Source organism: Delphinus delphis, chromosome 10 (genome assembly GCF_949987515.2).
Source record: "Delphinus delphis chromosome 10, mDelDel1.2, whole genome shotgun sequence".
NCBI lineage: Eukaryota > Metazoa > Chordata > Mammalia > Artiodactyla > Delphinidae > Delphinus > Delphinus delphis.
The window spans coordinates 68,623,524-68,767,702 of record NC_082692.2 but is presented as its reverse complement, the minus strand read 5'-3'; the positions used below and the strand labels follow the sequence as shown (position 1 = coordinate 68,767,702).

Genomic DNA, 144,179 nt, shown 5'->3' with positions numbered 1-144,179 from the left:
GCGTACTGCAAAAAAAAAAAAAAAAAAAAGAATATCTTTTCTATTTAAAATTTGTTTTCATTTATTGTTTCTTTGATCCAAAAACTTTTTAAGGCTTAAGGCAAACTCATTTGACAGAACGCCCTGGCCTGAACTGACAGGAGACCATTTGTAGTCTTTATGCCACCTGGTCCAAATACTCAACTTTGATTACAGGCTGCTGCCCCAGGCCGTGTTGGCAGTATTACATAATATACCGTAGAGGCAATGTATCACCTTTCCAAAACCCCAAAATGTCTGGATGCTAAAATACATCCAGCACCACATATTTTAGATACGGGACTGTGGGCCTGAACCCACGAACAGGCCAATCTGATCTGTTTGTAGTCGGTGCCAATAAGGACATTTCTGGGGCCCAGGTGGAAAGAGCAAGCACGATGGTACGTAGCTTCTGGACGTCTAACATTGATGACAGAGCAGGGAGTGGGGCACGCCTGCCTGGCGGCTCCATATCTGGCTCGGAGCATCACGTCATCCAGGGGGTTTATATTCCAGCAGCCCCAATGCACAGGAGCCACTCATTAGCCATGCCCTTGCTCTTCAAAACAATGATTAGGAGATGGTTAAGATGCACTCACTGCCTCAGGGACAGGGCCCTGATGCAGAGCTCAGAGAGCACCTACGAAGTTTGGCAACAAACTTTCAGAATGGTCATGGCTGGGTGTCACCTCCACAGCAGCAGGTCAACTCAGTGGATTCTGGTCCCCATTTAATCACACCAGTTTGTCGATATCATAAACGTGTATATGGAGGTTGAACTGAATTGTTTTCTTGTTATTGAAACTTACAAAGATGCAGAACGGTGCACATATCATAAGCATACCACTGGATGAATTTTCACAAATCGAACATACCCATGAACCAGTGTCCAAGTCAAAATATACAATATGCCCAGCACTGCAGAAACCTCCTCCATGTTTCCTTCCTAGTCATAACCATGCCTCTCCCCACCAAGGGCAACCACAATCCTAACTAGAATTCTAAGAGTCTGTTATTTCCAGCTTGATTTTTAGATTAAAGTCATCAAATGTTTTGCCACTATTTAGACCCAACTTTGGTGATGACCAGGTTTGCTCCCTGCCTTCTGAAGGTAGCACTGTAAAATTAGCTGGGCAGCAGGCGAGGCAAAGCAACCACAGTAAAGTTCTGATACAACTCAAGAAGCACATGCCCTAACCCCAACCTGGCGTTGCCACAAAATCAAACTCTGACAATGGCCATCATCAGAAAATCTACAAACAATAAATGCTGGAGAGGGTGTGGAGCAAAGGGAACCCTCTTGCACTGGTGGTGGGAATGTAAATTGATACAGCCACTGTGGAGAACAGTATGGAGGTTCCTTTAAAAACTAAAAATAGAACTACCATATGACCCAGCAATCCCACTACTAGGCATATACTCAGAGAAAAGCATAATTCAAAAAGATACACACACCCCAGTGTTCATTGCAGCACTATTTACAATAGCCAGGACATGAGAGCAACCTAAATGTCCATCAACAGAGGAATGGATAAAGAAGATGTGGTACATGTATACAATGGAATATTACTCAGCCATAAAAAGGAACGAAATAGTGCCATTTGCAGAGATGCGGATGGACCTAGAGACTGTCATACAGAGTGAAGTAAGTCAGAAAGAGAAAAACAAATATCGTATAATATCGCTTGTATGTGGAATCTAGAAAAATGGTACAGATAAACTTATTTGCAAAGCAGAAATAGAAACACAGACGTAGAGTACAAACGTATGGATACCAAGGGGGGAAGGTGGGGTGCGATAAATTGGGAGACTGGGATTGACATATATACACTACTATGTATAAAATAGATAACTAATGAGAACCTACTGTATAGCACAGGGAACTCTGCTCTGTGCTCTGTGGTGACCTAAATGGGAAGGAAATCCAACAAAGAGGAGAAATATGTATACGCACAGCTGATTCACTTTGCTGTACAGCAGAAACTAACACAACATTGTAAAGCAGCTATGCTCCAATAAAAATTAATTTTAAAAACTCAAACTCTGACAGATACAAAAAGAGGCAATGCTTGCTTGCAATAAAGAGCACAGAAATCTAATTTAAATAAGATTATTCAAATATACGCATCACTTAAAGCTCGTAAAATGCCATTTTTTTAACTGAGATAAAACTCAATTAACATAAAATTCACCATGTTAGCCATTTTTTAATGTATAACATAGTGGTATATTCACAGAGTTGTACAACCATCATCACTATCTAACTGCAGAACATTTCCATCACACCATAAAGAAACCCCTTATCTGTTAGTAGTTACTCCCAATTTCCCCATTCCCCCCATCCCTTGGCAACCACTAATCTACTTGTGGTTTCTTGGATCTGCCTATTCTAGACATTTCATATAAATGGAATCATACAATATGTGGCCTTTTCTGTCTGGCGTCTCTCACTTAGCAGAATGTTTTCAAGGTTCATCCATGGTGTAGCATGCATTAGTACTTTGCTTCTCTTTATGGATGAAAAATATTGCATTGCATGGATACACCACATTTTGTTTATCCAATGATAATTTGATGAACATTTGGGGTTTTTTCCTCCTTTTGGCTATTAATACTGCTATGAGCATTCATGTACAAGTTCTTATGCACTTGTTTTCATATGAAAACATATGTTTTCAACCCTCTTGGGTATATACCTGGGAATGAAATTGCTGGGTCACATGATAACTCTGCCATTTTGAAGAACTGCCAATTCTGTCTTACAAAGTAACTGCTGCATTTCACATTCCCACCAGCAATGTTTGAAGGCTCCAATTTCTCCATATCCTCACTGACACTTGTTATTTTCCCTCGTTATTATTTTTATTATTATTATAGCCATTCTAGTAGGTATGAAGTAGTATCTCATTGTGGTTTTGACTTACTGCCCTAATGACTAATGATGTTGAGCATCTTTTCGTGTTATTACTTGCCGTTTGTGTATCCACTTTGGAGAAATGTCTGTTCAGATCTTTTGCTTATTTTTATTTTTTTCTTCCAGTTTTATTGAGATATAATTGACATACAGCCCTGTATAAGCTTAAGGTGTACAGCATAGTGATTTTTTCCATTTATTTTCCTTTATTTTTTATAATAGTCTAGTTTTATTTTATTTTTTAATATCTTTATTGGAGTATAATTGCTTTACAATGTTGCATTAGTTTCTGCTGTATAACAAAGTGAAGCAGCTATATGTATACATATATCCCCATATCCCGTCCCTCTTGCATCTCCCTCCCACCCTTCCTATCCTACCCCTCTAGGAGGTCACAAAGCACCGAGATGATCTCCCTGTGCTATGCAGCTGCTTCCCACTAGCTATCTATTTTACATTTGGTAGTGTATATATGTCAATGCTACTCTCTCACTTCATCCCAGCTTACCCTTCCTCCCCACCCCTGTGTCCTTTGTTTTAAATTCATTTTTTTTAATACAGCAGGTTCTTATTAGTCATCCATTTTATACACATCAGTGTATACATGTCAATCCCAATCTCCCAATTCATCACATCACCACCCCGCCCCCCGCCGCTTTCCCCCCTTGGTGTCCATACGTTTGTTCTCTACATCGGTGTCTCTATTTCTGCCCTGAAAACCGATTCATATGTACCATTTTTCTAGGTTCCACATACAAGCGTTAATATGCGGTATTTGTTTTTCTCTTTCTGACTTACTTCACTCTGTATGGCAGTCTCTAGAGTCATCCACGTCTCTACAAATGACCCAATTTTGTTCCTTTTTATGGCTGAGTAATATTCCATTGTATATATGTGCCACATCTTCTTTATCCATTCATCTGTCGATGGGCATTTAGGTTGCCTCCATGTCCTGGCTATTGTAAATAGTGCTGCAGTGAACATTGGGGTGCATGCATCTTTTTGGATTATTGTTTTCTCTGGGTATATGCCCAGTAGTGGGATTGCTGGGTCAAATGGTGGTTCTATTTGTAGTTTTTTAAGGAACCTCCATACTGTTCTCCATAGTGGCTGTATCAATTTACATTCCCACCAACAGTGCAAGAGGGCTCCCTTTTCTCCACATCCTCTCCAGCATTTGTTGTTTGTAGATTTTCTGATGATGCTCATTCTAACTGGTGTGAGGTGATACCTCATTGTAGTTTTGATTTGCATTTCTCTAATAATTAGTGATGTTGAGCAGCTTTTCATGTGCTTCTTGGCCATCTGTATGTCTTCTTTGGAGAAATGTCTATTTAGGTCTTCTGCCCATTTTTGGATTGGGTTGTTTGTTTTTTTAATATTGAGCTACATGTGCTATTTATATATTTTGGAGATTAATCCTTTGTCCGTTGATTTGTTTGCAAATATTTTCTCCCATTCTGAGGGTTGTCTTTTCATCTTGTTTATGGTTTCCTTTGCTGTGCAAGAGCTTCTAAGTTTCATTAGGTCCCATTTGTTTATTTTTGCTTTTATTTCCATTACTCTAGGAGGTGGATCAAAAAAGATCTCAGCATAGTGATTTGACTTGCATACATCATGAAATGATTATCACAATAAGTTATGAATATCCATCATCTCATATAGATACAACATTAAAGAAATAGAAAAAAATGCTTTGTGATGGGATCTCCTAGGATTCACTCTCTTAATGACTTTTATATATGACATGCAGCAGTGTTCATTGTATTTATCATGTTGTACATCACATCCTTAGTACTTATTTATCTTATGACTGGAAGTTTGTACCTTTTGACTGCCTTCATCCAATTCCCCCTCTCCTTCACCCTCTACCTCTGGTTACCACAAATCTGATCTCTTTTTCTATGAGTTGGTTTGTTTATTGTTGAATTATAATTGACCTACAACACTATGTTAGTTCCTGTTACACAACATAGTGATTTGGTATTTCTATACATTTCAAAATTGATCACCATGATAAGTCTAGTTACAATATGTCACCATATAGATATTATAGTTATTGACTATATTCCCCACACTGTACATTTTATACAGTATAAAATTTATACATTTCTCTACCAGATCATTGTTTCTAGGAGGTAATCCATAAATTTTTAATTCTTCTAGTGTTCTTGAGCAATGTAAAAAGAACCGTTCCTGACCTAGTTCAACCTCTTTTTTCACATCTCTCAACAACTATAAGTTTGTACCTCTTAATCTCCCTCACTTATTTTTCCTTTGCTTATTTTTAAATTGGATTGTTTTTCTTTATATTGTTAAGTTGTAAATATTCTTTATAAATTGTAGATACTAGACCCTTATCAGATAAGATTTGCAGATATGTTCTCCCATCCTGTAAGTTGTCTTCTCACTTTCTTGATAGTGTCCTTTGAATAATAAAAATTTTTAATTTTGCAAAGGTTCTATTTGTCTATTTATTCTTTTGTTGTTTATGCCTTTGGTGTCATATTTAAGAAACCAATGCCTACTACACCATCACGAAGATTTACACCTATGTCTTCTCCTAAGAGTTTTATACCTTTGTAAAATGTCATTTTAATAAATCGTTTTGATTTATGTAAGACAACTATCATACCAAAACTCTCTTATTATGAGTTACAAAAATACAAAGAAAACTTGCAAAATATATTTTAGTTTTATATTCCAAAGCGTAAGAGCTTAGAAAGTAGTCACTGGAGTCAAATCCTGGATTCAGCATGTCTGAGGAGCTCCTTTGGAGAATTTGTGTGTCCTGATTTAGAATGAGTGTTTCAAATTATATATGTGGCCTATATATTTTTCTATAATTGTCTGTATGTCCAAGTCTATATAAATATAATATATGGTCCTACCACTAGAAACAATTAACATTAAAAAAACCAGAAAACTGTATAGACTGGTACAATCCCATACCCACTAAGCCATAGAAAGACAAAGGGTATGTCAGTAGCAGAAGAGCTGTCCCCTGACATAATATTAAAAATATCTTTTGAGACTGAAGAAAACCCAATTCTAGTTACCTTATCTCTCCAAGCTTCAGTTTTTGCCTCTATAGTATGAAGATGATAATCGTACCTACCTCATAGGTTATGAGGATTAAATATGATAATGTATGAAAAGTAATAATAGCATCTGTCACACAATATGCTTAATGAATGTCAGCTATTATTATTTTTATTAAGTTTAATGTACATGAAAATTGTTTTGTAGTAGGGAATTCCCTGGCAGTCCAGTGGTTAGGACTCCACGCTTCCACTGCTCTGGGCCTGGGTTCGATCCCTGGTCAGGGAACTAAGATCCTGCAAGCTGCGCAACACGGCCAAAAAAATTAAAAATTTGTTTTGTAATAATTTTTTTAAATAACACATTTTCCTTGTGACCCTCTCTGTTCTCTCTTGCCCAAAGAAGGTTATAAACTGTCTGCAAGAAAATGAGCAAATAATGATTTGAGCTGAAAATAAATAGCCTTGGGAGAAATCTACAGGATTAGAGAGGAAAACTGGAAACTTTAGAGTGGCTAAAGACCAAGAAGTGTTCATTTTTCCATCTCTTGGGTGATACTCTAATTACTTGTCCACGGACACTGAGCTTTTTGAGACCTAAGTGGTTAACTTCCCCAAAAATATTTAATTGAGCATTCTCCTATTTCCTTGTTTACTGGCAAGGAGGCATAATATATTCTAAAGAGTGAGAATTAGGAAACCTGAGTTTGGATTCTGACTCTGTTATTAATTGTGTGACTCCGGAGATCTGCCTCATTCTCTGGTCTTTTGTGTCTATTTGAGGAAGGAAGGAAGGAAGGAATGAAGGAAGGAAGGAAGGAAGGAAGAAAGGGAGGGAGAGAGGGAGGGAAGGAAATGCCCTCCTGATTCTAAAAGTCTGATGGTTTGGGAAATTCTACATTTAGAAGTTCTTTTCTCCTCTATCTGTAGCAAGCAGAAATGCTCAAGCCAGTTTTTCAAGCTACTTGTGTGCGCTAGCCTTTGTGATAGCGCTTCTATCACATTTAGCTTTTGGAAGTAATCCACAGCCCAAAAGATAATCTTCCTTTCTTTGTTTAGCATCTCTACCCAAAAGCCAATCATCCATACATTTGGAGGGAAGGAAGGCTCTGTGCCAGGCTCGCAGATGGGCCTAAATGTTGACTCCCCAGGGACGCTGCGGGAGATCAAAGGGGAAGACGTGCTGACTAAACGTCCAGGAGGAATCTGTGTGAGCCCAGAGCTCAGAGGGACTGTGTCATTCCTGACCAGCTGAGTTTTAGAAAGGAAGCAGAAGCAGAAGGCACCAAAATAATGCTTTAAAGTTCCTGCTCTTGCCATTTGTCTCTGTCAGGGAAAGAAGTATTCACACAATTCATTCACTTATTCCATAAAAATATATTGAGAGCCTATGGTTTGCCAAGTACTATTCTAGGTGCTGGGACTACAGCAGGGAAAAAAATTACGTTCCTGTATCCACAAAGCTTACCTTCTAGTGGGGAAGACAGGCAATAGGCAAATAAACAAGCAGGTGTGTGTGTGTGCACGTATGCAGGCATAGGTGGAGAATGTGTGCCCATGTGGATGCATATATTTATGGGTGCGTGTATGTGTCAGTAGGTAAGTGCTTTGGAAAAAAAGAAAAGCAGAGAAAGTGGCATAGGGAATGGGGAAGGGGTTGGGTACAAGTTATTATTTTAAATAGAGTGAGCTTCATCAATTAGGTGACATATAAACACAGAACTGAAAGATGAGGAATTGAGGTGTCTGGAGGAACAGCATTCTAGCAGAAAAACAGTAAGCGCAAAGGCCTGGAGGTGAGAACATGTGAGTCGTCTATGAGGAATAACAAGGAATCCAGTGAGGATGAATCAGAGAAAGCAAGGCAGAGAGCAGCAGGAAGTGAGTGTGATGGAGTGAGGGGAGGGCGCATCACGGAGGGCTTGTAAGACACTGTAAGAACTTCAGCTTTTATTCTGCCCAACATGGGCATCCACTGAACAATTCTGAGCAGAAGAGACACGTGATCTGACTTAGGCTATAGAATGACCTCTCGAGCTGCTAGGAATGTACCATAAGGGGTTGGGATGCCAGTCCCAACCAGAGGGATGCCAGTCAGGAACTTATTGCAATTATCCTACAAGGGGTGATGGGGGCTTAGACAAGGGGATTTAGCCATGAAGGTAATGAGAAGGAGCTGGATTCTGGATGTATTTTGAAGGAAAGGCCAGCAGGATTTGCTGATAGATGTGACGTGGGGAGTAAGAAAAACAGTCAAGCATGACTATGAAGTTTTTGGTCAAAGCATCTAGATGGAAGGCTGTAGGAGGAACAAATTGGAAAGCAGGAGGGTGTGGTGACTCAGGAGTTCAATTTTGGACATGTTGCTTTTGCAGTGCATGTGAGATATCCAAAAAGAGATGAAGTTATAGCTCTGGAATTCAGAGGAAACGTCCTGGCTAGGAATACAAATTCAGGAGTTGATGGCATTTGTATGGGATATAAACCCGTGAGACTGGATGAGGGCCCCTGGGGAGTGAGTATAAAGAAGTCTGGGACTTCCCTGGCGGTCCAGTGGTTAAGACTCCACGCTTCCACTGCAAGGGGCACGGGCTCGATTACTGGTCGGGAAACTAAGATCCCACAGGCCGCGTGGCACAGCCAAAAAAAAAAAAGAAGTAGAAGAGGTCTGATGTCTGAGCCCCGGGCTCACCGACATTAAGAGGACTGGACAATAGGGAGGAAGCATCAAAGAAGACTGAGAAGATGCAGCCAGAGTGGTGAGAGGCACGTAAGAGAGAGGGTGCTCCAGCAGCCAAAAGAACAAACAACATGATCAGTCACGTCAAATGCTCCTGACAGGGCAAGATGAGGACTCAGGATTCACGCTACAATGCGGATGAACCCTGAAAACATTACGGTAAGTGAAAGAAGCCGGTCGCAAAAGGCCACATACTGTACAAGTCCATTCATATAGTGCGTCCAGAATACACAAATCCATTGAGACAGAAAGTAGGTTAGTGGTTACCAGAAGCTGGGGGAGGGAGAAACAGGGATTCACTGCTATGGGTGTGAGGTGATGAAAGTGTTCTGGCCTCTGTGTTTTGTTTTCGTTGGGTGTTTTTGTTGTTGTTGTTTGGGGGGGGGGGTTGCTGCACCCCATGGCATGTGGAACTTCCCTAACCAGGGATAGAACCCACGCACCCTGCAGTGGAAGCGTGGAGTCTTAACCACTGGACGGCCAGGGAAGTCCAAGTGTTCTGTGTTTAGAGAATGGAGATGGCTGCACAACTTTGTGAATAAACTTAAAAACCCACTGAACTGTATACATTAAAAGAGTGAATATTATGGTGTGTGGTATATCTCCATTTAAAAAAATCTTTTAAAAAAGAGAACTCAGAGTTGACTATTGGATTTTGTGACATGAAGGCCAATGGTGACACTGACAAAAGTGGTGGGGATTACTGAAGTGAGTTTATGAGAGAGTGGGAATGGGAAAATTCGTGCATCAATATGAATAACAGCTGTAATGGACTGAAACACATCTAATATGTTTAAATACATGAGTTCATAATAATACTTGAAAAAAATCACCCAGAAAATCCAAATTGAGGATGCTAGGGGACCAACTCATTATTCTGAGACTGGTGAATTTTTTAAAAATCAAAGAATTTATCTTGTTTTTCTTACATAAATTGTACCATTGGGTATCCAAATAGTAAATGAAGGTAAATTTATCTTTTAAAATGTATTCCAGGGACTTCACTGGTGATCCAGTGGGTAAGACTCCAGGCTCCCAATGCAGGGGGGCCGGGTTTGATCCCTGGTCGGGGAATTAGATCCCACATGCCGCAACTAAGAGTTCACACGCCGCAACTAAAGATCCCGCATGCCGCAGCTAAAGGTCCCGCATGTCACAACTAAACATGCTGCAACAAAGATCTCACGTGCCGCAACTAAGACCCAGTGCAGCCTAAATAAATAAAATTTTTTTAATTAAAAAAGTAGAATTATTCCAGCTAGTAAATAAATGAAAAGGGAACAATAAAATTAGAATATCACCTAATATATTTTGGAACCCCTAATGAATTAATGGAAATAGGCATTGATCATCAAGAGCAACTAGCATCTCAAGGAGAAAAGCAAACAGACTTCATAAGCCTCCTGACGGAAGAACACACCGGCAGCTATAAAGTCATCCTCGTCCCACACCCCCAAAATCAAACCTGTATCTGATCAAGCCTGTAAATTCAGCTACCAATTCTTAGGAGATACAGAGGGCAGAGAAACACATTAAATTACGCCACAGGGATACAATTGGCAAAATCCAGATTATGAACAACTCTAAAGAAAAAGGATCATAGTTTCCTCAACAGACAAATTACAAGGGAGGGGAGACAGAGAAAGAGCAACAGATTCAGAAACAGAGAGAAAAAGAAGAAATGCATTATATGGACATTTGAATCCTGTTTCAAACCCTATAAAAAAGTTATGACAGAGATGAAACCATTAGAAATTTCAACACTGATGAGATATTTAATGATATCAAGAAATAGTTAATTTTTAAGGTATTAGTTATGGTAAAAGGGTCCTTATCTTTTAGTAATACACACTAAAATATTTACAGATAAAGGGATATGCTATATAAAATTTGCTTCAAAATATGGGAAAGGAGAAATGAATAAGGGTGTAGATGAAATTAAATTGGCCATGATTGATCACTGTTAAGGCTGGGTGAGGAGCACCCTTGGGTTCATTCTACTATCCACTCTACAGTTATATCTGTTTCAAACTCACCATCAAAAACTAGTTGAAAGAGAATGGGAAGAGAGGACCTGGAGAGAACAAGTACGGACTGCTCTAGAGAAGCCAGGGGAGAAGCAGAGAAATGGGGTGGCTGCAAGAAGAGAATGTGGGGTTGACATTTTCTGAAAGTCGGGAGGGTTTTCTGAAAATAGCGACATTGGAGAAAGTTAGTGTTCCGATGTGAGGATGACCCAGTAGGAAGGGAGAACGATGGGAGAGGGAGGCATGCTCTGGTGCAGGCGTTAGGCTGTTACCTGCAAATAAACCCAGCACAAGTCTCACAGCCACATTGGACAGGGACATAGGTTTCTTAGAGAAGAAAACCGTCTCCAAGTTTGTTCTATTTAAGGGACCTAGAGAGGTGAATCTGGGGTACTTCCTCATCCTTGGGAAGCATCTTCCTGAAAACACCCTCCTTCCAATGATCAGCCCTTAAATCAGCCATGGTTATTCTTCATTAATAATAATCCCACCTAACACCTCCGAGTCACTATTTTCCCAAGGGTCTTTTATTTTCTCTTTTTAAATTATTTTTAGTTTTTTAAGAGAAAATAAAAATAATTAAAACAACGGCCCATCATCCGACTGCCCAAATATGCCATTAGTATTTTCTTAAATAGTGAAATTAGGGATCATATTTTTTTTAACTTTCTATAATCAGCTCTCCTTTATTTATTTATTTACTTACTTACTTACTTATTTATGGCTGCACCGGGTCTTAGTTGTGGCATGCGTGATCTTTCGTTGAGGCCCCCGGGCTCAGTAGTTGCGGTGCACAGGCTTAGTTGCCCCACAGCATGTGGGATCTTAGTTCCCCAACCAGGGATCAAACCCGCGTCCCCTGCATTGGAAGGTGAATTCTTAACCACTGGACCTCCAGGGAAGTCCCAATATTTTTAACAGAAAAAAATAGCTCCCCACTCCTGGTTCCCCAACAGTAACCACAGTTTCTTGTTTACCTTTCTAGTAAATAATAATCATAATGGCATATATTATCAGCATATACGTGTTTGGATAAAAATTCATACACAAAACCATCATACTATAACTACTCTGCACCTTACTCTCTATGCTTATAATGTATCTTGGCAATCCTTATCAACAGTTATTTTAATGGCCATGGTGTACTTTTTTTTTTTTTTTTTTTTCTGCGGTACGCGGGCCTCTCCCGTTGCGGAGCACAGGCTCCGGACGCGCAGGCTCAGCGGCCATGGCTCACGGGCCCAGCCGCTCCGTGGCATGTGGGATCCTCCCGGACCGGGGCGGGAACCCGCGTCCCCTGCATCCGCAGGCGGACTCCCAACCACTGCGCCACCAGGGAAGCCCCATGGTGTACTTTTAAAAAGCGCTTTGCTATCATACCTTAGTCTCATTGAAACAGAATATCTCTATTTTGCAGTTAACAAACTGACCCAGTGTGAGATTAAATGACCTGTCCACGGTCTCACTGGAGTTGGAAGCTGAGGGCTCATTAGACCTGGGTTCCTTTTATTCCCTGTGCCACAGCGCCTCCCAGTGGCGCTCAGGTGACATTTTCCATCCACAGCACCAGGGTGTCCATCTTTTCAGTCCTCCAGTTCCCAGGAAATTTTTCATTTGAATTTATTAAGGCCATCTCACATTCTAAGACAAGGCATCTCCTTTTCAATCGAGCTTCTCTATTTGTGAAGTAATTTTTATAATCAGTGCATTGGGATTTAAAATTCATACTAGAATGAATTTTTATAGGTTGTATATCCTATATCTAATATTCTAAGCCTTTAATGTAAAAAGAGAAGGTATAGATGACCAGAGAAGTTTCTTTTTATCAATTTTTAAAATTTAATCCTATGTACTGGGCATTTTTAAATGTTTGCGGTTCTTAACCTTTTGGGGAGACATGGACCCTTTTGAGAATCTGATGGAGGCTACCAATCCCCTTCTGAGACAAAAGCACAGACACACAAAACATTGCTTTTAATCCCAGGGCAGTCAGAGAATTTCTAAAGGCCATTCACAGGCCCCAGGTTAAAAACCACTGCAATCATGATTTCATCTCCCGATTTTAATCAGTGTCACCACATGCTTTTAATTAACTCTAACTTTTAACGTATATGCCAAATCTTCTCAGCCTGACTGGATATTTAGGGATATCTCACTATGAGCTCAACTATCTTGGGCAATCTGAACACCCTGAAATATTTTGTTTCAAATGTTTTTAAAAAGAAGAGAATTAAATTTCATTTTCCATTGAAATAGTTATTCAACACTAAAGATATTGAAATTAAGGTTTGACCTACGTTACACAGTGATAACTGATGCTCAATCCTTACTTACACCGAAAACAAAACCAAACAAAAAAAAAAAGAAAAAAAAACCCTAGGCTTGGGATATGGTAGGGAGGGGTAGAGGGGACGCAGGATTCATCACCTCAATTAATCATTAACTTCAGAAATATAATGACCCTCAGGGGCAGAGAAAGTTTACCCTATGGCTTTTGGGTGGCAAAAACACCCCCTAAAGGGACTTCCCTGGTGGCTCAGTGGTTAAGACTCTGCACACCCAATGCAGGGGGCCCGGGTTTGATCGCTGGTCAGGGAACTAGATCCCACTTGAATGCCGCAGCTAAGAGTTCACATGCCACAACTAAGGAGCCCACGTGCCGCAACTAAGGAGCCCATGTGCCACAACCAAGGAGCCCGCCTGCTGCAACTAAGACCTGGCACAACCAAATAAATAAATAAATTTTTTTAACTTATTAAAAAAAAACACCCCCTAAAGAAAATCTTTCTTCTACCACCTTTCAAGTCCACTACTCTAATTAGAGTATCCTTTCCTGAGGTGTCTTAGGACATCACTCTACAAAGGCTCAGATCCCCATCGAAATGGAGTCTGCATATAACACCATCAATAAGTAACAGTAAAGGACTGTACCTAGGTTTTTCTTCACATGGTTAAAACTACCTTTAATTTCCCTTTTCCACCAAGTGACTATCCAACTTTCCAGCCCAAAGGCCACCCTGAACAAGAATTTAGTCTGCTGCCTAGAGTGTGAAAAAGCTGTTTTCAAGCATTTCAAAAAAGTGACCCTTCTTTCACTATTTAATAAGGTGAGAAAAAGAGGGAAAGAGGGTAGTAACAATAACATTATTTTCTCACCTCTAAGAGCTTCTCCAAGGCCCTGTTCCCAACACCAACCCTAACCTCATCTCCCAAAGAATAAACACTTTCTTAAACACGAATCCAATCCCTCTTTACTAACTCTGAGTGTTCAGGGAAGAAATAGAGAACAGAGGCCCCTGCAGACTTGGAAGACAGTGGCCTTGCTGTGCCAGAGACTGGTTGCCCAGTGGAGACAATTCCTCAGAGCCACAAAGGAGCCTCCCTTCCCATGTTAGTAGCAAATGTTAAAACAGGTAGCTTTACCTTTTGGGGTTTTAGGGGATTTTCTGCCTTGGATCCGTTTCTCTGACTGGAAGTATTTTGTCATTTGTTGTTATTGTTCTTATTATTATTAATTCAACAGAAACCCTAGAGCATAAAGACACAGGACTTATAGGTGTATACCTGATTAACTCTGAAATTTTATTTAGCCTTCAAATGGATGTTATTTAGCTTGCTAGGGGGTCTGTAATAATGCAACCTCCCCCTTTCTTCAATTCCTAGGCTTACAACAAGCTCTCAAAACAGATTCTCCCCCTCGTGATGGCCACTTTCCCAGTAAGATATTTTAATTAATTAAATACAGCACAGAAGCCATTACTCCCCCTCTCTTAGTAGAGAGCAGGTTTAACCAGTGTGTCTGCCCCATCTGATTGCACTATCAAAGGGCTTTAGAAGGCCACCCAGAAAAATATGTGCAAGAAAAATTACTGTAACTCCGTGCTGGGCTAGCTCACGGGGAAACTTCTGATTACCTAGCAATGTGCACTTGTCCTTGGCTAACAAAGATCCTCACTTTAACATATATGCCTGGCCTCAGCACTTTTCCGTCCTGAACGCTGCTGTCCTTTGATCTTCTTGACAGTGCACATGTGTTCCGGGGCTCTTGAGGCTTGTGGATGGCAATGTACCAGGAAGTGTGACCCTGGGGCCCCCATTCATTCTCCAGACAAGGAACAGCGTCTGTGGACGGCCACCAGCAAGAGGTCAGGCTTAGGTTTCCAGAAAGGCTGACCACGATTCCAGAGACAAGCATTTCAGCAGAGGTACCACCTTATTCACATGCTGTCAGGAGCCATGATGTCTCTTCCCTACTCACAAAACAAATCTGTTATTTATGGCCTATAAGGAGGGACAAGAACCTTGTCATTGACAGAGCCCTTCCTATGTGTTAGGCACTATGTTAGCTAATTGCCGACGTTTTCTCAGTGTGGGCAAAGTTCCCAATTTCTACAAGCCCGGGAGGTAGAAATTATTAACCCTATTTTTTCAGATGAGAAAACAGATCCAGAGAAGTTAAATGATTTCTCCGGTGGTGCCGGCCATCACGTGATGGAGCCAGGACTGGAGTTCTTGTTTGACCTTCTGGTATGAAATGCTCAGATGTTGGGCTTCTTAAAGCTACTGGTGAGATACTGCTCTAGCATATCCCAGCAAACAGGAGAAAAGGAGAACATTCTTTCCGAGAGTGTTCCAAGAAATATTATTCAAGAATGTAACCCCAAAGAGAACCCACATGGTTTTCTCTGTAACGAAAACATATAGAAAAAGAAGGGAGTTGGCATCCTTTCCTCTCCCCTCAGTCCGTCCTAACCCCACCCACCACTGAAGCTCAGGCCCAGACTCTGCTCCTCCGTGTGGCTTCTCTGAGTGCCCTTCATCTGGAACACAGCCCTGGCTGGCATAGTAGGACCATTCATTTGGCACTTACCCTATACTGCTTTATAACAGTACCCCTTCTAACTACCCCTCTGAACTCCCAGTGACTCTAATAAGCAGAGAAAGGCTAAGAAAAAAAAAAGTAAACATCTATTGATGGACGAATGGATAAAGAAAGTGTGGTATGTATATATATAATAGAAGATATATACAAATATTTATAAAATAGAATATTATTAGCCATAAAAAAGAAGGACATCTTGCCATTTGCAACGTGGATGGACTTTGAGGGCATTATGCTAAGTGAAATAAGTCAGACAGAGAGAGACAAATACTGTATGATCTCACTTATATGTGGTGTCTAAAAAAAAATAAAATAAAGCAAAGAAACGGAACTTATGGATGCAGAAGACAGATTGATGATCGGCAGAGGCAGGGGGCAGGGGGAATGAGGTGAAGGGAATCAAAAGGTACAAACTTCCAGTTATAAAGTAAACCAGTCCTGGGGATGTCATGTACAGCATGGAGACTATACTTAACAATACTGTATTACATATTTGAAAGTTGCTAAGAGAGTAGATCTTAAAACTTATCATCACAAGAAAAAAAATTTGTAACTACATATGGTGATGGATGTTAATTGGACTATTGCAGTGATCATTTCGCAAGACATACAAATATCAAATCATTATGTTGTACACCTGAAACTAATATCATTCTCTTTGTCAATTATATCTCAATGTTTTAATATAGTCCAAAAAAAAAAGTAAAGATCCTGGGCATTTCACAGATTGAATCATCAGCCCCCGATATCCAGAGCTGACCATTAAATGGGAGCTTCAGAGCATGGAAGTCTCTGCACGGCCCACTGGCAGAGAGGAAGGGAAGCCAGGACAGAGCTTTCAAGATTCACTTGGAATATACTGAGTTGTTCAGCAGTGAAGGAGCAAGAGACAAGGAAGCCTGTGGCAGCTCCAAGAAAAAGAAAACTTCAGTCACAGAACTGAGTTAAGTCAATCATAAGGGTCTTCCCAAAAGCATCCCAAAACTTTTTAATGCATCTAACAAAATTTTATGGATGCCAGAATTTTTCTGTCTCTCCTTTTTTTTGTTTCACAACCCAGTTTCCATTATCTTACTAGCCAAAACCATCTTTCATATTTTCCTGAAACATTCACTATGAAAGCAGCTAGTGGGGTACCTGGGAATGGTCCTCTAAACCACCACCGGCACATTAGCATTTGTTTATTGGTTTTGCTACATGGTTCCTTGGACGCCAAGTGGCTGAGATTCCAGCGTCTATGGGTAGTGAGGCAGAGTGGGGGATGGGCACCCTGGCAGTGGGTGCTGGCTCCGCCCGTGCGGAGACAGGCTCTGTCACTTCACTATCAGAGCACCCATCTTCCCTTAGATGAAACAAGGATAAACATCCCTTCCTTGCCCTGGGTTGCATATTAAAGGAAATAATTTGTATGGATGTTCGATATGAGAGATGAATATTTCTATGGCAGTGACAGGGTTCAGGACATGCTACCCCAAAATAGGGCACCTTGGCATATTGGATATTTCTACCTGAAAGAACTTGAGAAACGGCTTGCGCAGGAAGGACTTTCTGACCTTTCCCTGAAGCAGGTCATAAAACCCTTATCTGAGAGGTGCTCTCCAAATACCCGGAGGAAGGAGCATTGCTCTCTCTGAAGAAAAAGGGACACAGGGAGGAATTTGAACAAACAAGCCTTGCTGAGTTTCCCCCCAGTTTGCTACACTTAGCTCATACCCATCATCCCATCATCTCTCCACGACTTTCATTCTTCATCCAATCTAGCATAAAAACACTCAGGTTTATACAATGGAATATTACTTGGTCATAAAAAAGAGCAAAATACTGCCATCTGCAGTGACATGGATGGACCTAGAGATGGTCAGACTGAGTGAAGCAAGTCAGATGGAGAAAGACAAATATCATATGATATCACTTATATGTGGAATCTAAAAAAATGGTAAAATGAACTTATTTATAAAACAGAAATAGAGTCACAGATGTAGAAAACAAACTTATAGTTACCAAAGGGGGAAAGGCAGGGAGGGATAAATTGGGAGATTGGGATTGACATACTCACTACTATATATAAAATAGATAACTAATAAGGACCTACTATATAGCACAGAAGTCTACTCAGTACTCTGTAATGAACTACATGGGAAAAGAATCTAAAAAACAGTGGAAGCAAGATCCATTTTGACCCACCTCCTAGAGAAATGGAAATAAAAACAAAAATAAACAAATGAGACCCAATGAAACTTAAAAGCTTTTGCACAGCAAAGGAAACCATAAACAAGACGAAAAGACAACCTTCAGAATGGGAGAAAATATTTGCAAATGAAGCAACTGACAAAGGATTAATCTCCAAAACTTACAAGCAGCTCATGCAACTCAATATCAAAAAAACAAACAACCCAATCCAAAAATGGGCAGAAGAACTAAATTGACATTTCTCCAAAGAAGATTGCCAACAAACACATGAAAGAATGCTCAACATCATTAATCATTAGAGAAATGCAAATCAAAACTACAATGAGCTATCACCTCACACCAGTCAGAATGGCCATCGTCAAAAAATCTACAAACAATAAATGTTGGAGAGGGTGTGGAGAAAAGGGAACCCTCTTGCACTGTTGGTGGGAATGTAAATTGATACAGCCACTACGGAGAACAGTATGGAGGTTCCTTAAAAACTAAAGATAGAACTACCATATGATCCAGCAATCCCACTACTGGGCATATACCCTGAGAACACCATAATTCAAAAAGAGTCATGTACCACGATGTTCATTGCAGCTCTATTTACAATAGCCAGGACATGGAAGCAACCTAAGTGTCCTTCGACAGATAAATGGATAAAGAAGAGGTGGCGCATATATACAATGGAATATTACTCAGCCATAAAAAGAAACGAAATTGAGTTATTTGTAGTGAGGTGGATGGACCTAGAGTCTGTCATATAGAGTGAATAAGTCAGAAAGAGAAAACAAATACCGTATGTGAACACATATATATGGAATCTAAAAAAAAAAATGGTTCTGAAGGACCTAAAGGCAGGACAGGAACAAAGATGCCAATGTAGAGAATGGACTTGAGGACATGGGGAGGGGGAAGGATAAGCTGGGACAAAGTGAGAGAGTGGCATGGACTTATAAATACTACCAAATGTAAAATAGATAGCTACTGGGAAGCAGCCACATAGCACAGGGAGATCAGCTCAGTGTTTTGTGACCACCTAGAGGGGTGGGATAGGGAGGGTAGGAGGGAGACGCAAGAGGAAGGAGATATGGGGATATATGTATATGTATAGCTGATTCACTTTGTTATAAAGCAGAAACTGACACACCATTGTAAAGCAATTATACTCCAATAAAGATGTAAAAAAAAAAAAAAGAGTGGATATTGGAATTCCCTGGGTGGTCCAGTGGTTGGGACTCCAGGCTTTCACTACCGAGGGCCCAAATTCAGTCACTCATCGGGGAACTAAGATCCTGCAAGCTACATGGCCAGAAAAATTTAAATTAAAAAATAAAATAAATAAAATTAAAAAGAGTGGATATATATGTATAACTGATTCACTTTGCTGTAAAGTAGAAACTAATACAACATTGTAAATCAACTATACTCCAAAAAAAATTAATTAAAAAAAAACCACTCACGGGCTTCCCTGGTGGCGCAGTGGTTGAGAGTCCGCCTGCTGATGCAGGGAACGCAGGTTCGTGCCCTGGTCCGGGAAGATCCCACATGCCGCGGAGCGGCTGGGCCCGTGAGCCATGGCCGCTGAGCCTGCGCATCAGGAGCCTGTGCTCCGCAACGGGAGAGGCCACAGCAGTGAGAGGCCCGCGTACCGGAAAAAAAAAAAAAAAAGTTTGAGGAAAACCTTTTCCTCACCTATAGCAAGGAGCATATTAAAAGATGAAAGTACCAGAATGTGGTGCTTTGTCATCATGGCAGAGTTTGGATGTAGTTTATCAATGTTCTTACCCTGGAACTGTTGGGTCAAGATTGTTTGGTCAATTAATTCTATACAAAATCAAAGTGCCTAACTATTTATTGGATGAAGTGCTACTGAGTCCTCACGGGTTTGTTGCTTATATTTTTTGTTTAAAGTTAAAAGTCAAAGGATTTCCCTGGCGGTACGGTGCTTAAGACTCTGCGCTTCCACTGCAGGAGGCGTGGGTTCAATCCCTGGTCGGGGAACTAAGATCCTACATGCCGTGTGGCAGGGCCAAAAACTAAAGTTAAAAGTCAAGTATTTTAGTGTACATACATCTGATGGTGATGGTTTTAAATAAAACTGGATTCAAAAGCTGGGTAGAAGATCAAAAGGAAGTCAGGTCTGTGTTTTCCCCTCAGCTTTCAAAATGCTCTTTTTTCACCCCGTCTGCATCTTGGAGGACAGGTGACCCTACAACAGAAGGCCCGGCCACACCACAATATTGCACAGTCAGCAGCTGGCTTTGCTCTGCTCAGACCTATGAAATACTTAGGTCTAATAGATGCAGACCTAACCCATACTTTCATAAAAAGGTCAGTTCTCTTCTCTTTCATGATGTTAATATCAATTCATTTACCCTCTGCCTGTCTGAAGAAGGTTGAAACAAACTCATTGGCTTTGCCTCTGAAACCTCTTTTGCACTACCCATCTCCAGTTTGAAGGACAAAAAATCCAAAGACTGCTCCCTTTTTATGGTCAATGATACCTTTTTCAAAGACCTTTCCAGATCACACCAGGAAAGATCTATGCTATTCCAAACACTTTAAAAATCAGTTGGGGCTTCCCTGGTGGCACAGTGGTTGGGAGTCCGCCTGCCGATGCAGTGGACACGGGTTTGTGCCCCGGTCCGGGAGGATCCCAGATGCCGCCGGCTGGGCCCGTGAGCCATGGCCGCTGAGCCTGCGTTTCCGGAGCGTGTGCTCCACAACGGGAGAGGCCACAGCAGTGAGAGGCCCGCGTATGGCAAAAAAAAAAAAAAAAAAAAAAAATCAGCTGACTTCTTTGGGGGGAAGAAAAAACTCCTTGTTTACTCTGAGAAGGCATGCCAAAATATGACGTTGAGATTATCTTTTAGTTCGGTTTAGCTGATGTATTTCAAGCAATTGCAAGCTACACAGCTCTTTTCTCTGATGTGATACGCCTTTCAACAGATCTCTTGGCTGTTTTCAATAGATGATGTACCTCAATCCTCAGGGATTCACTGACTAAAAAATTCGAGTTTTTTTTTTTTTTGCACATATTCTATTAGCATAAACTGTGGATGGGCATTTTTTTCTCCCAAGCCTTAGTTTTCTGTAGATGACTTTAAATGCAGGAATCTGTGGAAAGCAGAAAATGTCTGTACAGTAATGTTTCACCCAACTAATCATCTTTCCATTACCTTTGCTAAACCACAAGGCAATTTAGCTCAAAAACAGATCAATGGAACGCTTGACACTGTGTATCTTCTCAAGCGGTTCATCATGGAAGAATAAAAGGCCATCAAAGGAAAACAGAGATAGGAAAGGAATCACTGAGTCAGAAAACAAAAATTTTTCTAAATGAAAACATCCATCAATACTTAGGAAACACATGATTTTTAGACACTTACAAATAAAATGTGCAACTCCCCCCCAAATCCCTTAAAACTAAGTTACGTCTATCACTAAACGGGCCCACTTAGATTATTTTCCAGCATTAAATATAATACAAATACACGTGCTTTAAAATACTCTTTAAAAACAACAACAAAGACTTAGAAGTGTCTGAAAGGTTAAAGAACCATTAATAAAAGACTTTTCAAAACGAGATACAGTTCTTTTAAGAAGTAACTTTGCCAGCTTTTGCTGCTGGAAGATTTCACATAAAAATAACAATACAGTAATTTTCATAGCCAGAAGGATACTTATACTGTATGATACTATGAATACCACTCTTGACTTCACCTTCATTGTTTTTTGGCTTGTACTTATCAGCAACCTAAGTAAAATAAAAATACGAATATATAGAGTATACACAAAATGAGATTCTATTTGATTCCCATTTTAACATTACCTTTCTACACCGTCTGCCTCTGGATTTCCCATAAAAAAATTTTTGCTCTGGAAATCTTCATCTTTGCCAAAAGACAGTTTCTAGAGCTTCAGAAAGTTGTCACACTAATACAATGGCGACATGAAATGGCATGGAGCAGCTTAGGAAGACACAGGAGAGTGGGTGTTTCATTACATTTCTCTACCAGATCATTGTTTCTAGGAGGTAATCCATAAATTTTTAATTCTTCTAGTGTTCTTGAGCAATGTAAAAAGAACCGTTCCTGACCTAGTTCAAACTCTTTTTTCACAGTCGTGGCAATAATTTTATTGTGCAAGAGAAACCGGTTATTCTGTTACCTTTTGGGTTCATGCTTATTGAATGGTAAAGTATAATTGATGTGCTTCTCTTTAGGTAATGAATATCAAGATCCCTTCAAGGCTCAGAACAGGTAATACTCATTAAATTCAAGGCTGCAGACAACATATAGATGAGTGACTGGCTTTTCATATTGTGACAGTTAATCTCCATTAAATTATAGTGGTTCAGTAATTCAGAGTGATTTTTAATGATGCTGTGTGACATCAAAGTCTATAAGTGCACTTGAATTGGGAAAGATAGGATTTCCTAATACGTGAGCCTTCAGGGTCAATGAGTTTGAGTTCACATAAACTGTATCTGGACCACGTTTATTACTCCACAGATCATATAGTGAGTGGTTTACACAAGAGAGCTCCCAATGACTCGTATGTCAGTTTTGTCTCAAGTAGACCACATGTCAGAGAGGCAAATTAGGACAAGATGTAAACAGAAAGCATTGAACCCTTTCACTATGTAACATTGTGGTTTTACCGCAAAGTGGGAGGGTATAATAAATATAAATAATTAATTCCTACAGATATTTCTGTACAGATGCAAACCATAGGAGATCAACAGCTTATGAATATTCCCTGGCCACCGAACAATCAAATTTCAGATTCGAGGGAGCTAAAATTCATTAAATGAATTAAATTCATATGTAAAAATGATTATGATGTTAATTATGCCAGAAAAATAAATATGAATAATGGCAATATAAGCCTAGAAGAAACCCAGAATTAAAATTGGGGAGTTATAGGAGAGAATCCATGGAGAGAATCTATAGGTTCTATTACCAGTGCTTCTCAGGCTTTCATATTTATCTGGACAGTCACAAAGAAACTATCAGCATTCAGAGTTGACACAACAGAGAGACGCCTTACAAAATCTCTTCTTATGGTCTTGGCTTAAGAAATATTGCATTTTCTGGGCAGAAGACCTATAATAGACTTTTCTCCAAAGAAGACATACAGATGGCCAAAAGGCACATGGAAATCTGCTCAACATGCAAATTATTAGAGAAACTCACATGAAAACTATAATGAGGTACCACCTCACACCACTCAAAATGGTCATCATCAAAAAGTCTAGGGACTTCCCTCATGGTCCAGTGGTTAAGAATATGCCTTCCAATGCAGGGGACACGGGTTCGACCCCAGGTCGGGGAAGTAAGATCCCACATGCCACGGGGCAATGAAGCCTGCACACTCTACAGCCTGTGCGCCACAAATAGAGAGCCCTCATGCCGCAACTACTGAGCCCATGTGCCACAATGAAAGATTCCGTGTGCCACAATGAAGACCTGACACAGCCAAATAAATAAATATATATTTTTTAAGTCTAGAAACAATAAATGCTGGGACTTTTCTGGTGGCACAGTGGTTAAGATTCTGTGCTCCCAGTGCAGGGGGCCTGGGTTCGATTCCTGGTGAAGGAATTAGATCCCACATTTATGCCGCAACTAACAGTTCACATGCAACAACTAAGGAGCCTGCGTGCCGCAGCTAAGGAGCTGTCGAGCCGCGACTAAGGAGCCTGTGAGCCGCAACTAAGGAGCCCGCCTGCTGCAACTAAGACCCAGCGCAACCAAATAAATAAATAAATATTTTTTTTAAAAAAAAAAGAAATGATAGAAACCATAAATGCTGGAGAGAGTGTGGAAAAAAAAATCCTACGCTGTTCCTGGGAATGAAAACCGCTAGACCCAATATGGAGATCACTGTGGAGGTTCCTTAAAAAATTGAAATTCAGATGCCAAATGATGCAGCAATCACATTCCTGGGCATATCTTCACAGAATAACATAATTCGAAAGGATACATGCTGCTCAGTGTTGAATGGAGCACTATTTACAATGACCAAGATATAGAGGCAACCTAAATGCCCATTGAGAGGTGAATGGATAAAGAAGATGTAGTACATATACACAATGGAATAGTACTCAGCCATAAAAAAGAATGAAGTAATGCCAGTTTAACCAACATGGATGGACTAGGGATGTAAATATGAAGTGAAGTAAGGCAGACAGACACCGACAAACATCATATCATACCACGAATATGTGGAATCTAAAAATAGAAACAAAAAAACTAATTTATAAAACTAAAACAAACTCACAGAATTAGAAAAAAAAAACGTATGGCTACCAAAGGGAAAGGAGGTGGGGAGGGATAAATTGGGAGACTGGGATTAACATGAACATATTAATATATATAAAATAAATAATAAACACATACCAACTGCAGACCATAGTAAATTTAACTAAACACTGTGTCAAACTCTATGAGGGTAAGGAACCAAAACAGAATAAATATATCTATATGTATAACTGAATCCTCTTGTGGTACAACTAAAAGAAACAAACATTATGAATCAAATATACTCCAATAGAAAAATAAAATCAAATTAAAAAACAAACAAACCCAGGAAGAAATTCTTATAATATTCTCCTCAGGCTCCTGTTACCTAGGCTTTTGTCACCTCCCTGGAGTCTGAGCAGCCTGGGACCCAAGGCTGGCCCACCATAGGGCTGAGGGACCTAGGGAGGATGTGCAGGGAGCGCCTCATCCCCTCTGGATGGCACCACAAACTCCACATCCAGGCAGGCCCTCCTACGGCTAAAGCAGACCGAGTGCACCCAAGGATGCTGGACCCTCTGGGCTGGAAGAGCTTGGAAAAGTCCCTTGGTGTCCACGTCTCCTGCTGCTAAGGTTCCCAACTCCAGCCTTTTTCCTTAGAGTCACCGCCCCACCTTCAGCCGACAGCACATCGGGGTGTTGCAGGCCTTGGGATGAGTCCGGGGGAGGGACTGAAGGAAGAAGCAATGAGACAGAAACTTTTGGGTGTCTCTGCAGGCCCATTCACCGTAATTTCCAGCCCAGGAACACCACTTTGGCTAAGGCTCTGGTGGCCGGAGGAACCGGAGGCGGGCATGATGAAATGCTGCCACCTTGTGGCCACGGCCCGTAACGACAAGTTTCAACCCGGGCTTCTGGACACTTCATACTCACAAGGCCTGAGGGGCTGGAAATAACACCTGCCCTCAAGAAATGTCCTGGGGTGGGTAATCGCAAAAGAATCAAACAGGGCCGACTTTCAATAAGCCAGTTTCTACCCGCACATTGCACGCGCACGCTGTGTCCAAACGGGAACAGAAAAAGCTGTTCAACTTTGCTAATTTTTAGAGAAATGCCCATCACAGCTACCACGACCTATCACCCCACACTAGTCACAATGGCCATCCTCTAAAGGTCTGGAAACAATGCATGCTGGAGAGACCGTGAGAAAAGGGAACCCCCTACACTACCGGGGGGGAATGTAAATTGGTAGAGCTACTGTGGAAAACAGTGTAGAGGTTCCTTAGAAAACAAAAAAATGGAGCTACCATGTGATCCTGCTAGCCTAGTCCTGGGTGTATATCTGCAGAAAACCAGGACTGGAAAAGTTACATGCACTTGCCATTGACTGAAGCACCATTTACAATAGCCACGACATGGAGGGAACCGAAACGTCCACCCAGAGATGAATGGGTAAAGGTCATGTGCTACACATCTACGATGAAATACTACTCAGCCCTAGAAAAGAATAAAATCATGCCATTTGCAGCATCTCGGATGGACCTAGAGAAGATCATACGAAGTGAAGTAAGTCAGACAGAGTGGACAAATATTATATCATATTTATATGTGGATTCTAAAAATTGATACAAATGACCTAATTTTGAAAACCGAAATAAGTCTCAGTAGTTAGAAAAGAAACCTACGGTCACCAAGTGGAAATTTGGGGGGCGGGCAGCTTGAGAGATATACTGGGAGTTTGGGATTGATGTGCACACTCTGCCTTTTTAAAATTAGATAATCAACAAAGACCCCTTGTATAGCACAGGGTTCTTTGCTCAACGTTCTGTAATAGCGTAGTATAAAAATAATTTGTAAGAGAATAGATATATGTATAATTGAATCACTTTGCTGTGCACCTGAAAATGACAGAACATTTTAAATCAAGTGTACTCTAATCTAAAATAAAATAAAAAATTTAAACCCAAAATCTAATTACAAGGAAAAAAATAAATGCTTGCCTTTTAATTGCGAAAAATAAGGGTGTAAAAAAAGAAGTCTGAGAGTATCTTTGGAATCTCCCATTGATAAGGACAGTCTACCATTTGGCTTAGAGGTTTTTCATGATGGAATTATAAAATCAGTTTTCTAATGGTATAAGGTAAAATATTTTTGGTCCTTAGCCACTTCGTGACTCTGCAAATTTGTGTCTATAACTGATCGTAAATGCAGAGTTTTGGCTTGAATTCTTTTATAATCTTGACTTGTTGTCAAAGCACTAAGAAGTGTTCTGGTAAATTATATGCTTCATTTTAATTCTACTTCAGAAAATTGAAATGTTATTGGTACTTTCTAAACAACCTGGATGGTAAAATAGTTCAGATCAGCTGGGCTCAGGTAACAAAAAGACCCTGAAGTATATCATGCAAACCTAACAGAGCCTGCTTGTCATTCCTATAATAGTCTGAGAAGGGTACCCTCTTAGGCAGGCAGCTGCCCTTTGTGTGGTGATTCAGGGTGTCAGCTCTTTTCATCCCTTGTCTCTGCCATTCCTCAGGTCCTCACAGTGGCCTGCACCCAGTCAACAGAAGGGGTAAAAGAAAGTCTGGAAGGGCAAGGTTCTCCTTTAAGCCTTGGCCTAGAGCAGACACACAGCACTTTTGCCAATATTCTACTGGTCTGATTTTGGTCATAGAGGCAAAGGGAAGCCAAAGGAGCTTGGTAAGTGAAGCCTAGCTGTGCCTCAGTCAATAGAAATGGATAAAAGGATTGTCGGTGAATGGCAGACAATCTCTGCCAGAGGCAAGTCAACTAATCCTGGGCCTCTGAGCTCCTTCATGTACAATTGTCTACATCCATGTACCAATCTTGAGGGCTTGTGTATATTTATCATCGACAAAAAAAAAAAAAAAAGAAGAAAGAAAGAAAATAAATAATAAGGTTGCAAATAAGAAAAGAGTTTATTTGAAGTCTTAGAATTCGGGAGACACAGATATGGGTAAAACCAAAAGAGTGTTCTGTGGAAGAGAAAGAGTCAGGGGCTTCTAAAGACGAAAGCCACAACGTTGTTAAAGTTCTTGGCAAGAATTGTGATTGACTCTGATGCAAGAAGGGAAATATCTGTCCTTAAGTAATGATGAGTTATTTTAGGGTAAGGGTCTGATAATTATCTTGAGTTTCTGGTAGATGTTCTGGATGATTGTGTTAGGACACTAAGTGGTCAAAAGGTCAGATTCCATAGTCTGAGGCATGCATAAGTCATACTTCCTCAGTGGCCTCCCTGCTGCAATTTAGAGAGCTCTCTTAGCAATACCGACTCCATTTTTATCTTCCTTCCACAGTGTACCTATGAAGCACTTTGAGTTCCATGGATAAGCAGTGTATCAGTTAAATATCCTGCTGTTGTTTATGACATTGCTATGTTATTGGTAATTTGACACATTACATTGGGTAAAGTAACAGTAAACAACATAGAACTTTCTACCAAAGAACATTATCAAGAACACCATGTTAAATGCAATCTTTCCTGGCAATAGAGGGATGAACTAAATGTTGTTCTAATCCCATGTTCTTTTATTCTCACTACATTATTCCATATGGGAAAGCCATTTCTTTCTTCCTAGTTGAAAGTATTATTATTTCTGCTCCAGAATTGACAGATTTAACTAGTTCAACTCAACATATCAGAAATGTAATTCTAGAAAACATCTAGCACCACTTAAAATACTTTCATAGAGTAACATTTTAAAATACAGAGGTCTGACCAGATGGCTTCACAGGTGAATTCTATCAAACATTAAGAGAAGAGCTAACACCCATCCTTCTCAAACTCTTCCAAAAAATTGCAGAAGAAGGAACACTCCCAAACTCATTCTACGAGGCCACCATCACCCTGATACCAAAACCAGACAAAGATACTACAAAAAAAGAAAACTACAGACCAATATCACTGATGAAAATAGATGCAAAAATCCTCAACAAAATACTAGCAAACAGAATCCAACAACACATTAAAAGGATCATACACCATGATCAAGTGGGATTTATCCCAGGGAAGCAAGGATTCTTCAATATACACAAATCAATGGATGTGATACACCATATTAACAAATAGAAGAATAAAAACCATATGATCATCTCAATAGATGCAGAAAAATGTTTTGACAAAATTCAACACCGATTTATGATGAAAACTCTCCAGAAAGTGGGCATAGAGGGAACCTACCTCAACATAATAAAGGTCATATATGACAAACCCACAGCAAATATCATTCTCAATGGTGAAAAACTGAAAGCATTTCCTCTAAGATCAGGAACAAGACAAGGATGTCCACTCTCACCACTATTATTCAACATAGTTTTAGAAGTCCTAGCCATGGCAATCAGAGAAGAAAAAGAAATAAAAGGAATACAAATTGGAAAGAAGAAGTAAAACTGTCACCGTTTGCAGATGACATGATACTATACATAGAGAATCCTAAAGATGCCACCAGAAAACTACTAGAGCTAATCAATGAATTTGGTAAAGTTGCAGGATACGAAATTAATGCACAGAAATCTCTTGCATTCTTATACACTAACAATGAAAAATCAGAAAGAGAAATTAAGGAACCAATCCCATTCACCATTGCAAAAAAAAGAATGAAATACCTAGGAATAAACCTACCTAAGGAGGTAAAAGAACTGTACTCAGAAAACTATAAGACACTGATGAAAGAAATCAAAGATGACACAAACAGATGGAGAGATATACCATGTTCTTGGATTGGAAGAATCAATATTGTGAAAATGACTATACTACCCAAAGCAATCTACAGATTCAATGCAATCACTATCAAATTACCAATGACATTTTTTACAGAACTAGAACAAAAAATCTTAAAATTTGTATGGAGACACAAAAGACCCCAAATAGCTAAAACAATCTTGAGGGGAAAAAATGGAGCTGGAGGAATCAGACTCCCTGACTTCAGACTATACTACAAAGCTACAGTAATCAAGACAATATGGTACTGGCACAAAAACAGAAATATAGATCAATGGAACAGGATAGAAAGCCCTGAGATAAACCCACGCACCTATGGTCAACTAATCTATGACAAAGGAGGCAATGATATACAATGGAAAAAAGATAGTCTCTTCAATAAGTGGTGCTGGGAAAACTGGACAGCTACATGTAAAAGAATGAAATTAGAACACTCCCTAACACCATACACAAAAATAAACTCAAAATCGATTAAAGACCTAAATGTAAGACTGGACACTATAAAACTCTTAGAGGAAAACATAGGAAGAACACTCTTTGACATAAATCACAGCAAGATCTTTTTTGACCCACCTCCTAGAGTGATGGAAATAAAAATAAAAATAAACAAATGGGACCTAATGAAATTTAAAAGCCTTTGCACAGCAAAGGAAACCATAAACAAGATGAAAAGACAACCCTCAGAATGGGAGAAAATATTTGCAAACGAATCAACGGACAAAGAATTAATCTCCAAAATATATAAACAGCACATGCAGCTCAACATTAAAAAAACAAACGACCCAATCAAAAAATAGGCAGAAGACCTAAATAGACATTTCTCCAAAGAAGACATACAGATGGCCAAGAGGCACATGAAAAGCTGCTCAACATCACTAATCATTAGAGAAATGCAAATCAAAACTACAATGTGGTATCACCTCACACCGGTTAGAATGGGCATCATCAGAAAATCTACAAACAGGGCTTCCCTCGTAGCACAGTGGTTAAGAATCCACCTGCCAATGCAGGAGACACGGGTTCAATCCCTGGTCCATGAAGATCCCACATGCTGCAGAGCAACTAAGCCTGTGCACCACAACTCCTGAGCCTGTACTCTGGAGCCCGTGTGCCACACCTACTGAAGCCCACTCACCTAGGGCCCGTGCTCCACAACAAGAGAAGCCACGACAATGAGAAGCCCAAGCACCGCAACAAAGAGTAGCCCCCGCTCACGGCAGCTAGAGAAAACCCACGCACTGCAATGAGGACCCAATGCAGCCGAAAATAAAAAAATAAATTAATTAATTTAAAAAAAAAGAAAATCTACAAACAACAAATACCTAGAGACCTAGAGACTGTCATACAGAGTGAAGTGAATCAGAAAGAGAAAAACAAATATTGTATATTAATGCATATATGTGGAATCTAGAATAATGGTACAGATGAACAGGTCTGCAAGGCAGAAATAGAGACACAGATGTAGAGAACAAATGTATGGACACCAAGGGGGGAAAGCGGGGAGGGGGAGGTGGTGGTGGGATGAATTGGGAGATTGGGATTGACATGTATACACTAATATGTATAAAATTGGTAACTAATAAGAACCTGCTGTATAAAAAATAATAAATAAAATAAAGTACACATCAAAAATAAATAAATAAATAAAATACAGAGGTCAGAGGCCTTTCTGGAGAAACTGAAGGAAAGAACTACCATCCTAATCATCTGGCAAGGACGAGGTAAGGAGTTTTATAGTAACTCCACAACCTTTTGGATATCAATCATGTAAAATAAATATCAACAGTTGAAACAGCAGCATAAGGAAAACAAATTTCACTCATGTGTATCCAGTGTAATTTAAGAGTGTGCCTGGCAGAATAGTAGCAAGATACATGATCTACCTGGAAACCAAGGCTAGAAGATGCTAATTCCAGCTCAGCAAATGAATCATTATTGGACCTTGGGAAAATTAGTTAGCTTGCTTTCTCTGCCTACAAAGGTAAACAGTAATAAGCAGATACTTTCATTTATTTTTTAAATTATTTATTTATTTGGCTGCGCCAGGTCTTAGTTGTGGCATGTGGGATCTAGTTCCCTGACCAGGAATCGAACCTGGGCTCCCTGCATTGGGAATGTGGAGTCTTAACCACTAGACCACCAGGGAAGTCCCTAAGCAGATACTTTTAGAATAAATCTTTGAAATCTGAGAAAGAGGACTTCCCTGGTGGCGCAGTGGTTAAGAATCCGCCTGCCAATGCAGGGGACAAGGGTTCGATCCCTGGTCTGGGAAGATCTCACCTGCTGTGGAGCAACTAAGCCCATGAGCCACAACTACTGAGCCTGTGTGCCACAACTACTGAAGCCCACATGCCTAGAAGCCCGTGCTCTGCAACAAGAGAAGCCACCACAATGAGAAGCCCATGCACTGCAATGAAGAGTAGCTCCTGTTTGCTGCAACTACAGAAAGCCCACACACAGCAACGAAGACCCAACACAACCAAAAAATAAATAAATTTTAAAAATTAAAAGAAAATCTGAGAAAGAAGGGGACAGGGAGGAGAGAAAGAGAGAGGAGACAGAGATGGAGAGAAAATGGACAGGGAGAAAGTTGCAAGAGTGAAAAGATGCTGAATTCTGGGCTATACTAAAAGCGATAAGCATAGAGCCTAAGAAACAAAAAATTATATTAATAATACAAGTAAATCAATCATGATTATTTGTTTATACTTATGACAAACAAATGTTCTGTTGGCTGTAGAGCTGAAACAACCATCCCTTCTCTCAGGTTTATGTGGTAGATAGAAATCAACTTAACATTCCATTTAATCCAACAAATACTTATTAAGCCTGGTTTCTGTGTCAAAATGTGATAGTAAACAAGACAGACATGGTTCCTGCTTCACTAAGCTGATGAGACAGACAAAAGTGAATATAATAACTACAACTCACAGATAAGTGCTATGAAGAAAGTGAGGAAATGAGCCATTATTATATCACAGGGATATCAGAGACAAGAATGTCCCAGGGCTTCCCTGGTGGCGCAGTGGTTGAGAGTCCGCCTGCCGATGCAGGGGACACGGGTTTGTGCCCCGGCCCGGGAAGATCCCACATGCCGCGGAGTGGCTAGGCCCGTGAGCCATGGCCGCTGAGCCTGTGCGTCTGCAGCCTGTGCTCCACAATGGGAGAGGCCACAACAGTGAGAGGCCCACGTACCGCAAAAAAAAAAAAAGAATGTTCCAGAAAGGGAGAACAACAAGTGCAAAGGCCCTGAGACTAGACTCATTTAGCACATGTCAGTCAGTGGGCTGGGATGGAAAATTTGAAAGAGCAATTCACAGAAAATGGAGATGGAAAGAAAGCAAGAGACCAGGCCCAGCGATGTCTCCTCCTAGGCCATGGCAAGGACTTGGGATTTGACACTGGAGAAATGGGAAGTCTGGGACTGACAAAGCTACACAGCTGGTAGATGTATTTTAGTGCCCTTTACCTTACAGCCCATGATTTTATTTTTTTTTAATGAAAGGTTTATTCAGGGAGATACACACTCCATAGACAGAATGTGGGCCATCTCAGAAGGTGAGAGGCCCCAAGGTGTGGGGGTGGTTACTTTTCATAGGCTGGGTAATTTCATAGGCTAATGAGTGGGAGGATTATTCCAACAATTTTGGGAAAGGGGCAGAGATTTCTAGGAACTGGGCCACAGCCCACTTATTGGCCTTTTATGGTCAGCCTCGGAACTGCCATGGCCCCTGTGGGTGTGTCATTTAGCTTGCTGATGTATTACAATGAGGGTATACTGAGGCTCAAGGTCTAGTGGAAATCAACTTGTCCACCATCGTGGACCTAGAGCCCATGGTTTTAAATGGCAAGTTTTATTTTCTACCACAGAACCACTCAGAGTGGGAGACACATGGGTTGGACTGATTGGGTTTTAGGTTTTCATATTTTAAATTATTTTTATTAAAAAACTGTCATTCATGGAACACAACGCAAATGTTACCAAAGGTCTTCCAGTGCAGAGTAAGACTCCTTCCCACCTCTGATCACATGATCCCAGCCACCCACCTCCCCACCCCTCCCACAAGTCTCTTCCATGGCCTTAAGGGAGTTGGGTTTTAAGACAACATTCATTCACCAGTATTTATTGAGAGTCTACTCTTTGCCGGGGCTGTGTTAGGTACTGGAGACCTAATAGACTGAGATGGAATCTCTGACCTCTCAAAGCCTATTGTCTAAAATAGTGGTCCCCAACCTTTTTGGCACCAGGGACCAATTTCATGGAAGACAATTTTTCCACGGATGGGGTGGGGGGTGGGGAATTGTTCAGAGCAATGGAGAGCAATGGGGAGTGGCAGACAAAGCTTCGCTCCCTAGCCCACCGCTCATCTCCTGCTGTGCGGCCTGGTTCCTGGACCACTACAGGTCCGAGGCCTGGGGGTTGGGGACCCCTGGTCTAAAAGACATGGGAAAGGTCTTAAGGTTTCATTCACAAATATAAGGCAAAGTCAGGCTTCAAAGTAAATGAGAAAGATTTTCAATTCCAAAATACTCACATTCTCTTTAATATATCTTAAGAACTGTATAGGGCATCAAAGTCAACATTAACATGTTTGGGGCCATGCAAACATGCATTTCGAAGCAATTTTCTATTCTGAATATGAAAACTCCCTAAAATAACTTGGTGTTCTTCACTAGTCTAGCCCTGTTCAATCAAAAATATATATTTAATAAATAAAAAAGGAAATGTCCTAGATTATTTCAGGAAATCTACATAAGAAAAGAACGAATGAATAAGGCACAAGAATGTAATGTACAGCATGGTAACTACAGGTAATACTGTATTGCGTATTTGAAAGTAGCTAAGAGAGTGGATCTTGAAAGTTGTCATCATGAGAAAAAAAATGTGTAACTATGTGTGGTGATGGATGTTAACTGGACTATTGTGGTGATCATTTTACAATCTATACAAATATCAAATCATTATGTTGCACACCTGAAACTAATATAATGTTATAGGTCAACTCTACCTCAATTAAAAAATAAGAATTAAAAACACCTAAATTCTGTTTCAGGTGTGCCTTTGAATTCTGTACCAAGGGAATGTATTACTTATTCAAAAAATACAATTTAAAAAAACTTAGGGTACAGATTGTTTAAATGTTCCCTTGAAAGTAGGTGGGGGGGAGGGATAGTCAAGGAGTTTGGGATTGACATATACACACTGCCATATTTAAAATGGATAACCAACAAGGACCTACTGTAGAGCACAGGGAACTCTGTTCAATATTCTGTAACAACCTAAATGGGAAAAGAATTTGATAAAGAATAGATACATATATATGTATACCTGAGTCACTTTGTTGTACACCTGAAACTAACACAAAATTGTTAATCAACTATACTCCAATATAAAATAAAAAGTTAAAAAAAAAGAAAAGTAGGTAGAGGGGATGTAGGGCTCTGCCTCCACTATGAAGAAAGGCAGCCATAGTGTGGATAAAAGGACCCTGGGTTAGCAGGCAGTAGTAGTCCCTGGATTCTAATACCAGATCCCCCCTGACTAGTGTGGAACAACTAGCCAGTGATTTCTCCACCCAGCTTCAATTAAATCAACCAGCAAATGAGGATGAACACTTTTCTACCATTAGACTGTGAGATGAAAGGAAGCCCTTGCCTTTCTTCTCTGATGAATTCCTACTCATCCCTGAAACACTAATTCAAACATCATCTCCTCCATGAAGGCTTCCTATACTTTCCTGACCAGATGAAGTTAGTGGCTCCATCCTCTGGGTTTCAAGTGAAAGGTCTCTAGCATTGCCCCTACTTCTTTCAGTTTCTCCCAGAGCTAGAAAGTTGTCTTTGAAGCTTCCAGGGGGCTACCCTTTCACAATTAGGAGTTCAATAAATACTTGCTTAATGAACGGTAAATGAATAATGATACATGTTTCCTTGTCTGCATTTGTATATGTAACGTGATTCTGCAAAGAATGTAAGACATGAAGTATCTTTCCATTAACAAATGGCCTTGGGATGTAAAATCATCAACAATACAACTACTATCCTTTTTCTTTTTTTTTTTTTTTTCTGTCAAAAATTTTCCATTCCATTGGGGTATCTTTTCTATAAGAAAATGTTTTTTAACAAGTCGGCGGTGGGGCAGAGCTCCCTATACCTTACAAGCCTTGTTTTCCTCTTCAGCTAGTACCTGGCCCTTTAAAATGCCTTAAAATGCTCAACAGATGTTTGCTAAAAGAATGAGTTATTGTTTTAAAGCTTTAAACGATCCAAGACAAACTCAAGCCTTCACGGGCTCTTTCCAAGACTGGATAGAAATATTTTCGTGGGATTCACACGAGGAAAATAAGTAAACGTGGATAATAAAAGACACTCCTGTATAGCTACAGGCGGGTTAGTTTGGCTTTTATCAAAATTTTCCTTCATAAAAACACGAAGAGAGCCGAGATCTGAGGTAATTTTCGGGGTTCCCTCCCTCCTTCCTGTCCGCTTCTCTGTGCTTTCTAAACTCACGGTGGAGCACTGCCTTGCCACAGCGAGGTTTCCATTCTGCGGCCCTGGGAGCCTAGTCCGGCAGGAACGCTGGAGAAAGCTCCCGAGCAGCCTTGATCCGGGCGCCGGGACCTTTCAGCCAGCGGAAAAGAAGCAACTGAGTCCCGTCCTACCAGCTCGGCTACGCGGCGGCATACGCCAACCCGGACGGTAGGTCCACTGGGACCTGACGACACTGGGACCCAGCGCCCCGGGCGTGGGCGCAGCGGAGCATAATAGCTGACGTACCGCCTCGCCGCGAGGCCCGGCTGAGAGGCGGAAGATGAGGGTGCTGACGCAGCTGGGGGAACTTTGGCTCCATGGCACCTTCCTGTCCGCGACTCCGCCCCCGCCATAGGGGCTAGGTTCCGGAATTCAAGATGGAGTCGCTGAGTCGAGCTGGGCAAGAGATGAGCCTAGCGGCCTTGAAGCAACACGACCCCTACATCACCAGCATCGCAGACCTCACGGGCCAGGTCGCACTGTACACCTTCTGCCCCAAGGCCAACCAGTGGGTGAGTGCAGCCAGGCCGTTGAAGTCGCCCGCCCGGCCGCCGCCTCTTAAAGGGGCCGCGCGGACCGTTCTGGGTGGGGGCCGATGAGGGAGGCCACGGCGGCAGGGGCGAGGCCAGGGACTAGAGAAGAGTCCGGCTGGCGCCTGAGGGGTGTCGGCGGAGCCGGAGATGGGGCGAGAGGAGCGAGAGAAGTAGGTCCAAACATCCGGGGGAAAAGCTGATAGAGGGGAGGGTTGGAAGAGGATCAGCCCCATGGGGTCCGGTTCGAGGATGTGGGCGACTTGCCTTTTTTGCAGGTGTGTTAGAGGATATGAGACTGGTGGAGTCATAAAGATGCCTGAAAGATTGTGTTTGAAGCTTTGAGAGTTATTAGATAAAGTATATATACATAATCTATAAAATAAACACTCCTTCTCTCCCCCCAATAGACATAAATAAGGGCTCCCTTCTCAGAGGTCATTTGGATTTAGAGCTTGAAATCCAGTTAGTTTCAATTATTGGAAGAGAGGGGTTGGGGATAAGTCCTGCATTTATCGAACTACACTGTATTTCCAGAGTTTGGAAAAGATTTCAAGGCGCTTAGGAAAATGACTTCCATGTTAATTGGATTACCTTGAAACCTTTGGAAAAGAGACCCTGTGTCTGTTCAGCAATGCTGCTGGTGATATCACCTCTGAATGCACCCATCAGACTAAGTACTTTTTGTCTTTTTTGCACGGGAGAGGATCCGAAAAGTTGCATTCAGTTTGTTCACTGACTTGTTAGCCCGTTTGAAGCTTCGTCCGTTGTTTAAATAACATAATTAGGGAATTTCCTGGCGGTCCAGTGGTTAGGACTCCGCACTTCCGCTTCAGGGTGCCCGGGTTCGATCCCTTGTCGGGGAACTAAGATCCCACAAGCCGTGCAAGTGGCCAAACAAATAAAGGTAACAAAATTTCCCTTAAAAAAAAAATTGAACCTTCTTGATTAACTCATTCAGCTATATAGGCTTTACTTAGGAAATAATCCGTAAATATTTGTTGGATCGAATTAATGATTGACGTTAACGTTTCAGTAAGAATTGAAATCTTTATACTAACAAAACTGAAAGATTATTATCGTAGTATGTCCTTTACAACATAGTGCAGATACATAGGTTATAGTTAATTAGTAATTTTGTGAAAAATCATTTGGCATTTATAAACAGTTAATTCAGATAAAGAGAGTTTTTCAAAGTCATCTTGCTTTACTTTATCTTCTTTCCTTCACCTCCTGTAAGAGAAGGAGGTATGGGAAGCTAAAGAGAACAAAATTATAGATTTTTTTTTTAAGTGTGGCTGTTTTAGACATTGCTTTAGTTTGAATCGTTCTTAATCATTTTTCTTGCTCTACGTATGAATTTTTGTAATATGGGTTGCAGACAAATGGTGAAGATTTGGGGCATGGACTTATTATTTGGGGCATGGACTTAGGCTTTTATTTCTAGTTTGTCACAGACTTCCAATATTTTGGAATTTTAATTGTGTTATTCACCTTTAAATATGAAATACAAGCTATAATAACCTGAACTGAAAAATAAGCTGCCATTATTCATTTGGGTCATGGTACATGGAGTATAACCAAAGTCTCTTCTCTCATTGTTATTTTACAGTGAGTTGTAACTTTGCACAGTGGTTTATTTGGGCGTTTTCTTTCATTGTGAAACCGTTGATTACCAATTTCTTGCACTAATAAAGTTTGAAAGGCAAGAAAAAGCCTCTGAATTTTTAGTAAGGAAAAGTTTCATTATGATGTTTAAGCTAGGGCAATACTCCTGGAAGAAATCAAGATGGTAAATATTTTTTAAAATTATTTTTTCATCCCAGCAAATTCAATTTTATATGGCTGACATTTAAGTTTGCTAAGTTTGTTGATTACCTTAAACCATTTAGGTCCTATCTGGGCTGTGAACTGTAGACTAACGTGTTTCTTTTGCTTTTTTAAAAACATTGTAACTGTGTGGTTTTGTTTGTTTGTTTGTTTTTGCGGTATGCAGGCCTCTCACTGTTGTGGCCTCTCCTGTTGCGGAGCACAGGCTCCGGACGCGCAGGCTCAGCGGCCATGGCTTATGGGCCCAGCCGCTCCGCGGCATGTGGGATCTTCCCGGATCGGGGCACGAACCCGTGTCCCCTGCATCGGCAGGCGGACTCTCAACCACTGCGCCACCAGGGAAGCCCCTGTAACTGTGTTTCAAACCTAAATACGCTCTTGTCACAGCAAGTGAAGGATGATGAGTTGTACTTTGTTAATCAAAACATTTACTTTAAGCTAAAAAAAAGTTTTTAATTATTTGTAAGACCTATAAGAATTACACTAAGACAGAGTATAGTTTCAATATTCATGATTCTTTAACACAGTTTTAAAAATAACAAACTAATTGTGTTTGAAAGTAACTCTTAACTAAATTTGCTACAAAATTTGCTACTCATAAAAATATACCAAAATTCCCCAATGATGAAACAAAGTGTCCTATAAGAAAATGTGTTTTTTTTTCCCCTAGTAACTTTGATAAACTTTAAAGGTGAAGAAATTGCTTTATACAGGACCTTGGCTTTAAAATTAAGAAATTTGGCTAAAACATTTTAGTTTTAAAAAGTGAAAGCTAATTCTAGAATTTTTCTCCTTTAAATTTTAAAAAAGGAAAGGGAAATTGCTGCAGATACAGGCGTGTTGCTAGATAGAACATTGCATATCAGTTAATACACATCAATAGAATAGAAAGGATACAAAAGAAACTGGTAATAGTAGTCTGTGGAGAAGACCTACTTGACCTGTTCAAAGTGATTAATTTTAAAATAAATAAGTTGATCTTAAACATGAAGTATCTCTTCTCCATTGGGACTACTTGGGGTTAGATTATGGGAAAAAAAACTAATCATCTCATTGTCTATTATAGGAGAAGACTGATATAGAAGGGACCTTATTTGTATATCGAAGGTAAGCTTTTTTAAAAAGTTTTTTTTTAATTTTTTTTTTTTTTTTAAATTTGATGGTGAATGGTGTCATATGGAGTGATTCAACCCTATTGTATATTTGTCTTTGGGGCCTTCCTGCTTGACCCTTCAAGTATTCATCCATCCCTTGCTGTGAGATCCTTACCAAGTAATGTCCTTTCTTTGACACTTCCTGTGATTCAGAATCAAACAGAACTAGAATTTATTTAGGAAATAAATTCTAGCAAAATGGAAAACATTTTCTAGTAATGAATGAGTCTAAAGCAGTTGCCTTTCTCCCTCCCCCCATATTAAGAAAAATAGAATACATTGAGAAAAATAGTTGAGAAAAAGAGAATAGATGGACTAGCTGTTGTGTGATTACTAAACAAAAAGTTATCTTCTAAGACTCTGGTTCTGTCCCCTTTCCATCTACCCACAAAAGTTTTGGATTTTGTCAGTGTTTGTAGTAATATGTATTTTTAGTTTGAGAGTCCTTTAGAAAGCCTAGATTATTCATAATTGCACATTTTTTATTTTTAACTTTTCTGAGAATTATTGTCTTAAAACATGATTTTTAAAAAAATGATTGGTTTGTAAATGCAGCTTGTGTTTTGTTCGGCAACTTTCTTGGCCTAAAGGCAGCTGACAGGGTATGTTAGTCATTGGAGTTCCTTGTTTTCCTGGATCCCTCTTAGGTCTTGCTCTGACTGAGGTAGGTTCCTTCCTTTGGTTTCTAAAGCTTAGGGAACTCAGCAGGAGTTATTACTGATACCTGGTTCTTTTCCTGTGTGTGTGTATTGTGAGTTATCTTTTATGATTGCTTTTCTCCATTTCTCCACTGATGGTTATTAACAAGAATTTGTCAAATATTCTTCTAAATTTTGCTGTACAACTTTGAGATCTTGTCTAAAAATACTGATCTTTTTCTTCCTTTAAATGTATATGCTTTGATGTTACTTTTTATTTTTTGACATTTTGTTTGCTGTTATTCATCTTTCTCCTTTAAAAAAAAACACTTTACCCTTCACCTACTTCATTAGTCTTCATTACCAATATAAATGTCTAGAAGCTCTTCAACTGTTGTTAGAATGTTGGTACTTGGAAAGTGCTTTGCTGGCCTTATTGTTACAGTAGAGTACAGATCCACCGGTTATAGAAGATGAAATTTAGTTTAGTGAGCGACTTGATTTGATGAAATTTATGGAGGCTTACACAGTATTGATTGTAATAAAAGGAGACCAGAGAAACTCTATTTGGGAAATGTGAGAACATCTTATATACTTTGGATAAATATATACCAGGATGTCAGAATGTCAATTTGGAGAGACCTTAGTATAAAAGAAGGCTGGATTTGGAATCAGAAAACCTAAAGGATTCAGTGAAACAAGTGTATACAGAGAAACAAGTGAGAAACCGTAAAGTGTTGTATACAAGTGAGAAATATCTAAAGGATCGTATGCTGAATCATCCTGATAAGAGAACCAAGGGTGTTTCTTATTGTAGGATTCGAAGCATTTTCTTTGTAACTCAGGTTTTTCCATAGTTCTCACATTTGATGTAAGAAAAATCATTGTAATGGTGGGCAATAATTATAACCAATCCTGCAACATATTTAAAATAAATTATATTTTTATTGAGCATATGTTTATTAAACATATACTATATGTCTGTCTTGGGACATACCTAAAAAAATGACAACCCTATTTTCATGGAATTTACAGTTTAGTGGAGGACAATAAATACAAAAAATAATAAGTGGTATGGAAAAAGAGAGAAGAGGATTAGAGATATTGAGTTTGGGAGCATTAAAAAGGGTAGTTCTCTAGTAGGCCTCAATGAGAACAGGACAGTTTACCAAAGGCTTGTGGGAAATGGGATAACTCTAGATTCTAGGCCAGTGGCCCAGGCAGAGGTCTTTAGGTGGAAACATACCTGTAGGAAGAATGGCAAGGAGCCCAGTGTGGCTGGAGCAGGAGGAACAGGGAAGAGGCATAGGAGATGAAGTCAAGGGGGTGCACATCACCTGAGGCCTTGGTGGCCTTAGACAGGACCTTGGTCTTTACTCTGATGGACCGAGAAAGCTTCTGAGAGGGGGAGGGGTATGATCTGACTTAGATTTTTTTGTTTACAATTTTAAATGCCAATAATACTATATAATGCAATATTGTATTCATTCTTTAAAATGGAAGTAAAGAGGTAGATAACATTTCTGCAAATGAACAATGACAACAGATTTTTTTTTTCTTCTATTAAATCTAAGGTCAGCTTCACCTTACCATGGTTTTACCATTGTGAATCGACTGAATATGCACAATCTAGTTGAACCAGTGAATAAAGACTTGGAATTTCAGCTCCATGAACCATTTCTACTATATAGAAATGCAAGCTGTGAGTATCTATCTGTTAATTACAGTGCATATGTTTGCAGTTAAAATTGAGTGACTTCAGTTTCTGTCAGCACGTTATTCTTGGAAATTAAAGGTACAATAAAAAATATGGTCTATACTCTTGTGGTTATAAATGAGTCTCTTAGTAAGATCAGAGCTTTTAAATTGGGCTTCTAAAATTGAAACACTCTTTTGTATACAGTAACTTATTACATTATTTTAGTTAACTATACTATTCCATATAATAGCATTACATTATATTCCTATTGTTTGTTCTCTGAAAATAAGTTTCACCCTTTGTTTTTGTTGTAACATGTATTATTGGCTGCCCATGCCCCTGAGCAACAGAACTTAGTTTAAGAGACACAGGACAGATACTGATATTTCTGTCCACAAAGAAAGTACTATCTTTGCCCTGATTGTGGTATTTTTCGATCTGTTTATTTAGTTGAGTATCTGTTGGGTAAAAGTGCAGGGCCAAGAGCTATTGTACTTTAATGTTAATAATATAATAACCTATGGGGTAGGCAGGCAGTTAAGTCAGCTGAGACTCTGAGGTGAGTGGCGGCTATTCAGTTGAAGAGCGAGGATTGTAACCCTTTTTTCTGCTTCCTAGTCCAGGGTTCTTTCAGGCATTTTATAGACTCTAAAAATGGTTGGGTGTGGTCAGCAAAGCTAGAGTGGCCCTTTCAAGAAGGAAAGCACTAAAAAGTATACCTGGTTCCTGTACTTCAGCATGGGTATTGAAAGTATGAGTGTTTGAGGAAAGAAGATGGGCGATTTGTTTGGCATTGATGGTAGAGATATCAAAACTGGTTACGGTGGTAAGGTGATTGTGCTGTAACCATAATCTAAGGAGATTGCTGGAGATAAATTTGCTCCTTAAGTAAAAGTTTGAATTTCACTTGACTGGGAGGTAACTGGTATTGGGGGAATGTCTTCAGTATAAAATGTAAAAAACTACTAGAAATTATGCATCTTTTCATTCCCTGAATGAGAAATGACAAGGTCTGTGTTGAAGCTAGAAACCCCAAATTCTTCTCTGTAGCTCACTTTTTTTTTTTTTTTTTTTTTTTTTTTGTAGCTCACTTTTAAGTGAAATAAAATCTGTCTCTTGACTTTTCAGTAAACTATTTGTCCAGATAATTACCTCTCTTAGATGGTTTGAATGGATTTATTTAAACTAATGTCACAGTAGAATTACTTCAAATAGCTGTTTTCTTTATGCTGACCATTCTGTTAAAGGGGAAATTCTGCAAAGTAACACAGATCTAATTTTTTTTTTAAGGAAAATTGGTTTAATTCTGCTTTTTATTACCTGAAAGTTTAATCTAGCTATTGCCTCTAAGAAAAGTTTGATTGGTAAAGTAGTCAGTAGGGGAAATTATCAGAGGCCCATGGACTTGATTACCATTTAGCATAAGCCTGAAGTGAATCTCATTATATTTCTTTAACAAGTAAAGTTTCCTGTGAAGTTGAAAGTGCAAGATAACACAAATATAAGTGAACCATGATTAACCAAAATTTTTTTTAATTAATTTTTATTGGAGTATAGTTGATTCACAGTGTTGTGTTGATAAAACAAAATTTAATCGGAGCCTAAAATATCTGGAAATATTTCTATAGTCCATGTGTGGAAGAAATGAAAGCAAACTGTAAAAAAAACAAGCTAATGTTAGGTTTTATTTTGTGAAAATCTAGTAAATTTCTCATGTGTTACTTGGGATCAATACTATAGCTTTAACCGCACTATAGTGTCATAGATTGATCTGCTGTAATGATAAGACCTTAAATTGTCAGGAGTGTTTTTTATATTAATTAGAATATTCTTGAGGGAAAAAGTGCACTACTGCTTTTTATTTTAGAAAGATTTTCAACAAGAGGTTGAAACAAAGGTTTCCTTAGTTAAACAGAAGACTCACTTAACCAGGTCATTCCCTTCCTCGGTTAATTGAGGCACTGAATCATCTCAAGGGCCTTACAGTTTCTGATATTGCTAATTAGAAATTCAAGAGCACATCAGTTTGCTTTCAGACCAGAGAAAAGCCTGAAAAGGTCAAGCACAATACTGTGGATATATTAGAAACAGTCCAGAGGAGGAGCTTGGGGAAAGTATTTAAAGGAATAGCTGTATCGGGGAGAAGTGACAAAGGCAGCATAAAGTGATTCTGGGAGTGTTAAGGCCTCTCTTGAGTATATGTTTTGTCTACCTAGTCTTAAAAGTAAAAAGTAGTCTTGTCAGGTCAGCAGGCTATTGAGTTGTTTAGGTATTGTTCTTTAAATAAAAAGTTAATTAGTGTCTGATTGTGTATACAGGTAATTGTACATGATTCTGTAGCTGCTCTTCTGTTGTTTTCTTTTCGAAAATACCACCAAGACACCTGACCCATTTTACTCAAGTTACACCCTCAGATCTAGTTCCACTTAAATCAGTTTTTAGAGTTGAGAGAACATTGAGCTATAACTTTTTCCAGTTCTAAATTGTTTGTTTTGCTTTATATATATTTTTTGAGTGGTTTTTCTTGTTTGTTTGCTTTGGCCATTCTTTGCGGCTTGTGGGATCTTAGTTCCCCGACCAGGGATTGAATCCCGGCCCACAGCAGTGAAAGCGCAGAGTCCTAACCACTGGACCACCAGGGAATTCTCTAGGTTTTCTTTATACACTCCCCACACACCCTAGCCCCACCACCCCAAGAGAAAGGTAAAATCTTACAGAGGAAATGCTTATGCCTTCCAGAAGCTTAGCTTTGGTGGTTCTCTTGAACCTTTTGGAAGCAGTATGTTTTTGTATACTGTGCAAGGACTTTGGGCAGCCACAAGACTCCAATGAGGGTTGTGGATACTGCAGATTCTGTAGTTATTAAGCAAAAATGATGTTTCCAGCACCTTATTTCTGATTCCCAACTTACAGATGAGGAAACAAGAGTCCCAGAGAAGTTAAGAAATTTGCTCAAGAGTCACAAAGGTTATAAGTGACAGGCAGAAGTCAAATCTAGGTCTGTTGAGCTTCAAAACCAATGTTCTTTCTACTCTGCTACAACAATAACATTACTTCATCAATCCACATTCTAGAGCAGTGCTATCCAACAGAACTCTGTGATGATGGAAAGATTCTATATGGGTACTGTCTCATATAGCAATCGCCAGCCAGCCACATGTGACTGTTGAGCACTTGAAGTGTGGCTGGTGTGACCAAGAAAAAAATTATTTTTAAGTTTATTTAATTTAATCAATCTGCCTTTGAATAGCCATACGAGACCAGTGGCTACCATATTGGACAACAGAGGTCTAAAGCATGGATCCGTGCAGAAACACACCCTTTTGTTATGCCATACCTGAACTGAACAAGCACTTGGGAAGCTTTAGATTAGATTTTTATGCCTCTCATTTAGTAATTCCTTTTTAAAATTTACAAATGATTTCTAGATACAAAGGCTGCAGAAGATATCCCTGAGGGTGGCTTTGCCATGGTAACACTCTTCTGCGTGGAATTTAGTTTGCAGACAAGAATTCTATTCTAGGCTTTGCCATTTTACCAACTGTAACCTTGGATAAATCACTTAAACCACTGATCTGACCTGCTTATCTTAAGAGAGCACCATATATGTAAAGGTTTTTTGTCAGGCACTTACAAATATAAAATATTATAGACTTTGTCTCCATCTTGGACTTAAGCCAAATGATCTTACTAGTGAAAGAATCATAAAGACTTTAATATTATACAGGCTCTCTTATAACCTAGGCCCATAGTGTGCTTCTTTCCATCCCTTCTGATTAGCACCATGACAAGCTGGGAACTCTGTTTACCTTTACAAATATTACATTCAAATGTTGTAAGGGCAATTACTAGACAGCCTGAGGTATGATAAGTTGAATATATATAAATATATGTTAAAGATGAGAAATCTTGGAGGCTACAAATTTTTTAAAACTCATCAGTGGGTCATGGTGTGCTGGAACACACAGCCCCCTCCTGGCTAAAATTTTGTAGGATAATGTAATGCTGTTTTAATCTGTGGACACATCTCCCTTAAAAACAGTTACGATAGTTTTCATTTTATCTGTGATTAGTTGAAAAATCATAATTCTTTTGCTGTGTAAACATATGCATTACTACCAATCTGCTGATCTTCTGTTTTCATTTGTGAACAGAATCCATTTTGCTAACTGGATTATAAAACCATTCTTGCGAACTCTGAATTTCGAGGAGTTATGGCATAGGCACATCAAAGAAAAACTCCTGTCCAGCAATATGATGTCAGAAAATCTTCCTCCTATAAACACTTAGAAATGCTGTATAAAATATTAAATGCATAGTATAGCCTGAAAGGGAATGGGGGCATTTTAATGGGTCAGCATCAAAGTGAAAACTGAAAGCCAAAGTGGGAAGCTTGTGTGCTGACACCAGCTGCCAGCTGGTTAAAGGGTTCTTGGGGATAGGGAACGTTCCTTAACATAAGGACCCCATTATAATTACATGGGATCAGGAGACAAGACCTTGACCCCTCACGAGGTGGCTCATTGGAGCTGAGACGTGCATACCAACGTTCACCCAGGTGCCCTAATGAGTTATATATTAATAAATTAGAAGGATATCAGACATATCCCCACGAACCTAGGGGGATGACAGGCAAGCTAATCTACCTCAGTCTAGGCTATGAGTTAGAGGGAAAATGTCTCCCCTGAAAATTGTAACCATGAGCTCTCTCATGCAGATTTGAGATTCAAGTTATATCATTCATTTGGTGTAATTTCTTACCCAGGCCAAAAAATTAACATAAAATTGATCATCAACTGTTGAGTACTCTAGAACATCTGGCAAAAGCAAATACAAAACTTTTCTGGAGAGAAATATTCTTAATCCAGATTGCCCAGGCATCTTATTGACAAGCCTCGTGGTCCAAAATTACTATATATACAAAGAAATAATTCAGTCAGTAAAAGTTACGATAAAACAAACAGCCAACCCTTCGCAGAAACTTTGGGTAATGAAATGATCAGATAGAGACTTTAATGGATATGAATATCCGATGTAGATTATAAAATAAAATGATAGGTAGATTTGAAAAATAACCAAGTAAAACTTCTAGAAATTAAAATTTTAGTTATTGAAATAAACTCTCTACCTGGACTCAACAGTGAATTTATAACAACTGAAAAGAGAATTGGGGAACTGGAAGAGACATCTGAGAAAATTATCCAGGATGCATTCCAGAAAGGGAAAAAATGGAAAATTTGAAAGAGAGGATAGGATAGGAAAGTCTTAGAAAGTTTAACATACGACAGAGAAGAATTTCAGAATGATAAAATATATAGAGAGGTAATATTTGAAGAGATTATGACTGAGAATTTTCCAGAATCCATGAAAGACAGAAGTCTCAGATTTAGGCAGTGAAATAAGGCCCCAAAGTAAATAGAGATAAATACACAACTGGACAGATGGTAAAACATCAAAGGCAAAGACAGAAGCAACCAAGCTTGAGATTGATTATTTACAAAGAGCACCAGTTTGACAGCATATTTAATTGCAGCTACTGAATTTGAAAGACAGGGGAATAATATATGCAGAGTACTGAGGAAAAAACAAACAATTCAGTAATTCAAGAGAGCAAAATAAAGACATTTTTCAACAAAAACAGAACTGTTGTCTCCCCAGACCCTTGTTGTATACACTTCCAAAGCAATACTGTCCAGTATGGTAGCCACTAGTCACATGTGGCTATTGAACACTTGAAATGTGCCTAGTACAACTGAGTTTTTAATTGTAAATTAATTCTTAATTTAGTTTAATTAATTTAATTTTACCAGTGCAGTTCTAAAGGCTATAGTTCAGAAATAAGGAAATTGAACACAGAAGTAATGAGATTTAAGCAACAACCATAATGAGCAAAGAAAAGAAGGTACATCAAAATAAGCATTAACTGTATAAAACAATAAAATGACTAGTTTGAGTAGAGGTATTAAAAAGGTGAAGCAGGGCTTCCCTGGTGGCACAATGGTTGAGAGTCCGCCTGCCGATGCAGGGGACACGAGTTCGTGCCCCGGTCCGGGAAGATCCCACATGCCGTGGAGCGGCTAGGCCCGTGAGCCATGGCCGCTGAGCCTGCATGTCCAGAGCCTGTTCTCCGCTACGGGAGAGGCCACAGCAGTGAGAGGCCCGCATACCGCAAAAAAAAAAAAACCAACCAAAAAAAAAAGTGAAGCAAAAATACTAGACAGCAATAATATAAGATAAAAGCTTTCCAAACATAAAGCATCCCAAGACTGAGAAGAGGGTAAATAAACTGATGAACAACAGACTTTTAAGTCAAGTGATTACCCAAAAGATTCAGGGTAATCACTGCAGAACAAAAAATAGGATGTCTTGATTTTAAGCCAGTATAAGTCAAGATAGGAAAACCATAAATAGAAACCATGGGAAATAGCCCAGTTATAATAAAATGGCAGAAATAAATAAATCAGTATTTAGAACAAATGTTAAGTGAACTGTACTTGCCAGTTAAAAGAGATTCTGAGATTGGATAAAGATACAGAATTTGCCTAAAATGCTGTTTTCAAAAAACTTAAAACTCAAAAACCAGGATAGGTTGAAAGTAAAGGGATAGAATGATATATATTAGGTAACTATTAACCAAACAAGGCTGATGTAACTATGTAAATCACACATGATAGATTCTAAGGTAAGAAACATCATCAGGAATAAAAGTTACCACATAATGACAAAAGGAGTAAATAACCTGCAAGATAAAACAATTCCAGACTGGTATTACCTTGTGTTAATATTTGTCAGAATTACATATCAAATGTTTAAAATCCATAATTATAATGGGAGAGTTAAACAGGCCACCTCAGTAATTGACAGATAAGGCAGATAATTTAATAAGGTTATGGGATATTTAAACAACACAGTTAGGCTTGATCTAATGGACATATAAAGAACCCTGCTTCTAGCAGTTCAAGAATTTGCATTTTTTTCAAGTCTGTATAGAATTTTATAAAAAATACCATATGTAGGCTACCCAGCCACAAAAGTTATAGAGGAAAAAAGAAATCTTTAAGTTGAAGGAAAATATAGATGAGTAGAAATTAATTGCAGAAAGTAGGAATTGCAATAGAACAGTAGAGCAAATCAACAAAACAAAAAACTCTCCCCTATAACTTGATTGATCCAACAACAACAACAAAAAAAGAGTAAGGAGAGGCATAATAGGCAATACTAGTAATAATATATACTGTATATATAGAGCAACTAAATATAGAGAATAAAATAAGAAACCACTGCAAAGAACTTTTTAAAAATAAGAAACCGCTATGAAGAACTTTCTGCCTGTAAGTTTAAAACTTGGATTATATGGACAATTTCCTGGAAAAAACACAGTGTAACAAAACTTAGGAATAAATGGACTCAGTAAAATAACTGGGTCAGTAGTTTAAAATCTCTTCCATCACATCTTAAAAAATGCTGAGAAGAATGTTCTGTCAGGTTCAGTAAATGGTACTAGAGTAGTTCTCCATATAGCAACCGGCCTCTGAAAAAGCGTCCATACGATCTATACATTTCTGATCTTATCACAGGACATTTATCTCCACAGTGAGGAAATTGTGCTTCTATTATCCACTCTTCCTTCAAGCATTTGGTGAGCACCTGCTACAAGAAACATACCTCACTAAGTATGTTTCTCTTAGAAGGTTCTTTTCCCCAAGATCAATGTCAGGGGTGCTTTGATTTCCACTTCTGTGGGTATCAGGGTGAACGTGGCAACCTGGAATCTGTTATTTATATGTATGCGTGTGTGTGTGTGTGTGTGTGTGTGTGTGTGTGCGCGCGCGCGCGCGCGCGCGCCTTAATTATGACATGCCCCAAGGCCATTTTGTAAGGTAGGTTCTGAGCAGTTTTTTTAAATCCAAAATTTGGTATGTGAATCAACAAAAAAGTGAAAGCAAGCAAAACTGGTTTTTCTTTGTTACAGCTAGACAGTTCACAGTATAACCTGGTTAATTGAAAATATTAAGATAAAGGTTTGTGGTACCACTAAGCTCTGTAAAATCGATTCTAGCATTTAATGATTTTCTTTTGCAAAAACTATTTATTTTGTCCTTTACTTTGTTTTTAAACAAACAAGGTGATTATTTAATTCAGATGCACATCTTAATTCATTAATGTTTATTAAATATCTTTTGCTAAGCATTTTACCACACGGTATATCATTTTGATTAACAGTATTGTGTACTTTTAAAGAATTTTATGTATGTTTCTAGTTCTGAGATTCTGTTTTATTTTCTTAGAAAATTATAAGCAGAAGTCTTTAAATTGTGTTAGAACTTTTAATGTCAGACCTCTGCCTTTCTGGTAAAGGTCAAGATTCTTAAAGAAATATGCTACTATATTAATCCCACTGCTGCGCATATTTATTCCTGAAACAACCCTGTTAATTAGTGGTAAAAATTAATGATTTAAGATCTGTGATTTGAGACTTACCAGTTGCCAATTTGAATGATTAAGCTCGTTACAGTGAAAATGTGATCCACCAGAGGGATTGTGAGGGTATTTACGTGTTGTTTTTCCTGGTCATTTTTAACAGCAATACTGATTCATGAATTAGAAGTATACAGTCTAGATTTTCTCTTCTCACACCTAACTTTATTCTGTCCTTAGACAAGTTGGTGGTGGTGGTTTTAGCCAGAAGAGAAGCAATTATCTTACTTTGTGTGCATGTTAGACTTGACATCTTTTTACTGAACTATAATCATTTTAACAAGGACAACTCCGTGTTTCCTCCACCCAACACCTTAAGGCATGGATCTCCCACTGAATGCCACTTTTCATTTTAAAATGTTTTCTATAATCCAGAAGTACTTTTGAAAAAAATCAACAAAGCTTCACTCTGTAACCAGCTTAACAACAACAGATCACCATAACCAAACAATTGAATATAAAAATATTATCGCTATTTAATATTTTTAAGAACTTACCTCCAAAAACCTGTGCGAAGTACCCCTTCGTTTCCGTTTCACTTGTAACTTTTCCTTTATATCGGGCATCAGTCTCTTGATATAGAGCATTTTTAATTAAAATTAGATCACTAGAAAAAGCAGGGAGATTCATTTCCATAGCGTTGAAAATGTAGCTGCCAAATGGAAAGTTTTAGTAGGAGAAATACTGTAGTGTGTGTTTGTGTGTGTTTCTTGGTCTCTGCTTGTCCTTTCTCAGTTCAAGGGCAAGACTCGGAACAGTAGAGGTGCTAGGTGGCTGCTGGCATTTGGCGCAAATCTTCAGACTTAAAGCACAGTGCAGGAAATTTCCTTGCAAGAGAAGTTTACAATTTGTCAACTCAGAAAATGTGAGTTCTACGTCGAGACTGAAAGAGGAATTTATAAACAGTTTTTAAAGTTACACAGTTCATTCTTTGTGATCTTTGAATCCAGCACACTGCTTCTTACTTAGCCTGAAGAAAGGCAGGCAGTCTTCCCCCATCAGCAGCAGCTGCTGTGGTTGGTATGATTCTGCAATCAGTGAAAGAAGAAGGATCTGTGGCGCTGCATTAGTCTGGCCTTCTGAACCAAGATAAAGAGCCTTGCTGTTGCCACCTTTGTAGATTGAAGAGGTAAAAACACCATGAAAACAGTGACTTAGACTCTAACGCTGATCTGGTGACACTGTTAGGTCAGACATATCAAAAATCTTTAATGCTTCCTGTCATAGGCCACCACTTAGTATTCTAGTAGAGCTCCATCAGGTACCTTCTTGTTAACTTCGTGAGCCTGTGAATGTGTCAGAATTTCCAAAGCAGGTTCTTTTCATTATGCCTAATTAATTACTGGCTTTCCCACCCCCACCCCCCCGCCCCGCCCAAAGTAGTGTTGTCAGGGGAAAAGCAATTTTTTTTTAATTATAGTGTTATCTTAATTGTAAAGATTTAAAAAGTTAACCATGTATGCTCCACTTATTTCTTTTAGGTAATTAATGTTTTCTCTTTCAAGAACTCAAAAAGGAAAGCAACATTTACTTATAGCTAAGTGGCAGAAACTTCTTACTATGTGTTGTATAGGTTTTCACCTTGTGTTAATATAGGGAAGCACACTGTGGAGGTGAAAAATTGAAACAGAGTAACCACTTGTCCAGGAAGATTTGAAGCCACTCTGGAGTGGGCAGAATAAACCTCAAGACAACCCTCTGACATTCAGTCCCCTGGAGGGTCCAGGCAGATCTGAGCTACTTGCAAAGTCACTGCTTCTAGGCATGCTCAACTTTTTCTTTTTGTTAGAGGAAGGCATAGGATAAGCATTTACTACCAACATTTTAAAAATTAGGGCATTTGGGCTTCCCTGGTGGTGCAGCAGTTAAGAATCCACCTGCCAATGTAGGGGACACAGGTTCGAGCCCTGGTCCGGGAAGATCCCACATGCTGCAGAGCAACTAAGCCCGTGCACCACAACTACTGAACCTGCGCTCTAGAGCCCACGAACCACAACTACTGAGCCCATGAGCCACAACTACTGAAGCCCGTGTGCCTAGAGCCTGGGCTCCACAACAAGAGAAGCCACTGCAATGAGAAGCCTGCGCACCGCAACGAAGAGTAGCCCCTGCTCGCTGCAGCTAGAGAAAGCCTGTGTTCAGCAACAGAGACTCAATGCAGCCAAAAATAAATAAATAAATAAAATTAAAAAAAAAAATTGGGGTATTTTATACACACACATCTGGAGTTCTACCTTTTCTTGTTATGATAAAATGGCATGTATGGCCACACAGCACCTGCATTCCTGCAAGCACTAACAGTCAGCAGAGGGCTGGGTAGGGCCTGCTCACTGGAGCCTCGCTGATCCATCACACCCTGAGGTCTCTTATACCCGCTTCGGCATTTGCCTTACAACCCTGGTTTGGATAATCTCTTAGTAAATTGGTAGAAAAACATGTAGGAGAGAAGTTAGAGAAAGGAGAGAAAAGAAGTTCCCCCTTTTCTTACACCACTGTCTGACCTGTTTCCCAAACCCCTGAGTGTAGATTTTTAGAAGCCCAGGAAACAGGAACTTGGCTGCATGGAAGCCAAGGGCCATGCTTCCCACCCTTTGTTGTCCCTTGTGATACATAAAAATGATAATATGGATTTGTGTGGGACACTGGGATGAATAGACCACTAGTGGGGGTTGGATGAATCCAACATTTTGGCACACCCATAATCACTTGCAGCTCAGGGGAAGCTCTGCCTTAGGGAGTGGCAAGTACTGTGTGGCAATAGTGGCGAAAGATCCTGACAGCAGAGGTGAAACCCTAGTGTGATTCACTATTTTATTCCGGGTTGCCCATCATTAAAGAATAAAAAGTTTATAAATAGGAATCATCAGTTGTGATATTTCAGGGTTTATTTTCCTAGTCCCCCAAAACATTCAGTGGTCATTTCATGTGTCTGAATCCTATACTGAAATTACAGTGTTAAAAGGGACTTTGGAAGCAGTATTGCTGGTAAATATTTTTGGACTTGCTTTAATTTAGAGAGGGGAACCAAATTTAGAAACAAACCAAAGAGCTTGCAAAATAGCATTTTTAATTTCCTGGCCTAAGTCTTTTAATCAGTGTTTACTAAATGGACATTATAATTTAAATTTTAGAAGGTGTGCTCTTTCTCTGCCATGTTAGTGTTCAGTGGTGTTTTAATATGTGTGTTCTTTTGTCCAAAAAAGGTAAGCTGCTGATATAACCCAGTTACACTTACCAGCCTTACTTATAGATTCACAGCATTGCCTCACCTGCCTGTTTGCCACCTACCACAGTCTCCAGTCGTAATCCCAGGTCCGCAATCTTTGTCTCCATACCCCTTTTCGTGTGTGTGTGTGTGTGTGTGTGTGTGTGTGTGTGTGTGTGTGTTCTAAACCCTACCCCACCTCAGAGACTTTCTCTTCTCTCTCTTTCCCAACCTTTTGATACTGATAAGGAGCCACCAGGCTTATTCTTGTCTTAAAGGAAATGATCTGTCAAGGCATTTGCTTTTTCACTTGTCAGGGCAGGCTTGTGTTTGTATCATCTACTCCATTCTTAACAGTACTTTTATAATCAGAAGGGTCTTTCTCATTCTAGGGTAAATATTTTTGGTTATGTTGAAAGTACATTTTCTTGTTTTTGTTCCCCGGTCTCGGGGATCTTTGTGGGTGTCATCTTCATAAATTTTATAATAATTCTATAACTCAACCCAAAAAAGCTTTATCAAACCCCTTTTTCTGCTTGGCACCATACTGAGAAAATCTTCAGCCTCCTCAAATCCTTTTAGAAAGTAGATCAGATCTAAATACTAAATGAATAAAAAGACAACGTGCATGAGAGTGATTCCCAGCTCTGTGACAGTTCACAGAATCTCTAGAAGTCTCAAGGGATTTTATAAAGGCTCCAAATTAATTTGGGTTTCCTTGATCTTGTGTGTGCCATATGCCACTGCAGATGAGAAGCAAAATGAGGTATAACATCAAATCATAATTGGCTCCTGGATCTTCAAACAGGACTCTCTAGGGAAATGGATGTCTTGCCCTTCAGCTTTTTAAAATTTATCAGTATTAAACAATCCAATAACTTTAATCTTTGTCAATTGTATTTTTCATACTTTCAAAAGAAAAGGGCTGTCACTTGAAAAGCAATGGAGAGTTTCCCTGGTGGCTCAGTGGTTAAGAATCCGCCTGCTGATGCAGGGAACACAGGTTCAAGCCCTGATCTGGGAAGATCCCGCATGCCGCAGAGCAACTAAGCCCATGCGCCACAACTACTGAGCCTGTGCTCCAGAGCCCGCGAGCCACAAGTACTGAGCCCGCGTGCCTAGAGCCCGTGCTCTGCAACAAGAGAAGCCGCCGCAGTGAGAAGCCCATGTACCGCAGCTAGAGAAAGCCCGCACATAGCAACAAAGACCCAATGCAGCCAAAAATAAAATAAATAATTTTTTTAAGTTATAAAAAGAAAAAAGAAAAGCAATGGAAACGTTTAATTTTGAATATACTTTTCTGCACTTTGCTATTTTTTATGGAAGTACAACATAAAGGTATTTAAATGTCCTGTCACACCCCCTAACTCTTCAGTAACAGCATGACTTACTTGGGACAATGGTTAACAGCCGTGATATGTGATGGGTGTCCAATAACTAAATAATTTGCTTTCATATTGATAAAAGCCACTTATAAAGCAGGATGCCATTATTATTTACCATAGCAAAATTATACGGTATTGCCACATCCCTAAATCCTCTGTGGTATAATTAATCAAGATGTTTCAGCAAGCAAATTGTTGACAAAAATGTGTTGGGCCTTAGAGTGTAAGTTCTCTTGAGGGAAGAATACTTAGCTTTGGTTTAGAGACAAGGCCTTCCATGGTTTTATCTATCTGGTGAACTTGTCTGTCTTTCCTCACCAGTGACAGTGACAGGCTTAGTGGCAGCTCCCTGGGCCTCCTTGCCAGTTGCATGCACTGAGCATTTGATATGTTGGCAGACAGAGCTGATTCTTTGATGCGTGTCTGAACCTCTACAGGTCTGCCTTTGGCAGAATCGAGTGTGACTCTTATCCTTTACCCATTAAGCTATCATTATGGCTTCCTTATCTTTATTTCTTCTGCAGCATGCCTTTGAAAGTGTTTGGCTCTTTTTTGGCCGTTTACTTGATAATGTACAAGCGTGGAAAGTGTGCATCTTATTTCTAAATTATAGTGTATTTCTTCAAAGGAAAGGGGGTAGGGCTTAAGTAAAGATTTGTCAAAGTAAGTTGACAGCTCGGGTGGACTTACTTTGATTATTGATATGGAATTCTTTCTTAAGAGTTTGGTTTGCAAATCCCCTGTGAAAACATACTTAAGTGCCTCTGCTTAGCCCCCAGTAATATTGTGTGTTCCTCTCTGAGCCTGATGTACTGCATATCATCCTTTTTTCTCATCACTCTAAGTTGTATGGGGTTGTCTGTTAGAGAAATATTGGTATCTTTTGTATTTGGCCTCTTGTATTTTGTGTGTTCTTTAGCCAAGGTCAGATGAGGCATATTTAGAGAAAGGTAGTTGTGTGTGATTGCCATATATGAAGTCTTTTCAGAACCCCAATCCAATTTACTCTATGTTGGAGCAATTCTTAGCTGCAAGGAACATAACTTAAGAGCCTGTGGTAGATAATGCTTAGCAATTATCTCCTCTGTAACAGGGTTGCTTCTGTGCTTCTTCCATTGGGATGTCAAAGGTAAGTTTAATCTGTCAACTTACATCATATAAAATATTCCAGAATTATCTATTATTCAAGGATATTAACTCTGTTTGAAGCATTGGTAGTGTTTTGAAGTTCTGTGAACAGAAGAGGGGCGATGAAAATGGATTCCAAACACAGGGAACTATTCACAGCAGGCTGACGGCTCAGAAAACAAAAGCAAGCCTGGGCGGCTTCATGGTAGGACGCATGGCCAGATGTGGGGTCAGAGAAACCCCCTTGTGACCAGAGTAGGGAAAAAAAAAAATCCATGTTCATGATCTTTATTGATTAAAATGAAACCATTCACTTACTCTGTATATCAGTGTTTTATCTCACTCTACAATGGCAATAAAAAAGCCAATTAAACTTTTATTTCCATTGAAAAGAAACTGTTAAAGTTGTGATTGGCCACGAACTCTTTTATAGAATGTAATGACCTTAATTCAGGGTGAAACAAAAAATTCGCCATTAAAATAGCTTTCATTGTACACTGAAAACTATGACATTAATCAAAGAAATTGAAGAAGACACATTGGACTTCCCTGGTGGCACAGTGGTTTAGAATCTGCCTGCCAATACAGGGGACACGGGTTCGAGCCCTGGTCCGGGAAGATCCCACGTGCCGCGGAGCAACTAAGCTCATGCGCCACAACTACTGAGCCTGCACTCTAGAGCCTGCGAGCCACACTACTGAGACCATGTGCCACAACTACTGAAGCTTGCACGCCTAGAATCTGTGCTCCGCAACAAGAGAAGCCACCGCAGTGAGAAGGCCACACACTGCAACGAAGAGTAGCCCCCTGCTCGCCACAACTAGAGGAAGCCCGCATACAGCAACAAAGACCCAATGCGGCCATAAATAAATAAATAAATTTATAAAAAGAAAAAAAAGATATCCCATGCTCATGGATTGGAAGAATTAATAGCGTTAAAATGTCCATACTACCCAAAGCAATCTACAGATTCATTGCAGTCCCTGTCAAAATTCCAATGACATTTTTCACCAAAATAGAACAAACAATCCTAATATTTGTATGAAACCACATAGACCCTGAAGAGCCAAAGAAATCTTTTTTTTTTTTTTTTTTTTTGCGGTACACGGGCCTCTCACTGTTGTGTCCCCTCCCATTGCGGAGCACAGGCTCCAGATGCACAGGCTCAGCGGCCATGGCTCACGGGCCGAGCCGCTCTGTGGCATGTGGGATCTCCCCGGACCGGGGCACGAACCCGTGTCCCCTGCATCGGCAGGTGGACTCTCAACCACTGCGCCACCAGGGAAGCCCCCTTTTCTTTTTAATATTTATTTATTTATTTATTTGGCTACATTGCGTCTTTAGTTTAGGCATGTGAGATCTTTCCTTGCAGCACACAGGCTCTCTAGTTGTGGCGCGCAGGCTCCAGAGCACACAGGCTTAGTTGCCCCGCAGCACGTGGGATCTTAGTTCCCTGACCAGGGCTTGAACTCATGTCCCCTGCTTTGGAAGGTGGATTCTTAACCACTGGACCACCAGGGAAGTCCTGAGCCAAAGTAATTTTGAGAAAGAACAACAAAGCTGGAGGCATTACCCTCCGTGATTTCAAACTATATTATAAAGCTGTAGTAATCAAAACAGTATGGTATTGGCATAAAAACACACATAGGTCAATGGAACAGAATAGAGAGCCCACAAATAAACCTAGGCATGTATGGCTGATTAACTTATGACAGAGAAGCCAAGAATACACAATGGGGAAAGAACAGTCTCTGATAAATGGTATTGGGAGAACTGAACACACAATGGAATATTATTCAGCCATAAAAAAGAATGAAATCCTTCCATTTGGTTGGCCTTTGAGGGCATTATGCTAAGTGAAATAAGTCAGATGGAAAAAATAATACCGCATGATCCCACTTATATGTGGAATCAACCAAAAATGGAGATCATAGATATAGAGAACAGGTTTGTGGTTGCCTGAGGTGGGTAGGTAAAATGGGTGAGGGAAGTCAAAAGGTACAAATTTCCAGTTATAAAATGAATAAGTCATGTGAATGTAATGTACAGCATGGTGACTATGGTTAATAGTACTGTATTGCATATTTGAATGTAGCTAAGAGAGCGGATCTTAAAAGTTCTCATCACAAGAAAAAAAATTTTTTTGTAACTGTGTATGGTTGATGGATGTTAACTGGCCTTGTAATTATTTTGCAGTATACACAAATATCAAATCATTGCACTGTACACCTGAAACTAATATAATATGTCGTTTATACCTTAATTTTTTTAAAAAAAGGCTTTTTATTAACAGTGGCTTCCTAAATGAATGTGTATTGGTAATATCAATATATGTTAATGTGTATTGATGAAATTCAAATTGTAGTTATAAAAAAGGATTTTTAATTTATTTAAAGTTTCTTGTGCTAGCATTTATATTTTTTATATTCTGTCAGTCTTTTAGTGTATAATTTTTAACTTATTCAGTTATTTATACTTTATTCTTTTATGTGTTGCTTTAGTCTTCAAGCATAATTAAAGCCCATTAACTCTTTTGTTTCTACAAAATATTTTACATTATTTCAACTAATGAGGCATTGGGTGTATAGCGGCAGGATTATTGGCCTAGGAATGAGAAGACCTGAGTTCTAGTTATAAGGCTATTTTTCTCTGATTTATTAATGTCATGTAGTCTTTCCATGAGCTTCAGTCTTCCATCCATAAGCATACATAATGAGACTAATGATCCAAACAAAATGGCATAGATTTGTCTTTCTTTGCTTCTACCCTGTTAAGTACAACTATAAAAACCAGAAGTAACACAAAAGACAATCAGGAAAACTCTGAACAGTAGAAAGAGGAAGATGATCTGGTGCGGGACCCAGAACTCAAAGAACAACACAGCAGCATGTTGTCTTACAACCCTCCCACCCCAACAGAAGAAGGGGACCCAGGCCTGGTGTTTCTTGACCTCCAGTGTAGCAAAGGAGGGTGCCCCAGTTAGGCTCATTCCTCTCCCAGATCAAATGGGAGTCCTGTCAACAATACCAGGTGAGCCCAGCAAAACTGGCAGGAAGGATTGGAAGCCCTACTGACAATAAGTGGCCACTGGGGTAATATGTTCCCTCCTGTTCATGAAGGTGTGGTGGGAGCAGGGGAGGAGTCACATCACAACCAGCCTGGCCTGGGTAGCAGTCTTCATCTCTGAAGGTCAGAGGCTCCCCACTAAAGGCATACCAGACGGCCTAGCCATGGGAAACTTCTCTCACCCCTTCAAGCAACACTGCCTAGGAGTCTACTAAATTCCCACCTCAAGAAATTAGGAAAAGAAGAACAAAATAAAATAACTCAAAGCATACAGAAGTAAGGAAAGTACAAAGATGAGAACAGAAAAATCAGTGACATTGAAAAGATGAAAATAGAGAAAAACCAATGAAACAAAAAGTTGATTCTTTGAGGGCTTCCCTGGTGGCGCAGTGGTTGAGAGTCCGCCTGCTGATGCAGGGGACGCGGGTTCGTGCCCCGGTCTGGGAAGATCCCACGTGCCGCGGAGCAGCTGGGCCCATGAGCCACGGCTGCTGAGCCTGTGCATCCGGAGTCTGTGCTCAGCAACAGGAGAGGCCACAACAGTGAGAGGCCCGCCTACTGCAAAAAAAAAAAAAAAAGTTCTTTGAAAAAGTCGATAAAATTGATAAACCTTTAGTAATGACTAACAAAAGCAAAAACACGACACAGATTAGCAATATCAGGAATGAAATAGTGGACGTTGTTACCCCCAAACTGGGTTTGCCTCTTGGTGGGTGTCGAGCCAAAAGACAAAACCAAGCCAAAGATCAGTAGAAGGAAGGATTTATTTTTTTTGTTTTTGGTTTTTGGGGGTTTTTTTTTGCGGTACGCGGGCCTCTCACTGTTGTGGCCACTCCCATTGCGGAGCACAGGCTCCAAATGCGCAGGCTCAGCGGCCATGGCTCACGGGCCGAGCCGCTCCGCGGCATGTGGGATCTTCCCGGACCGACCGGGGCACGAACCCGTGTCCCCTGCATCGGCAGGCGGACTCTCAACCACTGCACCACCAGGGAAACCCAGAAGGATTTATTATTACTTGCAGCAATTAAGAACTACTGGGCTTTCCCAAAGCAGGGTTTCCCTGAACAGCAAAATTGGGGGAGTTTTAAGCTAAGGATACATGCATATTCATGAAGGGGCTTGAGTGGTCCACAGAGTCCAAGCTTCTATAGTTGATTGAGGGTCAGAAAAGGTCAACATCATCATTCCTTAGGTTTCAGTTGATCTGGTGGTTGAGCTTTTCAGGCTAGTCTTACCATTGAAACAGAACTGGGAGTCTAAGACTGATATGTTATCTTTGTTATTGTTACTTCTCTTGCCTGATAATAGCTTATTTCTGCATTCTTTTGTTCCCTTAAGATCATTAGTTACTGGGACCTGTTCAGGGGCAAGCATGATGGCCAGGCTTAGAACACAAAATGTCTTAGGCCAAAAATGGCTTCTCTTCTGTCAAGAAAGCTGTGCCTGGTTCTCTTTCTCCTGGGACCTCCTACCATATCTGCTTACAATGTCACTACACATCCTCTGTAATAAGAGAATGCTATTAACAACTTTATACTCATAAACTTGACAACTTAGAAGAAATGGACCAATTTCTTGAAAAAAACAAACTGCAAAACTCAACCGAGATAAAATAGATAACATGAGTAGTCCTATAGCCATGAAAGAAATTGAATCCATAATTTTAAAGCTCTCAAAAAAGAAATCTTCAGGCCCAGATGGTTTTACTGGAGAATTCAAAGAAGAATTAACACTAATTTTACACAGTTTGTTCCAGAAAACAGAAAGGGAAGGAACTCTTCTCAACTGATTGTGTAAGACCAGTATTTACTCTAATACCCAAACAAGACAAAGTACAAAAAAAAAAAGACCACAAACCAGTATCTCTCATGAACTTAGATGAAAAAAATCCTTAACCAATATTAGCAAAGCCAACAATATATAGAAAAGAAATATAAATTATGCCCAAATGGGCCTTATTCCAAATCTGCAAAGCTTGTTCAATATTAAAAATCAGTCACTCTAATCCACCATATCATAAGTGAAAGGCTGAATGTCTTCCTTCTAAGATTGAAAACAAGACAAGGATATCCATTGTCATCACTGCTATTCAACATAGCACTAGAAGATCTAGCCACTGCAATAAGGCAAAAAAGAAAAAAGAAGAGGGCTACAGATTGGAAAAGAAGAAATAAAACTGTCTCTATTCACAAATGACATGATTGTCTATGTATAAACTCCTAGAACTAATAAGTGAGTTTGGTAAGGTCTGAGGATACAAGATCAACACACAAAAATCAATCAGACTTCTACATACTAACAATGAACCTGTGGAAACCCAAGTTAAAAACAATACCATTCATAATCTCTACAAAGAAAATTAAATACTTAGGGTAAACATAACAAAAAATATACAGGGTATGTGTGCTGAAAATTACAAAATGAAAGAAATCAAAACCTAAATAAATGGAGACATGTGCTATATCTGTGCATTGAAGGACTTGACATACTAAAGATGTCAGCTCTTCCCAAGTCCTGTCAAAATCCCAGCAAGGATTTTTTTAGGCATAGACAAACTTATTCTAAAATTTATATGGAAAGACACAGACCCTAGAAGCTAAAACGATCTTGGAAAAAGAAGCATAAAGTGGAGGAATTATTCTTCCCAATATTAAAGCCTATATATAGCTGCAGTAATCAAGATGATGTGGTATTGGTAGAGGGATAAACAAATAAATAGGACAGAATAAAGAATCCAGAAATAGACACACACAAATATGCCCAACTCATATTTGACAAAGGTACAAAAGATCTCTCAATAGAAGAGAGCATTTTCAACAAATAATACTGGAACAGTTGCACCAAAAAGAAAAAAAAGAACATTAACGTAAACCTTTTTTTCCCCAAAAAAACTTCAAAATGGATCACCATCTTAAATGTAAAACTATAAACCCTTTAGGGAAAAAACAGGATAAAAATTTTTATTTATTTATTTTACCTTTGGCTGCTTTGGGTCTTCATTGCTGCATGCAGGCATTCTCTAGATAACAGGGCCTACTCTTCATTGCGGTGCATGGGCGTCTCATCGCAGTGGCTTCTCTTGTTGCAGAGCACAGTCTCTAGGCGCTCAGACTTCAGTAGTTGTGGCTCACGGGCTCTAGACCGCAGGCTCAGTAGTTGGGGTGCACGGGCTTAGTTGCTCCGCATCATGTGGGATCTTCCTGGACCAGGGCTGGAAACCTGTCCCCTGCATTGGCAAGGCCGATTCTTAACCACTGCGCCACCAGGGAAGCCCAGGATAAAATTTTGAATCTAGGGGTCAGTAAATAGTTTTTAGACTTGACATCAAAAGCATAATCCATAAAAGGAAAAACTCATAAATTGCACCTTGTCAGAATTAAAAACTTTTGCTCTGGAAGGACCTCGTGAAGAGGATGAAAAAAAAACAACAAAGGAGAAAATATTTTCAAACCACAAGTCTGACAAAGGACTGGTATATTGAATATATGAAGAACTCTCAACAGTTTAAAAAACAATCCAGTGGGTCAAAAGACATAAACAGACATTTGACTAGAGAGGATATACAGATGACAGGCAGATGAAAAGACGTTCAGTAACGTTAGCCATTAGGAAAATGTAAATTAAATCCACCATGAGTTACCACTATGCACCTATCAGAATGCATAAAGGTAAAAATAGAACAACAAATGCTGGCAAGGATGCACAGAGACTAGATGTGTCATCCACTGTAAAACTGGGAAGCAGTTTAACAGTTTCTCTTTAAAAAACATGGAACTACTGTGACTCAGTAACTGTACTTTTGGACATTTAACCCAGAGAAGTGAAAACTTAGGTTCACAAAAACCTGTACCCGAACATAGCAGCTTTATGCATAATGGCCAAAAACTGGAAACACTCCAGATGTCCTTCAGTGGACAAATGGTTAAATAAACTAGTACATCCATACCATGAAATACTATTCAGCAAAAAATGGGAACAAACTATTGATGCAAGCAACAACTTAGATGAATATCCAGAGAATTATGTTGAGACAGAAAAGTCAGTTGCAAAAAGTTGCATCCTCTATGTTTCCATTTATAATACATTCTTGAAATGGCAACGTTATAGAAATGGAGAACAGATTAGTGTGCTTGTCAGGGGTCAGAGATGGGGGAGGGGTATCAACGGAGATGGCTGTGGCAATAAAAGGGCAACAGGGATCCCTGTGGTTACAGAAATGTTCTGTATCTTTTTTTTTAATATATATTTTTAAAATATTTATTTGGTTTTGCTGGGTCTTAGTTGCAGCAGGTGGGCTTCTTAGTTGTGGCTTCCAGGCTCCTTAGTTGTGGCATGTGAACTCTTAGTTGTGGCATGCATGTGGGATCTAGTTCCCTGACCAGGGATCGAACCTGGGCCCCCTGCATTGGGAGGGCAGAGTCTTAACCACTGGCCACCAGGGAAGTCCCAAAATGTTCTGTATCTTGATTTTATCAATGTCAGTAGTCTGGCTGTGATATTATGTTATAGTTTTACAAAATGTTACCACTGGAACAAACAAAGGGCACACAGGATCTCTGTTTATTTTTTGCAGTTGCATGTTAAGCTACAATTATTTCAAAACTAAAAGTTTAATTTTAAAAAATAAAAGCATATCTGCCCTTCCTGTGCCAGAGAGTCACAGTAAGTATGAAAGGGGGTGCAACCTGGGATGTGCTGTGTCACAGTGGGTGCACATTATAGCAATGAGCCATGCCTATCGCTATGTTTATTTTGACGTATGTATTCAGTATATCTACCTTATCCAGAAAGTATTTATATGTACGACACAGAGAATACAGCCAAAATTTTGTAATAACTGTAAATGGAAAGTAACCTTTAAAAATTGTATAAAAATTAAAAGTTCAAGTAAAAAAATAAATTCAAAAAGTATCTGGGGCTTCCCTGGTGGTGCAGTGGTTAAGAATCCACCTGCCAATGCAGGGCACACAGGTTCGAGCCCTGGTCTGGGAAGATCCCACATGCCACGGAGCAACTAAGCCCATGCACCACAACTACTGAGCCCACGTGCCACAACTACTGAAGCCCTGTGCTCCTCAACAAGAGAAGCTACCGCAATGAGAAGCCCACGCACCGCATCAAAGAGTAGCCCCCGCTCACCACAACTAGAGAAAGCCCGTGCAGCAACGAAGACCCAACACAGCCAAAAATAAAAAATAAATAAAGAAAATAAATTTTTTTTAAAAAGCATCTACAGTAGTTTTGGACTTACCTGGTAGCGCAGTGGTTAAGAATCCGCCTGCCAATGCAGGGGACAAGGGTTTGAGCCCTGGTCTGGGAATATCCCACATGCTGCAGAGCAACTAAGCCCATCCGCCACAACTACTGAGCTTGCACTCTAGAACCCGCAAGCCACAACTACTGAGCCCACGTGCCACAACTACTGAAGCCCGTGCTCCACAGCAAGAGAAGCCACCGCAATGAGAAACCTGTGCACCGCAACGAAGAGTAGCCCCTGCTCACCGCAACTAGAGAAAGCCCGTGTGCAGAAAGGAAGACCCAACGCAGCCAAAAATAAATAAATAGAAATAAATAAATATTTTTTAAAAAGTATTTACAGTAGTTTTATATTTAGTCATCTTTATAAAGTTCATCTATCCATTCACCAGTGTTTTTCTTTATTTTTTTATTGAAGTATAATTGATTTACGATGTTAATTTCTGCTGTACAGCAGTGTGACTCAGCTATATACATATATACATTCTTTTTTATTATCTTTTTCATTATGGTTTATCCCAGGATATTGAATATAGTTCCCTGTGCTATACAGCAGGAGCTTGTTTATTATTCAGTGTTTTGTGGGGGCTTTCTTAGTGGTAATCACCATACTGGGAATAAAAGATTGGAAAAGAAGTGTGATATGGAGCTCAGCCTGGGCACTTCCATTTCACGTGTAGAGTCGATCATAGGATGGGTCTGGAGTTGGTGTTTGTTTTTTAAAGCTTTGTTTTTACTGTAATGTGGTATTAATTTTATATTCTTAAATTTCAAGAGACTCATAAAGGTTCTGGTGTTTGGTTTTGGAACATGGTTTTCAACGATTAAGACACCTTTTTCCCCACATTTGACTATCAATTTGGAAAGCATTTTACAATTATCAAGTGAAGAAAAACGAAACCTAAAAGTTGCAGGTTAAATTTTATTGAGACCTTTCTGAGGACTATTGCCCAGGAGATAGCTTCTCAGATAACTCTGAAGAATGCTCCAAAGAGGTAAGGGAGGAGCCAGGATATGTAGGAGTTTTTGCTGAAAACATGTAGTTGAACATCAAAATATTACTGCTAATCACAAAAAGTAGATACCTTAAGTTAATGATTTTTGTGCTTTTGTGTGTACGGGAAGATGCAAGGTCTGGGCCCATTGAAATTATTCCTTAGATAGACATCTTAGATATGCAACTATCTAGGGCCAGTATCCAGAGCACACAATGTTTGCTGTTTATCTCCATCCTGAATTTGCCTTAGGGCTCACCATAGGGGGGTAGGGGGCGCTGCAGTGGCTGATGGCTTGATGGCAGGCTAGGGCAACATACGATATTTACTGGAATGGTAGGCAACGTTCCCTTTCCACACAATCAATGTTAATTCTTAGTTTAATTGGCAGCATTTTTTTTCTTGATAATACATAAAATAATAGTTTATCTTGTACTTTAGTGGCATCTTAAGCTTGATGAGATCTGGTAATGATGTCTAAAACCAACAATTTTTGCAATTTTCATCTGAATATTTTAGCTGTCCTAATTTTATTAATAATTTTATTATTAAACAGTTTGCGGGGAGGCTTTTTTTTTCTTTAGAGTAACTGTTAACAGTTTGAGGTCCTCATGGTAAATTCTGTGACATTTTATGGTGATAATATGTTACTTACATATTACCCAAGTATTGAAACTTCATTTCCCCTTATTTTTTTTTCTTTGTTTTTCAAGTGTCAATATACAGTATCTGGTTTTATGACAAGAATGACTGTCACCGCATAGCCAAACTCATGGCCGAGTAAGTATTTCTGTTTACACCATAGATTTAATTAGTGATATATGGGAGATGAAAAAATGACTTTTCCCCTTTCTCTTTGTTACTGGAGTCCACTAACTCGTATTTTCCCCTGATTTCCTGTTATTGTCAAAGTTTTGAAAAAGGCAGCCAAGCTTAAAGAAATCTAAAATTATCTATAATCCTACTACTTACTAGCATTACCGTTTTTGTCTGTTTGATTCCAGTCTTTTTCTTTACGTGTACCTTGGGTTGATGTGTGTGATTGTTTCTTACGTCCACTGAGAGAACAATGCACAACATAAAAGTTGTGAGTTAATTTTTATTCAGTGACCTTACTGAGCACTATAGCCTGGGAGATAGCCTCTCAGAGAGCTCTGAGGAACTGCTCCTAGGAGGTAAAGGAGGAGCCAGGATATATATGAACTTTTTTTTAATATATATACATCAGAAAAAAACATCTACTTAAGATGTTACCACCAAGAGGAAAATACCATAGGAAAAAATATATTTACATAATTGAAACCAGCTAAAGACTACTTTGTTTTTAAACCAAAAAGGTAAGAAAAAAAAGAATTCAAAATATGACCCTCAGCAATAGTAACAAGAATTTTAAAATACTTTAATTTAAAAAAAAAAGGAGCTAGAGAATGGAATGCCAAAAGAATGAGGATATATGAACTTTTTTGCTGAGAAAAACATGTAGTCAAGCATCAAAAGATTACTGCCAATAGCAAAGAACAGACATCTCAAGTTGATGATTTTAGTGCTTTTCTATGTATGAGAAGATGCAAGAATCTGGGGTCATTGAAATGATTCCTTAGATATGCATCTTAATCTAAGGACCAGTATATCCAAAGCACAGAATGTTTCCTGTTTTTCTCCATTCTGAATTCCTCTCAGGGCACACTCTCTGTGGGCAACTGCAGTAGCTATAGGCTTGATGTTTCTTGAACTGGAATGGCAAGCAACACTTTTTTCTTTACACTTACAAAAGTAAGATCATACTGTACATCCTACTTTTCATGTCAACAGCATTTTTCCAGGGCATTCTAGTATTTATAATGACTGCATTGTATTCAGTCCTGCAGACAGATCATAATTTAACTGTTAAACATGTGGTTAGAGCCATATGAACTGCCTAGCTCCAGAGGGTATCCTCTATATCTAGTGCACAGCCTAACCAGCACATGCAGTGGATCTGACTTAGGTTCTCTCCAGATATCCACTGTAGCAGATAGAACTGTGTTCAGTAACTGATAGAGAACTTCTGCACACATCCATGGCTACTTCCTTTAAGAGAACTTATTTTTGACACAGATTCTAGGTTTAGTAGTCCCCAATCCTCTAATGGATTATGTTCCAGGAGAGTTCTTATAAACCAGAATCTTGGAATTTGGAAAGTAATTTTCATTGGATTGATGTTCTGAGGGATGGTTCATCGACCTTTCTCAGACTGGCCCACAGAAGCCACCCCTCATGTGGCTTATCTGTATTGCTGGTATTGCCATTCTGGTTTCTGGGAGCCCAAGACACTTAGGTGCTGGAGGGGCCTGAGGTGCTAGAGAGCTCTGGACAAACTGATGCAGTGGGTGGCAAGTTCTGGTGCACTTATATTTCCTTTGCAATTTTTGCCTGAATCTCCTCAGAAATGCAGACCTCTCTTTCCCCTCTGTCAAATCAAAATTCCCTTTGCTCTCCTGCAAGGTTTTTACCTACATGCCTGGGGGAAAACAGTCTTAATTTTCTTTTTAACAGTCTAATTTTAAACTAATTCTTGTAAAAGTGTAAATAATTAGGCCCAAAATCTCAGTTCCAGGTATATTTGCATTTTAAAAGAAGTGCACATGGCTAAGGCCACGTTTTAGTCCAGGACTGCTAACATGTCTCAATTGGATGTTTATCTGCTTCCTGCTTTGTTTGCTGTAGCTATGAGCCACTGGCAGGCCATGTTTATTACTGTGTGCACCCCAAGGACATTGTTCCTTATGAACTTGTGTCATTCATTTGAAAATGTGTTGTTGGCTCTCTAGAACCAGACTTTCTTTTTAGAACAACTTTTCTCTAAAAAAAAAAAAAGATAAACTTTTTTTTACAAACCCATTTATTTGACTATTTTGTAGTTCTGAAAGTGACAGCAGAGGCAGCTTCTGATAAACTTAGAAGACAAAGATTTGTTGATTCTTGGTTGTCCTGAAATCCAGAATATTTTTCTTAAATATCTATGCTTTGGAATATATTAATATATAGACTTTCTCCTGCAGATTGAGAGCTTTTGGGCCCAAAGTGAGAGAACCTGGCTCTTGCAGAACTAACAGCTATTTGCAGGAAACCATTTTGAGCTTTCTTCTCTCTCAGGGCAGGTGGTACACCTAAGGCAAGGCTTCAGAATGTAGATAAAGCAGAAGACTGAAGGCCTATCTGAAACTATTGTATTGAGCCTAGAAATAGGATGAGAAAGTAGAAACAGGAAGCAGAAAGAAAAAAGAAGGACATTCAGGGTTCCTTCACTAGAAATGCCCAAAAGAGGGACATTTGCTTAAGCTTTAAGCTTGTTTTACTAGAAGCAGGGGTGGTATTGAAACTGATTAGTGAATGCCCTCATGAAACTGTTGATAGTGAGTTTTCAAGTGTCTGGCCTATTTATGGCTGAAGAGAATACCTAATGTTAACATTAACTTTGTGATAAATGGTGTTCTGGTCACCAAAGATAAAAAGGTTACTTTATCCTTCTTTGCTCTAACTTTGCCTGCATACAGCCTCTATTTGCTACATATTTTAGAATATCACCTCTCTTAACCAGAAATACAGGTAAAATTCTTTTGGGCATATTGTGCATCTAAATAAAAGTGCCCATTATTGCCCATTCTGTTAAATCTAGTTCTTATCACTGTTTTGACAGCCACAATATAATAAAAATTCTTCAAGTAAAAAATTGATTTATTCCGAAAGGTATTACTAAGAACTGAGAAGCTATGTAGGAGAGCAAGAAGGTGGATTCAGGCTGATGTGGCCTATAACTGAGTATTAACTAATTAGTCATTTTTAATAGTACTCTTTTTTCCGATTATTAAAAGAGTGCCTGTTAATTATGGAAAATGAAGAGAAGTACAAAAAAAGAAAGTGAAATTGCTTGTAATCTACCATCAAGAAATAACCAATGTAGATCTCTGCAGTCTTTTTTTCCTTTGCAACAGGCCTCACAGTTGTCACAATACAGTATTTCTTTCCCAAGAGTTGATTACCAGTATGGATATAAATGAAACAATATTCTAATTGGTCTGATCCTCATATCACATGCCTGTCTTCTTTCAGTCTGCCATCAAGTCCATGATTCTACATTTGTTTTATAAATAATAATCCTATTAAGAGCTGTAAGAATCTAAATAGAGAAATGATACCATTACCTTAAAGCAGCGTTTTCCAAATAAGAATCCTGCTTCAAGAGAAGATTCTACGGTCAAATAAATTTGGGGAAATCTATAAGCCCATCCTTGGAGAATCATAATACATTTTAGCATGTTAAAAACTCAGAATGTTTTTGCTGTTTAAAAAAAAATCTGTTTAATATTGTTTAACCCAGTATTTTCAAATAAAAGTACCATCCCACACACACTACTGGGAGTTCCTGGACAGGCTGTTTTAAAGCAGTAAAGCTGACACTGGGTGGCCTGTTGTTGTCCTACTCCTCTTAGTCCATAAAAACAAGCCTTTTGCTACTGAATTGTTTTATTGCCTTTCATCATCACTGTCTGAAAGTTCTCAATTAATATGATTATCAAGTTGTGGCTGTACCTATAATACCCCATGGCAGGTAGGCCTATTCATTACAGTTGGGATTGAAACCTGAATGGATCTTTAAAAGAAAAAAAGACTAGTTGCTTCATTAAAATTTATTACTTTTATTTCAAGCTTGAAGAAAAATATAAGAAACAATAAAATATCCATGTGCTCACCACCCAGCTTTCAGTTTCTCACATTTTGCTATAATTGCTTCAGACTTTAATATGTGGCAGGTGAGAGAGGATGTTCCTAAGAAATGAAACCCCTCAGATAGATTTGAAGACCACAACCCTCGACTTAGACCTTGACTTTTCATGCTTTATATATTTTCAAGTGCAGAATTAGTTTAAGCAGCACCAATCAAAATAAAGAACATCACCACAGTCACCCTAACCTCAGTCACCCACTTAGTGATTTTTTTAAGGAGAGAACAAGGGAAATCTTTTGTTTGCTTGTAGTGCTATCGTTAACTTTTGAAGATTCACCAAGACCTCCGTTTTCAAGAAGCTGATCTTTCTCCTTGCTACCCCATTATCAATACACACTCTCCCCAGGGGTGGTTCAACTGTGCAGCCTTCCTTGGTCTTGGTGGCATTGTCCGTTTTCAAATTTACTTCACCAGTTAGTTTGACTGATTTTGACATACTTTTAAAAAAGAGAGAGAATGAGATAATTCAGTAGAGTTTTAAAGGTACCTACTTCTACCCACTCTGGAAAGGAATTCTGTATTTTTGGCCTTCTCACAGTGAAATATATTGGTTGGTACTGTTGTGAGTGAGGTGGTGAAGTAGGTAGTCGAATACTCCTGGGATGGGGTAACCGAGGCTCTGTGTTTTGTATCGTGAGGACAATGTTACCATGTGGCATTCTTCCTGTATCCTTGGAAGATGGACACCAAAAGAGTTCTTGGGTCAGATTGTATCAAAAGAGGTCTTTCTAAAACCTGGTTCTCCTCCTGTAGCGTGGTAGAAGAGGAGACACGGCGGTCCCAGCAAGCAGCTCGGGATAAGCAGAGTCCCAGCCAGGCCAACGGCTGCAGTGACCACAGGCCCATTGACATCCTGGAGATGCTAAGCAGAGCCAAGGATGAGTATGAGAGGGTGAGACTCTGCATGCTGAGTGGGAGAACTAAAGGGAGGAGGAGACATACGGGGGGCTCGTGGGCTGGCGAAGTCACCTCCAGGGCCAGCGGGAATAAGTAGTTCAAAAAGAAAACATGTCTTATAGTTTTAAGCCTAAAAGATAAGGAAAGACATTTTCTTACCTCAGAAAATTTAGAATGCTCTTTTTCTATTCCTGTAAAATTACTGTGGGAGAAAATGATCTTGGACTGCAGGAGTTAGCCTGTAGCAGGTAGTTCTGGAAAGGTTTTATGCCTCTTCTTCCACCCTGCAGGCTCTGCTAGGTCTTAGGAATTTATGTAGTTTTTGAAAAGTACTCTGATAACTTGCACCCTGTAATGCCGAAGCGTATAATTTATGATCTGTAATTGGTGCTAGGTGCACAACCCTCGTTAAGCATCATTTGGAATATTACCCAAATGAGAGGCTCTTCTAGAATGCTTTTTTTTTCTTTCTGTTTTGTATTTTAGTTTATTTATTTATTTAAGCCTTGCCACATGGTTTGTGGGATCTTAGTTCCCCGACAGGGCCTGAACACAGGCCCTCAGCAGTGAAAGTGCAGAGTCCTAACCACTAGACCACCAGAATTCCCTGGGTTTTGTTTGTGTGTTTTTAAATATTTATTTATTTATTTATTTGGCTGCGCCGGGTCTTAGTTGCGGCATGTGGAATCTAGTTCGCTGACCAGGGATCGAACCTGGGCCCCGTGCATTGGGAGCACGGAGTCTTAGCCACTGGACTACCAGGGAAGTCCCTCCCTGTATTTTAGTTTAAAAGTTAATCAATAACATTTTCTCCCCAAAGTTGAATTAAATGGAAGTTGTGGTGCATTCATTAATTTATTCAATACATACTTATGAACTGTCCACTATGTGCCAAGCAGTGGGCAGTTCCTCAGTGGTCTTCAAACCTTGTGGCTTTGGAGCTGTCCTGGCTTTTCACCTGACATCGGCACTTCAAAGCCCCACGCTTCCTTGGAGTGAGGTGGAAGGTTTCCACTGCTGCACTTTGTTTCAGCAGAATTGTAATTGTCATCTTACTCTTTACTAACATTGGGTTAAGTTAAGCTTTTTTTGTTTAATCTTCACCTCACCAAAAGTTAAAGGAACAAGGTGTGAAAAACGCTAAGACTGTAGCTCCCTTAACAGTTCTCTAACACTAGCCTCTACATTGTTAGCAGGTGGTCCTTGAAAAGAGGTTCTAATTGGTCAAATGAGTTAAGAAAACATTGTTAGAATCGCTTCTCCTCCCCCATCTTCTTGGGGCGTTACAGTGCTCAAGACTCTGAGAGGTCCCACAGTAAACAAAACAGTAACCTCATGTTCCAGATTGACTTGACTACAGGACCATTTTTCACATACTGCCCTTTAACATCTCAAGAATCTAGAGTTCGGGGAACAAACTTTGGAAGCAGTGCTCTAGAAGGTAGTTGCCCCTAATTAAAAACAGTCATATTCACCGTAAACTACAACAAATCTTCATGTTCAGACACCAAAGGTCCCACCTCTTGGGCAGAGAAATGTACTTAGAGCCCATGAGAAGTTTCAGTTTGTACCAGATTCCTCAGTGTCTCATAGAGAATTACGAAGAATTTGTGGATCTGTGAAAATTAATATAGGAAAAGCAGTCATCTCTATAATGAATTCCTTGATTCTTCGGAAACTAGATGAGATTAAATTCAAGAATCATTTGTGAACTTTTCGGTTACCATATATTACCATAAATTCCCTCTCATATCCTTAATGAGATATGGGTTATCTACATAGATGCCTTGTTCTGTTTTTATACAGACCTTTTGGTGTTCTGACAACAAGTAACTAATAAGTTCCGAGCTCTGTCACCTCTTCCCAGTGATGAGTAGATCAAGGTGCCACACAGGATAGGAAGTATAGGCACTGTACACTAGAGCAGACACTCCAGGAGATGGCTCGCCTTCCCCCTCAGGCTGAGAAGTGAGTAATCTCCAAAGGAAAGAAAGAACTAAAGCCTTGTTTTTCTACACAGAGCTGTAAAGGAACTCTAGGTCACATGAGCAGAATAAAAATCTGACACGGGGCTTCCCTGGTGGTGCAGTGGTTGAGAGTCCGCCTGCCGATGAAGGGGACACGGGTTCGTGCCCCGGTCCGGGAAGATCCCGCATGCCGCGGAGCGGCTGGGCCCGTGAGCCATGGCCGCTGAGCCTGCGCGTCCGGAGCCTGTGCTCCGCAACAGGAGAGGCCACAGCAGTGAGAGGCCCACGTACCGCAAAAAAAAAAAAAAAAAAAATCTGACACGATTTCTAGTTAATAAACATTGCAAAAGTAGAAAATATGGAAAGTGCAGTAATTACCGTTGTAAAGAAAATTCTTCCATCGTGTGGAATAAATGAAATTACTGTGGTTGGATTAAGACTAAACCTTTGGGAATTTAGTTAAATCTTTGATATTTACTTCATAATATGTTATTTCTAATTTTGAAAACCGTCCATAAATAGGTGGCGCTTCCTTAAACAAGAGTTTCGTTTCTTGTCTGCACTTGCCTATCATCTAATCAAATGGAGTTAGTATTAGCAGTGGCCCATGAATTCCCATCTTAGAGTTTGGATGGGCTCTTCTCTGGTGCTGATGGTTCCAGATGGACCCTTTATCTTTAGGTAGAGACTTGGGAGATTGATAGTTTCAAGAGCAGGGGTACAAGCTAGGCCTCAGTGATGGAATTTAATCCCAATTCTAAATCTCCCCTGTCCAGTGTATATAATACAGTGAATGAAATTCCAGACTTTTTTTTTTTTTTTTTTTGGCTGCGTCGGGTCTTATTTGCGGCACACGGGCTCTTCTGCTTTGTTGTGGTGTGCAGGCTTTTCTCTAATTGTGACATGCAGGCTTAGTTGCCCCTTGGCATATGGGATCTTAGTTCCCCAACCAGGGATCGAACTGGCGTCCCCTGCATTGCAAGATGGATTCTTAACCACTGGACCATCAGGGAAGTCGGAAATTCCAGGCTTTTGAGTGAAGAATTTATAATAGAGACTATTTGAAAATAAAAACACTTTATAATAAACATTTTCTCCCCAAGTCCTATAGTAGTTTGTTTTAACCAACTTCCTGGGTTTTTTAATATTTATTTATTCATTCATTTATTTATTTATTCATTCATTTTGGCTGTGCCGGGTCCCAGCTGCAGCACACAGGATCTTCGTTGTGGCATGTGGGATCTTTTTAGTTGCAGCACGTGGACTTCTTAGTTGCGGCATGCGGACTTCTTAGTTGCAGCATGCAAACTCTTAGTTGCAGCATGCATGTGGAGTGGAATCCAGTTCCCCAACCAGGGATCAAACCCAGGCCCCTTGCATTGGGAGTACGGAGTCCTACCCACTGGACCCCTAGGGAAGTCCCCCAACTTTCCTGTTTTTAATGTAAAGAAAGATAGCTGAAACACAGGCCTTGACTAAGGTTGGCCCATTCTGAGTCACATCTAGCCACAGGATGTAATCCTAGATTTTGGAAGGGATTTTTTTGTTCTTAAAAAAAAGGAACACTTATTTTTCTTATTATGTAAGCAGTGCATATTAATTATAGAAAACTTTATATTTTAAAATTATAATAAACGGGAAAAAAATAATTCCACCACCTAGAAATAATTGCTACTAATGCCTTGTTATTTATCCTTCTACAAATTTGTCTAAATATGTCCCAATGTGTGTGATAATATTTAAGTACACAGTTTTATTAATTAGTTTTAAAACTACTTTTTCATTAACTTTTTTGTAACCTATTTTTTTCCCAAAGAACAGTATCTTTTTGTGACAATATTTATCTCACAGGGAGTCCCTGGGAAAGTTCATTTGGTAGAATGAAAAGCTTTTGAAAAAGCAAACTGTGATGTTAATAGTTGTATATTTTTATTTCTGTGCCTTATATAAACAATATCCTAGATTTTTCTAATTCTGTTTAAGAACTCAGAAGTATACCTTTGGTAGCTGTCTTGTTATTAATTAGCATTAATTTTCTCTTAAGATAAGTTACTTGAAATGGAATTGGTAAATCAAAGGATTTTGACATTTTTAAGGTTTTTACCAAATACTGTAAAATTATCTTCCCAAAAGTTTGTTTGTGGGACTTCCCTGGTGGTGCAGTGGTTAAGAATCCACCTGCCGGGCTTCCCTGGTGGCGCAGTGGTTGAGAGTCCGCCTGCCGATGCAGGGGACACGGGTTCGTGCCCCGGTTCGGGAGGATCCCACATGCCGCGGAGCCTCTGCTCCGCAACGGGAGAGGCCACAGCAGTGAGAGGCTCACGTACCGCAAAAAAAAAAAAAAAAAAAATCCACCTGCCAATGCGGGGGACACGGGTTCGATCCCTAGTCCAGGAAGACTCCTCATGCCTCGGAGCAGCTAAGCCTGTGCACCACAACTACTGAGCCTGCACTCTAGAGCCCGCAAGCCACAACTACTGAGCCCACATGCTGCAACTACTGAAGCCCACATGCCTAGAGCCTGTGCTGCACAACAAGAGAAGCCACCGCAATGAGAAGCACGTGCACCGCAACAAAGAGTAGCCCCTGCTCAACAACAACTAGAGAAAGCATGTGCGCAGCAATGAAGACCCAACGCAGCCAAAAACAAAACTAAAAAAAAAAAAAAAAAGTTTGTTTCTGATTGTCCATTTCTCCCAATTCTTATGAATACTGGTTACTATCATTAACAAACAAACCCAAAATAAACCCTCAAAAATAAATAAATAAACAAACAAACAAACCTTCCAAGAACAGCCCTGCATAAGTGTAATAAAATATTTGAAGTTCTGGAAACCTTTTAAAGTACAACCCATTTTATAGCTTATGTTGAGTTAAGTAAGTATTGCAGACTCACATGTCCCAAAACCAGGTGGGCCACAGTGGCACCCACAGTGAATCAGAGTGGAAGTAAAACCAACAGCGAGCCTGTCCCTGTGTCATCTGGTCAGTTGCAGCTCAGCTATAACCAGTCATTACCAAATGGGCTGGTGTGCCAAATTATTCAGCTTCTCTCTGAAAATGACAAGCCAGGATTTTTATGTGAAAACTCCCAATTTTAAAGATGCTCCTGAACATTTGCACCTTCCATCTTAAGAACTTGTTGTGAGCAGTGTTTTCAGTTTATATTGGGTTGGCCCAAAAGTTCGTAACATTTTGTGGAAAAACCGGAACGAACTTTTGGGCCAACCCATTATATTTTCTCTAATACAGTTCAGTTCCAAGGATTCCCCATAAGGTGTTGATACTGGTTGATGGTGGTGTTGCATAAAGAGGTATGTTAGAAGATAAGACAGTTTATAAGCTTTCACAGACTATTTCACCTCTGCTTAAATGCGTAACATTGAGTAAATGGTGTTCTGAAATAATACAAGGACTAAGTCATTTGAATAGGAAAAAAATGCATATTATCCATTCATTTCACATTCAGTACCTACTCCTGCACTAGGCACATATCTTTATAATATGGTGTCAAGAAAGTTAATCTGTCTCTGAACTAAAGTTTGGAGCTTCTGTTTTTAAAAAGTCTGGTCCCTTGACTGTTCTAAACTGGTTTTGGTGTCTATTTTGACACAGATAAAGCTCACTAGATGCTCGATTATATAGCCTAAATATATAAGTTTCTAAAAATTCCATGTCCATCTAGTGATCATTTTTTTAGGATTCTTTCTAAGAACAAAGATACAAGTTAACAGGAATTTTTAAACACTTTATTACAATGTTTTGTCATCTGTGATAGTGATGTTTAGAGACTTTTTAATTAATTTATTTATTTTGGCTGTTCTGGGTCTTAGTTGCAGCATGCACGCTTCTTAGTTGCGGCATACATGCGGGATCTAGTTCCCCGACCAGGGATTGAACCAGGCCCCCTGCATTGGGAGTGCAGAATCTTACCCACTGCACTACCAGGGAAGTCCCTAAAGACCTTTTTAATTCAATTTTTAAAATATATGATGGTATTAGAGTACTTGTACATTCATATGTCCAAAAAATTGAACCTCAACCTAAATGTAACACCTTATATAAAAATCAACTTAAAATGGGTCAGTAGATCTAAATGTAAAAAATAAAAGTACAAAAATTTAGAAGAAATATATATTTACTATATGACCCAGAATTACCACTCCTAGGAATTTACTCTAGAAAATAAAGCTTTTGTCCACACAAAAACCTGTACATGAATGTTTGTAGAAGCTGTATTCATAGTCACCAAAAACTGGAAGCAACACAAATGTCCTCCTATAGGTAAATGGTTAAAAAACTTTAAGATCGTTATGGAAAAAACCCAAACGAACTTTTTGGCCAGCCCAATACATACAACAGCTTGGATGAATCTCAAAGGCATTATTCTAAGTTAAAGAAGCCAGCATTCCATTTATATGACATTGCCGAAAAAACAGAATTAGTGCCAGAGAACAGATCACTGGTTGCCAGGAGTGGAGGGAGGGCATGACTGCATTGGGATAGCACGAGGGAGTTTTGGGGGGTGATCAATATGTTTTATATCCTGATTGTGGCGATAGGTACACAGATAGAACTGTGCACTCCAAAAGTTAATTCCACCATATATTAACTTAAAAAATAAAATGGAAAAGAGTACATGATAAAGTAATGCTATTTGCTTTTCCTTAAAGGGGTTATAAAAATAGTAGTTGTTACTAACACTATTGTCTAAAATCAGGTGCTCAGCTTTCTAGAAATTTTATTGTACAGGTTAATTTACATGTAGGTCCAGAGCAAACATTTGGGGGGATTTTATGCTTGACTTTTAAAATAATATTTCTAGTAACCTTGAATGCTGTTTTGTGAGCCAAAGAATAGCAAGCTTTTCACCTGATATACTTTTCCTTCTAATTTAAGAATCAGATGGGCAATTCAAATATCTCCAGTCCTGGGTTACAGCCAAGTACTCAGATCTCCAATCTGGGAAGCACCGAGACTCTAGAAGAGATGCCATCCGGGTCCCAAGATAAGGTTTGTACAGCTAAAGCCCTAACTTCACCTAAGGTAACCTAACAGAGTCAACATTTTGTAAGGATTTTAATGCAGTACAATTTTGATTTGTTGTTCATCTGTCAAAGTATGTATGTACAGGCAGCAATGTAATGTCATCCTCTTATGTCATATCCCCTGGTCCATGTAAAACTATCTTGCATCTGGATTTTGCCGTAGCCTCTTGTCTGGTTTCCCAGCATTTGCCCTTGCCACTCCCTCCCCTATTCTTAACCCAACAGCCAAAGTAATCCTGGTATAACATAAGTTAGATCATGGCCTTCCTCCAGTGGTATCTCATCTCACTCAAATAAAAGCCAGGGTCATGGCAGTGGCCTACAAGGCCCTACCTGATCTGGCCCCCCTAACCCTGGCCTCATCCTCTACCTTTCTGCCTTGCTCCCAGCCTCATTGGCTTTCCTGCCTTTCCACAAATGTGCCACACATGCCCCTGCCTCAGCACAGGCCTTTGCACTTACAGTTCCCTTGGCCTGGAAGACTTTCCTCCTAGAAGTAGCTTGCTTCCTTTCTTCCTTCAGATCTCTAGTGTCTTCCATAAAGGTGAGAGCCTCTCTCACCACCCTATTTTATTTATTTATTTTTTAATAAATGTATTTATTTATTTATTTTTGGCTGTGTTGGGTCTTTGTTGCTGCACGTGGGCTTTCCCTAGTTGTGATGAGCGGGGGCTACTCTTCATTGCGGTGCACGGGCTTCTCATTGCGGTGGCTCCTCTTGTTGCAGGGCACGGGCTCTAGGCACATGGGCTTCAGTAGTTGTGGCGCACGAGCTTAGTTGCTCCATGGCATGTGGGATCTTCCCAGACCAGGGATCGAACCTGTGTCCCCTGCATTGGCAGGAGGATTCTTAACCACTGCGCCACCAGGGAAGTCCCTCACCACCCTTTTTTTGGCTGCGTTGGGTCTTTGTTGCTGCGCGCGGGCTTTCTCTAGTTGCAGCGAGCAGGGTAGTCTTTGTTGTGGTGCACGGGCTTCTCATTGCGGTGGCTTCTCTTGTTGCAGGGCACGGGCTCTAGGCGCACAAGCTTCAGTAGTTGTGGCTCACAGGCTCTAGAGAGCAGGCTCAGTATTTGTGGCACATGGGCTTTGTTGCTCCATGGCATGTGGGATCTTCCCTGACCAGGGATCAAACCTCGGCCCCCTGCCTTGGGAACACAGAGTCTTAACCACTGGACCACCAGGGAAGTCCCAGAAAACCATAGTTTTTTAATTAAACTTTTTATTTTGAGATAATTATAGATTAATATGCAGTTGTAAGAAATAATACAGAAAGATCCATGTCCCCTTTATCCATTTACTCCATTGATAACAGGTTGTAAAATACAGTACAATATCACAACCAGAATATTGATACAATATACCCATCTTGTTCACATTTCCTCAGTTTTATTCATATTCATTTGTGTGTATGTGCATGTGTTTATTGAGTTCTATGCAATTTTATCTCATGTAGAGCTTTGTATGTCTTCCACCATAGTCAAGATACAGAAGACTTCCATCACCACAAGAATCCTCTGTGTTGCCCTTTTGTTATTGCACAAACTTATATGTCACACCCTCCCAGCCTTCTTCTGGCATTCCTAACCCCTGGCAGTGACTAATCTGTCTCCAGGTCTGTAATGTTGTCATTTCAAGAATTTTCTATAAATGGAATCATATACTATATAACCTTTGGGGATTATGTTTCTTCACTCAGCATAACTCCTGGAGATTCATTGAAATTGTTATGTATATCAGTAGTTCCCTGTCATTGCTGAGTGGAATTAACATTTTTAACCATTAACCTGTTAAAGGACATCTGAGTTGTTTTCAGTTTGGGACTATTATGAATAAAGTTTCCATGAACATTTGTATATAGGTTTTTGTACATAAATTCCCTTTACTCTGGGATAAATGCCCAAGAGTGCAAATGTTGGGTAATTTGGTAATTGCATGTTTTAGTTTAATAGGAAACTGCCCTGCCATACTGTTTTCCAGAGAGGCTGTACCATTTTACATTCCCATCAGCAATGTATCTATAAAGTTTTTAGGTATGTAGATGGTAATTAATTTAAACCCATTTTGTATACCACATTCCTTTGCTCCATTTTTACTGTATTTGGACTTAGGATCCTAAAGGTCAAACATATATTAGAAGCAATGCTGTGTTTTTAAAAAATCAAAGAAAAAAGCAGTGCTATATAAAACTTAATTTTTAAAAAATATATGTTAAGAGAGGCAGCAAGGGAAGGAGCAGATTCCTTCTGGTCTGGTTTATCAGCCAGTGGGCCAGTCACTTCCCCTTTCCTTCTGAATCATGGGATTAAGGATTCTTGGCAGTGCCTAACTCACAGACTTACTGTGAGATCTAAATGAAGAAATGGACCCCCAGAAACTCCATTTTATAGCCAAAGTGACAGCATTTTGTAAAATATTGAGATCTGGATATTGTCAGAGCCATGTCTAAAATTAGCTAAAATCCATAATCGGCCCTGCATGCAGATTGTATGTTGGTTTAGTAACACTGCCATCTAGTGCTGAGGAGCAAGTAATGCTGTCAAGCCTTACTAGTATTATATTTTATTTCAGTTTCATAATTTACTTATTAAAATTCCCTTGGGACTATTTCTCTAGTTTGTTTTGTATTGTTTTTTTGGTTCCTGTGGTTAACAATAATCGTATCTTCTAGTGTGCTCAGGGCACTATCAGGTAGGAAATCTGACATGGACACAATAAATCCAAACAGAAATATGAAGTTCTCTAAATAGCAAGAGCTATGGGGTGAGGAAGGAACAATGGAAAACCTGATACAGTTTTGTTGTTGTTTTGTTTCTTAGGGGTTTTTTAATATTTATTTATTTATTTGGCTGTGCCGGGTCTTCATTGTGGCACGCGGGATCTTCACTGCAGCATGCAGGATCTTCGTTGCAGCCCGTGTGATCGTTTAGTTGTGGCAAGCGGGATGTTTAGTTGCGGCATGTAGCATCTAGTTCCCTGACCAGGGATCGAACCCGGGCGCCCTGCATAGGGAGCTCGGAGTCTTAGCCACTGGACCACCAGGGAAGTCCCCTGATACAGTTTATTAGAATTTTTTTTGAGTACCATACATGGTGTCACTCATTGAATTCCATTTCCCAGGGGCATGGTCAGACTAAAACTTGATTTAAGTGAGGCATTACAGAACTCAGAATCCAGTCTTTAAAGATGAGTAAAGAATAAAATTTCACCTTTTCTATGGATGATGGAAGATGAATCCATGAATAAATAAGCCCAGCTACTAGAGGAATGCAGCCAGTTTTTCTTGTCAGAGGCAGAGAAGCATAGAGAGGGTCCTGTACAACTCAGAGACTATAAAGCTTTGGGGAGTTTGTGTGGAGACGCATGCTCTGCCTACTCAGCCTCTTGCGACTGATTCAGCCAGTTACATATTTCCAAAAGTTGGTACCTTTTGACTTGTATCCACCTCTTATTTATTCAAGTCTTAGCTGCACCTCTGTTCCCCAGAGGATCATATCACCATTCAGTTGAGTAGGTAACCTATCATCTACTTGATGGACATCTCAGGATGGTGGCATAATGGTTAAGAATATGGACTGTCTTGTTAGAACTAAGTTGGAGTCTGGTTCTGTTGTTGTACTTGGTCATCATCTATAAAATGGCAATAATAATAGTACTGCCCTCACCGATTAATAGAGTAATGCGTGTAAAGTGTGTAGCACAGGGCCTCATGTGTAATGAGCGTTCTGTCTATGATAGCTCTTATTGCCCTCGTAACCTCATTTATTCTGCCTCATGTGAGATGCCTCTGAAACCCTAAAGCTTTACCACACACCCTATTCCAGAGAAAATGTGAGAATCTGTCTCTGGCCTGGCAGAAGCTGCAGGGAGGCAGCATGGAGAAATTGGAAACTTTCTGCTGCTTTTGCCGTCAGAGTTCAGCATTCTACCATATGGTTTCATTATTTATTTACTTATTTACTTATTTATATTTATTTAGGCTGTGCCAGGTCTTAATTGTGGCACGAAGGATCTTCATTGAGGCATGCGGGATCTTTTAGTTGCAGCATGCAGACTCCTTTGTTGCGGTGTTCGAACTCTTAGTTGCAGCATGCATGCAGGATTTAGTTCCCCGACCAGGGATCAGACCCGGGCACTCTGCATTGGGAGTGTAGAGTCTTACCCACTGGACCACCGGGGAAGTCCCATTTTTTAATATGAAGTAGATTTCATACCATTAGAAATACCAGTTTGGGGGACTTCCCCGGTGGTCCAGTGGTAAAGAATCCACTTTCCAATGCAGGGGACTTAGGTTCGATCCCTGGTCAGGGAACTAAGATTCCAACTAAGATTTGTGGGGCAACCAAGCCCGTGTGCCACAACCACCAAGCTCTCGTGCCTCAACGCTAGAGCCCGCCCTCGCGCCACAACTACAGAGCCCACACACTCTGAAGCCTGCACACCACAACTAGAGGGAAGCCCACGTGCTGCAACGAAAGATCTCGCATGCCTCAACAAAGATTCTGTGTGCAGCAACTAAGACCTAACGCAGCCAAAAGAAAGAAAGAAAGAAAATAAATAAATATGTATATATTTTTTTAATGGAGGATTTAGAGAGACTTTTAAAAAAAATACCAGTTTTTTTCAACAGTCTTAGATGTATGTATTAATTCAGTAAATATTTATTAATATTTATTAGTAAATATTTATACAGTAAATATTTATACTTCAAAGTAAGCCCTGTTTTTCTATACTGAAATAAACATTATCATCAAACCCCATAAGACATTCACCATTCTAATCATCTTGGAAGGTAATTTATTTTTTTTAATATTTATTTATTTATTTGGCTCTGTCGGGTCTTAGCTGTGGCATGCGGCATCTTTCCTTGCGGCGTGCAGACTCAGTTGCGGCCCGCGGGCTAAGTTGCCCTGCAGCATGTGGCATCTTAGTTCCCTGACCAGGGATCAAACCCATGTCCTCTGCATCGGAAGGCAGGTTCTTAACCACTGGACCACCAGGAAAGTCCCTAGAGATACCAGTTTTTAAGTGTAAGTGTAGAAACATTTCACATGTAAATGTGGGTAATGTTAGTTGTTCAAAAGTTGATTTGTGTTCCACTAGATAGATAAAAATTGCTACCTGGATCGTGTCATTTACAAAGCCTAAGGTGTATTTCATGGTGAGGCGTCTCCATGTCCTATTGTTGGATTGCTCCTTTCATTATAACATAAAATAGTATTCTTCCCTGGAAAAGACTCTTAAGTTTCTGCAAGATAGTCCCAATGTGGTCTGTGTTTTTTAAAGTAGGTATGTCTAAATGTTGGTTTGTGCATGTTTATATATATATATATATATATATACACACACATATATATAAAAAAATATGGTGGTTAAGATCTACGTAATTGGGAATTCCCTGGCAGTCCAGTGGTCAGGACTCCGCACTTCCACTGCAGGGGGCACAGGTTCAATCCCTGGTTGGGGTACTAAGATCCTGCATGCCGTGTGGCGTGGCAAAAAAAAAAACTACATAATTTGCATTAATGAATAAGAATTAGTGTAGTTTTCCAGCACTTCTTTTGCCAAGCAGTCTTCACCATTTTGTTCTAAACATGATGTGTAAAAAAGGAATTAACCCAACTCAAAAATGGGCAAAGGGGTAACTTCCCTGGCGGTCCAGTGGTTAAGACTCCGAGCTTCCACTGCAGTGGGCATGGGTTCAGTCCCTGGTCTGGGAACTAAGATCCTGCATGCTGCATGGTGCAGCCAAAAAATAGTAAATAAATAAATCAATTTTTTAAACGGGCAAAGGGCTGAATAGAAACTTCTCCAAATAACATACACAAAAGGCCAACAAGAGTTATGGTAATGTAAAATGGTACAGCAACCCTGGAGAACAGTTTGGCGGTTCCTCAAAAAGTTAAAATGTGGAATTGCCATATGATGCAGCAGTTCTGTTCCTCAGAATTGAAAACAAGGACTAAAACAGACACTTTTACACTAATGTTCTATGAAGCATTATTCATAACAGCCAAGAGGTGGAAACAAATTGTCAATCATCAGATGAATGGATAAACAAAATGTGGTATATACATACAATGGAGTGTTATTCAGCCTTTAAAAGGAATGATATTGTGGGAATACCCTGGTGGTCCAGTGGTTAGGATTCTGCGCTTCCAGTGCAGAGGGCACAGGTTTGATCGCTGGTTAGGGAACTAAGATCCCGCAAGCCACGAGGCGCAGCCAAAAAAATAATAATAAAAATAAAAAATAAAAAGGAATGAAATTCTGATACCTGCTACAACATGGATGAACCTTGAAAACATGCTAGGTGAAATTAAGTCAGTCACAAAATGACAAATATTGTATGATTACACCTAAACAAGGTAGGTAGAGTAGGCAAATTTATAGATACAGAAAGTAGAATAGAGATTACCAGGGTCTGTGGGTGGGGCATTGGGGGTGACCGGGAGAGAAGATAGGGAGTTGTTTAATGGGTACAGAGTTTCTATTAGGGTTGATGAAAAACTTGTGTAAATCGACAGCATTGTGAATATTCTGAATGCCACTGAATTTTACACTTAGGTATAAATATGGTTAAATTGGTAACTTTTGTTATGTATATTTTACCATAACTTTTAGAAATGGGAAGGGGGAAGGAATTGTCTCTCTGCTCATCAGCAGACATTTATGATGCCAGGGATCCAAAAGTGAGTAGATCACAGTGTTCAGCCTGGGGTTGGAACCTGTGCATTCTACTACAGTTATGTGGCCTGGACAGAGAGAAAGAGACATCTGTCCCATATCAGAATTCATTGTCTATTTCAGATTACTTTGAATGGATTTGAAACATTACCAGTGAATTCTAAACAAACAGCTGTGTCTTTAATGACTCCTTGCCTCAGGGAACAATGGGGTGATTTATAATAGCACAGCCTCCATATCCCATCAAGTGGTTTTGTTATTATTTTGCATTATAGGGGATGATATTCTAAAAGGATTTAATAGATTTTTAATATCCCCACATATTATTTGATATTCTTTAAAACATATCCACACACAGATTTATCATAATTGCTGTTAAAGAGTATATGTGGGGCAATGTGCTCACCAGTCCCGCAGATCTGTCTCTTGCTTCAACAGTGTTTGGACGGAAGAGACCCAGGGACGCCTCTTGCTCCAGCCTCCGACCACCCTCCAACCTTTTTTCCAGTCTCAACCTTCAGAATCAGCCACTCAGCTATCCTTGGCCACCAGGACCAGCTAACACCATTTTTTGAGCATAACTCCTCATTACCGATCAACTCTGAGCTCCCAGATTCGTCAGAATTATTCCACCAAGGTGGAGGCTGCCATCAGCTGCCTGGTCAGCATGCATCTGCGGGCTTCCTACACCTACCTCCTCTCTGGGCTTCTATTTCAACCACGACAACGTGGCTCTGGAGGACATGGGCCACTTTTTCTGTGAATTGGTGGGGAAGAAGTGCAAGGGCGCCCAGCGTCTCTTGAAAATGCAAAACCAGTGTGGCAGCCGTGCCCTCTTCGAGGACATGCAGAAGCCATCTCAAGATGAGTGGGCTACAAACCCAGGACACTTTGGAAGCTGCCATTCTCGTGGAGGAGAACCTGAACCAGGCCTTTTGGATCTGCATGCCCTGGGTTCTGCCCGCCCAGACCTCCACCTCTGTGACTTCCTGGAGAGCCACTTCCTAGATAAGGAGGTGAAACTCATGAAGAAGATGAGTCACCGCCTGACCAACCTCCGCAAGCTGTTTGGTCCCCAGTCTGGGCTGGGCGAGTATCTCTTCGAAAGTCTCACCCTCAAGCATGATTAAGAGCCTCCAGAGCCCAGCGGCCTCTGAGGAGCCCCTCTGGTGTCAGGGCTTCTGCCTGAAGCCCCTCTCTGCAGCCACTAGGCAGCTTTTTAACCACCCTGGACCCATCTCCCAAGCCTTGGACCAAATGGAAACAATAAAGCTTTTTGCAGCAAAAAAAAAAAAAAAAGACTGTATCTGGGTTCATATAATGATGATAATAGCCAACTCCCAATTATTGAATGCTTGTTGGGCAGACAAGCAGACATTGGGCAGACATTATATCGAGAACTTAATTTTTACAACAGCTCTGTGAGGCAATTAGCCACAGTTGCCCTCAGTTTTCAAATGAGCGCACTACATAGAAATGCTGTAATTTTACGAGTTAACAGCTGGGACTTGAACCTAGGTACTTGTTATTTCCGACCCTAAGCTCTGCAGTTTTCCAGAAGTAAAAATGTAAGGATATTAAACCATATAAAGTCTTTTGCAGTTCTTCACATCCACAGTTTATGATGAGGTGTTAGTGCTGCCTAGTATTTGGAGTGAGACTGTGAATCTGGAAAATCCCTTGAAGTGCTAGAAAGTGTTGTGACAAGACAGTCTTACTAGTCTCGCTACAGCATTGTTAGCGGGGGCCTGAATGTGCCACGTGAGAGTTCCTTCACCTAAACAAAGCCTCTCGTCACATTAACTTGCCAAGATACATTATGTTAGCTTTAATATTAATAGAATTCTCTTCATTGACTATTTTCTAAGATATAATGAATGGTTTGGTACGAAGTTGTGATTTTTTTACAACTTGAGGAGGCTCTGCCTCTTCCTCCACAACAGCTATTCCGCACCACCTACGCTCTCCCGGCCACCTCTCTCTCACCCAGCAGGTGCTTCTGCCCTGACACCAGGGAGAAAGTGCACAGCGGCGACCCCGAAACTTTTTCTGTCCCTTATGTGTAAGCTCCCCTGCATCCTCAGTCCTCCCTTCCCTGTTGTCTCTCAACAGAGGGGATCCCTAACCCCCTTCCCTTAAGAGCCTGCTGCCCAGAAGCTCCCTCTCTCTTCTTCTCCCCACCCTTCACAGCCCAATGCCCCTGGCACCTGGTTAAGACCATTAATTATTTGTCAAATGGACGCAGCAAACATTGGGGGAAAACTGAGCTTGTTTTCCTATAGAAATGGGATCATACCATAGTGTTATCATCATTGTATTTCAGATGCAGTGTACTTTAAGGCCTTTATAGACTTTCTGGGGCCCTGAAAATCATGGGTTTTCAGTGAATTTTTTTTTCATGTAAACAACTAAGAAGTCCATACACTTTAGGGATAAAACCGTAAGTTGAGGCTGCTTGTGTTCTCAGAGTACTTTGTCTCCCATGAGAATGTAAGCTCTGTTAGGGTAGGACTCTTTGTCATTACTTCCTGGTATGTCCTTTGGGCCCAGGTCAGAGCATGCCACCCCGTGCATACTCAGCAAATAAAGGTTAAATGAATTCAGCAATAGTCCTTGAAGGGAAGGGGCAGGAAAGCTCACAAGTGGGAGGCACGAATATTTCTCCTTTGAGTCGTTGCAGTGGCGTCAGTAAACCAGATCACTAGACTATATGTAAATGTAACGTGTTCAGGCTTAAATGCTTCGCTTTTTCTTAAGGATTCTGTGATTCGGGAGTAGGAAGGAGGAATGGCTAGCTATTTAAAAAATGATTAAATTGGGAGGGGCAAGATCACGGTAGGGGATTAAGAGGTACCAACTACTATGTATAAAATAAATAAGATATAAGGATATATTGTACAGCACAGAGGACATAACCAATATTTTATAATAACTTTAAATGAAGTACGATCTATAAAAATATTGAATCACTATGTTGTACACCTGTAACTAATATAATGTTGTATCAGCTATACTTTAATTTTCTTTAATAGTTAATTTTATTTTCTGGTATTTGAGGCCTAGTCCTCAAGGTGCAGTGCCTACCTTTTAGTCAAAAGTCATGAAAATAAAGGTATGATTGCTTGATCAGCATTTGGTCCCTCTGTCCTCTTGAGTGTAATTTCCCTACCATGTGTGACTGACATAGGGCAATTAGGCACAATTAACTTTGAAGTAAAGTAATTGCCCCTTCACCTTATATCTGTTTGCCAACAAAAAAAAAGGTGAATTCTAAGCTACCACCTAGAGTCCGGAAAATTGGAATTTTACTATTAATGCAGATTTCTGTCCACCACCTTGGGGAGACCAGATAGATGTACCTAGGCCTTAATCCTGAGAACATCTTCAGTTTGTTCCATTTCCTATTTTCAGACTCCACCCAACCTTGCTTCTGCAAACTGTTTTGGTTGATGGAAAGGAAGTTTAGATGCGCTGGTTTGCAAGAGATTTCTTTCATTGGGTGGTTTGATTTGTTTTTCAGTCTGCTCCGTCTGGACACAAACATCTGACAGTGGAAGAATTATTTGGAACCTCTTTGCCAAAGGAACAGCCAACAGTTTTTGGTCTGGATTCAGAAGAAGTGGAGAAGCTGCCAGGAGATGCCTCCCAGAAAGAGCCCAGCTCGTTCCTACCATTTTCCTTTGAGCCAGGAGGGGCCCCTCAGTCGGAAAACCTGGGTGTCCATCCTGCTGCCCACCACTCAGTCCAGCCTGAAGTCACCACCCCGGTGCTAATCACTCCTGCCTCCATCACACAGTCCAGCGAAAAGCAGGCCCCAAGCTATACGATCCCGTTGCACCCTGTGCTTAGTCCTACTCTACCAGCAGAAGCTTCTACTGGACAGGCTCCCCCAAGCCTACCCCGAAACACCACCATGATGCAAGCAGTGAAGACCACACCTAGACAGAGGTCTCCACTTCTGAGTCAGCCAGTCCCTGAGCTGAGCCACACCAGTCTGACTGCCAGCCAGAGCCCATTCAGGGCCCCGCTGAGTGTGACAAACACAGCCGGTACATCCCTCCCAAGCGTTGATCTTCTCCAGAAACTCAGGTTGACCCCACAGCATGACCAAATACAGACACAGTCACTTGGGAAAGGTGCAGTGGCACCCAGCTTTTCTGCAGCAGCTGGCCAGCTGGCCACGCCTGAGAGCTTCATAGAGCCTCCCACGAAGACAGCAGCAGCGAGAGCCTCAGCCTCCCTGAGCAACATGGTGCTTGCTCCCCTTCAGGTACTGGCAGGAGGGTGGGTGGCTGTAACTGGGTGGGATGAAACTGCAAAGACCTGGATTTTAATTGACAGGAGACAGTTGTTTAAAGAGACAGCTGTTGAGTGTGTCAGGAGCTAGAAGAAAGGAGAGAGAAGCCCTGCAGTGATCAGCCAGACCATTGGTAACTGGTGTTGTAACTCAATTCACTTCCCAAAGTTATTTCAACTGATAAAAGCTAAGAAACAGTATTTGTATTTTCCTTCCCGGGTGTACATTTTAGGGTTTTTTGTTTATTTTTGCCTAACAGTTCCAGAAGTTCTTATTTGACTTGGGACCACAGATCCAGATTATCCCAATCTTTGTTCCATCCCTGGCTCCCTCAGTACTCTCACTTGAGTGCCTGCCTTGTGCCAGGAGCGTTAGGGCTGCCATCAGACCATCCCAGATTTGGAGGTCTGGGGTCAAATAAAGCTTCCTCAGGAAACTGATGTTCAGCTGAGATCTGAAGACTCAGTAGAAGTTAGCCAGACCTATTCTAGAGGTAGGAAGAGTATGTGGAAGCAAGGAAAATAGCACATACAGAGGCCTGGACATGAGAGGGCATTTGCTGAACTTGCACTGTGGCTGGATCTACATGGAAAGAAATGTAGGGGAGCAGGTATTTGTTGATGAGCAAAACTTTGTAAATTGTGTCAAGGAGTTAGAGGTTTGTTCTAAGGGCCCTGGGGAGTCTTTTAAGTGCTTTGAGCCAAGGGTGGCATGCCAGGAAAGGAGAAGATGGCAGTAGAATGACCCATCAGGAAGGAGGCTGGGGCAGTCACCCAGGCTTGAGCTGGTGGGGGCCTGCACTGGGGAGTGTGGACCCGTGGATTTGTTAAGAAGTAGGGTCAGTGGGACTTAGTGGTGAAGTGGGTGTGGGGGTGAAGAAGAGGCTTGTCCCTCAATTTATAAGGTCGGTGAGTTTACAAGTGAGGAAGTCAGGTCAGAGTTGGAAGTGACTTGTGCAAGATCAGAGAACTGAAAGGGAGTAGAACCTTTCAGGGTTTTAGTCTCATGCCCTTTAATAATTATAATCCCCAACTCTTAACATTTTACCAAATAATATTATATAGAAGAGCCCATCATAATAATTGAATATTATTTCTTAGTTAATGGAGTATTTTTTCCATTCCATTGAAATTCTGTACAGAAAAAGAGGAAACCTAGTGTCCCGGTTACATCATTAAATTGTCATTTTTTGCCGTTTCTGTCTGCAGTATAAGGAGGAGAGAAAATGTTCTATTTAACAGTAAGGTATCACACCCCTGCAGTGTGTCTGCCGCCACTGTTCCTGTTGTTCTGGAAGTACAACCAGCAGTGGTTGGGGATGCTACCCGCTCCAGATTTTGCCTTCTGGGATGGCACCCTGCTCTCCAGCATGCCTCCTTGCAAAGGAAGCTTACAAACATGTACATTTTCATTTATGTGGCAGTATTGAATTTTAGGACCTTGGGCTTTATTGAGTTCCAATGTATTTGCTCTGCACAGGAATGGGGATAAAATTTAACATGTGGAATTGTGACTCTGTATGAAGACTATTTAGTGCCACCTGTCCAAAGTTTAAATCACCTTATCAGGAGGTATCACACTGCCAGGATCTTGCATCTCTACAGCCTCAACAGCAAAAATAGGCTTGGGCTGTCCCAGCTCTTATAAGAGACACAGGTTTCAGCTTTTTCCTTAGAGACACTTTCAAGGCTTTGCACGCACCCCTGTTCTTGGGTGGAACTGAAGGGGGTCGGGTACTGTCCCAGAGCTCTCATTCTGCATTGTCACAAGTTCTGGTCAGCCTCTCCCCTCAGGAGTCTAGGAACCAGATCATGTCTGAACTATTCCTTACTGCTGCTAACCTAGATTTTTCCACAGTAACTAAGAAATCTTAATTGAAACTTGCTACATCTGTTCATCTTTTCTTTTTAAACGTTGCAGTCTATGCAGCAAAACCAGGATCCTGAAGTTTTTGCCCAGCCTATGATGTTATCCAGTGCCATCCCGGTAAGGATTCCCTTTTTCTGAAGAGCACAGTATGTTTAAGTTCTTCTGCTGAGTGTGAAGTAAAACATTGTCACTTGAGTGAAAAGTTTTGGCTTTCAAGCCTAGGCCCATCTTAGACGCCCCCTCCTGCTCCCCCAGGCAGAGTTCATTGCTGTGGCCATTGTAGGCCTCAAGGCATCTGTCTGCAGTGATGTCTTCCCTGACTGTGTGTATGGGAGGGCAGGTGGGCCACAGCAGGGGCAGTCACTCAGTGTTTGTGAATGGGTGACTGCTGAGAGCAAGTCAGCCTGGTCCCTATGAGTAGGAGATTGTCTTTGCCCTGGAAGAGCTGTGGTGTCTCAGTAAACAGAGGGCAGCATCACTACGATGCTCTCATTGGCTTCCCGTTGCTCTGACGACAAAGCCTCCCAGGGCTGTGTGCTCTGGGTCTTGCTGTGTCTCCCCTGCCTCATTTTTTAAAAGTTGCCCTCATCCTCCATTACCTACCAGCCTTGACATGCACACTTACTTTTTTCAGTTCTTAAACTTTTACATTCCTTTTGCCTTTGAGCCTTTACACCGCTCCTCAAGTCTCAGAATTTAAAGTATAGCCAGCTTCTGACTGGTCTTGTTAATGGGTCTTTTCTGTAGCTTGTCCGCTGCATGGTGATCGGCGGGAGCTCTCAGCCTGGTGTTGCACCAAAAAAACAAACCAAATGGCTCAGAACCCAGAAACCACATTCTCAAAACTATGGCTAGCTCTTGGCTATTTGTAAATGAGGAGGGTGACAGATAGGAGGAAAAAAATATATAGCTCTCTGTTGATTGTATCAAAATGTGAGAGTTATTTAAAATACTAATTATTACTCTTTTGTGTATTCTGATGGTTAGCCGTTATTAGCCCAGAAGTACATCTAAATGAAAGGAGATAGATATTAGATTTATGTTTTTAAAATGTATCTTTGGGGGCTTCCCTGGTGGCGCAGTGGTTGAGAGTCCGCCTGCTGTGATGCAGGGGACACGGGTTCGTGCCCCGGTCCAGGAAGATCCCACATGCTGCGGAGCGGCTGGGCCCGTGAGCCATGGCCGCTGAGCCTGCGCGTCCGGAGCCTGTGCTCCGCAACGGGAGAGGCCACAACAGTGAGGGGCCCGCGTACCACAAAAAATATATATATTTATCTTTGATACCTGTAATGATACAATAAATACGTTGAACACCACCAAAGAAACTAAGGCTCAGGGTTTCCCTGGTGGTCCAGTGGCTAAGACTCCGCACTCCCAATGCAGGGGGGCCCAGGTTTGATCCCTGGTCAGGAAACTAGATCCCACGTGCCACAACTAAAAGATCCCGCATGCCCCAACTAAGACCCAGTACAGCCAAATAAATAAATATTTTTAAAAAGAAAGAAACTAATGCTTCATATAACTGGGTTTTTTTAAATTCTCTTTTTATTGAAATAAAACTTACATATAATAAAATGCAGATTTTTTAATTGAGTTTTAACATACGTATATCCCTTGGGTAATGACCCAGCCAAGGTATGTAACATTTCCATCACCTCAGGAAGTTCATTCACGCCCTCTTCCAGTCATTTCTGTGCCCCTCATGGAAAAACTTTACATGTTTGATTTATCACAGGACTATTCTTACTGTACATACCCTGCTGTTATTTATCAGGTCCCCCTTCTGTGATGATCGGGCCTGGCTTCTCATAACAACTCTAGAGCATCCTTATCATATAAATGGACTCTTTATCCTTCAGTTAACAAGCTTCCTAACCAGATGTAAAATGCCCAGATGCTGCTCCTGAATGTTTATCTGAACCCCAAACAGTTAGCACTGGACTCTGGGCTCCAGTCTCCTGCTGCTTATGCTTGTTATCAGGCGTCCACTAATCAACGTGGCTGCTGACAGTGCAAAATGACCATTGTTCCCCTGCAGGTGGCAGGCCCCCCACTGGTTCCTGCAACAACTTCGGCAGTGTCCTCAGTCCTGCTGTCCCCAAGTGTTTTCCAGCAGACAGTTACAAGGTCCTCAGACCTTGAGAGGAAAGCAAGCTCCCCTTCTCCTCTCACTGTTGGAACATCAGAAAATCAAAGAAAGCCTTCCATTATCCTCAGCAAGTCTCAGCTCCAGGATACATTAATACATCTAATTAAGGTATGTAGGGCATCAATTTCATCTTTGAATTTCATTCTTTAAAAATAAAAAAATTGTATGACTTCTTAGAAAATCAGCTCATAAAGAAAATTCACGACTAGCCAGAACCAGTGTTTCTCTCTTCTTGGGCATATGCTCCCGGTGGAAGAATATCTGAGTGAATTCCAAAATATTAATGGTTATCTCTGGGTGGTGGGATTCTTTGGGTAATTAGTTATACAGATCATGTATACAGCTTCTTCCTAAGCGGTTATCAAGAAAGTAAGCTCTAGTGAGGTAAATGTGACATTACCATCTCTTCCAGAATGATTCCAGCTTCCTTAGTACGCTTCATGAAGTCTACTTGCAGGTTCTGACCAAGAACAAAGACAGCCACAACCTATGACTGGAGCAGAGTCGATCCAAAGGCAGAATGGCGACCTCAGAAACAATAGGCCTCATCATGGAAACTTCTAAACAGAACATTGAGTTTTGAGAATCCTGAAATTGAGCCTATGAGAAAGAGACTCATTCCTTAAGAATGTTTTCCAAGTGACGTTCCCAGTGATAATGGAGGTTTCACTGTGAAGCATCACCAGCAGACCTTTGTTTTGACAAAAAAAAAAAAAAAAAAAAAAAAAGACCATTGTGTTGAGTTGTGTGGGTGTTTTCATCAGATCTAAGCAAGTTTGTGAAATAAGGAATCTGATTTTCAACTCACTTTCACGTTCAAGGTCTTAGGGAAAAGGGGTCACCAGCCTTGCAGCAGTCAGAGTTCAGCCCAGTCTGCACCCCTCTCCCCTCCACTCCCCCCCTGAAAACTTGAGCATTGGGCTGGTAGTCAAGTTCAGAACAGAGCAGAAGTCAGCTCTGTGCAAAGTAGCTTCGTGTTTTAAGGGTCAGAGTTTAAGCTGGCAAATTAGGACTGATTTGTTCAAGTGAAGTATGTTTTATATGAATGCCTCACTTGGGCCTTAAAAGTTCTGAAATTTCTTAATTGTGTTTTGTTTTTAAGTGTCCCCAGTGCTGCCATGTGGCAGGCTCCCAGTGTGGGGATACATTGGAATCAGGCCCTGCAGGCCCTGTCATGGTATGGGAGCAGGCGTGGCACATCTTTGAAATAAAGGCTGGGACTGGTAAGGCCCGAATTCTATCAGAAATCTTCACTTTAAGTTACTCTCCAGTGGTTTTGAAAATGTTACATTTGTGTGTGAATCATAGCCTTATTTTCCTTTTCTGTCTAAACACAGTGAGAAGTCATTGTTAATTGTTTTCCTTAACACTTTGACAAAAGGACCAGTGGACCAATCTGACAAAGCCATTCTGGTTCCATTCCTCAAGTCTACTGAGAATAGTTTTAAAGCTATGCAGAAAAGGGAGCTGTTATTCACACTGCCCTTACTTTATTATAGAATATGGAGTTAAAAACAAAGTGTGAAATTCAGAACTTTACCAATGTATTCCTAGGCTGTGAGTACTTTTGCAGCCCGAAGTGTGAAAATATGTAAAGATGCTTTGTTATGCTGCTATTGATCTGCCATGATTTATATTTATTCTTTTATGGCATGTAATGGTGATTAGTAATATTTTAATGTAGATTTTGATTTATTTCAGCAATAGTAATTTTAAGATATTCTTTGAATGAAAATGTCTTCGTTTCTATGATACAGGTCATTTTGTAGTATTTAACCAATTAAGATGCACTGCTTACTTTTCTGAGCACTATTTAATGATGGGGTAAAACCCAATTGGCTCAACCAGCTAGCATAAGGATTAGCTGTGAATAATGCTGACAGATGTAATGGTTCCTCGGGAACAATCATTTAAGCTTTAATGGTAACTCAATCGTAAGTCCACAGATTTTTTTTTTTCTAGCTGAGATTTTAGAAAATTACTTGTGAATTACATACTTGTTTTAGTTTGCTCTTAGTTTTTTAGCATAAAGAATACCTTGATTGGCTTTTGTTAATCTAAACATGCTTCCTGGGCAACTTTTCTGCTTCCCAATTTAGTGTCTTCTATTGCATTTACCTAGTTATTTGTGAATTGCGCAGAAGCCAGGGAAGCTTTTAAGTTCTCATACTCCATTAGGAATAGTTTGTTTTCAAAGGTAGTATGTAAATTCAGCAACCAAAAATGAATTGCTTGCGTGTCACCTGGGAAAGAGAAGGTTACAGTAAGACGTGAAGTGTTGCTGACACCAGGAGATGGTGTCCAGGGAGCCACGTGACTGTTCTCAGAAAACAGTTGCCCTGGTAGGTTTGCTCGCATCCCAGGTGTAGTCTCAGTGGGCTTTGGTAAGTGGAAGAATCGAGGGATTCTTGTTATGATAGACATTTGAATTGAAATGATGATTTGAGTATGGACAATATTACAAGAGAGTTGAGAGAATATCCTGAAGAGGGTCTTTAATCAGATCTGTTAATTTTCACCCTTTAATCCAAGGAATGAATATGACAGACAGTAAAGAGAATCTGTGATAAGGTTTCCTTAGTGTGAAAGTAAATTTTTAAGTGCCCAAGTCATGGAGACTTGAAAAGGGTAAACCTGTTTCAACTCCCAGATTTATGTATTCAAAGCATTTTGAAAATTCAGAAGCCAGAAGTCCCCCGTCATGATGACTAGGAAGTTCAGGCCAGAATGAGTCCCTAGAGAAGTCAGGCCAAGCCTGAACAGTTGCAGTTGGATGACCCTGGCCCAAAAGTCGCAGTTCAGTTGCCTTATTCCTCATTCAGGCTTCTGTCCAGAACCTCATGCTAGTTTAGGTTGCATGTTTACATTGCTGCAGTGACTTTACTGGAATCTTAGTTTTAAACCTTAGGTGAATCAAAATGGACACCAAAACAGAGATGCTTCTTGCTAGGTTTGCAACTTCAGGTGACCTGCATTTAGGTCACCGTGACTGTCTGTATGCCCCCCCCCCACCTGGGTGGGTGGCACTACCTTCTTTGGTTGTAGTTGATGTGGTGTCTTTGAATGGACTCCCACCTCCCAAACAGCCTTGCTCCTTTCCTTTAAGGAAGAAGCTCCTCCTCATTGTGCATCTCTCCCGAGGTTTGTAAGGTGTGACTTTGAATCCTAGGTTTTCAAGTGACTGTCAGTTTCAGAAGCATTCATGCCGTCTGCATGTGAATGTGAGTGTCCATGGCTTACTTTGGAAGGCTTTTGGGAGTGGGGTTTTGTTAAGAGCCCAAGTTGACCTGGGTCCTTCTCTGCCGGAGGATGCACAGGCTAAGTTTAGAATATGACCCGATTTTGCATGTCAAGAATTGTTCTTTTTCCACCCATGTTTTCTTGTAAAAATTTTAAACCCCATCAAATCTTCTACTAGGTAAATATTTTTAAACCACGCAGCTTTATTACTCTCCTCCCCAAAGAATGTAGTTTGAAATTTTCTCATTTTGGTAGTAGAGGCCATAACTGCCATTGTATTACTAACAATGCAACATGAAATTGAAGGTGCCTAACTGCTTAAAAAACAAAATTAGCCATCATACTGTAACTCTGGGCAAAATGAAACACAGAGGAATGAGAGGCAGCACAGGCACGAGTGGGCTCAGTCCACATGAGTGAAGACGAGGAATCACACGGACGTGTGTCCTGCATTCTTGCTGCGCGTTTGCTGCTGAGCACGTGTTTCTTTCTTACTTGTCTTTGGTTTTCTTCAGTTGTATTCAAAGGGCCTTCTGGAACCAATAGTGCCCTGTGTTTTCAGGTGTCTAAAACGTTAAGATCTGAAACAAGTAAAGCAACTTACACTGAGCTTTTTAAAGCTGTGCTTGAGAACATTTCCCTGAGTGGGCCGGGGCCTCAAGGAGCCTGTTTTTCAGCAAATTCAGCAGGAGAGATGTGTGCAATGTTTCACTCAGTTTTGTATTTGACATCTTCATTTGAAATGCTATGATGCAATATCGTTCACTTTGAATGGGGAAAATGCAAAGTTGTGTTTCCCTTTTATCTGTGTGATTCCTTAAGAAACGTGTTTTTAACAGTATGTGTTCTAAATGGTTTTTTATTCTGTATTCCTGCTTTGGCCATGTGGTTCTCATGACCTCCAGTGTACCAGAGTCTCAGCGCCCTGAAATGTGAGCATGAGAAGCTCTGGGGTTACAGCAAGATTTTTGTTCCATGAGCGCAATACAGCATCATTAACATTTTTAATGGTATGGATTTTATACCATCTGTGTATGTTTGCAAATATTAAGTTATTACCTGTTTTCAGATGAGCATTTTTCATCCTAAATTTTATATGTTTGCAAATATATTTTTTTAATAAAAGTTCAAAACCAAGTTTTAGCACCTACTAAATTTTAATTGTGTTTTTATTGAATTTACAGAAATAGGAACTTTTGAATGAGTTGCTACACTTTTCCAGAGTCTCCTACTGCTGAGAGGGAGTGAGGTGAGAGAACAAAACAACTCCGTTTATTCCTCTGAGTTTTCCCCAGATGGAGGGTACAGGTCTAATCATGACCAAAAACACTGTTTTACAGGGGACTTAACCTTCCAGGTCACTTCCCAAATTCACTCAGTTTATGTGTGTTGAGTTGTCATATGTGCCAGGCATCTAGGATGATAAGGAAGGAAAGAGGGAGGGAAGAAAGTAAAATGTCATCATTATGGGACATAGGGAAAAGGAAAAAAGTGTTAATCATATATCTCCCTAGTAATTGTTCACATTAAGTGTGTTTCCAAATGAAATTATCTCTAAAATGTTTGACATACCTGCCTGCTTTTTTAGAGCAGAGCATATGCTTAACCCTTGCTTTATGACTTTCGTACACACACCCCAGTCATCATTAATGCATGCTCATTCAGCACTTAAGCATTGCTGTCCATTATTTTCCTGATCTTCACAATAACCCATTTTAGGGAGAAGGGAGTTGAAGCTGAGAGTGACAGGGCCTGCTGCTTATTAAGCCAGTACTGAGTTAGGGACCCGAAGCCAAGCAGACCAGAGGGCTGGTCTAGAACTCCTTTCTTGACTCCATTGCCTCCACGATAAATTATTCTAGATTGCTTTCTATAATTCCTTAGGTCACACATTACCACTGTTTATTAAAAGCTAGTTTGACCTACTCACGTGCTGCTTTTCAGCTGTCATGACCTAGGAAACCAGGTAACCAGGTTCATTGGAATTTCGTGAAAAACTAAGGCCACTGGATCGTGAACAAGAGCCATAGGGTTTGGGATTTTAGGCTTCCTGGTTGTTTCTAATGATGTTTTCACTCACCGTTTATGGATCCTGGTTCATGCTGTTGCTAAAAGATATCTCGTCTTAGGCTTCCCTGGTGGCGCAGTGGTTAAGAATCCACCTGCCAATGCAGGGGACACAGGTTCAAGCCCTGGTCCGGGAAGATCCCACATGTCGCGGAGCAACAAAGCCCGTGTGCCACAGCTCCTGAGCCTGCGCTCTAGAGCCTGTGAGCCACAACTACTGATCCCCGCGTGCCTAGAGCCCATGCTCCGCAACAAGAGAAGCCACCGCAATGAGAAGCCCACATACCGCAACAAAGAGTAGCCCCCCCCTCCGCAACTGAAGAAAGCCCGCATGCAGTAACAAAGACCCAACGCAGCCAAAAATAAAATAAATATTAATTGATTAATTAAGTGATAAACTTTAAAAAATACCTGGTCTTTGAGTAAGTGTGTGAGTTAGAAATTGCTGAGGCTTCTGTGTTTGTCAGAGCTACAAGAACCAGCCTGTCTCCTGGATGAGCAGCTAGAAATCCGGCCATGGGGTTTCCTCTAAAGATGAAGCCAGGTTCTTGGAAAGCTGAAGGGAAGAGCAGCAAAACAGTCACTAAACCAAGCAAACCCTGGAGCCCAGCCTGCATTCTCTCCTTTAGGCCGTGTCTTTTGGGGTCTCTGTTACCCCCAAATGTAATGGGAAGACGCCAACAGGTTTCTAAAGGGCTTAGATCAATTCAAGATTCTCCACCTGTCTAAGTTTGCTGCCACGCTCATGCAGACGGAACCCATGGCAGGGCGGGCGGGCGGATGGGGCTTACATATATCTCTTCAGTTCACCAGGCAAATTAGCTAAAAGTAAAGCTGACTACTAAGAGAGCTCTTATGCCCAGCGGTAGAATGGCTCGGAAGGAGGTGATACAAAGGCCGCATGACAGTCACATCATGTTTCACAGGTACTTCTTTCACGTAAGTTTGAATATATTTGAAGTACAGTCCCACAAGTAATCATAACCGACGTTTGTTGTGTGCTCTGTGTGCATTCCTTAACCCTCCCCACATCCCTCGGAGGTGGAGGCCATTCAAAGTGCAGCCTTGGGAAAGGGCCACTCACGACACCAGCTTCCTGTCATCCTGGGAAGGGGCAGAGGCCCTGGCTGTGGTTAGACTGACGTCAGCCCATCAGTCTAAAAAGGGTCCCAGAATTTGGAGCTGAGAAGCCGGCCACAGTCCACAGGAACTGCTGCTTGCTTACCACGTCCCTGCCCCTCCAGAAAGATGGGTCTGGTACTGCCTGAGCCCTGGCAAAGCTCTAGAGGCAACCCCAGCAAACCACCCACCATGTTCTGTGGAATTTCTCAGTGTTGGCAATGGCGCCCTGGCTTCTGAAGCATGTACAAAAATCTGGACCCCTACACATTTTGCTAACGAAGCCCCGTTTTGTTGTTTCTATATCTGACACGTTCCTGCCCCCACAGACTGCCCCTCCCAGCCTCTCCCAGGCAGGGGTCTTTCCCCTGGACAGAAGGGCTAACATCCTCTCCCGTCCTGCTGGCACCGAGAAGCTTCCCTGATTTCTGTTTGACCCTTACCCCGACAGGCCCCCTGATGGGAAAGGGGATGCTAGCAATGTTGCCGGCCAACACCCCCATTTACTGTGTGGTCTCCACCCTAGCAGGCACCTCACCCCCTTTTAAACAAATATTTTGTCATTTCACCTTTACCATTTTGACCTAAAATTCATAGAGAATGTAACCTATGCCTACATAATTTTTAAATAAGACCTTAATTGTGATCTAAAGGAGAAGTTTTAAAGTAATTTATAATCAGATGCTCCATATTAAATATGGGAATGCTTGGGCATGAGTACACAAATTCGCAGAATGCCCCCGTAAATAGGAGCCCTGGTCTTCACTCTGACACAGCTGCCCTTCACCCAGAAGACGGCCGCTCTCCCACAAAGGGCCCGTCCAGGGCTGACACACCTGGGAGCCAGCTCCCGCCCCCCTCCATCGCCTGCCCTGACTCACTGGGCTCCTGCCCAAAAGGAGACCAAGGAGCTGTTTGCGCTCCAGCCCAAGATGGCGAGGTTATTAATTAACATTCCCCGAGGACTTTGGAGCCCTTAAATGCTGGGCCGGTGCGTCAACCTCAGAGAGAGGTAGGAGGGAAGGTGGGAGAGAGACACACACACACACCCCCTATTTGTTGGTCCCCATCCAACCCTTGGGGCTGGGGGTAGCAGCTGTTCTGTCCCAGACTCAGTGCTGGACACTATGGGCACAGCCCCACACACGCCTGCCCTGTCCCCTTAGCCTGGGCTCCATGGTAAACTGCGATTTCGGGAGCAGGGATGCACGTCACTCTGGAATAGAGTGACTTTGACCGTCCTGAGCACCTGGGGGACACATGTCATTGCCTCGTTTTCCAGGTGAAGGAACTGACCACTGAGTGATTTGCCGAAGGCCATCCGTCCAAGTTCACCCAGCTAGGGGGCAGCAGAGGCAAGAGTTGACCTGGACGTGTTCAGTTCAAACCTCCCTCTGGGTTTGTGGAACGTGGAAAAAGCTTTCGGGTCCCTGGAGAATTTTGAAGCACGTTTGGAAATGACAGTGGCGTCGCTGCCAGTCACCTGTTGTTATCCCTTCCTCCCAGGTATGGCTCTTCAGAGGGCTTTCTCAGCCCTAGGCCGGGGGTGGGGGGGTGGGGGGTGCGTCGGAGTGGCTCAGGGGCATCCTGCCAGGATACTGGCCAAGCTGGGAAGCCAAGGTCCAGATCTGAAATGGGTTTATAGTCTCAATTCCCATCACCCATGCCAGCATGACACAGGTACAGTTTGGTGGCAGGGGATACTGTTATTTCAAAATTTGCTGTCGGTTGTCACTTCCTCCTTGGAGCCTTCCCCGATCTGCAGTCTCAGCAGGCAATTCTTTATACAGATCACAGGACAGGGCCGTGTGGCCCCTGCCGACCTGTGACCTGTGATCTGAGAACCAAGACAGGATCATCTTCTTCCCCAAACATCTAGCACAGTGCTGGCACACAGGCCTTGGTAAATGCAACAAAGGAGTGAATTCATGAGAGAATCAAAGGGTCAATTGAGGCCTCATCAAAGTCACCAGAAGGAAGGCTGACTAGATGTCATTGCTAATTCTAGGGGTGGGGTGGGGAGAAAAAGCCATTGTGTTTGGAGGGCAACCAACCTGGGTTTGGGACTTCCTGTGGCTGCTGACTGTTCCTCCCAGCCAAACCCTGTTACGGCTTCGTGTTTCCCAGGAGGAGCCGTGTGGCTCTAAACAGGGAAAGGATCCCTCTCCATGCCTTTCTCCAGACTGCTGCAGCCCTACCCTAAATAACCACCACTTCAGTTCTTCAACAACTGCCCAGGAGAAAATCCACTTAATCTCCCCACAGCAAAACAAAAATGTTCATCTTTAATATCCACAGGAACAAAAGCCACCTCTACCACCCAGCTTGCTCAGGGAAACCAGGAGATATCAGAAGAGGGAACAGGGTGACAGTCTCTCCCCACTCTGTGCCGCAGGCCATGCAGGCGGGCCCGGCTGCCCTAGAAGTGCCCTGACTGTCAATAGCACTGCCCAAGCCCTGCCTGGCATGGCACACCCAGACAGGAACTGATGAGGGCTGTTGAGGCAGCTCCTTACTCCCCACCCAGGGAGGTGCCCAGGCTCTGCTACTCAAACCGCAAGCTGCAATGACTAGGCACTTTTCCTTTGTGTGCAAGGAAAGCAGGCCTGGCAGGGCTGCGCTGGGCTCCATGCTGGTGCTCACCTTTCAGGAGTGCCAGGTGCCTGCAGCCCCGGCCTTTGGGGGTGACTCAGAGGGTCGACCACCCAATCTGGTCCTGGGATTGGCCAAGGACACACAGTGATGACCAGAAAAGAAGCCCTCTCTCCCAGAAGCAAGTGCTAGCTATAGTGAAAGCACAAGTATTGTTTGATACAGTATAAACGCAGAAGCAACGCAAACGTCCAACCAAGGGGGGACAGTGGATGACCTTCCTCTTCGCCAGTAATAATTCTGGGGAAGAAAAGCACGTGGACTCTGCGGGAAAGCATTTAAGATGCACAGTGATATAAACCAGAGGGATCATGACCTTACTTAAAATATTCATGTTCATGGATAAAAAGGGAAAAAAAAGGCTGGAAGGAAATAACCAAAATGTTGTCCTTAGTGACCTCTGGATGGTGGATTATGGGGGATGAAGTTTTCTTCTTTGTGTATCAGTCAGGATACAAGCAGAGAAGCAGAACCTGTAGGTCTATATTAAAGATTTGTGGCAAAGAATTGGATTGCTCCAAGGTGGTGGGCCGAGGGGACTGATAGGTAAGTCACAAACTGCAGAGGAGGCTGGAGCTGCCACAGAAGAAGTCACTTTTCTTCTTCAGCCTTTCAACCAACTGAATCAGATCCACCCAGTTATCTAGAATAATCTCTTTTACTTAAAATCAACTGATTATGGGATTTAATCACATCTACAAGATACCTTCACAGCAGCACCTAGGTTAGTGTTTGATTGAATAATTGGGGACACAGCCTAGCTGAATTGAAACAGGAGGGAAGGGGGGCAGGGCACAACCTTTGAAAGAATGACATAGCCCGAGGACATGACATAAACGGATTAGAACCAAATGGGTCCAAGATGGTGGGCAAGTCGACTTCCACTAGACCTCGAGCCTCAGTATACGCTCATTGTAACACATCAGTAAGCTAAATGACAAACCTACAGGTGCCATGACAGTTCCAAGGCCAACCATAAGGATGAAAAAGTGGGCAGTGGCCCAGTTCATGGAAATCCCCGCCCCTTCCCGGAATAGCTGGAATACTCCTCCCACTCATTAGCCTATGAAATTACCCACCCTTATAAAAACTGACAATCCCATACCTTGGTGCCTTTCTCACCTTCTGAGATGGCCCACTCTGTCTGTGGAGCGTTTCTCACTTCTTACCTATTACTTTGTCTCACTGAATCCTTTCTGCAATGAGACATCAAAAACCTGAGCTTCATTAAGTCCTGAAACCAGGTGTGCAATCTCAGTTGGAAGACTGGGAGTTTGGTCCGGGTTCTTGTCCCGGCCATGTGGGTTCAAGTCCCAGTCTGGGTTTTGGCTGGGTTTGAGTCCCGGCACGTGAGTTCAAGTCCCAATTTGGGGTGCACGGTTTCAGAATGACATATAAAACAGACTGTCAGAGTATTTTGCTATATTCTCAAATTTTCTACAAAGAACATGTGTTGTCATTTGTATAATTTTTTTTTTTAAGCAGTAAGTGACAAAACCACCATGAGATACCACTTTGCACCTACAAGGCTAGTTAAAATAAAAAAGACAAGAGGATGGGCTTCCCTGGTGGTGCAGTGGTTAAGAATCTGCCTGCCAAGGCAGGAGACATGGGTTCAAGCCCTGGTCTGGGACAATCCCACATGCCGTGGAGCAACTAAGCCCGTGCGCCACAACTACCGAGCCCGTGCGCCACAACTACCGAGCCTGCGTGCCACAACTACTGAAGCCCGTGCTCCTAAAGCCCGTGCTCTGCAACAAGAGAAGCCATCGCTATGAGAAGCCCGTGCACCACCACAAAGAGTAGTCCCCGCTCACTACAACTCGAGAAAGCCTGCGTGCAGCAACAAAGACCCAACGGAGCCAAAAATAAAAATAAATAAATTTATTTTAAAAAATTATTAAAAGATACATTTCTGCAAGAAGAAAAGTGAATCCAGAGAGAAGATTTGGGAGTAAAGAAGCAAACCCTGACTGGTTCAAGTCCCAGCACGTAGATTCAAGTCCCAATCTGGGTTTAAGCTGGGTTTGAGTCCCGGCATGTGGATTCAAGTCCCAATCTGAGGTGCACAGTTTCAGTACCACGCAGCTTACGGGATCTTAGTTTCCTGACCAGGGAATGAACCCAGTCCCCCGGCAGTGAAAGCGCTGAGTCCTAACCACTGGACCACCAGGGAATTCCCAAGTTGTGATTTTTTTAAAAAGCAATAAAATGAGAAAGGAAGGAGAGAGAGCCATATGCACCGGGGTTAGAGCTGACTTCTAGCAAAGTCGAGGAGCTGGTGAGTTATCCCCTGTGTCCAGGTTCCCTTTCCCCACCCCTGCCTCCCTGTCATGGGGCTCTTGCCCAGTGCCCACGGTCCCAGAGTCTGCAGGTGTCCTGGAGAAAACCATCTATAAAACTCATCTCAGAATTCTCTCTTCTCATTGATTTTCCCTTTGCTCACTGGCCAAGGGGGTCTAATACCTCCTGCTGCCTACATACCACTGCCAGGAAGAGCTTACAGCTGTGAAAATGAGGGTAGCCTCCCCACCTTGAATTTGCTTTCCCCAGGCAGAGAAAGGGAAAACAAGAAGAAACCTCTGTTTGTTGTGAGAATGAGCCCATTTTACAGATGTGAGGAAACAGAGGCCCAGAAACATGCAGGGATCCACTCAAAGCTATGCAGGTCTTGGATTCCCTCCCTCTGCCCTCTCCCCCAAGCACATGGCTGAGAGGCAGAGGTGACTGAGTCACAACCAGACTTCCTGGAGAGCTCATTGCCAAATATGTATCAAGGGCTTTAGAAGGGTTGCCACCCTCTGACCTAGCATCTTCCCATTGAAAACTCTGGAAAAACTCCCAGCTAAGCTGCCAGGAGGACAAGGATTTAGGTACCACATGTTAACTGCAGGGTAATACATCTTGGTGAAAACCTGGAAGCACTCCAAATACTCATCACTAAGGGACGGTTAATAATGAGGACATAGCTCCATGATGGGACAATACACAGCTAGTAAAAACGATGTCTTTGAAGAATTTGGGAATGCTAATGGGAAAATGTAAATGACAAATGGAGAATTTTATGTGATCCTGACAATAAGAAAACAAAAGAAACTACAGTAGCAAACACCTAATGAAGGGACCCCTACTTCTACTCTCCAGCCCCTCTCCCTGACCCTTGACCCTGTTTTATTTTCTTCAAACAATTGTAATAAATCAGTATTTGTCAAATGAGGGAATTCCCTGGCGGTCCAGTGGTTAGGACTCCGAGCTTCCTCTGGAAGGGTCACAGGTTCAATCTCTGGCGGGAGCTAAGATCCTGCATGCAGCGTGGTGCAGCCAAAAAAAAAAAATTTGTCAAACGAACAAATGACTTTACCAGTGGTCCTCTTTGGGTGGCATTACATACAATTTTAGTTTACTTCTAAATTTTCTATACCTTCCAGGTTTTTACAATGAGTGTACTTTACTTTTACCTTTGGAGGGGGGGCAGTGTTTTTAAAAAACAAGAACAAAAACAAAAGTTAAATCAGAAAAATCAGAGGTTCTGTGAGTTGAACTGTGTGTCATCTCACGTCCCTGGGGGCAACATTATCAAAAGAAACTTTACCCCAAAAATGCCTCTGGAAGGAAATTTCCGGCATTGAGAGGAGAGATGGATTTATTAAAACTGAATTCTTCATCAACCTACAAGCCCGTTAGAGAGTGTCCAACCGGCCCTCTGCTATGCATTGGTGGACACGAGGCTGGACACATCCTCACACAAGGACCCATCCCAGGCCCCCACAGGCTTTGAGCCCCGGATATGAGTCAAAGACAGTGTTCTGAAGACCCAGACTGGGATGTTGCCTCCACTGCAAGCCCCGTGCTGACTGTAGGGCCCCCAGCACTAGCCCAGGCCTGCCCCAGGAGCCGCACGTGGGCCAGACCTGCCAAAGTGATGCCCAGTGCTGTCATTCAGGAACACAGCTGCTCGGGACCCGTTCACGCCTCATTGGTGTCCACTCAGGGGATGTGCAGAAGCACATCAGGATAGCTCTGCCCTGAATTTCATGTAGATAGCAGAGCAAGGGCAGGAGGGACCTCCCACTGGTGAGCACCCACCGCCTGGAGGTTTGCTCCCAACTCAAAAACATCCAAGGAAACAGCCTGGCTTATGAAACACAGAGGCAGCTTTACATAATCGTGAGAAATTACAAGAAAAAGCGCATTCATAAAAATGCATCTCCAGGGCTTCCCTGGTGGTACAGTGGTTAAGAATCCACCTACCAATGCAGGGGACATGGGTTTGAGCCCTGGTCCAGGAAGATCCCACATGCCACGGAGCAACTAAGCCCGAGCGCCACAACTATCGAACCTGCGCTCTAGAGCTCGCGAGCCACAACTACTGAAGCGGGTGCGCCTAGAGCCCGTGCTCCACGTCAAAAGAAGCCACCGCAATGAGAAGCCCGCGCACGGCAACGAAGAGTACCCCGCGCTCGCCACAACTAGAGAAAGCCCGCGCGCAGCAATGAAGACCCAAAGCAGCCATTAATTAATTAATTTAAAAAATTAAAATAAAAAAAAATGCATCTCCCAATCTCAACAGTGCTTTTTTCAAGATGGAATTTTGTTTTGCTTTTTTTTTGGATTATAAAAGTCAACAGTGTTCACTAGCATTAAATTCCAGCCAAAGAGAAATTCATAAAGTAGAAACCCAAAGTCTCCCTCAGTCCAACCCTCCAAAGTCCCCCATGGCTTGAAGTCTGTCCTTGCAGCCTCTGTTCTGCCCAGACACACTTACGAACACACACATGCATGGGTACACACGCATGCGCATACACACACATGCGTGTGCACACTTTAATTTATTTTTGACAGAAATAGGATCACACTCTACCTGCTGTTCTATACCTTGCTTTACTCTGTTTACATGTCACAGACATCTCCCCACCACAGCTGGACTTTCAGTGCTTCACTTAGCCCCATGGCGTAACCAGCGAGGCATTGAACTCAGGTCTGTCCAGGTCTCCCTGATGTTTTTCTCTGGAGAGTTCTCAGCCCCAAAACAGAATTGCCTGAGTGTCTTCTTAGAAATGCAGAGCCCCAGGCCCCACCCTAGGGATTCTGATTCAGAAGGTTAGATGTGGTGACCAGGGATTCGTGGGTAGAATAACTGTTTCAGGCAATTCTTATGACTCAGCCAGCTAGGGGACTGTCATGTCTGGTGATTGGGACCCTTAGGAGCTACAGTTCCCCACAGGCCCTTCCAATTTCTGTCCGCAAGTCAGAAATGGGGATACTTTAGAGTATCCCCATTTCTCAGGAGGCTTGGTCTTCACACCGATTGGGTGAAATGACCACGTAGGGCCCCACCAGCCCGTGCCTGCTGCCATTGCGGACATGCTTGCCCATGGAACTTCCCTCAACATCATCTCCCAGGCACAGAGTTCCTAGTGGAAGGGCACGAGCACTGTGGAGGTCTTCATGTCCAAGGGTCTAGTTGGGTGCCCAGGTCTGAGCAGCAGGAGGAGCTAGACCTTGGCTCTGCCCTGTGCCTTAGCTAAGGCGCCCAGACCTTGTAGGCCAGGGGGGTCGGGGAGCGGGGCAGGAGGAGAAGGCTGTGGTGATGCCAAACTGGGTCTTATTCACCTGGAATCCTGGGATGACAAGAAGCTGCCCCAGGGGTCCCTAGAGCCCCACAATGGGGCAGGTGGACGGGCATTTTATTCTATCACTGCTGGATCCCCAGAGCCATGGAGAGAACTGTGCCACCATTAGAGACCAGGGTGGGTGCAGAATGGCAAGGATTAGTCCCATTGGGCAGAGGGAGAAATTGAGGCTTGGAACAGGAAAACACTGCTCTAAAGGCCAGAGTTGGAAGGCACAGAGCTTCCAAAGGGTTTCAAAGGTATGTCTTTTCTTATCAGACTGAGGGCAGAGGCACACGTCAGGTCTCTGACATGGCATACCCCTGGGGCTATCTCACTCCAATCCAGCCTTCAGCCCTTGCCAGCTTTGGACCCAACCCTGGGTGGGCAGGCCTCCGTGGGCTGGGCCGGCAGGACCCAAGTGCTGTGAGATGCACTTGGCTTAGGGTCTGGCTGGGCATCTGGGAGCCAGGCCAGCAGAGGAACAGCCAAGGAGCACCCAGAAGTGGGGTGGGGGACTCAGTCACATTCAGTCCATTGTCCCTCATGACCCAGAACTCTGAGTGTTGGCAAAAGACACAGAGGGGACACAGGCAAGGAAGGCCTGGCCACTTGCCTCCCTCAGCTTGCTCAGGGGCTCAGCATCAGACAGATCTGATGCAGCCCCCTCCTCAGCCACTGATTTGAGGGGATACCTTTCTCTGTCCTCTGTAAAATGGAGCTTCTTCCTGTATAAGACGTGGTAAAGGGTATCAGCCTCCTGGGGCATGTGGGGTGGGTGAACTCCACCGACAACATCTGTGATGACGGTCCCCTCCCTACTCCGTCTCGGGGGACCTTCATCCCCCTGGGGGGCCAGGGGACCTGGTAAGAGCAGAGGTGGGTTCTCCTGTCCTTACAGACCTGGAAACCAAATCTAGTGATCTCCCTAAGAGTCAGCAGTGTTATTAGGCCTTAATAACTTGTGAACGGTTTGCCTCTAGTAATTTCTCGGTTAACATTAACTGATATTATCATTACTACTCATATGTATTCTCATTTTCATAATCCTCATCCTCCTACAGGCTCCTCAAGCCCTGGGGTCCCTCTCTGGGGCTGGGGCTCGAGGACAGGGCGTGTTTGCTAGGGCAGAGCTCCCTGCACGCACCAGCCCTGTGACCTTAATTGACCTTACCAGTTTCAGTTTGCTCATTTTTACTAAGGTACAATCAATGAAGCCTCCCCTCTCAGTTTCACTCCAGGGCTTTGTGGAGGAAGGAGAGCGGTCTGCAGTGAAGATGCGAGTCAACAGAAGAACCCTGAGCCGGGCCTAGAACCTGCAGTTATTATCACATTATTTGTGTCGGTGGTTAATCCCGGCATGGCAGTGCAGCCTGACTCAGGAGCCTGGCAGCCCGCAGCTGCCCCGCAGATTTCGGGGGAAGGAAAGAGGGACGGAGAGGTTAGGCGGGCGGACAGCATCGGGCTGGGTACAGAGACTCCCAGGCTCCCGACGGTCTCGGTTTCCTAACAGCGCCGGAGGGCTGGGGCGGGGCTGCCTCCGCTGGTCCGGGGGCGGGGCGGGGCGGGGCAACCTGGGGTGATGCCGGCGCCCCGCCCCCGCGGGCGGCTCCCGGCACTCTTAACGCGCCCCAGCGCTGCGTCCGGCCTTAGCAGTTGCCGGCAGCTACGCTGCGCTGCGTCTCCGCGTCCTCGGCTTCCCCACCCGCCCGTTCGCCCGGCCGCGCCATGGAGGCCTACCATAAGCCAGACCAGCAGAAGCTGCAGGCCCTGAAGGACACAGCCAACCGCCTGCGCATCAGTTCCATCCAGGCCACCACGGCGGCCGGCTCGGGGTGAGTGAGGGCGCAGGGCGAGGGCGCCGGGGCCGCGGGCACGCCGGCTCCGTGTCGCGCTGCACGAGGGAGGCGGCCGGGGGCGCGGTCACATGGCGGAGCGCGCGCCTCGCAGGTCAGCGCCGGAGGAGCCTTCCGCCGGGCCCGCGCTCGACCCGGCTTCCGCCCGCTGGGGCCCGGCTCCCAGCAGGCCTCAGGCCGGCTCGGCCCCTCATTCCCCGCTGCTCAAAGGCGCAGGGGACGCGCGGCTACGCACTGCGGAGGCCCCTCGCCGGCCGTGCCGGGAAGGCCACCATTAGTGCCCACTCGCCGAGAGACAAGCCCTGTACCGTGCCCTCGGCACGCGCGGCCCCAGGACCCTTTCCTCCCTGGTAACTGGTAACGTTCCACCCACATGTGAGGAAACTGAAGCTCCGAATTTGTCAGTTGCCCGAGGTCGCACGCGGCGACATCTGGAATTTGAACCCGTGCTGCCCAACTCGAGAGCGCCTGTTTTAACCCCTCATCTTGCAGACGAGCCTGGGGACCCTGGCCTTGTCCCTACCTCAAACTACCTGTTCCCTTCTCCACCTCACATTCCTGTTCAGAGTCACATTCCTGCCACTCTTGGCTTTGGAGCAGGGGTGCTGAGACTCCAGGAGTGGAGAGTGAGGAGGAAGGTGGCCACGTGGATGCAGAGCCCTGGCATCCCTTGTGGAGGGAAGGTCTAAGATCTCCTCTGGGGTGGGGGCAGGAGGAGGGGATGGGGTGGAGGAGGGGAGACTTGGAAGGTTAAGAGAACCAAGAACCAAGCCCCAGGGCCTTGGGGTGAACATACAGGGCCAGCCTCCAGGTGCACTTTCCTCAAGTCAGAGGCCCATCCCCCAGCGTTCTTTCCCGACAGCCCTAATGGCTCAGAAGATGGAGAAAGGCTGTTGCCCATCCCAAGGAGCCTTCTCTGAAGATGGCCAGTTGCAAGGGACAGTAATGATAACTGGCCACTTTGCAGCTGGAGGCATCAGGTGGGGTAGTTGAGAGGGTCAGCTACTGAGTCGCTTCAGAGCCTGTTTCGCCGCTCTGTAAAATGGGAACAGTAGTAGCGCCTACACACTGAGTGGTTTTCAGGATTCCAGCCCTTTGGGGCGGAGCATGAGGCTGCCCAGACAGCATGTGATGGGTTCATGAAATGATTTTGAAGTCTGGCTGGGGAATGGTTTCCAGAAACCTTCCCAGCCAAGTCTTCTTGCTTCTGGCTGGTACCCGATCATGTGGGGTACCCCTTGGCCAGGCAGGGACCTGGCTTACTCTTGGTGCCCTCTCCCCTGCCTGGCACACAGTAGGTCTGCACACCTATATTGCTTGGTGAGTACTACTGGATCCCCTTCCCTTGACCACTTTAGGGGATCATTTGCCCTGCAGAACCTTGTTGAGCCCTGCTGTATGCTAGGAGCTCTCTAGCTAGATTCCTGACGGTCTAGCTGGGGGGACACAAAATAGTGTTACACTTCCGAGCATCTTACAGGTCTAGATAAAACCTGTAGACAATTACAGGGATCTTGAGTGGTCAATAAGTATCCCTGGTGTGACACAGAGCATCCTTTATTGCTAATATTATCTTATGGATTCTGAGAATACCCCTATGAGACAGATGCTGTCATATCACATTTTATAGATGAGGAAAGTGAGGCTAGTGTGTTGAGTGACTTGCCCAAGCTGGTCATTGGTAGCTGTTCCATGCTGTCCAGTGAGGGGCTCCCGTTAACCAAGAAGACTTCTTGGGCAGGCAGGCAGCACCAGGCCAGAAAATGGAGAGAAACTAGAAAGGGGAAGATAAGGCACAGTGATAAGGGATCTCAGTCAGTTTGAAGGCACTTGGAAAGAAATGAAATAACATTTACAGCTGGGGGAGGGGGGCTCCCAAAGGGAGAGGGTGTCCAATGGGTCTCCTGGGTCTTTGTTAGATAGTTAAACTCTGATTTCTATGGGGAAAAGATACTGGATTGGCAACTAAGTTACACCCAGGTTTACACTGTAATGCCTTAGGGAGGAACTCACTGAACTCAAAGTGTCCATTTACAAAAAGAAAAAGTGCAAGATACAGTGATTCCTGTTCGTTTTAAGCATGCGTAAAAAGTGCAGGAAAGAAATACTTAGGAAAAAACATGCTGCAAGGCCCCCCCAAAAAAAAGAAATACTTAGAAAAAACTTAATTTTTCAGAAGGAAGTAACATTACTATTACTACCTCTTTCACAAGAGATTTTGAAAGGCATGTGCCAAGAGCTCTGTGTGCACACACACAAAAAAAAAAACAGTAAAGGAAGACTTGAACAGGTCTCCAGATGTTGGTTTTGAGGCCGGCTATTCCCTCACAGCAATGGGTGCGGTCCATCAAGTGAAGGCTCAGCTTTGAGGCCCCGGCTCTGTGCAGTCGCGGCCAAAGTGACCATCCTGTCAGGTTGTCTCCTTTCTGGGGGAGCTTACACCCCGGTGGTGAAACAGCACTTAGGCCAAGGTCTTTTCATGGTCACTGTGGAGGCTGGACGGACATTGGATCAGTGAGGACCAGGCCATGGTGTTCAGGATTCGGTGAAGTCCTGATATCTCGGTAGCTTTCCCCTTCCTGTGCCATCACTGACCAAGTGACAGTGGACGTCACCAGGCCCAGGAAGTGAGGACACTGGCCTCTGTGTCCGAGGAGCTGAGGGACAGAGCCTGCACAGAGGGCTCCTTGTGGCAACACCCACAGCTTCTCCAGGTCACCTGCCCCTCCCTCCGCGTGCTGGGGGAGCTGTGGCAGCCGTGGCAAGGGTCCAGCTCATCCAGGCTTTAAAAGATAAGACTTGATGGCCTTGTCAGAGGGGCCCTTCCTGCTGAGGCTCATGGTGGAGATTTCTGAGTTCTCAGCAAGCGGGCTAGACTGGCATTATCCAAACAGTGCTGAGTGTCATCTGAGGACGCCGTCAGGGTCAGGCCCGGGTCTGGCAGTGCAGGCTGTGCCTAGACGTCCCCGGGACTCTGACCCACAGTGTTGGGGTGGATACTCAGGAACGTAAGGTCTGGCCAGGCCTGGCTGGTGGGCACAGGGAGACGAATCTAACCCTGGCTGTGTTCCGACTGGCTGTGCCCTTGTCAGAAAGACCCTTCCCATCCCAGGGCCTCAGTTTCCCCATCTCTAAAGGAGAAGTTCACAGATAGGTGGTTTTTGAACTGGGTTTCTCCGGGGTGGGGCTGGGGGACCAGAATGAGCAAGCTCTGGGGTCCTGCCACCTCCTGTTGTGGGTTTCATGTCCTGGGGGATTCACGTGACCTTGAAGTGGCTGGAAGTACATCCCTCCCTGCTACCCAGTTCTGGTGCTCTGAGAGGCTTTGAGTGCTCTCTCTGGGCAGAAAACTGCTGCCTGGGCCTGCTTCTCCATTCTGGCTGTCTTCACCCCAGCCTGGCCCTGACTGAGGCAAGAGCAAGCCCGTTGAGATTACCCCAGCAGCAGCATTTCCCAACTCTGTGTGAGGACACCCGGCTGTCCCGCAATGACCCTGTTCTTTGCCTCTGAACTCAGCAGGGCTGATGGGCAGTGCTTCCTGAAGCTGGGAACCTGGTGCAGCCACCTGGCTAGGGTCTGAGATGTTCTCCTGTCTTCCCATGAGCTGATCACACTGTGGCCCCTGGACCACCAGCTCTGACTCCCCTTGACTTTGCCTCTTTAGGCAGAGGCCTGTTGTCACTAGAGCCCAGTCTCACAAAATCAGGAACTCCCTTATTGCCACAGACAACAGCTACCAGCCCTGGACGCTGGGTCCTTAGGCAGACTCTGTGCTCCCGCCCTGAACAGTGAGGTGAAGTCCACTCCATGGGGTGGGCTGGTGGGAGCTGGCGGTCGCCCCAGCATGTGGGTCTAGCTGGCGGGGGCCTGCACTGTTTGGCCTTCTTGCTCAGAAGTCAGTCTCACCCGTGGCCTGGCTGTAATCTCTGAGGGCTGCACAACTGGCTAAGGGAGTGTGGCTGCTCAGGTATTTCCTCTGCTGGGCTCTGAGCACCTTCTTCCTTTTAAAGATCATCCTGTTATAGCTCTAGTGAGGTATAATTTTCATATCATAACATTCTTAGTGTATGGTCCAGTGGCTTTTAGTAAATTTAGTATATTGACAGTGACTTACAATAAGTTTTAGTGAATTTACCACTTCCCCTTTTAACTCTAATGGATATTTCATATAAACGGAATCCTACAGAATGAGGTCTTTGGGGGTCTGGCTTTTTTCACTGAGCACAATATTTGGAAGGTCGTCATGTTGTAGCATGAATTAGTACTTCATTTCTTTTTATGGCTGAATAGTCCATTGTTTGGATATACTACATTTTGTTTATCCATTCTTCACTTTCTCTTAGCATTTTGCTTTTCTCCTAGCTCTTCTGATGGTAGACTGTGTGACCCTGGGCAAGGTACTTCCCCCCTCTGTGGACCTTAGTGGTCCCATCCTCAAAATGAGAAGGAGGTTTGACTTCGTATCTGGTATCTTTAGAGCTGATATTTACTGAGCAATTGCCGTTTTCCTATGCACTGTGTCAAGCTCTTTACACACAAATGCTACCTCATTCAGTCAGATTCTGCTACTGTCTCCATTTTACATTGAGGAAACTGAGGCTCAGAGAGGTGACATCCTAGAGTCTTGGAGCCAGGATACATCATTTATGTGTGCACTCTTTGTTCCAGATGCTCTTCAGACCCGAGGCTACAACAGTGAAAAGACTCAAACTCCCTGCCCTCCTGGAGCTGGAGTTGCACCTAGGATAGACAGGCAACAAATAGCCACATAGTGTCAGTTGGCGGCAAGTATGAGTGAGGGGGAAAAAGGTTTATTTGTTTTTTTTTTTAACGCAGTATGCGGGATCTTAGTTCCCCGACAAAGGATTAAACACAAACCCACTGCAGTGGAAGCACAGAGTCTTAACCGGTGGACCGCCAGGGAAGTCTTGAAGAAGGTATTTTAGATCGTGAGGTCAGGGAGGGCTTCTCGGAGGGAGTGGTGTGGGGCATAGCTCTGTTTCTTCACAGTCTGAGGTGTGGAGGCAGTCTTTCCAGACAGGAGCCAGCCCAGGTGGTTCTAGGAACAAGAAGAACAAGGATGGCTTGTGTCCTGGCATCCTGCGATTCTCTTGCCTGAGTATTTTCTTTTTTAATGTTTATTTTTTAATATATAAATTTATTTTATTTATTTATTTTTGGCTGTGTTGGGTCTTCATTGCTGCGCGCGGGCTTTCTCTGGTTGCGGTGAGTGGGAGCTACTCTTTGTTGTGGTGCGTGGGCTTCTCACTGTGGTGGCTTCTCTTGTTGCAGAGAACGGGCTCTAGGCGCGTGGGCTTCAGTAGCTGTGGCTCGAAGGCTCCAGAGCACAGGCTCAGTAGTTGTGGCGTACAGGCTTAGTTGCTCCACGGTATGTGGGATCTTCCCAGACCAGGGATCGAACCCGTGTCCCCGGCATTGGCAGGCGGATTCTTAACCACTAGTTAAGAATGCCACCAGGGAAGTCCCCTGAGTATTTTTTTTTAATACATACCTAAAAAAGAATACAAATGATGTACATGTTATAAATAACTATCCTGGGTGTACCTACCTCCAGGTCTAAGAACTAGGACGTTATAGTGCTTTAGAACCTGCTGGGTGTCTCTCCCTACTCACAGAAGGAGGGTTTCCCCCAGAAAGAACTATACACTGAGTTTTGCATTTTATTGTTTTCCTTATAGTCTTATAACGTTTGTATAAATTCATAAACAGTGTGGTCTTCCCTGCTGTAGAGATCTGTCAGCAGTGTGCTTTGTTCACGTGTTGTATTTGTGAGATCTTGTTGAGGTTGTTGCATAGTATTCCATTATAGGAATATATTGTCATTAAATATCCTCTTTATTTCTTTTTGGCTGCGTTGGGTCTTTGTTGCTGTGCGCGGGCTTTCTCTTGTTGAGGCGAGCGGGGGCTACTCTTCGTTGCGGTACGCGGGCTTCTCATTGCGGTGGCTTCTCTTGTTGCAGAGCACGGGCTCTGGGGTGCATGGGCTCAGTAGTTGTGGCTCACGGGCTCTTGAGCGCAGGCTCAGCAGTTGTGGTGCACAGGCGTAGCTGCTCTGTGGCATGTGGGATCTTCCTGGACCAGGACTCGAACCCGTGTCCCCTGCATTGGCAGGCAGATTCTTAACCACTGTGCCACCAGGGAAGTCCCTTTTTTTTCTCTTTTGAAGAGCTAACTCTTGACTTCGATTTTTAAAAATTGTACATTTGCTTCCTATTTCATAAATTTCCATTTTTTATCTTTCTACTGTCTTTGAGCTCACCATATTTTTTAACTTTTTAGGTTGGACCTTAACTGTTGGTTTTCAACTCATATTTCTTACTTTTTCCTTCAGGGACTTATTTCTTCTTCATAACAGATTATTTTTCTTTGTATTTTTAAGCATGGGAGAGGCTGTTGTAGTGCTCGCCTCCCTGGTTCATTTTCTGAGGCCTTGAGGCATGTGTAGGACATGTGTAGGGTGGGAGAAGGGCCATCTTCCAGCAGCTGGCAGCATTATCTGTTGATAATGGAGAGGAGCCCAGCCAGGGGGTGAGGGATCTTCTCTGCACTTTTTCTGCAGGGAAACCTGTGAGCAAGCAGAGTGAATGCTGAAGGGAAGGGTGGTGGTGGGGACATCTGGAAGAATGTCCTCCCAGAGGTGGGGGGCCTTTGGGAGACTTACCTAGGCCCAGCTGTAAGGCCTCAGCACCACCTTCATAGATTGAACTAATTAGGAGTAAGTGGACAGGTTTTGGAACAAGCTTATAACCCCCATGCGTCACAAAGAGCTGCTTAGTGGATAAAGTTCCCTGCAGCCTCCCACCTTGCCCACACCCCTCCCTGCCTCTTGCCAGTTTACATTCATGGGTTTGTCCTGCACAGCACCTTGGGGTGGGCCCCCGCCCACAGTTGTACCCCCAGGGCAGGCTGGGGTTACAGGAGAATCTCAGGCCCTCAGACCACAGACTCTGTATACTGAAGTTCCTCTAGTAAGTTGCACTTAAAAGTAACTGTCTCCTGTGTGTTCAGCAGTTTACGGTTTGCAGAGCCCCATCTCAATTCTCAGCTCATTTCTTCCCTCCTGCCTGCCCCGTGGTCCGCAGAGGGTCGCGGTCCCAGCCTGCAGATGAGGAGTTGGAGGCCCTGAGAAGTGTGGCATCTGGTCTTCCAGCAGATGGTGGTGGCTGATGGTCACCTGGGCCCTTTGAGTTCATTGTCTTAGGGACCCCCCGCCATCCCCACACAGCACCCCATTTACAAGTGAGGAAGCTGAGCCTCAGGGAGGGTGAAGCATGTGCTGAAGTCACAGCCTGAGTGGCCCATATCCCCACCCTGGGACACCTCTCAGAGGGAGTTCCCTGAAAGCTCTGGGGTGCGGTGGAGCAGACACCTGGCCCCCAAGGATCCCTTATTCCGTATGTTTTTATTTGGCAGGTATGAAGGTAGGGCTAGTAGTGTGTCCGGGATGCAGGCTTTGGAGGAAATATAGGCTCAACCCCCATGGGTCTCGCAAGGAATGGTTCAAATCAACTACTTCTCAACTTCTGATGTCTCTTCGTGGGTGACCTCCCTCCCACCACGTCAGCTTTGCCTGGGCCAGGCACACCTCCACCATGTGCAGAAAGTGCTTGTGTCACAGCCCTTTCTCCCTGAAGCCCCTTCCTGGGAACCGCCAGGTGGGCAGGGCAGGCCAAGCTCCCGTCCGTGTCTGCCTTCTTTCTCTTGGAGCAGTTTGGCCTGCTCTCCACCCACATCCTTCCCCCGCTGTTCTCCTAACAGGGTCATGACTTTTGAAAGAGGGTTCCTCAGGGATGGGGCTGCCCTAGGAGGGGAAGGGCAGGAGGTCAGCCTGGCTGGTGTTGACTGGGGTGTCCCCCAGCTGAATTCTGCGCTAGCGACAAGGGAGTTGGGTTCCTGCCAGGCGGGGAAAGGTTTCTCGTTCACATTTCCTCACCTCCCTCTTTCAGGTCTAGTGTCTTTCCCCATGACCAGGAGTTCGTAGAAATGGTTAAGTATAAGACGATTGTGTGCTGGGGATGTGGGTACTAAACCAGCATGGGCAGTTCCGGATTTCTCTACTAATGTGTCTGCTCTGGGAGTGACTCACCCCTAACCCGTGGTGGGAGCCGGCTGGCAGGGAGGAGGGAGGCCCACTGAACTCCAGGTGGTGCATGTGCCCTTGGGTTTGGCAGTGGGCATGTTTTAGTGTGAAGGGCCTCAGAGCAGCGGCAGAAGGCTGCGCTGAGCTGGCTGAGCTGCATGGAGGGAGCGGCTGGGAGGCACGTGCCCTGAGGCTGACATTGTAATCAAACTGCGGACCAGAGGCCTTCAGGAATCACAGCTGTCCTGCCGGGAACTCCAGTCTCCACTCCTGGGCGCTGGGGCTGAATCAATCAAGTGGGTCCTAAGAAACCTGAATAAGTCACATCTCTAAGACATAATCCTTGTATGTTCCCTGGTTAAGTCCTTTGCCCAGTAGCCATTCAAATAACTGCAGCAAATAGAACAAGAGCCTGAAAAAGGGAGGCCCGTTGAGCCACCGCCCCAGGCCTGTCTCAGGCAGAAGGAGTTTTTATTTTTTCCAGGATTGTAGCCTTTGTAGAAGATAAGAGATTGCTTTGCCTTTTAAATTCTGTGCAGAAACATGGTTTCTGGTGGCTGTACCAGCCCTCAGAATGCCCATTAAAAGCCTGCCGAGTAGCCCAGTGATGCTCTTGGAGAGCCCGAAGGCCCAGTTTTCAGACTACCAACCCTGCGGGTGGAGGCTGCTGGGAGCCTTCGTCCGTTAGCCCCTGCCCAGGGCCGTAGGAGGCCCAGCACCCCTGGGGGCCTGGGAGGCCAAGTTGCCCCGACAAGTGGGCAGAGTCCTGGGCAGTCCCACTGGGACTTAGCTAACTGTTCATAGAGGGGCCACCGCAGTCTCCTGGACCCCTCCTCCTTTCTTACTCTAGTCCAGCCCCAGAATTCTTCAATTACCATGACTCTGAGGGTCCAGACTGTTGGCCCCTGGGAGGGTGCAACCCCCATGCTGCCAGCAGTGCCTCCTTGAGACCCCATGTAACCCTCCCAGGAGGGAGGAGCACGTGGCTCTCTGACAAGCCAAGCCCGTGACTCCTTGGGACCTGCACCCCCAGGTCCCTGTCTGTGGGCGTGAGATAAGCCCTGTAGATCAGGGGTTCAGGGCTGTGATGCATGCGTTTGTCTCTCTCCTGGGCCACAGCCACCCCACGTCATGCTGCAGCGCCGCCGAGATCATGGCTGTCCTCTTCTTCCACACCATGCGCTACAAGGCCATGGATCCCCAGAGCCCTCACAACGACCGCTTTGTGCTCTCCAAGGTAGGAGGCCAGCCCTCTGTCCTTCACCTGGGGCTGGGTGGGCCCTGAAATGGTGAGAAGGGGACCTACCTCCCTGGTGTGAACCCAGCCCCTCACCACTCTTCTCCACCTGCTCCACCCGGCCCCTCCCTCGGTGTCTTGCTCTGTGCTGACCCAGCTGGTAAACTTAACCCCAAGCTAAGGAATAAACAACCGAATTAGTAGGGGATAATGGAAATGGTCTGGGTGTTCCAGCCATGTTTGGTGTTGACAGGCAGGACTGGAGTCCAGGTTGGGGGTATAGCTTTGTGGCTTTCTACACGCGTCTCTGCTGTGCCAGTACCCAGGCCACGCTCGCTCCCTCAAGAGTGGTGATGCCCTGCAGTAGGGTTTGGGATGGGGCGCACTGACCACCTCCGCCCGCTGCCCTGCTTGAGAACCATAGCCACAAACTATGCCATGAAACCCCGAAATCCACCTGTACCCAGGCCTGGCTCCATGGCCTCTGGTCTCCTGGGGTAGGCATGAGAGCTTAGAAGTCTGTCCAGGTCCACTCACACGCCAGAACCCAGGGATTAGGGCTGCCGGCTGCCTGCTGGGGCTTTGGCCTCGGGCCTCACAGCTGCGCTCCCCCTGCACCTGTCCTAGGGCCTGCTCCGCCTTGGCTGTGGGAGCCTTGGGCTGGAGAGGGATGAAAGGAGGGAAGGTAGCCTTCACTTGCTTCCTTTCCTGAAAGGGATACCCAGGCCGGTAGGTTCGGTTTGGCCAGGCCCCGGGTTTCGGGGCGTGGTGGGAACAGCTGCTCATCTGACCCATCCCCCCACCGTCCATCCCCTGCAGGGCCACGCAGCGCCCATCCTGTATGCCGTCTGGGCTGAAGCCGGCTTCCTGCCCGAGGCAGAGCTGCTGAACCTGAGGAAGATCAGCTCTGACTTGGACGGGCACCCTGTCCCGGTAAGTGCACCCCACCAGGAGCCTCTCCAGGCCTCTGGTTCCACTTCCTGTTTCTCAAGGCATGCGGGAAGGGAGCAGGGCACCCACTGAGGAGCTGAGGGGGTGTTGGAGGGCAGAGGAGGGCATTAAAGGAAGGAAGAAGCAGGGGTTTGGGGGCACGCTGTTTACCCCAAGCTTGTGCTGCAGGGTGAGACTTTTAAGGCCCCAGCCCAGGGCACTCTGGGTCAACTGCAGGGAGGGCCTCTCCCCAGGCACCAAACACCGGCTTCCCTTCCCTGCTGGGCCTCCCTGGCCACTTAGACACAGCTTGGGCGAAGAGGTTCACCAGGGATTCTCTAAGGGGGTCATAGCAGGATGCTGGTGACATCCACGGAAGGGGCCCGGTGTGCTCCTCGGGCCGCTGCAAACGTTTGGAGTTCATGGGGTTACCATGGAAACTGTGATGCCCCATCTGGGCACCCACTAGGGCCAAATACTTCAGTTTTGTCTTGAATTCTCCCAACCACTGTGTGAGGTGAATAATGTGGGCTCTGTTTACAGGTGAAGGAACCAAGGCCCAAAGAGATTCAGTCTGTGGCCTGAGGTCACACAGCTCCCTATGGGCCGAGCTGGTATTTGAACCACACCCACAATTACTGCTCTAGGGGAATAATGAGAAGTCACACTCTGCCTTCTGCAGACCTGCCTACACCCCGTGTATGGGTGGGGTGTGGCTTCGAGGCTCCCAAGGCCACAGGGCTAGAATCCTGGGAGGCATTTCTGGGAAACATTGCCTGTGGTAACTGTAGCCCTCTGTCATGACAGAAACAAGCTTTCACCGACGTGGCCACGGGCTCCCTGGGCCAAGGCCTCGGGGCCGCTTGCGGGATGGCCTACACCGGCAAATACTTGGACAAAGCCAGGTAACACTCCCACTCCCCATCCCCACCCACGATGGTTTTGGGAGGGGTCCTGGTGGCCCAGCTTTACTCGCTGGCCCCAGGCACCTCCTTGCCTGCCCAGGGCGGAGTCGGAACTGAGTAACTAACCGTGCATGTGTGGCATGAGGCTGGTACCAGGACCAGCTCCCTTTTCAGATGAGGAAATAGGCTCAAAGGAGTGAAGGGACCTGCCCAGAGTCCCTGGATAGTGACCGGTAGGGCCAGGCTTGCGTCCAGAGCCACATGCTCTTTGGCCAGAGTGCTTTGACTCACAAGTTCCCGTGTTCCCCCCAAGCCTGGCACCTGGACCCTGGAAGTCTTAGGTGGACCCACCTCTCGATGCCTGACTAGGTGCCAAGAACCCAGGCCGGAGCCACTCGCCTTTACCTCGGGAAAGGAGAAAAGGGGGTGTTCCGGGGGTGTTTCTGGGCCTCCCTGACCCCTACGTGGCAGCCAGGGAAGAGATGAACCCTGGAGAGAGTGGCCTGTGGAGGGTGAGCAGCCTGGTCAGAGAGGTTTGCTGCTGCAGCACCAGGCAGCTTGGGAGAGAAGCCCCTCGAGGCAGGTTTCAGCTGCAAGGCCGTCCGCCGTGGCCTGCAGACAGGCGTCTGCTGCGGAGGGGAGGCGTGTCGGCTGCAGGCTGTCCGAGCGGTTTCTTCACTCCTTTACCGTTTAGGGCCCTGTGCTCTGTGCTTTGTAGGGTTTCACCTTGATGAGGTGATAAGGTGCGTACAGCTGCCCCTCTCACAGGTGGGGAGACCGAGGTAAGGTGTTTGCCTTATGGTGGAGGCAGGATGTGAACCCAGGGTGTGCATCTGGAGTCCACATTCAGGGTCCCCAGGCTGCTCTGAGGGGCCTGAGGGAAGCACAGCAGGCTCGGGGAGCCCTGTGGGCGGGAAGCTTCCCAGAGGAGAGGCCGAGGGAGTCTGGCCTGCAGGCGGCAGGTGGCTGCAGGGAGCCTGACTGGATGCTCCACCCCAGTGAGCGCCTACTGTGTGCAGGGCAAGCTCCTGAGACAGCTCTCCAGGAGGTGGGCTGGGGCTGCGAGGCCTTCCAGACTCAGGCCAGTGTTACCTGATGGCATAGCCTCCCGGGCTGGGCTCTGGGGCCAGGCTCAGCTACACCCAGAAGTGATTCACCATGCAGTGAAGAAAGTCACAAAGAATGGGATGTGTGTTTAAGAGTATTTTATTTGGCACAGAACCAGAGCTGTGAGTTAATTATTCTCTACAGTTGCTTGAAATAATTCCTCGTGAAGGGTCGTTTCCTGACCCTAACATAATGGGAAAAGCCAGTGTAGGGAGATAGCGTTTAGCTGGGTTCTCAGTGGCCAGGGTTGGCTAAGGCTGAGGGGTTAAGGGAATTACCAGGCTGCGCCAGCTGCCAGAGGTCCTGGATCCAGCCTCCAGTCAGGTCTGTCCAGCCATCAGCCAGGGAGCACACATCCAATTGGGTCTGTCCCATTTCTCTTTTCTTTTTTTTTTTGGTTGCACTACATGGCTTATGGGATCTTAGTTCCCCAACCAGGGATCGAACCTGGGGCCCCGGCAGCGAGAGCACTGAGTCCTAACCACTGGACCTCCAGGGAATTCCCCATTTCTCTTTTAAATAATTTTTTTAATTATAAAATACATACTAATCTAAAATACAGGAATGCATTAAAAAGAAATGAGGGACTTCCCTGGCGGTCCAGTAGTTAAGACTGAGCTTCCACTGCAGGGGGCATGGGTTCACTCTCTGGTCGGGGAATGAAGATCCTGCATACTGCGAGGTGTGGCCAAAAAAAAAAAAGAAAGAAACAAACTTCTTCCTTATTCTTAACCACCTCTCCCCCATTTCAGTCTCACTTAACAGTGTATCCTATTTCCTCCATGTTATTGTGAGAAAAAACTTAATGGATTTATAATCCTAGTATTTATACAATTTTACCCAATGCTTTTTAGAAAAATCTGAACACTTTCTCACACCCTGTCAAGAGCTAGTGTTTGTTTTTTTTATTTTATTTTTAGTTTTGGCTGTGTTGGGTCTTCATTGCTGTGCGTGGGCTTTTCTCTAGTTGCGGCGAGTGGGAACTACTCTTTGTTGCGGTGCGCGGGCTTCTCATTGCGGTGGCTTCTCTTGTTGCAGAGCATGGGCTCTAGGTGCGTGGGCTTCAGTAGTTGTGGCACTCGGGCTCAGTAGTTATGGCACACGGGCTCAGTAGTTGTGGCTTCCCGGCTCTAGAGCGCAGGCTCAATAGTTGTGGCGCACGGGCTTAGTTGCTCCGCGGTATGTGGGATCTTCCCGGACCAGGGCTGGAACCCGTGTCCCCTGCATTGGCAGGCGGATTCTTAACCACTGTGCCACCAGGGGAGTCCAAGAGCTAGGTTTAATGACTGGATACTGTTCTGTTTTATGGGGATGCTGTAACACGTTTAGACCGTCATCTGTTGTTGGATATTTGAGGTGGTTTCCCAACTCCTGCAGCAAATGTTGGCCGTCTCGTTAGGGTCTCTTCTCTTCATGGTAATTCAGGACTGTGGGCATTTGTAGCCCTACCCTGAATCTAACAGCTTCAGGAAATATGCGGCCTCAGGGTTAGCCCTGGCTTCTGCAGGGCCCCCTTTCCTGTTCACAAGCACCCCCAGTGTCTCCCCACACCGCCTTCCTGACTTGAGTCTGAGGCTATGCTGGAACTGCACGCTTGGCCCCAGTTCAGGTTCCTTGGAAGTGGGTGTGGGGTTGGGAAGGCAGCCAGTCTGCTTCCCTGGAATCCCTTTTTGGGGAAGTCGAGTTCCCTACAGGTTTCTCTGGCTTAGCCCTGTCAGGCTGATCATTTTCGGGAGCTGCTGTGCCAGACCCCACCCCTGCAGTGTCTTTGGGCCCCCCCTTGCAGCCTGCAAGACCCAGCTTAAGATAAGCCTCTGTGAGTGGGACCTTCTGCTCCTTGTGGGGGAACCAGTGGCCTGGCCTGCTGGAGGCCGCAGAAGCGAAGGTACGGGCCTGGCGTGGCAAGGGGAGGATGCAGGAGCCCTCCCTGACCTGGAGGCCTGCAGGGGTGCTGAGTCATGCTGGCAGCACCACAGCCGTCCCCGCCTCTCTTCAGCTCCCCCTGCCTTGGCCCTGCAGCAGGGAGGCCTGGAGGCCCAACCCACTCAGCAGCAGGGCGGCTGCATCCCTCCGAGCCGTCCAGGCACCAGCCTCGCTCCCTGGGGTCACGCATCTGGACTCTGGGCGGGGGAAAGGGGGTCTCGGCATCCTGCTGCCCCTCCCACTGTGTGCGATCCTAGTCAGCAGGGAGTGGACAGTCTGGGCTGGGCAGTCAGGCCTGTGTTTGAATCCTCGCTCAGCTGCTCCCCAACTGCATGATCTTCAGGCAGGTGCCTTGACCTTTGAGCCTGTTTCCTTGTCTGTGTGTTTTCTTGGGAATAACAACTGCACTTACCTTCTCTGAGAGGGTTACTCAGTGCTAAGCAGAGTTGGGGGGTTGGGGGTTGGGGTCAAGGTCCCTGAACTGGTCTCCCTGCCTCCAGCCTCACCCCTTGGCTCCACCCTCCCCAGCCAGGGAAGGTTCTGTTTCTGGGTAATTTATCGCAACCTTATTGCTCTTTTTACCGTGTCACACTGCCTTTGGAACAATCATGGCTGCCTGTTTTGAGGGCAGGAGATAGCCCCTGGGGTGGAGAAAGCCTAGGCCCAGCTCTAGTCTTGGGTAAGAACCAGCCCCAGAAGTTTGGGAGGAGACCATCCTTCGAGGCACCTGCCGACACCATGATCCCGGCCTTCAAGCCCCCTCGTGCGTGCTCATCTTCACCTGAAGCCTCCCTCTAGGGTGCATCACAGATGGCCTCCCTGGCCCAGCTCCTCTGATCAGAAAGGTGCTCTGTCTCTCTGGCCCACTTAGCGAGTCCCAGGGCTCCCCCAGCAGTCCTGGTTCACGGTGGGGTGGAGAGAAGTGGGTGCGCTCCGGCAGCGGGCGGCTCAAGGCCCTCCCGCCCAGCCTGCGTAGTCAGCCCCTGCGAACCACTCCACACTGCTGTCTGGAGCTGTTTCTTGGCAGCTGGTACTACTTTCTGGAGCTCCTGACAGCTTCCTTCACAGCCCCTGCTCACTGGGTGTGGACTTGGGGTGGGCACAGCTGTTGCACGTCCCAGAAGGAAAGGCCAGGGGCACGTGGGCCAGGCAGGGGGGCCGGTCTCTAACCCCCCCACCCCCACCCCCCCACAGCTACCGTGTCTACTGCCTGCTGGGAGATGGGGAGCTGTCAGAGGGCTCCGTGTGGGAGGCCATGGCCTTTGCGGCCATCTACAAGCTGGACAACCTCGTCGCCATTCTTGACATCAACCGCCTGGGCCAGAGCGACCCCACCCCGCTGCAGCATCAGATGGACGTCTACCAGAAGCGCTGCGAGTCCTTCGGGTACGTACGAGGCTGTGGCCTGAGCACCCTCATAGCAAAGGATACCTCTGTGCCAAAAGCTTTGCAGATGCAGGGGCTGAAGCCAGAGGTTAAGCCCCATCAAAAGAAGGTCTCCCTTCAGGGTCTGACTCACAGGGCATGTGGCCGCCCTGGCCAGTGCCATGGATCTGTGGGCTGAGGCCCAGCTCTGAGCAAGTTCCTTTATTTGCACGTTGGGTGGTGTGATGGCTCTCAGAGCTTCCACATAATGTGATCTCACACATCCTCACCTTGTTCTTGGGTGAGGAGGCAGGAGGTGCACGGTGTGGACCAGGCTCGCTCAGTACGTCAGGCCACTGGTTACCTCCTGTGACAGGAGGAGGAACAGGCCTCTCATAGGGAAACGGGAGATAGGATTTCCAGATTTCCCCCATGGGCCTTGGATGGTTGTGAATTCAGAGTCACGTGTTACAAAGCAGGGAGGTCCATCTGGGCGGGTGTCAGCCAGAGAGGGCCTCACCTTGATGTCCCTCCCCTACCCCAAATACAAGTTCTGCAATTGGGCTCTGAGGGCCCAGGGCCTTCAAGGCCACCCTTCATAGATGAGCCGATGACCAGGGAAAGTCGAGCTGGAGTTGCAGTACCTGATCACACAGTGGACACAGGGCTGTTACCTCCGAGTGACCTTACAGAGGGAGAAAATGAAGAGAAGAAAGATGCTCTGTTGGACAGGGGAAGAAGCAGCCACAACATGCCTCAGGGACAGACCTCCTCAAGGCCACATCGGGCTGGGGACTTGGAGTATAACCCCGGCAGCATCCTTGGGTCTGTGTCCATCACCTTGTGGCTACGAAGCCAGATTCCTTAAGTCCTGGCTTCATCACTTAACTTGCTTTGCGGCCTTGGGCAGATTACTCCACCTTCAGTATGTCAGTTTACATGTCTATAAAATGGGGACAACAACAGGTTTTTGTTTGTTTTTAATAATTTGCTTTTATTCTTTTTTTAATTTATTTTATTTATTTATGTTTGGCTACGTTGGGTGTTCGTTGCTGCGCATGGGTTTTCTCTACTTGAATCAAGCGGGGGGCTACTCTTTGTTGCGGTGCGCGGGCTTCTCATTGCGGTGGCTTCTCCTGTTGGGAGCATGGGCTCTAGGCACGCGGGCTTCAGTAGTTGTGGCTCGCAGGCTCAGCAGTTGTGGCACATGGGCTTAGCTGCTCCGCGGCATGTGGGATCTTCCAGGACCAGGGCGCGAACCCGTGTCCCCTGCATTGGCAGGCGGATTCTTAACCACTGCGCCACCAGGGAAGCCCAACAACAGGTTTAAATGGGTTAATATGTGCTCAGCCCTGTGCCTACATAGAGTGGGCACTCAGTAAGTGTGAGCTGCTACTTCTGTTACTATTAATCTGCCAAAAAGTGTCCCAAAAGGGATTGCCTGAAAGAGAAGGGCTCCTTCCTCTGGATGTTTGACAACATGACTCATTTTATACAAGTTTCTGGCACCACGTCCACCATCTATGGAGTGATCGGATGTGTCCCTTAAATAAAAATTCATCAAAAATCTAGCAGTAGATTCCAAACCCACTGCATTGTCCTAAAAGCAGCTTTCAGTAGGAAATGAATAGCTCAGGAATGAAAGACAGTAAGTAACTAGGCTTTGCATTACTTAGGAGAGAGGAGGAAAATCTGTTCAAAGGCAAACAAGAGGAAGTAAAACAATGTGAAAAGAGAAAATTAAATGCAAATCGGAATCCGGCAGGTTTGAGGCGCCCCAGCTCCTCCAGCTCTTTTCCAGATCGCAGCCGTGCAGTGCAGCGAGGGCAGGGCCTTTCCCCAGGGCCCTTCTCAGGGCCCTCGCCCCTCACGCCCTCTTTCTGTCCCCAGCTGGCACGCCATCATCGTAGATGGACACAGCGTGGAGGAGCTGTGCAAGGCCTTCGGGCAGGTCAAGAACCAGCCAACGGCCATCATTGCCAAGACCTTCAAGGGTCGAGGCATCACAGGTCTGTATGCTCGAGTCTCCTCCCACCCACCACCCCGGGACTGGGCCCTGCGGCTGACTGAAGAGGGGGTGGTTTAGGAGGCATATGCCTCTGAGAGCCCATGCCTGGGGTTGAGCCAGCCGCTTCCTTCCTCAGCAGAGTGCACCCAGTCCAGGGAAGGGGGAGCAGGAGACTTGCTGGGCAGCGTGGCTGAGCTGGGATTTAGAGCCTGGTTTGGCTGGTCTCGACTGGGGGTCATGTGTAGGCAGGAGGAGAGGGAGGACTTGGGAAGGACTGTGGGTAAGGAGAGAGGACACTCCCTGCCTGGCATCTGCAGAGCAACCTTGACAGCTCCAGTTGTCTGCCCTGAGCCGAAGGGCTGATGCAGGGAGCCCCAGGAAATCCTGGGGAGACCTAGATTCTTCCCTAGGAGGCAAGCAGGGTACCCCTCATGCAATGGAAAAGTGATTCCAGAGGCCTGTGCAGGTGGGCAGCCCAGGAGCGTCTGGAAGATGGTTCCTGTGCCTGGCCTGAGAGCCGTGCAGACATAAGCCCCTCCCTAGCACCTAGGCACGGGCTCCAGACCCTTGCTTGGGGCTGGGATGGCCCTTGCCCATTGTAACAATGGGAAGATGGGGCTAGAAGTGGCCAGGGACTTGCCCAGGGATACAGGGAGTCTGGCACTAAAAGGGCTAACTGCAGGCTCTGGGCTGGCTTCACTGTGCCATGTGTCCGGCTCTCCCCCTGCCCACCAGGGGTCACGTCCCCCTCTGCCTGTGTGGACTTGAGGTAAATGAGGATATTCACTGGTATCTGGGAAGAAGTGCACAGCTCTGGAACCTTCTGGGAGAGGACTCTGGGATACAGTCATGGCCTCAGTGCCGCTGATGCTGACTCCTCAGGTGTTACCACCACGTGGGATCTGGAAACCTCAACTCCTGGGGGCTGCTTGGTTACTTCTTGGCTTTCTCCAGGCTGTGGTGACATCTGAGGTGACCTTAGAGGAGAGGGTTATTAAGTCTCACTGGTCCCCACACGGCAAGATGCCCCCCCACACAGGGGTTGCACCTGGGGGCTTACAGAGCCCTGTCTGCTGCTCACTGATGCATAGGTGACCTTGGCGGTGCTCCCCCCGCCCTAGGCCTCAGCTTCCTCTCCCAACCTATGCAACAAACCGAGTGTGATTTCTACAGCAGACCCCACGCTGTGCAGGCTTGGGGTGGGGAGGTGATGCAAGGAGAATGGGATGGGGTGGCATGCCAGCAACATTCATCTACCACACATGCCCCCTCCCCACTGGGAGCTCCTGGGGGACTGGGCTGCTACTCAACAGGGGCCTGCAGTTGAGTGCTGGTCACCATGGTCCTCCTTCCCTGACCCCCATGGTGGCCTGCCCTTGATGTGTGGAGGGTTAGGCCCCCTCGAGCAGCTTCCTGGCCCTCTGGGAGCTTTCACCTTACCTGTCCCTCTGCCCTCCTACGTTGTACCCATAGGGATAGAAGATAAGGAGTCTTGGCATGGGAAGCCCCTCCCCAAAAACATGGCTGATCAGATCATCCAGGAAATCTACAGCCAGATCCAGAGCAAAAAGAAGATCCTGGCAAAACCCCCGCAGGAGGACACCCCCTCGGTGGACATTACCAACATCAGAATGCCCACCCCACCCAGCTACAAAGTTGGGGACAAGGTACCCAGTTGGGCCTCACTTTTCTGGACTGGTTGGGCTAGGGTGGCAGCGGTTCTCTGGTTCCCCAGGGCTGGGGCTGGGAAAGAGAAGAGAGATTAGATTAGTTCTGGGTGAGGAGGAACCCTGAGATGTTGCTCCTGCCAGTTCTTTCATGGGGTCAGCCAGCTCTGGAATTATTTACATGCAGAGAGGCTCAGAGAGGGCAAGGGATTTGCCCATAGTCACACAGCAAGCTACTGGGATCAAAGCTGACAGCTTCTGAGTCCCCCCCCCAGCCCCGGTCCATCATGGCCTTGGCCTGCGCTCAGGACTCCCCCACTTCTGGCCAGGCAAAGGCAAAGGGCAGGCCTGCCCGGCTCTGGGCACTACCCCTTGTGGACCCATCAGTGCCACCTGAGTCAGGCTTTCTGACTCCCAGGCCCTCAGTGTACTCTCGTGCAGAGTGGGGCGCGTTCGCAGGCCTCTTTCACAGGGCTGGGGAAATGGGGTTGTTAGGACATCTTTTCCAGCTCAGATGGTTCATAGCCGGGCTGGAGACAAGAGGCTGCACCCAAGACATTCATCGTTTTAAGTTCTTATTGGCACCCTTACAGAAGTTTCCATAGGGCCATATGCTGCTGGGCTTCCTTTTTCTGCTGTTTTACCCTTTTCCTCCCTGGTGGAAGCTATGGCCCAGAGGCTGAGCTGGGCTCCAGGCCACATGCCCCCCGAGGTGCTCAGCCTTCCCACTCCCCTCCCTACAGATAGCCACCCGCAAGGCCTATGGGCAGGCCCTGGCCAAGCTGGGCCACGCCAGCGACCGCATCATCGCCCTGGACGGGGACACCAAGAATTCCACCTTCTCAGAACTTTTCAAAAAGGAGCACCCAGACCAATTCATCGAGTGCTACATTGCTGAGCAGAACATGGTGGGTGCAGCTGGGGTCTGAGGGGTGCAGGGGCAGGGCTGAACCCCTCCTGTTCCCTTGAGCAGCCATGTTTGGCAGTGCCAGGTGCCTGCTAGGCCCCAGAAACAGCTAGGACCCAGCATTGACCCTTGACCTCCAGTAACTGGTGGGGGAGGGGTGTTGTGACACCTAAGGGCTGGGTGAGTGCACACGGGGGAGCTGAGCAGGGGATGCTGCACGCAGGCCAGTCGTTGTGGTGGAGGGGCTTTCTCTGGGGGTAAAGGGCCCTCCAGGCGGAAGGGCAGGCACAGCCAGGAGGCTGGAACTAGCAGCCAAAGTCTGCTGGGCCCTTTTATGCACGAGGCTTTGGCCCTTGCTACCCTGTGGAATACAGAGATGAGAGAACTTTGTGGACCCCTGTCATGCACACAGTTGGGTTAACAGCTCCTTGTCAGGATCTATGGTTGTTAAATAAGGAACAGTGTTTTGTCCTGTTTTTCAAAATATCCTGGCCGAGGAGCCCAGCCTGGCCTGCAGGCTTCTGGGAACTGGGAGCTTCCTCCCCCTGGAGACCACCTGACTCTGCTGCATCCAGAGTTCTTCCTCCACCTGAACCTGAAGTTGTCCCTGGCTTCCAGCCTTGGCAGCTGGAGGGGCCGGGGCCGGGGGGTGGGGGGCTGGGGAAGGAGGGCTCCTGTCAGCTGGTGGGTTTCAGAGCTGTGGAGGCGATGCCAATTTAGAACCAGTGCCTGCACTCAGTGCTTCTGGGCCAGCATTTGGGGCCTGGGGCCTCTGGGCATACAGAGGGCTTGCGAGGGCTGGTCTCTGCAGAGGCCTTGGGGTGGCAGGCAGATGGTGGAGGAGACTTGGAGAGGCCTGGGAAGGATGGACCATCCATGCTCAAGCTTACTGGCCTGCTCTGTGAAAGGCTTTTCTTGCTAGAAAAGTGTTCCCCAGGAGAGTGATTTTAAGAGAACTTGTGAAATTACGATTTCAAGTTGAAGGAGTTTGGAAACAGACTGTGGAGTCCGTGGGCGCACAGGATCACTTGCATGGGAGGAGGAGAATTAACAGTTACTAGGATGACGGAACCCTCACCTCCCAAGAGGTGGCCCTGGGGGTCCTGGGCCCCCTGGCCACCCTCTCCCTCCTCTGGGCTGACACCACCCACTCTGCCCCCAGGTGAGCATCGCCGTGGGCTGTGCCACACGTGACAGGACGGTGCCCTTCTGCAGCACCTTTGCAGCCTTCTTTACGCGGGCCTTTGACCAGATTCGCATGGCAGCCATCTCCGAGAGCAACATCAACCTCTGCGGCTCCCACTGCGGCGTGTCCATCGGTAAGGAGCTGCGGCCGGGTGTCACACCTGTGACGTCCTCGGAGTTCTTTTTATTTTATTTTATTTGTTTGCTTTTTCCCACACATGCACATTTATTAAACATTTTGAGTACTTTACACAATTTGCTTCTTTTACTTAGCAATTTTTGGCATTTTTCTGTCAGTACTTCATTCTTTTTAACTGCTGCAGATGTTACATTCTATAGACATATTGGTTAGTTATTTCTTATTAATCAACACTTGGGCTGTTTCCAAGTTTGAAAAAGAAAGTTGCGAGAAGTACTCTTGGGTCCATTTCTTTGTTCAGGATTAATTTCTAGAAGTGGAAGTTCTGGGTCCAAACCCAGAATACTTTGAATTTTAATTGATATTGCTAACTTACACTCTGAAAAGGTTATACCAATTTATAAGGCAGAAAATGCTAATTTTTTTTTTTGGATACTTAATCTAAATCTTTGCTAAAGTGATGGGTAAAACATGTTTTAATTTTCATTTTTTAATTCTGTGAAGTTTAGTTTCTAACTTACTAATTTTGGTTTCTAGCAATATTCATTCTCAATTTTCACCTCTTTGAATTTTTAATTTTAGCCATTATGCTTGATATTAGGTTATTCTTTTTTGTAAAGAGCAGCCAATTCTTATTCTATCATTGTAGCACCCCATGCAATCTCATTGAAGATCAGAAAGTTTTTTAAGGTCTCAGACCTTCTCCTTTAACCACCGAAAAGGTAGTCTCGTACCTGCCTCTTTACTATCTCTATGGAGTATCCTGGAGTTTTCAACTTATTGACTCCTAGTCTGAGTGAACAGAATTTTTTTCAAAAGTGTGATATAAAGTAATTCACAGTCCCTCTTTTGATGTAATTTTAATAACTGAATGCTAACTCTTCTGTTTATAATCTATTTCTGACCTTTGGACCCATCTGCCCAGCTCCTAGCTCTATAGGCTCTGGTTTCAACTCATGCTGCCAGGGGACGCTGCCACTTTGGGCTGTCTTGGTAGATATTCTACCCTAGGCACGTGCTGGTCACCTATTCTTGACTCTTGATGGGCATTCAGGCAGTTACAGCAAGAAATGTTTCACAAATGGTATCTGATACCGTCTAGTTAAGATTAATGGGGAATAAAAGTACTTTGCTTAAAAAAAAAAGTACTTTGCTTAGAAATAATTATCCATAGATCTAAAGTCAACAACAGTCTCCACAACAAAAAATACATAATTTTTTTGGGGGGGGGGGAGGAGGAGGCTTTAAATAGATCAGAAATCACTTTCACATTAATTGTTCTTTTTATATACTTCAAATGTGTACTTAATGCCTTTCTCCTCCTGGACATCAGAAGGAACACCTGGATACCTTATAAACGGAACTGCCTCCCACTATCCAAACCCCGTCCACTTTATTTGTTAATTCTGGTTGCTCAATAAATTTTAAGGCATCATCCAGACTTTTAGCAAGAAAACGAGCTCCCTGTGGAGGTTCCGTGAGTTCTCTACTGAGAACTATATTAATTCTGTCCTTTTAAAGGTCGATTCTTCTCTGGAATGGAGAACCAGGTTTTCCCACCCATAATCACCAAATTCTGTTTACCTGAGCAGGGGCCAGGGCAGGTCCCCATTCTTGCCGATGCCCATGTTCTGGGACACAGCGACAATGCAGTTTAGCAGACGAACCATGACGGTGGCAGAAAACACTTCCGAGCTAGCACGTCACACTGCCGGGGATAGCCTGCCAGCTTGACGCGAAATTCTGTCCCCGGACTTCTGAAACAGGGTTTGGGGCCAGGATTCCATTCCACGCATGAGGTCTTACTTCAGCATATCCTTTCCCACACCCCAGGGGAAGATGGGCCCTCCCAGATGGCCCTGGAAGATCTGGCTATGTTTCGGTCTGTCCCCATGTCAACCGTCTTTTACCCAAGCGATGGGGTGTCTACAGAGAAGGCAGTGGAATTAGCAGCCAATAGAAAGGTAGGTCACTTAACTGTTCTTTCTTCGCTGGCAGCTAGCGCTTCCCTAAAGGGACTGGAAGGGAGGCCAGTATGCAGGCCCAGAGCTGATCATTTGCTGCCCCAGAGTGGTGTCTCCTGACCTTGCACTGGTGTTGTGGCTTGGAGGAGTTAGACCAGGAAAAATGAAATACACACCACCTTTCCTGCTGCGTGGCAGACATTGCTAATTGATCACCTCTCTCTTTCACCACTGAGCATCCTGGCAGCCCCTGCCAATCCAGCAGTTGATGCCTGTCTGCCCTCCCTGAGTTGAATTCTCCAAGACGGAATGAACTGAGTCCTGAACAAGAGCCACGCTGCCATTGACTGGAATGTCTCACATGGCTCTCGTCCCTCTGAGGGCAGGGGGCGAGCCACAGCACTCGGGGGCGGGGGGCGGGGGGGGGGGGTGCAGTCCTTGGAGGCCAGTCTACCTGATGGAGAAGTTATCTTCCATCTGGGGCTTGGGGCTGGCTGTCACGCAGGAGGAATATTTGGAGAGGCACGTGCTGCAGAGGAAAGACTCCAGTCCTCAAGGTTGGAAGTCCTGCGTCCTGAAATCCTCAGTTATTCTGTTTCATTCCAGGGCATCTGCTTCATCCGGACCAGCCGCCCAGAAAACGCCATCATCTACAACAACAACGAGGATTTCCAAATCGGACAGGCCAAGGTCAGTGTGGCTTATGCCCCAATGAGACCCCGCAGAGAGAGCCTGAGGTCGGGACCCACCCCAGTCTACCAGACTCTGAGCCTCACTGGCCCCCATGTTGCCCCCAGGTGGTCCTGAAGAGCAGGGACGACCAGGTGACTGTGATCGGGGCTGGGGTGACCCTGCATGAGGCCTTGGCTGCTGCTGACCTGCTAAAGAAAGGTAAGGAGGGTGGGACCCACATAGTCTTAGATGGGCTGCTAACTGCAGACCCGGTCTTGGGTCAAGAAAAATCTCGTCGAATTAAATGATGAGAATATTACTAAAAGCCAGGCTTGGAGCACTCACTGTGTGCCCAGCATGGTGGCCAGATCAGAGGCCCTGGAGCCTGAATCTACTTAGCTGGCTGCTAATTAAGTCTGTTATTCAGCATCGTTGTGCCTTGTTTCCCCATCCATGATGGAGGTACTATCACCTTCCCCACAGGGCTGTCCTGAGGATTTAATAAACGTGACCTGGCATTATTATTATCATTGCGAGCTCACAAGTGTTAGCTGTAGGGAAGACAGGCATTAGCCTCCCCTGCAGTAGAATCACAACAGATTTCAGCCGTGCTGAGCACCCAGGAGAGGGTGGACATGGGTGTCCTTAGGAAAATGACCTCAGGGCTTCCCTGGTGGCGCAGTGGTTAAGAATCCACCTGCCAGTGCAGGGGACATGGTTCAGGCCCTGGTGCAGGAAGATCCCACATGCCGCGGAGCAACTAAGCCCATGCGCCACAACTACCGAGCCTGCGCTCTAGAGCCTGGGAGTCACAACTACTGAGCCCATGTGCCACAACTACTGAAGCCCACGCACCTAGAGCCCGTGCTCTGCAACAAGACAAGCCACGGTGACTAGAGAAAGCCCGCGCGCAGCAACGAAGACCCAGTGCAGCCAAAAATAAATAAATTTAAAAAAAGAAAAGAAAATGACCTCAGATGTGAGTAGGAACTGATAAGCAAAGAGGGTATCGAAGAGGCCCAGGCAGAAGGAACAGAGCTCTGAGGAACTGGGGGGAGGGCCAGAGCAGGAGCGAGACGGGCTGGAGATCCAGGGGGAGGGTTGACCCATCCTCCTGACCTGACACTGTCCTGCCTGTAGCCACAGCTCCCCTCCCCACCACCCCACATGCCCTCACTTTACCTCAGGGCGGACCCCTGGAGGCGGCCGTCCCTCTGGCTCTCCCTGACAGTCGGTCCAAAGGCCAAGATACTGCAGCCCAGGGCGTGAGGGGAGAGAGGAGGCGCTCCTTTTCCTGCCTGAGACCTGCTGCTCCTGTTAGGCCAGGGAGGCTCCGAGGTGGAGGGGTGGGTGTGGAGGATACGGGCATCACAGATCAACAGAGGAGGTGGCCGAGCCATCGGGGGTGGGCAGCTGTGTGACAAGCCCCCTCGCAGGGTGCCCATCAAAGGCCCCCAAAGGGCAGACCCATGGCGCCCAGCTCCTTCCCCTCAGCCCGCCCTGCTTCTCCTCCCCTCACAGAGAAGATCAACATTCGCGTGTTGGACCCTTTCACCATCAAGCCCCTGGACAAGAAGCTCATTCTCGACAGTGCCCGTGCTACCAAGGGCAGGATCGTCACCGTGGAGGACCACTACTATGAAGGTGAGAGAGCCAGAGACACACAGGTTGGGAGGGCTGGGGGCATAGGGCTGGACATCCTCCTTTATCCCAGCCCCAGGAGGGTAGCTGCGGCCCAGGAAACCCAGAGCAGCTGGGACTTGGCCTCTTAACAGACCTCAGGCTTGGCCTGGGGACCCTTGAACTCAATGGCTGGAATGGCTCCTTGGATCCCTGCCTGACCCAGGAAGCCCGAGAGGGTTCCAGCCGTGCTAAGAGCACACAGTGGTCATGTCCCTGAAGTACCTGAAAGTTAAGGCTGTTGTGCAGAATCAAACCGGGAAAGCAACACAAATTTCTGGCTTTAATGAGTTTTTCACAAAGCCATCCTCTACAAATACACACTACTCTCTCCTCCAAAGCAGGCCCCGGGGGAATAGATGGGCTTAGACCCTGAGATCAAGTGCAGATGTCGGTTGATGACAGCTGCCCAGAGGATGGTGTTAAATATGATTCAGAGGCCATATTTGGGCTTATGAAAAAAATAAGTACTGTGATTGGTGATGTCTGCTCTGGCTACAGGCATAGGGCACGGTGGTTGGTATATATGCCATCCCCCCATCCTTGGGAAAGGGAATAAACTCAGACTGATTCAGGGCCCGGGGGGGCAGCTAGGGGCTCTGGGGACCCGCCCACTGCTCACCTGAGGCTGCATCACCTGACTCACCTCCTTTCCTTTGTCCAGGTGGCATAGGTGAGGCAGTGGCCTCTGCAGTAATGGGTGAGCCTGGCGTCACTGTCACTCGCCTGGCTGTCAGCCATGTGCCAAGAAGCGGGAAACCAACAGAGCTGCTCAAGATGTTCGGCATTGACAAGGACGCCATCGCGCAAGCCGTGCGGGGCCTGGTCACCAAGTCCTAGTGGGGGGTGGGGGGTACAGCGTGGGAGTGAGTTCTACACATTCCTGAGATCCCGGCAGAGGTGCTCAAAGATGTGCCGAGAGGAGTCATAAATATATGTTTTGAGAAAAATGAATTGGCTCCTGAAATGTTTTTTCTTTGATGTGAATGCAGCCAGTGCTGGTTCAGAGGAGGAAGGGTGGAGGGAGAAGTAGGGAGGTTGGCGCAGTTGGTTCTGAGCTGCTGCTGCTGCTTCCCAAGCACCACCAGGTTCGCCTGCAACCTGCCTTCCAGCCCAGAGGTGGAAACTCTCACCCTCAGCTGGCCCGGCCCCAGGGGTCTAGGGAGCTGCCTTATAGTCTGACCTCTGTGGTCCGAGGTCTCCTGGGGTAGGGAGGACACTTGCTTATTGTTCCAGTTCCTTCCCATGCCTTCTTAACCAGCAACCTCAGAGAAGCAGAGGGAAAGAGAGAATGAAGCTCTCAGGTTGGCATCAGAGCTGCAGGCTTCAAGAAAAACAAGAATCTCCCACCCAGCACCACAGACCCAGCAGTCCTCAATTCCAAGTGTGCAGAACTGCCTCCCCACGACTTGTGAAAATGCAGTTTCCTGGGCCTTGCCTCTGGGGCCGGACTCTGTATTTGACAGCTGGTCCAGGAGCTTCTGCTCACACTTAGAAAGCTGTGCAGGCCCGAGCTCCAGCCTCTACGTGGCGCTGGTTCCCTCACCCCCGTGACCACAGCTTATTTCTCCCTTGCTCCCTGGGCTCAGCTACGGTAGGCCTTGCCTGTAGCCAAATGCATAGACCCTTATCCCGACCTAGGACAAACTAATGCCAGGGAAAGAGAGCTGGGTGCTCTCAGCCACTGGTGGGGTTCCCAGGAGATCCAGAGTCCTTGGGGAGATGAGACACTCACAGACATGTCTATTTGTCCGCCCAGCAACCTGGACAGTATGAAGCAGTCACACCCACAGTCAGCTCGCAAGGCTACTCAGCCAGGTTTGGCTGGACCAGAGGCTGTGTGCCTGCGTTTAACACCAATTCCAAAGGGTGCCAGGAAGAGCAGGGGCGGGGAGGAGTCCTGAGCCAGGGCTTATCAGCCTGCTGGCACCAACTGGAGGCAACTTAAGCACCAGAAGCGGACATCAGGGCAAACACCAGGGAGGCTGGCCCCAGGCACTGCCGGAAGCCCACATGGGTAGGGGGAGGAGGAGAGCAGGCAAGCCCGCTCTTCCTGCCTGGGACCAGTGGGGTGGGGGGAAGAGGATAGCTCTCAGCCAGAGCTCTGGGTCCTGACACAATTCTGATGCCCCTTCTTGTATAATCCAAAATAAACTACAGTAAACCAGAAAAAAAGAGTAAGGAAATCCATGGAGGTCTGCAAAGCAGCAGCCTGGGGACAGGGAGCTGGGGTGGGTGCCACCTGCTGGTCATCCCTGGTACTGTGATGCCTGAAATGGATCCCCAAGGTGGGGCTGAGACGAGGAGTGGGACGGCGGCTGTTGTCCCAGGACTGGGCTGCAGCCAGCCAGGACCAGAGGAGTGGGAAGTGAAGGTGACATTGCTGAACACCTCCTGCAAGCCAGCGCTTTATGTGTATACATCTATTTAGCCCTTCCAACTGGATGAGGTAGAACTGAGGCTCAGATGAGACACCAGTTACTCCAGCACAGTAGCAAAAGGCAGAGCTGGGATTGGAACCCGGGTCTCTCTCACTCCGAGACCTCAGCCTCTGCACCCTCAGCCCCCTGGAGAAGGGGTTGTGCAGCGGGCACCTGGAGAAGGGCCTTGGGTCCTGCAGCACCATGGCCATGGGGAGCGTGGACAGAGCACGCTGGAGCTCAGATTCTGTACAGCTGTCAGCAAAGCCCCCTGTGGTCGTTGGGGCCTAAGGCCCATGCACGTTAGTTTCTAGAAGCAAATGGTGGGAAAAGGGCACCTGAGCCATGGACACAGGCCCAGGCCTGCAGGGAGGCTGGGGTAGACCCGCTGGGCCCACCTATATGCATCAGCCATGGCCCCAAGGACCTGGGCAGCCCTGGATAATCCAAGCAGAGGGACAGGACAGGCAGCTGCCCCAACACCCCAGCCTGCTAAGCCTCTTGAAACCCACACAGCTTGTGAGGGAGACGACAAAGGCCTGGGCGGGCAGGCCCTTGGGGCTTGGGCAGGATACGGAGGAAGTGACAATACCCCCAAGGCCTCAGACCTAGTCCTAAGACATCAGGGACACAGGAAACTGGGACACTTATGGACCCAGAGCCCATGATGAGCCTTTGAAACCCTGCTTCCTCTCTTTGGCTGAGAAGACATAGTATAAAACGTGCTTGGTAGGGACTTCCCTACGGGTCCAGCGATTAAGACTCCGCACTTCCACTGCAGGGACGGCGGGTTTGATCCCTGGTCAGGGAACTAAGACCCCACATTCTGTGCGGTGTGGCCAAGCACGTGCAGGAAGCCCAGTCAGCTGGGCCCTCATGAGAGTCCTAGGAACCTGTTATTTCCTCCTCAGCCCCTGGCCAGGGAGGATGAGAAGCCAGGACACAGTGTCCAAGGCTCTCCTTGGCCTGACCTCCCAGCCAGAAAGGCCTGGCCAAGCCTCACAGCTTAGGCAGCTGAGTGGGAGGTCAGTATGGCCTGGGGAGGGTCAGCTTCAGGGCCCCACAACAGCCTCAGGACAAACTCCTGGCACCAGTGAAGGGCCTCCCAGCCCAGCTGGCAGGGAGGGGAGGCCAGGGACCACTTTTCTTCACACCACCCCACAGCCGTGCATGTGACATGGCTACAGGGGTGAGGGGTGCCCTGGGGACTTCTCGGTTCTCAGGCGAGGCTGAGCTAGGTGAGCCTGACAAAATCATACAGGTCTTTTCTGCCTTCTTCTACTTACCATATGTTTTTAAGGTTCACCCATGTATCAGAATTTCATTTCTTTTTATTGCCAAATAATATATATTATTGTATGGTTATACCGCATTTTATTTTTCCATTCATCAGTTATTTCTTCTTTTTGTCTACTATAAGTAACGCTTCTATAAACATTTGTGGTCTGGGGGGACATATGTTCTCACTTCTCTTGGGTGTATACCTAGGATTGGAATTGCTGGTAACTATCTATGTTTAACTTTCTGAGGAACTGCAAGGCTGATGGCTGTGCCATTTTACGTTCCCACCAGCAATGCATAACAGATCCAATTTCTCTTCACCCTTGCCAACACTTGGAGTTATCTTTTTTATTACAGGTGAGGTGGTATCTCATGGTTTTGATCTGCATTCTCACGATGGATAATGGTGTGGAACATCTTTTTATATGCTTATTGGCCATTTGCACACCTTCTTTGGAGAAATATCTATATGGATTCTTTGCCTATTTTTAAAATTGGGTTATTTTTCTTCTTATTATTGAATTGTATGGACTGAATGTTTGTATCCCCTCAAAGTCCATATATGGAAATTCTCATCCCCAGTGTGATGCAATTTGGAGCTAGGGCCTTTGGAAGATAATTAGGGTTGGATAAGGTCATGAGGGTGGAGCTCTTACAATGGAATTAATGCCCTTTTAAAAGAGGAAGCAAAGGGGGCTTCCCTGGTGGCGCAGTGTTTGAGAATCTGCCTGCCAATGCAGGGGACACGGGTTCAAGCCCTGGTCTGGGAAGATCCCACATGTTGCGGAGCAACTAGGCCTGTGAGCCACAACTACTGAGCCTGTGCGTCTGGAGCCTGTGCTCCGCAACAAGAGAGGCCGCGATAGTGAGAGGCCCACGCACCACGATGAAGAGTGGCCCCCGCTTGCCACAACTAGAGAAAGCCCTCGCACAAAAACGAAGACCCAACACAGCCAAAAAAAAAGAGGAAGCAAATAAGATCTGTCTTGTGTTATGTGAGGACATAACTAAAAAGCCATCTGCGCTGAGGGCACCTTGATCTTGGACTTTCCAGAACTATGAGAAATAAATAATTGTTGGCTAAACCACCCAGTCTACGGTAATTTATGACAGTAGCCCAAACTAAGACAAATTGTAAGAGTTCTTTATTTATGTAGTCCAGATACAAGTCCCTTATCAGAATTATGATTTGAAAATATTTTCTCCTGTTCTGTGGGTCTGCCATTTTTTTTAATCTTTTTTGTTGAGATAATTGTGGATTCACAAGAAGTTGCAAAAAAAGAAGAGGTCTCATGACCTCAACCAGCTTTCCCCAGTGGTGGCATCTTACATAACTATTGTGCATCACCAAGACCAGAACATGCACGTTTGTACAACGTCTCAGGTGACCACAAACCTTACTCAGATTTCACCAGTTCCTGTCTTTTTCATAGGACTTGAAGGCCTTCACTTCTTGTCCTTTCTGTGGTGAGGACAGGGGGGCAGAATGTGAGATGCCTCACTGCAGCCGGGGACCAAATGCTCCTTTCTCTCCCAGTGAGGACACCTGTGCTTCCAGGATCTCCGTGTAGAGATCCACACAGACGCCTCTTGCAGCACAGCTGGGGTCACAACCGTTCCCTCATCTCACCAAAGATCACCTCCCCGGATGTTGTGTGTAGGGGGATCCAGGTTCTGCCACAAAGAAAGCTGCCACTTAAAAGAGCCTGTCCTTCCCAGCCTCCGGGACAATGGGTTTTGGGGGTGGGTATTACTTTAATAATTAAAGCATTTCAGAGACAGGTTCCAGCCCTCCTCCCCAAGATGAGTCCCTGCCTGGGGCTCCCCTGTGCTCTTCTGTCCCCTTCGGGGTGGGGGGAGAGGTAACAGAAGAGCAAGGGCACACTGGCAAGTGCTCTGGGCAGGATTCCAGAAATCACTAACTCTTGGGGATCTGGGTGTTACAGACATGGGGATTTGAAGTATGAATCTGGGAAAATACATAAGGGCAAAGACAGGCTGCCCACTCTCACCACTATTATTCAACATTGTTTTGGAAGTTTTAGCCACAACAATCAGAGAAGAAAAAGAAATAAAAGGAATCCAAATCGGAAAAGAAGAAGTAAAGCTGTCACTGTTTGCAGATGACATGATACTATACATAGAGAATCCTAAGGATGCTACCAGAAAACTACTAGAGCTAATCAATGAATTTGGTTAAGTGGCAGGATACAAAATTAATGCACAGAAATCTCTTGCATTCCTATACACTAATGATGAAAAATCTGAAAGTGAAATTAAGGAAACACTACCATTTACCACTGCAGCAAAAAGAATAAAATACCTAGGAATAAACCTATCTAAGGAGACAAAAGACCTGTATGCAGAAATCTATAAGACAGTGATGGGGCTTCCCTGGTGGTACAGTGGTTAAGAATCCACCTGCCAATGCAGGGGACACAGGTTCAAGCCCTGGTCCAGGAAGATCCCACATGCCGCAAAGCAACCAAGTCCGTGCGCCACAACTACTGAGCCTGCGCTCTAGAGCCCGCGAGCCACAACTACTGAAGCCCGCACACCTAGAGCCTGTGCTCCACAACAAGAGAAGCCACCGCAATGAGAAGCCCATGCACCGCAACAAAGAGTAGCCCCCGCTCGCTGCAACTAGAGAAAGCCCGCATGCAGCAACGAAGACCCAACGCGGCAAAAATAAATAAATTTATTTTTTTAAAAAAAGACACTGATGAAAGAAATTAAAGATGATACAAACAGATGGAGAGATATACCATGTTCTTGGATTGGAAGAATCAACATTGTGAAAGGGACTATACTACCCAAAGCAATCTACAGATTCAATGCAATCCCTCTCAAACTACCAATGGCATTTTTCACAGAACCAGAACAAAAAAATTCACAATTTGTATGGAAACACAAAAGACCCCGAATAGCCAAAGCAATCTGGAGAAAGAAAAACGGAGCTGGAGGAAGCAGGCTCCCTGACTTCAGACTATACTACAAAGCTACAGTAAACAAGACAGTTTGGTACTGGCACAAAAACAGAAATATAGATCAATGGAACACGATAGAAAGCCCAGAGATAAACCCACGCACCTATGGTCACCTTATTTTTGATAAAGGAGGCAAGAACACACAATGGAGAACGACAGCATGTTCAATAAGTGGTGCTGGGAAAACTGGACAGCTACATGTAAAAGAATGAAGTTAGAACACTCCCTAACACCATACGCAAAAATAAACTCAAAATGGATTAAAGACCTAAATGTAAGGCCAGACACTATAAAACTCTTAGAGGAAAATATAGGCAAAACACTCTTTGACATAAATCACAGCAAGATCCTTTTTGACCCACCTCCTAGAGAAATGGAAATAAAAACAAAAATAAACAAATGGGACTTAATGAAATTTAAAACCTTTTGCACAGCAAAGGAAACCATAAACAAGACAAAAAGACAACCCTCAGAATGGGAAAAAATATTTGCAAATGAAGCAACTGACAAAGGATTAATCTCCAAAATTTACAAGCAGCTCATGCAACTCAATAACAAAAAAACAAACAACCCAATCCAAAAATGGGCAGAAGACCTAAATAGACATTTCTCCAAAGAAGATATACAGATTGCCAACAAACACATGAATGGATGCTGAATATCACTAATCATTAGAGAAATGCAAATCAAAACTACAAGGAGGTATCACCTCACACCAGTCAGAATGGCCATCATCAAAAAATCTACAAACAATAAATGCTGGAGAGGGTGTGGAGAAAAGGGAACCCTCTTGCACTGTTGGTGGGAATGTAAATTGATACAGCCACTATGGAGAACAGTATGGAAGTTACTTAAAAAACTACAAGTAGAACTACCATACGACCCAGCAATCCCACTACTGGGCATATACCCTGAGAAAACCATAATTCAAAAAGAGTCATGTACTACAACGTTCATTGCAGCTCTATTTACAACAGCCAGGACATGGAAGCAACCTAAGTGTCCATCGACAGATGAATGGATAAAGAAGATGTGGCACATATATACAATGGAATATTACTCAGCCATAGAAAGAAACGAAACTGAGTTATTTGTAGTGAGGTGGATGGACCTAGAGTCTGTCATACAGAGTGAAGTAAGTCAGAAAAAGAAAAACAAATACCATATGCTAACACACATATATATAGAATCTAAAAAAAAAAAATGTCATGAAGAACCTAGGGGCAGGATGGGAATAAAGACGCAGACCTACTAGAGAATGGACTTGAGGACACGGGGAGGGGGATGGGTAAAGTGGGAGAGTGGCATGTACCTATATACACTACCAAATGTAAAACCGATAGCTAGTGGGAAGCAGCCGCATAGCACAGGGAGATCAGCTCGGTGCTTTGTGACCACCTAGAGGGGTGGGATAGGGAGGGTGGGAGGGAGATGCAAGAGGGAAGAGATATGGGGTTAGATGTATATGTGTAGCTGATTCACTTTGTTATAAAGCAGAAACTAACACACCATTGTAAAGCAATTATACTCCAATAAAGATATTAAAAAAAATTCATAAGGGCAAAAAGTGGGAAAGGATGAGGCAATAAAAGGGTGTGAACTACAAGGCTCCTCCCCCAAGTAGTGGCTCAGTGGGGGCCACTGAGACCCGCCAAACCAGGTCTTGTGCCCCCACTATCCACTCTAGAGAAAGGGGGTCATGCAGATGTGGCCCTAAGGGCAAGAGAAGGAAAGTGTCTCCTTTGAGTTGTGTCCTGGATGGAGGCACAGGGTCTGCACTGGTGCTGGGCTTGGTGCTGACTCACTCTAGGTCAGGCACAGCCTTGGGGAGAGTGAGCCTTTGGTCAAGCTGGCAAGGCAGGACAGGGTCCTCGGGGTCAGGTGTCTTGCTACTGCCTCTATAGCCTAAGCCTGAGCCAGGAGATGTCCTGCTCCCAGCCATCTGGGAACGGGGAGGCACAACGTCATCATTAAGGAGGACCCCAGGACTTCCCTGGTGGCACAGTGGTTAAGAATCCGCCTGCCAATGCAGGGGACACGGGTTCCAGCCCCGGTCTGGGAAGATCCCACATGCCGCGGAGCAGCTAAGCCCGTGTGGCACAACTACTGAGCCTGCGCTCTAGAGCCCGCGAGCCACAACTACTGAAGCCCGCGCACCTAGAGCCCGTGCTCCGCAGCAAGAGAAGCCACAGCAATGAGAAGCCCATGCACCACAACAAAGAGTAGCCCCCACTCGCCACAACTAGAGAAAGCCTGTGCACAGCAACGAAGACCCAATGCAGCCATAAATAAATAAATAAACAAATAAATTTATTTAAAAAAAAAAGAATTAAAAAAAAAAAAGGAGGACCCCAAAGCTGCTGAAGCCCCGGTCTTAGCTTGGGCTGCATAACAAAATTCCTCAGACTGGGTGGCTTAAACAACAGAAACTTATTTCTCACTGTTCTGAAGGCTGGAAGTCCAAGATCAAGGTGCCGGCCAATTCGGTTTCTTGTGAGGGCCTACACTGTGGCTTATAGATGTCCTCACATGGCCTTTCCTCCCTGTGCCGGTGGAGACAGGCAGTGCCCTTGGTGTCTCTAAGTAAGAGGACACTAACCCTATCTGGTCAGGGTTCCACCCACATGACCTCATTTAACCTTAAATACCTCCTTAGAGTCTCCTTCTCCAAATATGGTCACATTGGGGGTTAGGGCTTTAACCTATGAATTTGGGAGCAACACAGTTCAGTGCATAGCAGCCCCCAAATCTACCCAGTTCATGGTTCACCCGTCATCTCCCAGGGGAAC

At 44.1% G+C, this 144,179-nt stretch overlaps 2 protein-coding genes, 1 long non-coding RNA gene and 1 pseudogene across 6 annotated transcripts; 2 read left to right on the top strand and 2 right to left on the bottom strand.

Annotated features, from left to right (window-relative positions):
• The first annotated feature begins 35,688 nt into the window (after positions 1 to 35,688).
• On the top strand, positions 35,689 to 96,856 carry DCP1A (decapping mRNA 1A). 2 transcript variants are annotated; one of them, XR_009520884.1, is made up of 11 exons: positions 35,689 to 35,832; positions 38,747 to 38,787; positions 41,047 to 41,174; positions 65,398 to 65,464; positions 70,206 to 70,344; positions 77,216 to 77,329; positions 87,572 to 88,321; positions 90,269 to 90,334; positions 92,256 to 92,474; positions 92,779 to 93,589; positions 96,791 to 96,856. XR_009520884.1 is itself a non-coding variant. In XM_060022690.1 (10 exons), exons 1-10 carry the CDS (start codon positions 35,698 to 35,700, stop codon positions 92,857 to 92,859), a joined length of 1,740 nt encoding a protein of 579 aa, XP_059878673.1. In that variant the 5' UTR covers positions 35,689 to 35,697; the 3' UTR covers positions 92,860 to 96,594. The 2 variants fall into 2 exon arrangements, 1 of the variants encoding a protein (XP_059878673.1); XM_060022690.1 differs by lacking the exon at positions 96,791 to 96,856 and having other exon boundaries at positions 92,779 to 96,594.
• A 30-nt stretch (positions 96,857 to 96,886) lies between these two features.
• LOC132432383 (uncharacterized) lies at positions 96,887 to 98,291 on the bottom strand. The gene is made up of 3 exons (XR_009520885.1): positions 98,085 to 98,291; positions 97,687 to 97,768; positions 96,887 to 97,020 (listed from the first exon to the last, which is right to left on the bottom strand). It is a non-coding gene; the product is annotated as an uncharacterized lncRNA (long non-coding RNA).
• Positions 98,292 to 108,695: 10,404 nt separating this feature from the next.
• On the top strand, positions 108,696 to 135,642 carry TKT (transketolase). Of its 3 annotated transcripts, XM_060022689.1 has the most exons (16): positions 109,244 to 109,262; positions 116,880 to 116,919; positions 117,235 to 117,358; positions 118,133 to 118,250; positions 119,070 to 119,183; positions 119,988 to 120,085; positions 124,310 to 124,501; positions 126,371 to 126,489; positions 127,962 to 128,155; positions 128,899 to 129,063; positions 130,225 to 130,381; positions 132,220 to 132,350; positions 132,957 to 133,040; positions 133,148 to 133,241; positions 134,544 to 134,666; positions 135,367 to 135,642. In XM_060022689.1, the coding sequence occupies exons 4-16, from the start codon at positions 118,167 to 118,169 to the stop codon at positions 135,540 to 135,542; spliced, it is 1,731 nt and encodes a 576-aa protein (XP_059878672.1). In that variant the 5' UTR covers positions 109,244 to 109,262; positions 116,880 to 116,919; positions 117,235 to 117,358; positions 118,133 to 118,166; the 3' UTR covers positions 135,543 to 135,642. The 3 variants fall into 3 exon arrangements, with proteins under 3 accessions (XP_059878670.1, XP_059878671.1, XP_059878672.1); XM_060022687.1 differs by lacking the exons at positions 109,244 to 109,262; positions 116,880 to 116,919; positions 117,235 to 117,358 and adding an exon at positions 108,696 to 108,891; XM_060022688.1 differs by lacking the exons at positions 109,244 to 109,262; positions 116,880 to 116,919; positions 117,235 to 117,358 and adding an exon at positions 109,094 to 109,098 and having other exon boundaries at positions 118,132 to 118,250.
• LOC132432381 (dihydrofolate reductase pseudogene) lies at positions 130,425 to 132,201 on the bottom strand (annotated as a pseudogene).
• Positions 135,643 to 144,179: the final 8,537 nt, after the last annotated feature.

What these genes read in the sequence shown, in the direction of transcription:
- DCP1A (XM_060022690.1), top strand. Translation starts at nt 35,698, where the DNA reads ATGGAGTCGCTGAGTCGAGCTGGGCAAGAGATGAGCCTAGCGGCCTTG. An exon ending in ACCTTATTTGTATATCGAAG is followed by an intron (nt 38,788 to 41,046) that starts GTAAGCTTTTTT and finishes ATTAAATCTAAG; the next exon opens with GTCAGCTTCACCTTACCATG. An exon ending in CCAAGGATGAGTATGAGAGG is followed by an intron (nt 70,345 to 77,215) that starts GTGAGACTCTGC and finishes TTCTAATTTAAG; the next exon opens with AATCAGATGGGCAATTCAAA.
- TKT (XM_060022687.1), top strand. Translation starts at nt 108,785, where the DNA reads ATGGAGGCCTACCATAAGCCAGACCAGCAGAAGCTGCAGGCCCTGAAG. An exon ending in ACATTGCTGAGCAGAACATG is followed by an intron (nt 129,064 to 130,224) that starts GTGGGTGCAGCT and finishes CTCTGCCCCCAG; the next exon opens with GTGAGCATCGCCGTGGGCTG. An exon ending in GGAGGACCACTACTATGAAG is followed by an intron (nt 134,667 to 135,366) that starts GTGAGAGAGCCA and finishes TCCTTTGTCCAG; the next exon opens with GTGGCATAGGTGAGGCAGTG.